The sequence below is a fragment of the Dysidea avara genome, chromosome 4 (assembly GCF_963678975.1).
Source record: "Dysidea avara chromosome 4, odDysAvar1.4, whole genome shotgun sequence".
Taxonomy (NCBI): domain Eukaryota; kingdom Metazoa; phylum Porifera; class Demospongiae; order Dictyoceratida; family Dysideidae; genus Dysidea; species Dysidea avara.
In genome coordinates this window covers 39987803-40107186 of record NC_089275.1, presented here as the reverse complement: position 1 = coordinate 40107186, position 119384 = coordinate 39987803, and the positions used below count along the sequence as shown (strand labels likewise).

Below are 119384 nucleotides of genomic sequence, written 5' to 3'. Positions count from 1 at the left end.
TCATATTTCCAGCATTATCAGCATTAGTACATCCTCTCTAGTGACCATGTGCAGCAAAATAACTAGCTCTACTCAAGGGCGGATTTAGGGGGGGGGGGAGGGGCTGAAGCACTCTCCCTCCAAATTTTTACCATGTGCTTGCTAGAAGATAATAGAAGCTACAGTACAGGTGCGGTTGCAGAAAACATGGAAAGAGTGAGAATAGAAGAGCTAATCTCTTCTAGGGATCAACAAGAGGGGTACAAAGGGGTAAAACTGCTAAAAAGCTGCTAAAGATCAAAATAGTCTAATAGAACGATCAACTACTCTGATAGAACATTCATCAATAAATTCTTAAACTATAAAGAACAAAGACCAACTCCTGCTTTGAACTTATACTACAGCATTTATGCTGTGCCCTTTATATGAAGACTAGTTACCACTGCTAGAGGATTTCACTTAGTTACAAGTGGCTCACAATTGCTTATTTGATATGGTTCAGTCAATATTATTGCCAAATTCAATCTCAGAAAGCTAAATTTGCAAAAATCTTGTAAAAGGCATGCTCCAAGACCTCTTAGATAAAAGCATGCTCCTCGTGCTGAGTGTTCTTCTCACACTGCACTACTAGTTGTATCAATCAGATGCCACATTTTTTAGCCACCATTACAAATGCCCACCCCCCTTGGGGAATCCTAGATCTGCCCCTGCTACTAACTAGGTCATCATGTACATGCATGGTTGTAATTTCTTCCTTTTACTATTCACAATAATACCACTTTTTCCAACTTTCTGCTGTGAGGCTTCAATAATCTTTTATGTAATTTAACATGTTATGTATAATGTACTACTTAAAATGGCAACCCATCAATTTTATAGAGCTTCAATAACACACAATGTGATGTTAATTACTAAACTTCCTTCACTCTCATAGTATGATTTATTATGGCATGTCAGACTGAAGAACTGAGCACACACAATGTACACTTGATCACAAAAGCAACAGGTTAAATCTTACCTATATTTGAAAATTATACTTTGTAGCACAAAAGTACATGTACTACAAGTTTACACCTCGACGAAATGAATACTTTTCATTGTGGGTTTGAGTTTTATACTCATAGGACACATGCAGTCATGTGCCAACTATATAGCACCAAGGCATGGAAAAGCAGTTTAGCTGAGCTTCAATGGTAATGAATAAAATGTGATAGCTATGATGGTTATGATTATTGGAAACTCAATTGGAAAATTATACAATAGAAGCTCTGATGATAATAAGGTAAGTGTTGAGTCAGATAGCTAGTGAATGTCTAAACATTTAAAATAGTGCATGAGGTCTGAAGTGAAACTGAGGTTAATACCAAACCAGGAAAGATCGAGATTCTAATAGAACAGTCATCGCATACAAAAGAGAACCATCAAGTGTTTATCCTCAGGAAGCTAACTGTTCTTGGCATGGTGATGCAAATGCAAGCTACATATTATACGTACTGAGCAGTTGCTGTCCTTTGAATACCAATTACTACCGGCAACTCAGAAGATCAATCAGAAATGATGCATAATATTTTATATGCATACAAAACTACGATACATTAGTCTGTAGTTTATGAAGGACTATAGATATGCCCCCAGACCCCATGCTCTAATATGCCAATGAACTCTGGAGCACATCCAATTTCAAACTATTGCTATTATTTGTATGTTGCAGTTGAAGTGACACCTCCATTTACATTGTATCATGAAGAGCTTCTCCGCACAAAGAAAAACGCGCAAAATAAAAGCATAAATCATTTCTGAAAAGAATAAAAACAAGCATAATAGGCAGAAAATTGGGGAAATGTCAAAAAACATAATAGGAAAATTTTGAAGCATAATGGACTTAAGCCTAGTGATCATTAAAATACAAAAATATATAGCTAACGTTTCATTTTTACTTGAACCGTTCACACATAGTGAGTTAACTATCTTGATTGGAAAGGTGCAGGCATGCAGTGAGCTACTGGACTATTGCTTTATTTATAGTTATATCTACCATTTCACTATAATAATTATTTGTGTTTGTACACACATAAGGATAATATGTATACATACACTGTTAAGTGTGTGTCTACATGCATGTACATTTTGGAAGATTCAAAAGCATTATATTTTCCTGCAGTTAATATTAAATGTCCAGTACTCATGAATTGGCAGTAGAAACCATTATATAACATGCTAATGTCACCCTTCCTCTCCATGATCACTATAACCAGTCACAATTAATAAACAATGATGAGATAAATGGTGCATTTACATGTATATCAGATATACATATATCATAATATTTATAATATACATATATTAAATATACATTCCAATCCAAAATAGGCAAGTTTGGTTTGTACTTAGTCTAGTCAGTACACCAGAAGACTGCAATAAATTGAGGAGTGAGACTTCCTGTGTTAGGGATGATGACAGTGATGTGGCAACCATCTCTGGCATATTGCTGCTCTCTGTTAAACATCTGCATGGCATCGAGATTGTATTCCACTCTGTAATCACAGTTACCAAATCTCTGAGTAGTAAACACAACTGAGTATACAATTTGGTCTCCATCCATACGAGCATTTCCATCAGCAAGGAAGAACCCACGTTCCTTGTTTCTTTCTATCAACTGAACTAAGCCCCTTATATCAATTCCATCACGAAGGGAGATAGCATAGCCTGGACTCCTGAAGATGGCACTGACAGAGAGATTTCCACCAGAAGAATAAATGTTACGACGAAGGACTCTCATGTCCTGGTCCTTTAGAGTAAGTAGTCTTTGTTGATATTCGTCATAAGGCACATTGATCATAAGTTCGGTCTTTTCTGTTCTCCGTTGCTGTTTTGTAACAGGCTCAAAGACAGCCACACAACGAGATCTATCATTGTCATCATTATAGAAAACAAAGTTGTGTATTCTGTGTGTCTTCCTTAACTCATTGGCTCTTCTGTTTAGATTTCTTGTACTAAGCCCATGTCCTATTTCATATTGTGAAGCATCTGGGACACTGCAGAAGATCATTGAGAACAAAGTGTCTCGACCATCATGGTAGGTGTTCATGTGGCAAGGAACTCTGTTTCTTTTTCTGCCTTTTTCTATGAACTCTTCAAGTTCTCCAAGGTAGAAGCGTTCAAAGAAAAATGGAGTGCTGGATGGCAATGGAGTCCCCTTACACGGAGGTGGTGCTATGTAAATATATGATATAAAATACTGTCTCAAAGAATTTAATAATCTTCCTATCCCTACAGTATAATATCATTACTTTTATGGTATAGTCTATAATTTAAATCCATTGAGATTCTTACATCACAGTTTATTGAAATAGTGACAATACACTGATCAGTTAACCAATGGTAAAAGAGTTAATTGTCATGCCTACCCAACAATACACATTACAGTAAGGCATACACTTACCATCACACTGATCTGTCTCAATACATTGACCATTTCTCAATACATGTCCTTCAGGACAGACACAAGTTGGTGTACAATCAGATGAGCAAAATGGTGGTGATTGGTGATTGTCGCAAGTTGATTGACAGAAAGTACCACACTCCTTGTATACTCGACCTCCAACACACTCATCAGCTGTAAAGAGAGCAAAGCAGTTAATGTGGTAGAGATGCATCTGCTTGTGCAAGCTTTAGTGTATACACTTTATTTTTATTGGATACCTAACCATGTACATAATTTTAGTTGACTTACAGCATCCAGTTACATCTCTCCAAGTGCTCACATCAACTCCAGCTTTTGCACATGCTCTGGCATAATTAGCCATCACATTACAGGAACAAGTGTCTCTGTTACGTGTCCTAACACATGTACAATAATCAGATTCACAATTTTCAATGTAGACTTTAGGATCAACAGCAGAATGACAAGAATCAAAAGGAGCATTGTTCAACATGGCACATTCTCTTTGTGCTCTATTCATATTTCTTTCACTGCAAGTGTTCTCCAGCCTTCTATCTCTGCAACCCCCTGAACTGTCTTCAGTCAGCCAAGATCTAGCAAACCTTCTAACACCAGAGCCTGCGGTTCCATCTCTCATACGATAATCATCAGAATCATCTCCATTGTAAAAACCACACAAGCCACACAACTGTCTCCTTAAACTCTTACTAGCTGAAACTTGGACACTACCAGCATCATCCCAAAAGATGTCTAGGTCTCTGTCTTCAAAGGTAACATGAGGATAGCTACCAATCCATTCTACTTTAACTTCTCCAACAGACATCATGCTACCATCAAATGCTGCAAAGATCCTGCGATTAAGTGTTACCTGATTGTCACCTCCCCTCAACACAATGACAAGGTTTTGGCTTGGAACTGTTACAGTGACCTGGTCAATCAATACACTGTTTGAGTCAAGAGCTCTTTGGGTGACAGTTATAGTGAAGTCATCATTGTCACATGGTTTTGCCAGTACATATTCACAGCTTCCAAGATAAGTGTACTGATTACCATCGAAAGTTCTGTAGTGACCATAGGAATAAGCTTGGCAGTAATCAGTGTAACAGTCTCTTGGTTGACATTTCCAAGTGCCCCGTTTGCATACACAGCTTGATGAACAGTTCTGAGATATTCTTCTGTTGTGTTCATAGAAAATACCATCAAAATAGCAACCTACAGGAAAAGTAAATTGTACATAAATGGATATCAGGATAATCTTGCTTATGTACATACATAAAACCAATGTATGTACTTACCTGGTATAGGTGCAGGTGTTGTTGGTGCAGTAGAGCCTGGTGGTCTAGTAGCGGTAGGTTGGTCAGATTCTGCAGCTACAGTAAAAACACAATCAGTGTGCATAATAGTTGCACCGAGAAATAAAGCTTATGAAGGGAGTTGAGCGTTTTTGTTTTCACCAAAGTTTAGAGATAAAAATCTATCTTCTAAGGAAACTGTGCTGATGACAAAAAGCAGGAAGTACCATAACCACATACATATGCATGATTTAGTCCTTTAATGCATGTTTGTAAAAACATCTAGCTTACCACATTGTCTGGATTTTCCAGTGTAGACAAGTCTGTTAGTAGTCTCTGCCTGTATTATTGTTGGTAGAAAACCCCCTCGATATGTTCTCATGTTGATAGCTCCTTGTGTAGCCTCATCTTGTAATTGTCGTTTGATCTGTGCAGGAGTGTAACTTGGAAATCTCTGTAGTAACAGAGCAACAGCTCCTGCAACAGTGGGACACGCCATGGAAGTACCACTATTTGATACACGATCCCTGTCACTCCTAAATATAAAAGATTAAACGCAAAATTATAATATGTATGGTTAAGGAATTCTGCTACTATGATACATTGGTACCTGTCACCTGAATTAAACATTCACAAGAAGTGACCATTACCACAAGGTCACAAATATTTCCCCCTTCATATGAAGTAGTTACCTGTCTAACACTTACAACCACCAGCTAATGAATCCTGTTACATTCGTAACTTCAACTCTTACTGTAGCTACTACCCTATATTGCCTATAATAAGGCTCAGTTACTGATTCAAGAGTGACCATTATACACAGGTTCCACTAGCTTTGTGTATACATAGTTAATAATATACCACTTACGTGTAAGAGGCACTTCTTATCCACTGTCCTGGAGCAAGTATATCTACACATCGTCCATAGTTACTGCCAGGAGAATTAGGTCGTGAATTGAACCAATACAACTGGTGTCCTAGGACAGGTGAAAAAATTTTGATTGGTACACATGCAACAACACAAACTAAAGTTTTAAAAAATATGTTTGCAATTGTGTAACAAAATTTGTACATATACGTACATGTACACATCTATAGCTCAGATAACAAAATTTATGTTTATGCATTCATAAACAGCCCCACAAGTCAGACATGTTTACCAGGTGTTCTGGAGTCGGGATCTTCAGCTTCTTGTATTGCTCCCACATTAATAACATCTGGTGAACTTGAGGGTGAAAATCTACAAGAGTCCTGACGGAAGTTTCCAGCAGCAGTCACAACTACTATATTGTTAGCAACAGCCTCTCTGATGGCATCATTAACGGGTGGAGTGATTGGCCCAATGAGAGACATTGAAATTACTGATCTTCTTCCAGTGCTTCTGGCACGACTGATGACATGATTGATTCCATTAATAACATAAGAGAAGAATCCTCTCATTTGGCTATCCAAAACTTTGATACTGCAATGTAAAGAATTCAAGCAGAATGTCAATATTTTCAGGTGACAAACATTCTGTGCAATTCTTAATTTACCAGTGAAGCCCCTCAAAATGATATGCTAGAATTTGGACATCTTGATAATCAGAACATTTGTCCATGGTCCCATTTGTATTAGTGTAAACACATTTAGGACACTTTATTATGGTCCCTGCACAGTGTAAAAACATGCATAATTGCTATCTACCTGTACACTCTAGCTCCCCATGCTACTCCAGTTAACCTCCCAACAGCCAATCCTGCACAGTGAGTACCATGACCATTGTTATCATCTCCTTGACCACCAAACTCATCATATCCACCAAATGATGCACGTCCTCCAAAAACTTGATGACTGTATCTTATACCAGTGTCGAAAATGTACACATCTACTCCATTTCCTATCAGGCAGCACACACATACTCTTTATCACATTATTAGCAGTGGCGTAGCTACCATTGAGGCAACCGAGGCAGCTGCCTCGGTAAAAAATCAGGCTGAGCGGCAGGCCTGAGTTTTGGTAGCCCGAATTTTCTTCTCAAACGTTACTAGACAGCATTACTGCACCACACATGATAGAATCTATGGCTGTAGTACTTGAACCCACAGTGACACGCTCTGGCATTGGCTGGACCACTTTTCAGCTACTTGAATTTGTATGAAAAAGATCGAGATACTCTAATAGAGCAGTCATCGTAATATACTTTAATAGAGCATTCATGACAATGTTCTCATTACACTGCTTGGGCTAAAGCATTTACATTTATGTTAATTTCGCTCGGTCAATTTACTTTTTAAAAGTTCCAGTGAGTCAAATGCATGACATTACGTACATTGAGCTAATTGATCATGCATATTATGCATTAGCAGTTACAATCAAAAAATACCCTCATGTCAAAGCATATATTTTCAAAATTTTCCTTGAAGGTGCATGCTCCCAGACTCCCTAGCCGACATGCTTAGCACATGCAGTTGGGCATCACATGAAAGAGATAATCTCTGATGTTAATATCACATCAGATCAATAAAAAGTATAGTGTGCATGACTATGACTTCCGTTGCAGTCAGTGGATGGCTTGACCACTCAAAATATCTCTAGAGTAAATCAGTTTTTGTGTTGAGTACAATTAAACTAGAGCATGGTATACTGTAGCATTGACTAAGCTGGAGCAGTACTTATGACATGTAGAAAAATACTCAGAGTCTTCTAAAACAGTTTCTTCCATCCAACCAGATAGTCAACCTGTAAAATTAATACTGTACCACCCATGCTTGAAAGTGTGAGTCAGCTGAGTCAGAAGCAGACCCTTTCAATTAGGTCAATATATAAACTTTGCCTCGATAAAAAAAATTTTCCTGGCTATGCCACTGTATTAGAACTACTTTATTGCACAATATAGCTAGGCATAACTAATAATTTATGCATCAAACAGATATAGCTACTGATCTTGAACTGGAGGACAGTAATCACCATCAAGAGGTAGAGATCTCTCATCAAGGCGGTCAATGTTCCAGCAAATTTCGTCAGGCTCAAATGATCGTCTACTTCTGCCATTGTCTGTTTCTGTTTCATTGTCTGTTTCTGTTTCATTGTCTGGTTTCAGTAAGTCAACACACATTGGCTTGTCTTCTTCTACTCGTTCAACATTTTTGTTTTTCAATATCTATAATATGAATAGATGTGCATACATCAGTAATGTACATTTACATGCATATCATGCTATGAACAACTCAACAGTTGATTATATATGTTTCTCTACTCATAGTCAGCCACTGCTATCAGTATCCTACTAGTTATAGGGTAGTTGTACAACTACTAAGTATATGATAATTATGCTGCAGTAGCCCATGGATGTATGTATCCCTTGTAGTCTAGCACTTTTGTAGGGTACCTAGTGTTTATAGTTACTACAGTAACTGTTTAATAAAGTTTCTGGAAAAATCCTGCTACAGTGGCTAACCTGCTCTGCTCCATCATTAGTAGTGGTGATGACAGATATTCCATTAGTGATGTTGTAACCATCTCCTGCTGCAGCAATCTGTATGTTGCTTTGTCCATTTACATTATCAAACGTTCTTCCAAACATCCGTCTACTCCCCTTGCGTGCAACAACCAGAAATCTTCTAGGGAGGTTAGACTGTATCATAAATTCTTGTTGTGCTTGCATTTCAGCAAGGCACCCACTCTCCATGGGTTCAGGAGCCGGTGTTGCTGGCCTCTCGGTTGGTCGGATACATTTTGCATACCCCATGGCTAGTAGCAAGCAAGCTATTATCATCAGCTTAGTCAGCCACATGTTGAAAATCTGTAGTAGCTGTAGCGATGATGAGTGTGGCCAAATGTGATGCTTTTATAGTTGTTCTCATCATTGTTAGTTTACAGTTTGTGGTTTATCCATGTCATCATCTGTGTGGCTTACAATATCTTGATTACCTCTATATCTGTTAACTATAAGGTAGTTAGGTGGCTGGATTAAAACCTCACATTTGTTTAGTAAAGCATACAGTAGCTCCAGGTAACAATGTAAATATCCTGTCCTAATGATGCTCTACTTCAGCTTGACCTGTCCAGCATATAGCCCAATGGACTAGGAATGGCTTTTCCATTTAAGTACACTAAAAATATTTTATATTGTAATTTCCAATTTTATATTGTAATTTCCAACAATCATCATACACTACTATTGTAGTGTATAGTAGGGACCACAAAGGAGTAGGCGTGGCCCACGAAATAACATCACCCAAAAAACAGCCTCAATTTTCCCAGATGATGATGAGGCAGTATTGGTTAAGCCCAAACAAGCTTTCAGATTGACCCGAAATGCTTCAACAAGTTGCTATGGAATTTTAAAAATAATTTATGTTATGGAATTTTCTACTGACTGAGTAAGTGACTGACTGACTGATGCCTTCAGACAAACATAACTCGATAACAGCTAAGGCTACAAGCTTGATTTTTTCACTGTTCAACGTCGCTTTCACCCAACAGGTGCCTTTTGGCATACCGCAGTATGTACAATGCATTCTTCATGGACTTACCAGTGTCCTCGTTTGTGTCCCATTCATCTTTGCTGACAACAAAAGTGTCGATTTGGCGATAGCACATGATGGCTTCCCTTCGTAACGGAAATTGTTGTCCATATTTGTCATAGTGGTTGTTTTGATAGCAGAGGTGCTTTTCAAACAGTTCTTGATTCATACTGCTGTGTAACGTGTTGAACATAGCCAACAACGAAGTGTAATGGATACTTCACTTTTCAGATGATAATTGGTATAACTGGGGTGTGCAGTACCATTTCTTTGCAGAGGTGCTTTTCGAACAGTTCTTGATTCGAAATGCTGTGTAACGGGTTGAACATAGCTGACAATGAAGCATAATGGATACTTCACTTTTCAGACGATAATTGGGGTGTGTGGTGCCATTTCAGATGTGGTATGAGTGGGTTCACCAGTCATAATAATTATTTACAAAAAAAGTTAACAAACAAATACACAGAAAAAATTGGAATTTTCAACTAGAGTAGGGACCATAGCACATCAATAAAAGTACTGAAACAAGCTGGAGTAGTACACGATATTAAATCACAGTAAAACAATAAGAAGTGCTATATCCCTACTGTGCTCAAGATACCATAATGGAAATGCACAGCAGGGATATAACACTTCTTATTGTTTTACTGTGATTTAATATCGTGCACAGTAGGGATATAATACTTCTTATTGTTTTACTGTGATTTAATATCGTGCACTACTCCAGCTTGTTTCAGTACTTTTTATCGATGTGCTATGGTCCCTACTCTAGTTGAAAATTCCAATTTTTTCTGTGTACTTGTTCACACACCATCTGGCCATGGGTACACTACCTTGGTGTCCTTGACTCTAAACTCAGTTGGAATGAACATTGTTCAGTTACAGCTATGTATGAGCTGCTTTCAAATCCTCGTTGTGCTGTAATATGCTCTTCCTGGTTGGCACCTTCAAACCACTGGATGTAGAGATCCCATTGGGATTCCAACAACAGGTGGAATCCCTTATCTTATTGCTGGAGCAGTCCCTCTAAGTGGCAGAACTAGAAATGTTCAGAGAGGAGTTTCAGGTTAGGCAACAAGGGCAGATCGAGGATATTCTTGCATGAGCATTAGTGAAAGTGAATGTCACTCAGCTTGTGAAGCATGCTTGCATGGTACTATTTATTATCCATCTCTAGCAGCAGCAATTCTAAAAGTTGACATCAAGGCAAAGTAAACCAACTGAATGTCTTCCACAGGAAAAGTTTGACATTTTAGCCTTATTTAGTTACAATTTCAGCTGAAATTTGTGAATAAACATTGTAACTTAAGTGATCAAATGTAGAAGGAAAGCTCGTTATTCAATATCACTGTCTATAGAAGTGGCAATTATGAATCTGTATGATAGATGATTTCACTCATCTCTTCAAACTCCTCATTTACTTTCACTTTGTAATAGCTGAGCTTATATTGGTTCTCCTAGGCCTACTGCTAAAATAAGCTTTGGAGATTTTTTCAGAATAGTTACCAGGGGCGGATCCAGACTGTTAAAAAGGATGGAACATGACAATTGTAGCTTCAATCTAGCTATACCTACTGAATATTTCATAACAAAACAATCACTCTCCAGCAATGTTTTTTCCATTAAGTTTTTAGAAAATGTAAGTGAAGCCATAATGTCTGTAATAACTTTAAAACACCATTCTTAGAAGCACTTATTGCGTATGAAGAGACCGCCTTCCCAGCCTGATAAGGGTGGTGCCAGAATGGCATCAAAGACTTTAGCTATACGTAATAGCAAACTTAATTAATGCACTTGTCTGTCCACAAACTAGGTAGTTTCACACACCTGTGCCTACTCTGTAAACTAATATCAGGTGCTCACCTTATTGGTTTCAGTTGAAACCAATGGAACCCCCTGTATCCACCACTGCCTCTGTGTGAGTTAAATTGGCCTACCATCATGATTATATCTCTGCTTGCCCTGTATGTACATATTAGTCTACATCACAGAAATTCATTGCCTTTTTATACAGTTTAATATTACCAGTTATTCATCCAACCATTTGTGTAAACAGGCAATTCCTTTGGAACAGCCATCCTAAAGATTAAGAAGCATAATTATCTATTTAAGCTTTTTTGTTCTGTTTTGTATTGCTCTGATATGATTCATTTTGTCAAGTTATTGTGTTACTGTTTTGTTGTTTGTAATGCCGTTTTCACTGTACATGTGCATGGGGAGTACATTTGCAGGCTTGTCCTTTTGTACAACCCTGTCAAATTTGATAATGATACTACATCATAGCACCGAAACATAAATGTTTTCATGTAGTCTTCTTTTCTTCATCAAAGTAATCTGTTAGCTAGTTTTTCTGACAGTTTAACTACACTTGGATTGATTGCTACTGTAGCTAACTCAGCTTACCAAAAGAATAAGTCTTGATAATTCAAGTTGCCGTCTTCCGAGAGTTCTCAACTTCACACTTCTGTATTATATTTCACTCATCGTCACCATTCCCTCATTTAGAACAGCTGATATTAGTTTCTTCTTGGTTGAGAGTATATGGGTGGTAAGGTAACTTCTTGAGCGCATCTGTGGTGGATACAAGGTTGGAAAGTTGTTGTTGCAGGAGTACACTTTTACTCATGGTTACAATACACTGTTGAGAATACAAGAATGACCGGGGAGGAACTGTGTAGCTTTTTACAGAATTATGAGTGCTTTTGTTGTCACTCAAAGAAATAATTGATGTTTGACTTGTAATGAAAAAGCACTCGTTTTACCTTGTAAAATCACTGAGGGCATATGAAAATCACTTGAAACCTTGAAACTGCTACCCCAATACAAACAAAATAAGGTAATTGTTGTTTTCAAGTTGTTATGGTTACAACTATGTACGTACTTTTAAAGACTTTACTTGATGCCTAAATGGTAAGGTTTAACAATGAAAAACATTGCTGGAAGTGATCAAATAGCTACTACAACTAGTTAGCTATAACTAGTTAAGCAGGCTAAAACTACAGTAGCTCAGTACCATGCCTCAGAGTGGAACTCCCTTTAGAGTTTGAATCTTCCCCTGGTAAGGTAGTGGTCCGGTCCCAAGGTATACTTCATGACCTCATTAATAACAATTACAGCTACCTTAAGCCATATACTACTGGCAGCCTTATTCATTCAGACATACAGGAAAGAGGAGTCATACCCTTTATCATACTCTCTGGGAGCCTGCGCTTACCACATCAGACCATCAATAAAGGATTCTACACATGCTTCCATATTCAGTAAACTAGAGATCACAGTGTGCATAGCATTCTATATGCACATGTGACTGAAGGGTGTTTTCTGTTCTATTACATAAGTGCATCATTGATAGAACTGCATGTTGTTTTTTTTTGTTGTTTTTTTTTGTTTTTTTTTTACAAAAATATCTCAGAACCTTAGTTACTATACTACTGGTCATTATTATGTCCAGTGTGTGCACTGAATAGCTTTGTACATTTTAATATTGCACTAGTGGGGTAATTACAACAGATAAGCAATTGTAATGATAAATTCAGAGACATATATAGCACAACATTATGTGAGTACAGCAGTTGAAACTCTTCATCATCATGATAGTGACTATGCCAAGCAGGTCCCAAACACAACTAACTAAGACCACCTCATTATTTAGTTGGTTCATGGTGTCAGTTTTACTGTTAACTAAGGCATAAAATTGGGGACTATTTGTCTTATTTGCATACATACACTATACATGGTATATTGAATAAGATATGCAATGCAGCCTTATTAATGGAGTCACATATTATACACCTGTCCTTATGATGAGGTGGTCTTATAAAAGAGGTCACATATTGTTATTTAACAGTCCTAGAGATACCAACCACAGAAGTGGTCTCAGTCTTATTCACAAAAAAATACATTTCAGCCATGGCCACTAGCTACTGTGGCTTTTATTACATATGGAGCTATTTTGTATAATTACTGTGCTAGCCTTAAAAATTGTTAACTGCTTTTCAGATATTAAAAAGAAGAATCACAATATCAGTAGCTAGGAAAGATAAAGCACACAACTCAATATTGCAAAACCATGCCAAAGGACAATAATCCTAGTTGTATATTTTACGACAAACAAAATTGTGTAAAATAGTAACTTACCTGATGGCAAAAATATTTCATGTCCACAATATTAATTCTCTACTGAACTAAAGGAAATTTTCTTATACCACTTCTAGCACTGTTATGAGAGTCCACAGATAATAATTCACTTGCTATTAATGTTGTTCACTAACCTTACTATGGTTTAATGCCGCAAACTCCATTTTCTCTTTGGTTATTGCTGTCATCAGCCTCATGCATTCAGTTAACTGCTGCTCTTCTTTTTGGTTACTGCAGTTGCAGACCTCACACTATCAGTTGATTGTGGAGGGTTTGGTAAGTGTACAAGGCATGGGACAAACTTTTAGTAGTGTTTTTAGATTGTAGGCCAATAATGTTAAGCTATTGATACCAGACTTTTGTGGCAGATATTTGGGCAAGCGAGATGTCTGGGGCAGGGCTATCAGTCCTCAGAAATTTCACTACCACACTGATTGCTTGGTATAATACTTTCACTTTCCACAACAATATGAAGTATTACATACAGTACTAGCTTTCATCTGTAAATCAGATGCTTTTAGGATAGCGAACTGTATCATCACTACTTCCCCCATTTTTTGTCTCCCATTTCTTTGTGACTTTGATCTAAATCTAATATAGTACGCAATACTCGGTATGTGATATGCAGTACACAGTACTCAGTATGTGATATGCAGTACACAATACTCAGTATGCGATATGCGATATGCAGTATGCAATAATCAAACGGACAGAACATCCATAGTATTATTATAAAAATTTGAATGTCTATTTTGTAGTAAATAAATATATCAGTTAAAAAGGATGTATTATGCATGGCTTCTTCAGTGTAGTAAATATATCAGTCAAAAAGGATGTATTTATGCATGACTTCTTCAGATGCATACAGAAAACATGGAGATTATCAATGTCATTCAAATCAGGATTTTCCCTAAAAAGAATGATAAAGTGACTGGCTGTTTTAGATGTTAAACAATTAGCTTCACAAAGCCATCCAGGTGTCGTGGCAGTATTGGTTAGGTACAACTAAGCCTAAAAGTGCCTTCAGTATGACTCTAAATGCTTCCAATAGATTGTTACAAAATTTTTGCAAAAAAACTAATCAATGGAATTTTTTACTAACCAACTACCTACCTGATGCCTTCAGACAAGCATAACTCGATAATGGCTAAGGCTACGGGCTTGATTTTTTCACTGTTCGCCATCGCTTCATCCCGTGATGTGTCTTTTGGCATACCACAATATGTACAATGCACACATCATGGACTTACCTTTGTCTTCCTTTGCGCCCCATTTCTTTTTGCTGACTGCCCAAAGCATTAATTTACGGTAGCATGACACATGGCTTCCCAACATATGCAAACAGGAATTGTTCATATTTTCCATGGTAACTGGATTGATTCATAGATTATATATATTCCCTACTCTAGACTGAGAATATATAATCTATGTCATAATGTTATTAAAAAGTAAATAAACAAGTATAAGGAAAAATTAAATTAGGAATTTTGAGTATGATTAGGGATCATAAATAAGGAGGGAAACAAGGAAGGTCACCTGGCTACACCTGTATAAGGAAAAATCAAGGAAATTTAAACTAGATTAGGGACCATATAAAAAAGGTGGGATACAAGGGAGGTCACCTACACCTGCAGATATACTAGTAGACATTTAATCTCTAATTCAGTCATGATTTGTGCATATTATAGCTAACAAAATCTCTTACTCAGTTTAGCTGCTCTACTTTATTTTCCTGGTCGGATTTGTCAAAAGCTACTGCTAGCTGTATCTCAGTAGACACATATATATACAAGCAGTATTTATCAGAATATAACTGTTCAAGTCATACACAAGGCAACACACACACACACACACACACACACACGCACACACACACACACACACACGCACACACACACACACACACACACACACACACCAACACACTCACTCGCACACATATGTGCTACACACACACCCACACATGCGCACAAACATAGACACACACCCTAAACACCACACTGTCAAGTTATCATGTACTTTTGTATTCATTATAGTACTACAAAAGGGATTACTGGGTTACGCATATTAATAATTTATAAATTTTCCCTTAAATTACAAGCATGTTATAGGACTGTTTTCTTGGGTATGGTCTGCCAGTTGGTGTAGTCCATTACATTTGGGACCTACTTGACATGGTCACTGTAATAAGGTGGTCTTATTAATGAGGTCATAAAGTGCACACAAGGTATGATTCATTATTTACATGTCAGACTAATTATTAACTGAGCACACACAATGTACACTTGATCAGGCACACAACAGGTTAAACCTTACCTGAATTATATAGATTAATTACTGTAGTTAGTAGCATGAAAATTTATGTTAAAGTAGTTCTGAAACTTTTTTTATTATATATATTACTTACATAACTTTACTGCAGGTCTCAACCTAATAATATGATGCATGAGTGTACACTGCAAAACTCAGAATATCATAACAATGGTTGTGACTGGTAGCTATTGGTAAAGGGAACTGTGCCACTTTAATTAGGTCATATAAGTGTTACTTACTAACAACACAATGATGGTGGCATGAATTAAAAAGTGATGGCATAGTTCCACTTTATACTACGTAAACTTGATTTGTGAACATGTAATCATCTGTTATTGTTTTTATCTAATTTGTCAAAATGACAAGGTGGCACCAAAAGGCATAGCCTGTACAAGGGTGCTTCCCTAAACACTGTTATGAATTGGAATGAATGAATGACTGAATGAATGAATATAGAATTTTGATGAAATGGTATACGTATTTATATTACATAAATTTTATACTTCCAGGGCCGGCCTTAGCATCCTTGAGGCCCTAGGAAAAATGAAGTATAATTGTGAACAGATCTGCATGATCAGTGATGATGTAGTGTGTTTGTGTTGTGCACAACTGCTGACCACACCCACATAATGGCAGAACAAATGTCTAATTCTGTGTTGAGTGGTAAACAAGATGCTAATAAAATATTTAAGGTATCTTCACATGTATGTACAGTAATAATGCTTAAGCATCTAGTGGAGGGAAAGTTTATATGTATGCATATGTATGCTCTATGGTCTAAGACACTGTTTATGTGAAAGAACACTTATAGTGTAGACTCTCATTGTTTACAATGCCTTAACGTATGCCCATGTTTGGTAAAGTCAGCTAATGAGATAAGTTTGGGTAAAATTTCCAAATGGCTGAGATCATAAAGTGATTGCATGTCATGTTATGTTTCAGAAAGATCAGTCTCACATATCAATGGTGTTTAGCTTACATGTAGTTCTCTAAATACACAGCTAGTTGGTTCTAAAAGGTTTAAAAGCATGCATGGTGGCACATACAGTCTTACACATGCACACTATACGGGGTGCCACATGTTTACCACCTCATTCTTTCAGCGTAAACAATGTGTGGGCTTCCAGATTGTGACAGGGTGGGTGGGACCATTGATATGCTCGACTTCATTTTCTTCATATAATCCCGAATAGCATGCAACCACTTCGTAATCTGAGCAATTTAGATCGTATTTCAGAAAGCTCAGTCTCACATGTCAATGGTATTGTTTGTAGCTTCATATAAGGCACCATTACTCCCAATTACAGCAGTAAAGTATTACCTCGATTATCTGAACAAGAAATGACTGTTCTATTAGAGTATTTTGCAACCAGTGTATGTTCTATTAGAGTAATTGAACACAATTCTGTACATAAATGAATGGACTTCATTTATCCAAACTAATTCACTTATCTGAACACTTGTGATTGAAATGGCACACAGGAATGGAGATCTCACTGTAAATGGCTCTAAGCCTTGTATATGCTGAATAGTTACCTGAACATCCCAGGTAGCTGTGTAGCAGGGCTGGTATAAAATTCCCCTGTAACAATCTTGCCACCATAGGATGCTTTCCAATCTCCAAGTGATATAATTAACTGACGAAAATGCTGACAAAAGGCTGTTAAGGGACCTACATAGATTGATAGCCTGTGCAAGGTTTGCTATTACCAAATGGGATTAGCCCATTTATCATACCAGCTTGCCTGCATCTGAACTGATAACTGGCCCCTTGTACCAAGAGCCTTTGGATGCTTTGGACACGCTGGGAATGTGAAGTATGCCTCCTTGCCACCACATCCTAGAGGCTGTGTATTTCCCTCCGTTTTGAATTGTAGGAAGAGAACCCAGCTGCCGAGCCATTTTAAGTTTACAACTGGACTCATCCCATTTTTCATTTGGAATCAGAAGCAAGGAGATGTAGAACCCTCCTTCTTCCTGTGGAGGTACCAAAATCACTGCACCCCTGTCTAAAAGACCTGTACCTCTTCTTGTAGTTCAAATGTCTGCTCTAGGGAGGTGTGGGTCTGACCACTTGATCCCTTGTTATAAGTTCCAGTAGTCCTGGAAATATTGTAACCTTCCTGCTACTCTTGTTGGGGATTCCACCTCTTGTAGTATTTGGGCAAAGCCAAGCTCGACAATTCTGTGGTTGCCTTAACATGCTCCTCCACATCATCAATGGACAATTGCTGTCCTGTGTTGATGGCCTCTATAATTTCCACCAGGGGCCCAGTTACATTCAGGAAAAGGCTTGGCCTCATGGTAACTGCTGGTCAAGAGCCTTTGTAGTATTCTGCTTCCCACACCTTGGAGTCAGGAGATCAGGAGCAGTGAACTGGTTTCTCATCTGCTTCTTCTGTGATTAGTCAGTGTCTTGAATGCACCTTTCAAGAACTCCTCAGTGGGGGCAACTTGGTAAAACAAACTCCAGCCCAATCACTTCAGAGACTTTACTGAGAGTGTCCTATCATTCTTCACCAGAGTATCAATATCCCCTGGTACCAAGTTGAACTGCAGCAGTTGTAGAACTACTTCGTAGACCTTCTCTAATGTCGCTTCCAACATTACAACAGTGAAATTGCTTCAAAACAAAGAAACAGCCAATGGGCTAGACAAAAGGCTGAGGTGGAAAACATGTGGCACTCTTTATAGTACAGATCTGTAAAACTGTACATGCTACACATTCTTAGAGCAACCAACTAGAGAACTAAGCTAAGCACAATCGATATGTGAGACTGAGCTGTATGAAATATAATTTTAGAATGTTTCACAGAAGTAATTTCACTTTGTACAGAATGTTTTACACTGTTAATGCTACAATGTGAATGATCTTTTTGTGTTATTGATTTAGGAACAGTCAGAAGCTCTTCAAGTGACCATACATCATGACCTGTTAGCTAATGCCAGTGAAGAAATGCTTCGTCTTCAACTACTCCTCATTCAGGACCCCAGACAAGTGACCTCTGCTAATAATAAAACACAATAGCATTAATTTACATATGTTTTACAAATTTATATAAACAAACAAATCAGTTAAACTTGTTGAATGTTTGTATATTGCAGAGCAGCAGCTCGAGTGTTAGCTGATTTCAAACTCAAACTATAGGGAAGAGAAATAGATCTATGAAGTTAAAAGAGTTTGTGCATGCATACTGTAGTTGTGTAGAGCTACATACTAACTTGTGTATGTGCATACATAATACGTTTAAGTGATATGTATATAGAGGATACTCATTTCCATTCTTCAGACCCATGGGAGGGGGGTTGGGTTCTGAAACAAAGAAAGGTCCACAATTTTAGTAAATAGTCCAAAGTTTTAAAATGCCAAATGTGACTGAAATTCCAGTCTTTTAGTGATGTTTTTAAAGTTGTCCTGACGGGGAGGGGGAGGCAGAGTGCTACAAAGGACACCCTGATATAATCCTGGATCACACCACACAAATAAGATCCACTTTTTCAGCTAAAGAACCTACCCAGATATGTATACATAAAAGTTTGAAGTAAATAAAAACCTTTGTAGATGAGTACATGAATGGCAAGATTTGCAAGAAAAAAAATTGTAGCTAGACAGTTATGTACCATATCTGTGATTATGTGCATAATGGCTGAATTTGGAGGAAAGTTTAGTAGCTTAAAAGTCATCTACAAAATCTGAAAATTTTCCACCTTAAAAACTTTTCCACATACAGTAACAGACCTGGCTATGGTTCTGTTCTTGTAAATGGATCATCAATATCTGTAGTTAATTACTTGCATGAACTGTTTTGTTTACATGCCAGTGATCATTCCAACAGTTAGGTTGTGTATAGTCACAGCGCTCAGTTGTGTGACTTGAAGAAGAACTCTGATTCACAATACATTCATTATCCAGTTATGAAGATGTGGGGCGGTGGGTGTGAATAAACGATTGAGAAGTGACAAGTACCATACCAACTATTCTGCTGGTATAAAATGAAGGATCAATACTACAATCATATGAAGTGCCTATGCACTTCTCTGTAATATGCAGTGTCTAAAAGAAATGTATCAAAGACTTTCAAAGCAATCAGGGATACCCATAGTTTGCAAACACTAGTGTGTTATGATAATGTCAGAGGCAAACTCCGATGTGTTGCCGTGTTTGGACCAACATAAAAACTTACTAAATTCAGCATAGCCATACCATATGGTAATTACCAAATTCAGTTGCTCAAAAGACAAAAATCAAAGTTAGCTGTGTTCAGTCGGAAAGTGTATCATAAGAAATCAACAAATAATTTGCTAGTAGCTAGATATGGTGTATCAACAACAGAGTTTCAGTACATCTCTTCAAGACCTCCTAACTCTTAATCAACTGGTTAGGCTGGTACGTAGAAGCTAACTAACAATGTGGCTTCTACCTTGCTGATGGAAATGCTCAACTGCACTATGGAGATGTGGTATATTCAACTTTGTTCACCACACAGAAATATGGCAAATGTAATTACAAAGTATTATACAATTTAAGTGTGGGTGAACTGTATGATATGACAGGTGATTTATCCAAACATGGTTACCACATCAAAGTAGTTATCCCTACAACAGGACAAGCTAGAACATTATATATAGCTGTATTATTTTTTTACTATGGTATGTTTTACTTCTACAAGTCTAAACATATTATAGTATAATTATTATGTTATGGTGTAGATACTTCATTTATAGACAAAACTGTTCCAAATGTATTTGTAGTGTTAGTCCTTGTTGCTTATTACATTATAGCTATACAACACTGCCACCTTGACATTCCTTTCTTGAACTCTGGCTTACATATAGTTGAAATTTTACCCTTTTTACAGTTATAGGTTGGGTTGGCATTGAAATCAATTTGTGTATATGTTAACAATGGTTGTGCAGCAAAATATAAGATCATGCACACTTGCCTCGTACATTATTATCTATATCTGTGTACATGAAAATGCAATACATGTAGTTTGGTTCAGCTGCCATGTGATAATTCATCAGAAGTTGCTCTAACATTTAAAAATAGTCACTATATCATTGTAATTGTAAATTTCTTGATTTTTCCCCAGTTCATTTACTCATAAGATTGTAGGACCCAAAATTTCTACCTTGGCTCAAATAAAAATAGACCACAGCCCTCAATAGTGAATAACATTAGAGTCATTTATAGATTTGAGGTTCGTATTGTCTCGTTATAGGGAGTTTTTAAAAATATTTGTTCCAATACTGAATAAAGACGGGGTTAGAATATGTAGTATTGGAACACTATTTTTTGCTGTGAGTACTGTGAAATATTGAGAGGGTTAGGTAATGGGTCTATTGGCACTGTGACAGCCTTCACTTTGTAGCATGTTTTTGTTTATTAAAGCTTTACAACACAAGTACTGAAGGTCTGTAGGACACCTGGTCCTACAGCTTGCTCAAAGACTATGTAATGATGCTACAATTTGACTGCATAGACGAGCTAAGGCCTCAATTATGATTCAGCCACTAATCTGAAACTCTTCCCATGTTAGTTCACCATCGCTCCATCTCCCACATTTAGTGACAATCACGAGTGAGAGGGATAGCAACTCCAATATAAATAATCATTTGTACCCTAATGAGTTGCACAGTATACCATACTGTCAGTGTACCATCACTACTACCAGGGTCAACACAAAGACATGCATAACCCCAACAGTATTAGCCTTCACTATATCTGCACTGACATACCATAGTAATCATTTTGCTACTGATATAGTTGAAGTAGTACCAGCTGTGTATGCTTATTTTTTTCCACAGAGCTAGAGCAAAATGTGAGTACTTGTTGGGAATAAAAACCACATAACTTTCCTTCCTATGTCACGTTCATGACCAATTTTTAAGCATACATTACAATGATAACATCCATTATCAAGCAACTTTGCTTCTGGTAGGTTCACTTTGCCATTGATCTTCTGACTTAGTTATTGCAAGGGTAACCAATGTGTTAATATGTGTCGTAATAATGTTAACAAGTTCATTTGGAAACCTCATATCATTACCTATATTTAACCACAATATATGAATTTCATACCAGAGCAACAACATTGTGTACCACTGGGTACATGACCTATTGTGATCACATAGCTGCACAAACCAGAAGCCATACTTTTGCTGACCACAGCATGCTATACACTGCCTATAGTTGGATATCATTCAATAGTAATGAAACAATACACTGGTGTTTGCTAACTCTGATAATGTTAGCTGACTATAGCTACTTAACAGCTATTATACATGATGACTACCTTGATATAAATGTTTAGTACTGTGTAATATTAGCAACTCTTATTATCATGTTGGCTATCCATAAATGGATCATAAAAGTAAACATACTAGTTTTAAAAATTAAAACATGGGAATAGAGATCGCTGAAAAAAGTAAAGAAACAAGAATCAAACAAGCCATGGCCAGTATGTTAAACACACAGAGATCTCTATTTGGACTCAAACAAACCATATAGAAGCATTCCCAGTACTTATCTGTCCCCGATTTATGGAGAAACTACTGTTTTTTCCTTAGTTTTTGCCATATCCATTGAGTCCAAATAGAGATCTCTGTTGTTTAACATGCTGACTTGTTTGACTCTTGTTTCTTTACTTTTTTCAACATCTCTATTCCCATGTTTTAATTTTTAGTTTATGCTAGTAAATTATACCACTCGTGCATAGGCACCAGCCTATTATGCTGGCATAATTTTGAGCATAATAAATTCCTGAAAGCATCAAGCATAATGCTAGAGGCAGAATAGTTGTCATACTGTAAGAAATAAATGCATGCCACAGTCCACAGAAAATGTTGACTTACAATAATAGAACAGTTGATGCCAATGATATGGCATTAAGTAGTTATCTGACACCACTGTTATTATAGTTTACAATGCAGCCAAATTTTCTTAATGCACAATACGTACTTTTTACATTTAACCAGTTGTTCACAAGCCAAAGTTTATCATTATCCATAGAAAGTAACAAAACATTGAAACTGTGGCAAAAAATATGAGCATAATTATGGGCATAATAGGCAAAAATTTTGAGCACTGCAGAGTAGCATAATAGGCAAAATTAAAAGCATAATAGGCTGGTGCCTACTCGTGCATACATATCTGTGCATTTTTTGCACATTATGTATACGTATGTGTGCATGCCAGTAAGCGTGTGTCTAATCCATGTATTTTGGAGGATTCAAAAACATTATTCTCTCCTGCACTTAAATATTAAATATCCAGCACTCGTAAACAAGCTTATAGGAACTGTTTTTAATTGCTATAATAATAAATGTCACCCTGCCCATCCATGATCATAATTATTACACTGTAACTAGTCAAAATTAGTAATATAAATAATGGTACATTTACATGTATATTAGATATACATATATATATACATAATGTAATTCCAATCCAAAATAAACAGATTTGATTTATACTTAGTCAGTACACCAGAAGACAGCAATGTATTGAGGAGTGAGACTTCCTGTGTTAGGGATGATGACAGTGATGTGGCAACCATCTCTGACGTATTGCTGCTCTCTGTTAAACAACTGTAAGGCATCAAGATTGTATTCCACTCTGTAATCACAGTTACCAAATCTCTGAGTAGTAAACACAACTGAGTATATGACTTGGTCTCCATCCATACGAGCATTTCCATCAGCAAGGAAGAACCCGCGTTCCTTGTTTCTTTCTATAAGCTGAACTAAGCCACTTATATCAATACCGTCACGAAGGGAGACAGCATAACCTGGACTCCTGAAGATGGCACTAACAGAAAGATCTCCACCAGAAGAATAAATGTTACGACGAAGTACCCGCATGTCTTGGTCCTGCAGAGTGAGTAATCTTTGTTGATATTCATTATAAGGCACATTGATCATAAGGTCAGTTTTTTCTGTTCTCCGTTGTCGTCTTGTAACAGGTTCAAAGACAGCCACACAACGAGATCTATCTTTGTCATCATTATAGCAAACAAAGTTGTGTATTCTGTGTGTCTTTCTTAACTCATTGGCTCTTCTGTTTAGGTTTCTTGTACTAAGCCCATGTTCAATTTCATATTGTGAAGCATCTGGGACACTGCAGAAGATCATTGAGAACAAAGTGTCTTGGCCATCAGTGTAGGTGTTCATGTGGCAAGGAACTCTGTTTCTTTTTCTACCTTCTTCTACAAAGTCTTCAAGTTCTCCAAGGTAGAAACGTTCAAAGAAAAATGGAGTGCTGGATGGCAATGGATCTCCCTTACATGGAGGCGGTGCTATGTAAAGATAACATACATGATATAAAATACTGTCTCAATGAATTTATATTTGTGACTGGGTATGGATTTTTCATCACAAAGCTACACAAATACATCATCTACATTTCACTATCGAAATTAAACAGTCTTGATCACATGGCCTACTTTTGCTGGCTGCCTTTCCCCAGCCCAATGGCAATCTGTACAAGAAGTATAGAACTCTGGCCAACCTGGAGATGGCTGTATGTAGATGTAGAGCTCTGTGTATGGTGTAGAATTAGACCTATGCTATAAATATCCTTTCATTTAAGCCACTGAATGGCCCATAATTTGGCCTGATTCATCCCTATTTGTTCCTTTTTCATTTTGTTATGAACAACCTCTTGCATTCCATCCCCCCCCACCACCCTATTAGGGCTTGCCTGAAACAGTCAACCTTGAGTTAAAAACTATCTAAAAATGGCAGGAAATTTCAGTAGCTGTTGGCTACTTGTACAGTGAATGCACTAGTATGTACGGAATTGATATAACTCATGTGAAAATTTTGGACGTACATAGTTTCAACCATTACAACACTTACACAGCTAGCATTTCTTAATAGGCGATATGACCAGTTTTGCATTACAACAAAGTAAATCATGTTGTGTTACAGTAAAGCATACACTTACCATCACACTGATCTGTCTCAATACATTGACCATCTTTCAGTACTTCTCCTTCAGGACAGACACAAGTTGGTGTACAATCAGATAAACAAAATGGTGGTGACTGGTAGTTGTCACAAGTTAATTGACAGAGGGAACCACATTCCTTGTATACCCGGCCTCCAATACAGTCATCAGCTGTAAAGAGAGAAAAAATGTGTTAATAGATGCTGTATAAATCTGTGTGTGTGGGTGAGTATTTATTTTTAATAGAGTAGTTAACCATGTACACAACTTAAACTTACAGCATCCTGTCACATCTCTCCAGGTGCTCACATCAACTCCAGCATTGGCACATGCTCTGGCATAATTAGCCATCACATTACAAGAACAAGTGTCTCTGTTACGTGTCCTAACACATGTACAAAAATCAGATTCACAGTTTTCAATGTAGACTTTAGGATCAACAGCAGAATGACAAGAATCAAAGGGAGCATTGTTCAACATGGCACATTCTCTTTGTGCTCTATTCATATTTCTTTCACTGCAAGTATTGTTCAGCCTTCTATCCCTGCAACCTCCTGAACTGTCTTCAGTCAGCCAAGATCTAGCAAACCTCCTAACACCAGAGCCTGTGGTTCCATCTCTCATACGATAATCATCAGAATCATCCCCATTGTAAAAACCACACAAGCCACACAACTGTCTCCTTAAACTGCTACTAGCCGACACTTGGACACTACCAGCATCATCCCAAAAGATATCTAAGTCTATGTCTTCGAAGGTAACATGTGGATAGCTACCAATCCATTCTACTTTAACTTCTCCAACCGACATCATGCTACCATCAACTGCTGCAAAGTTCCTGCCATTAATTGTTACCTGATTGTCACCTCCCCTCAACACTATGACAAGATTTTGACTTGGAACTGATACAGTGACCTGGTCAATCAATACACTGTCTGAGTCAAGAGCTCTTTGGGTGACAGTTATAGTGAAGTCATCATTGTCACATGGTTTTGCCAGTACATATTCACAGCTTCCAAGATAAGTGTACTGGCTACCATCAAAAGTTTTGTAGTGACCATAGGAATATGCTTGACAGTAATCAGTGTAACAGTCTCTTGGTTGACATTGCCATGTGCCATGTTCGCATACACAGCTTGATGAACAGTTCTGAGATATCCTTCTGTTGTGTTCATAGAAAATACCATTGAAATAGCAGCCAGCTCGGTCAATTTCTTCACCTACATAAAAATACAGTCAGTATATTATGCATATAGCTGTACTGAGAAATAAAAATTACAGTAAATGAAGGCAGTTGGGTGTTTTTGCTTTCACCTAAGTTTGGAGATAACATATCTTCAAACCCATTATACGTACATCTACAGTGTTCAATAATATGTCAAAAAGCAGAGAGTATACCATAGCCACCCACATAGCTAGGTGTTCTAGAATGATTTGGTACTATATCGCATGTCTGTATAACATCTAGCTTACCACATTGTCTGGATTTTCCAGTGTAGACAAGTTTGTTAGTAGTTTCTGCTTGTATTATTGTTGGTAGAAAACCACCTCGATAAGTTCTCATGTTGATAGCTCCTTGTGTAGCCTCATCTTGTAATTGTCGTTTGATCTGTGCTGGAGTGTAACTTGGAAATCTCTGAAGTAAGAGAGCAATGGCTCCAGCAACAGTGGGACAAGCCATGGAAGTACCACTCATTGACACGCGATCCTTATCACTCCTAAGTTCAATAAAATAAACATAAACACCTTAATGCATGCAACTATGTTACAGTACCATTCATAATAAATATACCACTTACGTGTGAGAGGCACTTCTTATCCACTGTCCTGGAGCAAGTATATCTACACAACGTCCATAGTTACTGCCAGGAGAATTAGGTCGTGAATTGAACCAATACAACTGGTGTCCTAGGACAGGTGAAAAAATATTGATTAGTACTTATGCAACAACACAAACTAAAGTTTTAAAAATATTTCTGCAATTGTGCAACGACATCATGTACATACATATGTGTACATGTACACATGTAGTACTTTCACACCTCAGATCAAAGACATGTACTATATAGCCCAGATATCAAAATTTAGATTTATGTAATTTCTGTAGCTTTCATAAAAAACCCCACAAGTCAGACATGCTTACCAGGTGTTCTGGAGTCTGGATCTTCAGCTTCTTGTATTGCTCCCACATTAATAACATCTGGTGAATTTGATGGTGAAAATCCACAAGAGTCCTGACGAAAGTTTCCTGCAGCAGTCACAACTACTATATTGTTAGCAACAGCCTCTCTGATGGCATCATTAACAGCTGGAGTGATTGGTCCAATAAGAGACATTGAAATTACTGATCTTCTACCAGTGCTTCTGGCACGACTGATGACATGATTGATTCCATTAATAACATAAGAAAAGAATCCTGCCAATTGACTGTTCAGAACTTTGATACTGTAAAGTAAAGAATTCAAAATTGAGATTATATAATGTAAAGAATTTGGTGTTCCATATGCATTACAGTCTGATAAGTACAGGACACTAGTCACTGGTCTACGTATGGTGTACACATATTTAAGGTGGTAAAGACCCTGGCCTCTCGGCCTCTCTATCTCTAATAAGGACACTTTTCCCAATACTTAATCCCACAAGGCAACAAGCACACATCACTATATACACTGTACCTGTATACTCTAGCTCCCCATGCTACTCCAGTTAACCTTCCAGCAGCCAATCCTGCACAGTGAGTACCATGACCATGATCATCATCTCCTCGACCACCAAACTCATCATATCCACCAAATGATGCACGTCCCCCAAACACTTGATGACTGTATCTTATACCAGAGTCAAGAATGTACACATCCACACCACGACCTACATGTGTGTGCAAATGTACTTTTCATCACATTATTGGTAGCTACATGTATAATATTTTGCTATGCATGTACTAGGCATGACTGTACAGTGAAGTATGCATTAAGCTACCTTGAACTGGAGGACAGTAATCACCATCAAGAGGTAGAGATCTCTCATCAAGACAGTCAATGTTCCAGCAAATTTCATCGGGCTCAAATGATCGTCGACTTCTGCCATTATCTGTTTCATTGTCTGGTTTCAGTATATCAACACACATTGGCTTGTCTTCTTCTACACGTTCAACATTTTTGTTTTTCAATATCTGCAGTATGAACAGATATGCATGCATGAGTGTTATACATTTATGTACATGTGTACTATGGACAGTTGAAAGGTTATGTCTAAGTTTAGGCTAGAGCAACAGTGTGCTACTAGTTATAGGTTAGAGCTACAACTCCTAACTATGTGGTATGTTGCAATAGCCCATACTAGGAAAGCTACAATTAACTATTAAATAAGCTGAAATACACATTTTAAAAGTAATTCAGATCACGTGATGTATTGTATCGAAATATCGAATTCTGAAAAATATATCGATACTTTTTGATATCAGCAAAAAATCTATATAGCCCATACTATATGTATACATACCTTATATGTGGTGGTGCACTGTTGTAAGGTACTTTGTGTTTATTTAATTCCCTAGCTAGTTACTATATAGCTACACCAAGTTTCTGAAAAATCCTGCTACAGTCTATGGCTAACCTGCTCTGCTCCATCATTAGTAGTGGTGACAACAGATATTCCGTTAGTGATGTTGAAACCATCTCCTGCTGCAGCAATCAGCTGTAGGCTGCTTTGTCCATTTACATTATCAAACGTTCTTCCAAACATCCGGCTACTCCCCTTGCGTGCAACAACCAGAAATCGTCTAGGGAGGTTAGACTGTACCATGAGTTCTTGCCGGGCTTGCAGTTTAGCAAGGCAACCACTCTCGGCAGGGTTGGTTTCTGGCTCAGGAGCCTGTGTTGCTGGCCTTCTGGTCGGTGGGGTATGTTGCGCATACCCTGTAGCTAGTAGCAAGCAAGCTATAATCGTCAACTTAATCAGCCACATGTTGAGAATCTGTAGTAGCTATAGAGATGATGAGTGTGGCCAAACATAATGCTTTTATAGTTGTTCTCTTAGATGCTAGCTTGCAGTTTTGTGGTTTGTTCGTCATCATCTGTGTGGGATACGACTGTATCACTCATTTCTGAGAACTAATGAAGTTGGGTGGCTGCATTAAAACCCCACAACCCCACATTTGTAACAATCATTCTCCACCTTTACCATCATACCATCTGGACACATTTCAAACCATCTTGTAGTTCACTACCTTGTGACTCTAAACTTGACTGGAGTGAACATTAATGAACATTGAGAATATGTTCAGTTAAGCCTACAATTGCAAGAAACCTGGAATATAACAATAATTATTATTATTATTGTAAAAGTACTAACAGTGTTCAAGACAAATGTCTCATATATCAAGTCCTGATACACGTATAGCTATTACAAAAAGTCAAAACGAACCAGCTAGTGTTCATCAAGTTTTTTTTGTTTTTTTTAAAAATAGAAAGACATTGGGTGACTGTATTATGTCTCTTGGGCCAATCATTGATGACTCTTAGAATGTTTCCTGGTAGTAATTAAGGTGATACCGTTTGTATATTTTAAATCTATTGTTTCTTGTCGAAATGTAATTATTGATAGAAAATAACCTCTCAAATAGACATCCACTTATGCCTCAAGCTATCTTATAGACCATTATCATATCCATTCTACATCTCCTGTACATCAAACTTGGTAGATTAAGACTTCTGAGCCTTTTATTATATGGAACATTCTTGAGCTGGAAGACTAGTCGGGTTACTCGTCTCTGTACTTGTTCTAGCAAACGTATATCGCCAACCTGGTCAGGCATAATCTAAATGGGGACGAATTAAACTGGTATACAATATTCAAAGCACAGACACTCAAATAATCTCTTTAAAATTCCAGTAATGATATTGGCCTTATAATGATATTCGAAACATGCTTACAAACTTCAAGTAAATAATAAATTTAAACAAAAAAAAACAAAAAAAAACAGCCACCTAAATCTTTTTCACCGTATGTCTGTGCAATAGGAGCAACACTATCCCCGGTAGTCATTGTGTACTTGTAAATGTCAGGGGAGTGGCCTATAGACATAACATTTCTGATAGTTAAAGAAGAACTGCCATCCCCCATTCCAAGAAAGAAGATTATCTATATCTCACTGCAGGAAAATTAGATGGTCATTAAAACTTCTAATAGGTCGATATAATTTTGTATCATCGGCAAACAAAGACAGTGTACTTAACACAACATCAGGAAGGTCATTAATATGCTTGTCCTGTTTGGTGTTTTCACACCAGTGAAGACATTAACGTTTTAGAATGCAAATCCTCTGATGATTGTATTCCTGGCCATAGCCTACCGAGCAACACCACAAATATTTCTCTATTTACCAAGTCTACACCACAGAAACTAATTACCGTTCATAAACATTACCAGTTATCTGAAACCACACTACCAGATCTCATCTATCCATCTGGCCAGTTATCTCTGGTATTACTCCCTCCCTCATTTAGAACAACCATAACTGATATTAGCCAATTGTATGCATAATATGCTTTGATCTTTGGAAGATAATGAGGTCTTAACAACCTCTAAGCAACCTGCTACAAAGACCTAACAAACTATATAGTTAGGTAGATACCTGCTAGCAGAAAGACCTAGCATTGCAAAACTCCACTGATTTGCTATATGCATATTGCAGGCTAATAGCCTGCAGCTGGCAAACAGCTACCAAGTCAATACAAGTTTAACCACGGTATTTCTCTTTTATAAGTATACCTAAAAGAATTCGATTATGGGATGCATGTACTTACATATGAATTTTATTATGATACGTATGAATTTGATTGTGATAAAATAATTAACTTCTTTTGTGCATCTGTTGGTACAAGGTTAGAAATTTGTTGTTGTTGGAGTACACTTTCTCATGGTTATAATATACTTACTTGTGTAGGCAAACCAACTGGTTGCCAGTGCTAGGGAAGAATATAAGTATGGCCGGGGAGGCACTGTGTATTTACAAAATTATGAGAGCTTTTTGTTACCAATCAAAGAAATACTTAAAGTTTGACTTATATATAGTGACAAAAAGCACTCATTTTATTTTGCAAGATCACTGAGGGTGTACAAATATCACTTGAAACTGCTCTCTAAACACCTTCAAGTGAAATAAGTACCTCTTGGCATTTTTAAGCTGTCATCTCATACAGCTACTTCTGCACTGCCAAAGGCCTAAATGGTAAGATTTAACATTGCTAAAAGTGATCTCAAATGCTACAACTAGGCTATAAATCTAGCTATAAACTACCATGCCTTGGAGTGGAACTCCCTTTTGGAGTTTGGATCTGCCCCTGATGAGGTCCAAATGTGTACTTCATGATCCCATCAATAGCCATTATGGTTACTGTAAGCCATACCATTGGCAGCCTTATTCATTCTGACATACATCACAGGAAAGTAGAGGAGTTCACATCCTTCGTTACATATACTCTCTGGGAGTATTCCCCAGACTTTTGCATGCTAACCATATTTGGTATTTCAGACTGCCAATGAAGGATTCAATGCACTTCCATATTAATTTTGGTAAACAGAGATCTAGATATGTATAAGTACATGTGACATGTGACTGCATGGTGTATGTTTTCTGTTCTATTACATAAGTGCATACCACATTTTTTGACAAAAAAATCTCAGAACTTTAGTCACTATACCACTGATCACTATGTCCAGTGTGTGCACTGTATAGCAATTGCTGGTCCAATGGTGGGTTACAACGTAACAGATAAGCAATTAATTGCATGAAGAATTTGAAAGACACTTTCAGAGACATGCCACAACAATTATACAAGAAGTACAGTAGTTGAAATAAGACCACCACATAGTGACCATGTCAAGCAAGTTCAATTCCAAATACAGCTAACTCATCAGTGAACTCCTTAATAAGATCACCTCATAGTGACTATGTCAAACAGGTTCAATTTCAAATACAACTAACTCATCAGTGAACTCCTTAATGAGACCACCTCATAGTGATCATGTCAAACAGGTTCAATTTAAAATACAACTGACTCATCAGCGAACGAACTCCTTAATAAGATCACCTCATAGTGACCATGTCAAGCAGGTTCAATTCCAAACACAACTAACTCATCAGTGAACTTCTTAATAAGACCACTTCATTACTGAGATCTTCCTTGATTCATGGTATCAATTAGATTTAAAGACATAAAATTGGGGGCTATTGGTCTTATTATATGTATACGTGCATAATATATTGAATGAGGTGACTAACCTGCAATGCAGCTTTAATAATGGAATAATATATACATCTGTATCACAGTCCTTATAATGAGGTGGCCTTATTGAGGAGGGTATCTATTGTTTAGGAATCATAGCTACCAGGAGTGACTACTATAAAGAGGTGGTACCAGTCGTATTCACAAAAAATATAATATATATATATATATATATATTTATATGTCAGTCATGGCCAAATTGCTGTTTTGGAGCTATTTTGTATAATTGTGCTAGCCTTAACTTGGAGTACCAAAGTGTTAACCGTTTTTCAGTCATTATGAGTGAAGATCATATTCACGAAATGTGCTATTTGTACAGTAGCAATGGAAGAAATAAAGCATTAAAACACACAAATAAAATTGTAAAACCAAGCCAAAATACGTACTCCTAGTTGTTTGACAAGAAAAACCAAATTGTGTAGAGTGGTAAACTGATGCAGAGTGAAAACTGAAATGTACTTTTGGTCACTGTAATTTGCTTTTTTTCCCCGATTGTGAAATATGCAAAAAATCATACCAAAATATTTTATGGGAAAAGTTTCAGTTTATCATGATTTTTTTTTGTGCAAAATACAGGGCTTTATGGTATAATGTTGGATCTACACTTTGATAGCCTTCATCCCTATTTCCTTTGAATGTACAGTACAAACAAGCAAGTAAGCAACACTGATCCATCACAGCTACACAACTATTCGGTGGACTGTCCCTAATTAATGAGATCATATAGTCATGCCTGAAGAGTCACTATAATAATGTGGTTTTATTGATGGAGTAAGGTGTCATCTCATCATATATACCTACCTAACCTCCGTGTTCGCTTGATATAATAACCCATCTCATTTCCTTCCAACATTAATATGTTGTTCACAAGGCCCGCAACATTATGAGGTGTTTAATATACAGACCATTAAGTCTACATTAACGGTCAGTGGGCAAGCTGCCTACAGCCTGGGTACACATACACCCTTTTCGTATGGTCACTTTAAACCAGGTTGAACCCACATTCAACCCGGGTCAATGCATTCATATAATCACCTTAACTAGGTTGAACCTGGGTTGAACCTCGAAGTCATAACTGAGTTCAATCCTACACAGCAGTAGTGTTGAACTCAGGTTGAACTCAGTTTATGGCTTCAAAAGCAAGTTGCGGTATTTGGGGATTGCTTGTGAACAGAAACTGGATTGAGCCTGGGTTGAATGTTGGTTAGCCAACCAGGCCACTTTTGTGTGTCCATGTGTAAATGGTGATACAGTAATTACTAGTGGTTCTACTCAGTTCAGTATATACCAATGACTGAATTGAGGATTTAATGTATACTAGTACAGATCTGCAGGTGTAAGTGGCTTCCCTTATTTTGCTGCATGTTATACCCATGATCCCTGATTGAATTTAATAATTCCCTTGCACTTGTTTGTCTACTTTTTAATAGTGTAATGTCAACCTATGTCTGCGCAGACCACATCAAACAAAAGAATAGCATCAGACATAATGTTTTTTGTCTGAACATGTGCCCCAACTATGTATCAATTACATGAAGTGGCCATTACAGTTTTTCAGCTATGTTTAGCCCGTTACACAGTATTACAAATGAAGAGCAGCACAAAAAGCTTCTCTACAGTCAATCCAGTTACTACAGAAAACATGGACAATTTCTAATGTAGGGAAGCCATTGCATGCTACTGTGAATTGATAGTGTTTAGGTTGTTAGCACACTTGTCTGAAGACATCAGTCAGTCAGTCAATCATTCAATCAGTACAAAATTCCACTAAATAAATTTTTGTATCAATCTATTGGGTCATATTGAAGACACTTTTGGGCTTGGTTATATATCTAACCAATACTGCCAATGTGCCATGAAGGTATTGTGAGGCTGGTTTCTGAAAATGCAAACCTCCATGATCCCTAATATACAGTACCACCGTACTGTATGATATAATACATCAATTTAATACACACATCATGCTTGTTTTTCTTTATTATAGCAAAAGCAGCTAAATTGATTATGAATGGGCATAGCTGCACACATCATGTAACAATGATCTATATGGAATGGTAAAAGTTATCCTACCCATTAACTTCTAAATCAGCTGTTGGATGTTTCAGATCTCTATTACTGTCATATACCTTAGTAACCATTGCCTGGCTATTATTATGATGATGTTAAATATAAATAGCACATTAGCTATGCTAACTAGGTCATCATCATATGTAAATTATTTCAACTACATAATTATATCATTGTAGTTTCTGTCAACTTCCTTTTGATCAATATATTTTTATTCATTTGATTTTCAACTTCCTGCTGTGCTATATATATATATATATATCATTTTATATAGGTTTCAACTAACATGTTTATCAACAAACGTCATATGATATACGTAAAAAGGTAATCATTTACATTATAGAGCTTCTGCATAACAATACACAGCTAGTATAGTTATGATGTCATGAGGTTAGATAAAACTATATTAGTCACTATCCCACTTTCCTGCAAGGAAAACTTCCTGCTGGAATTTTCAGGTTATTCATCCATTACCTACATGTATATACATGAATTTTAACTTTAATGCATGTAATACTATTATAGTCCATGATGAGCTTTAAGGCTGGTATAAGCATGCAACTCTGCTTTACTAGTAATGCATGCACATATATACATGTACCACCAGCACATTGGTAGGGCATAATAAGTTAGTCCAATGCTAACCATGCATGTATGCTTGAATCTAACTACAGTAATTAAGCTTGGTAATTCTGTAAGTTGTTAACATGCGGCTATCTGTTTGGCTGCAGAGCTCAGTGATGAATTGAGCATGCACAAATATACTGTAGTTATGTGCTTACGGTACATACAGCCATAGCCCATCATGTAGCCACCAATAACTAATACTTGAAGCAAAGAAAATATATCCACACCACACCACACACAGACAGACACTACTCACAAATTACCTGGAAAATCAATGGTAACTAGTGCATTCACCATCATTATCGAATCATTATAACGTCATGATATTCACACAACTCAGTATATTGGATATAGGTAATTATACAACAGAGACAACAACCTATATCAGCAAATTAGCTCACTTCACTTCACAGATATTATATTATTTGGCAACGCCAACATGACACAGCCAGACAAACTCTAGGTTAAGTTTTAAGCAATGAGATTTGGATGACTCCATGTAATGTGTCATTCACCAATTCTGATGTGAATGAATCTTTTATGTGGTTTTCAAATTGAGTACAACTTCAGATTGAAACACTAGTGCTATTGCCTTGACATTTGGTCAGTAGTGAGCACCAACATAGCTTATAAATGGATGAATCAGTTGTCAGGCTTGCATGCATGTATCTTGACAACTAAGTTATGATCTTCCAAGCTCATAGCATTAGATGTATGTGAAACTATGTGACTAGTTTCAGAAAGGTGGGGCCTTCGGAATACCCCATTTTACAATCTAGCCACATAATATTATATTGAATTTGAAGATCATGCGCTGAGCATATTATATGCATACCTTAATAACTGGTCAGCTGAAATGGTGCATGGCTGATCCTACTGTATACCAATACAAATAACATGAAATAGTCTAAATTAAACTTGTTGCTGTGGTTGTTTGATCGGTTGTGTAAAAAATGTAACCAGTGATGAAAATAACTACTCTTCTTCTGTTTAGTTCTGTGAATCATCCTGCAAGTGAATTGGCAAGTTTTATGGAATCTATCCTTGCCACTTGGAAAAGGTGCATGTGTGTTTCACCTAAATAATTCTCCTTGTCTGTATCCAGGAAGAGGTGTATATGAATACAACCCAACAACACACTCCAGGCATGCAATTCTCCAGGTTAAGATTTCCCAGTACTCTAGTGGCCCTATAACTAGCTACATTGTTTTGCAACTTTCAAAGACTTGTTTGCGTGGTGTGCAAATGTTTATCTATTTAATTTGGTTTACTTTATGTCTGTCAAATTGCTGTAGAATATATCTAAATTCATTTAGAAAGCTAAAATAATTGGAATAAGTATAGCTTTGGGAGTTGAGGTGCTTTAATTTACAATGACCGTACTGTATGTAGGTAATTAACTATTAAATTGTTTGCATATACGTTGTTACTTATTAGGGTAGTGTCATTAAGTATGAGTGCATGAAAGAGTGTAGGTGGATATGTGGGACTTGTAATCATGAAGCAGTAATTGATCCAGTGGGTCTTCTGAGGTTTCCAGAATCTAGCAAAGTATACTCGGGCAATTAAAATTATTGATTATGCATTGATTTCAAAGGTTCAGATCAAAATACTCTAATAGAGCAGTTAACAACTACCCTAATAGAACAATCACATTTTTTTGTATTTTTAATGTTAACTAGTCTAAAATTATATCTCAGAGTGTTTCTGAAATTATTCCTGGGGCATGCCCAATATGGTTGTGTGCTTCAAACTTCACCTCTTAAACTATTTAGCCAACTCCTGATACTATGCCAGTAGAAGCAAGCATAAACAGCATATCAAGCAATTTCTAATATATCATAGTGTTTAAAATGCTTCAAAAATTCCTATGGGTATGCAACAGAAGATTTTGGAAACCTGTCACCAAAATTCCTGGAATTATCCTTGTGATGTATGTGTGTATGTGTGTACGTGGGAGTGTGAAGAGTTAAGTGCATGTGTGTAGATAGGTACATGTAATATGTTTAGCATATAGCTAACAATTCCAAATACATATACCTATGTGTCTATGTGCTCTAGTCTGCTTGCCTACAATTGCCAGCTGGATGTAAATTATGACATGAAGAAAGTTAATCTTAACAAATGAACTGAGTTCCTTAACACTATAACTGAAACTGAAACTACTGAATCACTAAAACTGCAAATGTTTTGTGTTTAATGTCAAAGATAAAAGATCTTTAATCTGAATAGCCACAGAGAACTAAAGTTAAATGTTTATTATTTTGCCCACTATCACAGTAAACAAAGTCACCACAATATAACAAACAGGGTTAGTGTCCAAACTACCTGTTATTGCATCATGTCATTTTGGGTGTCTAGATGCAATGTGCATGCCAGATTTAACCTATAGTTTAGCAGATTCCTGCATATACAGACTCAGAGTGTCTGCATACAGAGTAAATTTCACTATTCTGTATAGGAGATGCTGGCCATTTCTTGGTAATTGACTTTAGCTACCTGCACATTGTTAGCCTACTAAATTCTTAGGCTGTTTTGCCTGTTCCTTTTTGTTCCGGTATAGCAGGATTAAAACACTATTTTGTACATTCCTCACTGGTCTTGAAATCAGAAAATGTGTAAGATGAAAATCCATCTGTCAGATAGGAGTGGGTTTGTGCATCACACAACAGTTGTACAACTCACAATAAAACTCAGCTGCCATAATATGCCAACAATTCTTTGTATACACCATCCATTATCACAACCAGCAATGCAGAATCAAAATGCATTTTCCCATGGCCATGTAGTACTGGGGTATGCAGTTACAGCCACAAGTCATCACTTGTGCTGGTTAAAACACCTTACTACTGTTGCATCACACTCAGATATAGGCAACTAATAATTATTATTGCTGAGTATACAAAATGAACTAAGACAGTTAAGATGTATTGTATATGATCAGGTCAAGTTGAACAATGTACCTGTTGTTGCTATAACCCATGATCAAGAAAGTTGAAATATATATTATGTACAAACATGATAGCAGCAGTGTAGAGCACACACATTGTATTATAATATGAGTGCACATGAGGGTATTGGTGCATGGGTATGTATGTATGTACATGTGTTTGTGGGAGTGTGAAGGATTAAGTGTGTGTGTGTGTGTGTGTGGGTACTTCCAATCATCATTGGTTACGCATGTGTAGCACTTATAATATTATATGTACCTACTGTATATAACAGTTCCAAATACATAGATCTATATACTTGTATGTAAGTCTATTGTGTTATGTAACATAACGTGTGTGTAAGTGCAGTTATTGTTTCTCAGCACAATTTTGACAACTGATCATAAAATCTTCTTCTCTCTATATAGAGGTAGCTGGTTGACATTGTTTACTCTATAGGAGTGATTCACATTACTACGTTTCCTTTCTAGTGAAACTGAAACTAATGAATTACTAAATGTGCAAAAGTTTTGTGTTTAATATCAAAGATAAAAGATATTTAAACCAAAACATAATTTACTAACTAGATTTGAATACGTAACTGTAGATCTAGAGTAATAAATTTGTGTTTATTTTTTGTCCACCGGCTATACTGAAAATGAATCTAGGTACAATGTGCATATGTAGCTCAGTATGTCAGTTTTAACCTACAATAGTTGCATAGATAGGGATAAGTTTTTTAACGGTGTGTATGTAAAATATACATTACACTATTCCAATCACTACTTTAGTAGAATAGTTTACAAGCTCAGTGTACTCTTGAATATTTCTGCAACTGGTGGACAGGTGGCATGTATAGACGGTGACCTTAACCCAGAGTGTCTGCAGCAGTGACATAGAAAATTTTCACTATTTTGTATGCGAGACACTGGCCATTTCTTGGCAGGTGAGTTCTTGGCTTTAGCTAACTGCACACTTATAGCTACTAAATTCTTAGGTTTTACTTGTTCTTCTTTGTTTCTATAGCAGAGTTGAAACACTGTTTTGTACATTCCTCACTGCATGGTTGTATACACTGCATGCACGCACGCACGCATGCACGCACAAACCCACTCCTAACAGATGGATTTCCATCTCACACATGTTTTGATTTTTCAATTGAGTTTGTGTGCGTGCGTGTGTGTATGTGTGTGTGTATGTGTGTGTGTGTGTGTGTGTGTGTGTGTGTGTGTGTGTGTGTGTGTGTGTGTGTGTGTGTGTGTGTGTGTGTGTGTGTGTGTGTGTGTGTGTGTGTGTGTGTGTGCATATGTGTGTGCATATGTGTGTGTGTTCAATAAAAGGTAATGAAACAAGAGACAACCTTTACATGTAGAGGAATTCAGAAAAAGTAATTTAGCTAACACAATGCATGTAATGTACATATATACAAATCAGTATTCAATTATCAAAATAAAATGTTTCTTAAAATCAGTTTACTGAGTTGTCCCATCACAGAATAACTACCACCTATGCGAGACACTGCCATGGCCATTTCTTGGCAGGTGAGTTCTTGGCTTTAGCTAACTGCACACTTTTAGCTACTAAATTCTTAGGTTTTACTTTTTGTTTCTATAGCAGAGTTGAAACACTGTTTTATACATTCCTCACTGCATGGTTGTATACACTGCATGCACGCACGCATGCACGCACAAACCCACTCCTAACAGATGGATTTCCATCTCACACATGTTTTGATTTTTCAATTGAGTTTGTGTGCGTGCGTGTGTGTGTGTGTATGTGTGTGTGTGTGTGTGTGTGTGTGTGTGTGTGTGTGTGTGTGTGTGTGTGTGTGTGTGTGTGTGTGTGTGTGTGTGTGTGTGTGTGTGTGTGTGTGTGTGCATATGTGTGTGCATATGTGTGTGTGTTCAATAAAAGGTAATGAAACAAGAGACAACCTTTACATGTAGAGGAATTCAGAAAAAGTAATTTAGCTAACACAATGCATGTAATGTACATATATACAAATCAGTATTCAATTATCAAAATAAAATGTTTCTTAAAATCAGTTTACTGAGTTGTCCCATCACAGAATAACTACCACCTAAGAGCATTACAGCTATTTGGTTAAGCCATATATACAGCATCTGTATTTAAGGAGAAGCCATAAGTTTTTAGCTACAGTCAGCACTTGTAGGAGGCTTGTGTCCAGTGGTGTTGGTTGGTGGGATTGCAAGCCTTAAGAGAGAGTTCAAATATCTGGCCTTGAGTATAACTAATAGCTATATATTAAAAGTGTAATTATATAGGGACAATGCATATGTACTCACTTTATACAGGTATGCAATACTGCACAGTATTATGTATGCAAATGTTAACAGTAGTACAACAGTGTTATAATTATGACAGGTGATTATCCTAAGCAATTGTACATCCTAAGCAATTTTCACCTTTCAACTAAGGACTGTGTTTATACTTTGTACCACATAGCCCACAAACCACCAACATGACTATATAAATAGATAGCTAACAAACTACAGAAAAAAGAATATAATTGACCCAGTCTGCGAAAAGGGGTCTTATAGCCTTTTCAGTTCAATGTACTTGGCAACCTGTAACTTGACTTGTGAATGTGGTATCACCATGAAATTTAGTCCCTTTATACCCCTAACATAGCACTATGGCTTGGTGTAATATGAGGTGATAGGTTGAAAACATGAGGAGTTATGATCAGTCAAACTTGACAATTTGGAAAGGCTATAAGACCCCTTTCGCAGACCGGGTCACATTATTATAGAATTATAATAAGCCTTCATGCAGCCACACGCTCACATCATACACTGCTGTGTATAGCCATAATTGTGAAACTTCATGTCAGATATATGCAATCAAGTACATGTACGTACGTATGTTCAGCTAGATAGGTACTTATCAGTAGTTTTATTAAGCTATGTATATTTAGCTAAGAAAACATGGGATAGCTATGAGTAAATGTGCTTTATACAGTAAACCTCTTTAATCTGACATTCATTAATTCTCAAATTAGTGAGAATGCTGAGTTATTACATAGCAAAAGTCTTTTGGTGCAGCAAACAGAGTCAAGGTATAATATATTGTATTTGTGTACAATTTAATGGAGTAGTCAAAAGGTACTTTTAAGTGCATGATTTGTATGAACTCTTAATGAGAATCACCACAATACGATAGTTACAATATTGAATACATGCAAATGTAGCTACAAGTTTTCATAATCATGGTCATGCATGTGTCTGATGTAGTATAACCAAATATGAACACAGCTGTTAAACAAAGTTTATATGTTACATGACATCACGTGTTTATACTACAGTGTTATAGCTCACAGAAACAATATATATGTATGTGAAGATTAATTAACCATTTAAGGTATACTATATATCAGAGTATATAAGGTGCATGCAGTATTATATCATAATAAATTATTTGCTGAAAAAACTAAATAGCTAATAATTTTTAATGTGTTTGCATATATGCAGAGCACATCTGTTTGTGTTCATCGTATACACATATTAAGTAGTTATTGTAATTCCAATCTTTTCGGTTAAGTGTTGCTGTTTTGCCAAAACACAGCTGGGCATGCAGTATAACTGTAAGTGTATGTGTGTATGTGCATTGTATGTATAGCCAAGTGGTTAAGGCACTGCTGAGCCTGGTAATCAAAGATTCCAGGTTTGATACCTGGCCGGTGATACCCATTTGCTGTTGTTGTTGTTTCCTTGAACAAGAAAGCATACACACCACTACCCAGACAAATTTACTGCTGCCCATGATCATCAATGTACACACACACACATGCACACTCACTCACATATTGTCCAGTGAAGGCACTGTGAGACTGTAGGCTAAGTATATAGTTAGCCACTATTCTTAAACCTTGACCTACAGTAGATGTATATAATACTTTGTCCATGTCATTACACATTCCTGTTATGTGATGGAGTGTCATTTGTGTCCATATTTCCAGTTTAATCAAGCTAGGTATAAGTTCATGGTACATCCATGCACTTTCAGCCAAATAGTATCCAATTAATATTCTAGCAACATTAAATCTATTGGAGCTTTCCATGGCATAATATAGAGCTTTGCGCTTTGTAATATGCCTTGTGTAACAAGGTATGAGTATTACAGTATATACAGGATAGAGTGGTTACAATGAACAATTGTAAAGAGCTTATCATTCAATAGACCGATCAGTTTAATGCTTTTGTACACACTTCAACTTGGCATACATATATATATATATATATATTCACTGCCACACAATATTATGCATGCAGGTAGCTACTGTGTGTGTAGTCACCAGTATGATTAACTAAATCTGTGCAGAGAAGTTCTTTCCATAATACATAGGTGACAAAATACGTACATTTACAAGTTAATTGGCAGCTTAATTTGTTATGTACATCCAAAGCATCATCATAATGAAGCTAGGAAGATATCAAAATTTCTTGACAAACATACTATGTGGCTTACAAAATCTTTGTCTATTTAGAATAGTGCATGTGAGTTTATGTATAACTAAGCTGTTAATTCAACTTTTCTAAGTATGGTAATGCATGGGGACGGGTGAAATGTGTATGTTGAGGAACTCACTACTTAATTTTGCTGACCATACCTCAGCTTAGTATAGTATCTGTTGATATGACTTCATCCAATTGATCTGAGCTAGTATCCAAATAGGGTAATAGAGATTGATATAGGGTGCGTGCAATGCAGTATATGGTGTCTGTATGTGATCAGATTTGACCTGACAGGAACTAGTGTAATCACCACACTTATATGGTTTGTAATAACAGGACTTGTGTGGCTTACTACACAAATTAATCAGCACTTTGGAACATGATCCAACTAGCAATTATACCAGAACCCACAAAAATGAAAAGGACCATGAATATGTACAAGTTTACTTTGATTAAAAGTCTTACTAACTGCCCCCTCAAAGTGATTCACAGGTTTCTGTTGAATTTTCTATGAGATTATAAATTTACTGGCATACATATTTATGTAAACAAAAGGTATTGCTTTCAAGAGGGGACCATTTTATGTGGTAACTTTAACGCAAATATTTCTCCCTTCATGGCATAGCAACAATCTCTTTACCATCCGTGGTTTCTAGTAAAATGTGTTAGTGCTACACATTCACCTCATTCAAGTATCTACCCCAAATGAAGCCTTGTGGTTGTCTCTAAGAATTCTCCATATCATGCTGTTGTAATAGTGATGCCGACTGTTGAATCAAGAGTTCATAGTTAGCTACTATGACATAAATATTATGAACTCTTGGTTGAATCGTCCTAGTAATACATGTAGTATCCAGGTTAGAATCAGGACTTCACTATAGCTATGTACATGCATACCTATAGACTTTTCATGCAAACATATATTAATAACATTTTTAAAGAGGTTGTAGGACCAGGTGCATGTACTTGTGCTGTATTGCTGTAACTAGTTTGTAGCTAGCCAATTTGTCTGGTATGAGATAAAAGTATATGATGTGGCATTGATGCTATTATCCACTTTAGCTACCAGTTAGCTAGCTAGCTAGGCACTGGAGGATATAAACTTGCGGCACAGAACCTGAAAGCATATTTATTACTAGGAGTCTTAGCATAGAAGTATTTTGCAGTAATCAGCTAGCTATCCTTACTGTAGGCTTACAATTTTCCTTACAGTGAATCTCAATTCATATAAGCCCCTCTGTGATAGCATTCATGCATTCTGTGTGTATCATCACTTTTATGCATGCCGGGGTCATGATCAGCGGGAAGATATAGGGTGCTAGCTATATCATGCACAGATAGTAGCTATTAATTGCGACTTCAGTCATCATCAGTATCACATGAAAACTTTAATATCTATGGCTATGCCTATGACCCGGCTATTGTTGTGGTGCTGTACTTTACAAAATTAATGATTTAATGCAGCCACCCAACTGCTCTAGATCAAACGGAACGGACTGAGTGGTAGCCAGGATATGATGACCCACTGTAACGATGACATAAATAAACCACAAACCGCAAACTAGTATCTACGGGAACATGTATAAAAGCCCCATCTTCTACCATTCTCATCATCTCTACAGCTACTACAGATTCTCAACATGTGGTTGACTAAGTTGACGATTATAGCTTGCTTGCTACTAGCTACAGGGTATGCGCAACGTACCCGACCGACCAGAAGGCCAGCAACACAGGCTCCTGAGCCAGAAACCAACCCTGCCGAGAGTGGTTGCCTTGCTGATCTGCAAGCCCAGCAAGAACTCATGATACAGTCTAATCTCCCTAGACGATTTCTGGTTGTTGCACGCAAGGGGAGTAGCCGGATGTTCGGAAGAACGTTTAATAATGTAAATGGACAAGGTGGCGTGCAGGGTACTGCAGATGGCGATGGTTACAACACCACTAACGGAATATCCGTTGTCAACACTACCAATGAAGGAGCAGAAAAGGTAAGCAATGTTAGCTAATCAACTGTATAGCAGGATAGGATTTTTACGGAAACTCTGTGCTTTATTAGGCAGTGATAACTAGAGGTCAATAAACACACTATTCGCTTGACAACCGAGCAATGCCCCGCCACACAATCATACTTTTATACGTAGCTAAACTGCATTCTCACAGCACAGCTATATAGCATTTATGCATGTGTATCCATTAATACTACAGATCATGAATGACCCAAATGTTGAACGAGTAGAAGAAGACAAGCCAATGTGTGTTGATATACTGAAACCAGACAATGAAACAGAAACAGACAATGGCAGAAGTCGACGATCATTTGAGCCTGATGAAATTTGCTGGAACATCGACCGCCTTGATGAGCGATTTCTACCTCTTGATGGTGATTACTGTCCTCCAGTTCAAGGTAGCTTAATGCATACTTCACTGTACAGTCATGCCTAGTACAGGCAAAATATTATACATGTAACTACTATTAATGTGATTAAGAGTACATTTGCACTGTTTAACAGGAAATGGAGTAGATGTGTACATTCTCGACTCTGGTATAAGATACAGTCATCAAGTGTTTGGAGGACGTGCATCATTTGGTGGATATGATGAGTTTGGTGGTCAAGGAAATGATGATCATGGTCATGGTACTCACTGTGCAGGATTGGCTGCTGGAAGGTTAACTGGAGTAGCATGGGGAGCTAGAGTGTACAGGTGTGTGTATTATCATCAGATAGTGATGTGTGCTTGTTGCATAGTGCAAATGTATTGGGAAAAGTGTCCTTATTAGAGAGGGGTCTTTACTGTCTTAAATATGAGTACACCAATAAGGACCATGGAGGTGTGATGTATCTATAGTTCTTACATTTTTTATCTCTAACATTATGAACTCAATTTTGAATTCTTTACCTTACAGTATCAAAGTTCTGAACAGTCAATTGGCAGGATTCTTTTCTTATGTTATTAATGGAATCAATCATGTCATCAGTCGTGCCAGAAGCACTGGAAGAAGATCAGTAATTTCAATGTCTCTTATTGGACCAATCACTCCAGCTGTTAATGATGCCATAAGAGAGGCTGTTGCTAACAACATAGTAGTTGTGACTGCTGCTGGAAACTTCCGTCAGGACTCTTGTGGATTTTCACCATCAAATTCACCAGATGTTATTAATGTGGGAGCAATACAAGAAGCTGAAGATCCAGACTCCAGAACACCTGGTAAGCATGTCTGACTTGTAGGGCTGTTTATGAATGCATAAACATAAATTTTGTTGTCTGAGCTATAGATGTGTACATGTACGTATATTAATGTTGCTACACATTTGCAAACATATTTTTAAAACTTTTGTTACATGTGTACTAATCAATATTTTCACCTGTCCTAGGACACCAGTTGTATTGGTTCAATTCACGATCTAATTCTCCTGGCAGTAACTATGGACGTTGTGTAGATATACTTGCTCCAGGACAGTGGATAAGAAGTGCCTCTTACACGTAAGTGGTATAATTTATTATGAATGGTACACATAGTTAAGTGACATATTTGCATGCATTAGGGTGCTTTAACCATACGTATAATGTTTGTTTATTTTATTGAACTTAGGAGTGATAGGGATCGTGTGTCAATGAGTGGTACTTCCATGGCTTGTCCCACTGTTGCTGGAGCTGTTGCTCTCTTACTACAGAGATTTCCAAATTACACTCCAGCACAGATCAAACGACAATTACAAGATGAGGCTACACAAGGAGCTATCAACATGAGAACTTATCGAGGGGGTTTTCTACCAACAATAATACAAGCAGAAACTACTAACAGACTTGTCTATACTGGAAAAGCCAGACAATGTGGTAAGCTAGATGTGTTACATTCACGAACACTTGCAATATGGGAATACCTAAAGTGGCTATATACTGTGTAGAGCTCCCGCAGGGAATATATTAAGGCACAGGTTCTTTTATGTCCAAACTTTGGTGAATCAACTATTTTCATTTACTCTACAATGTTTCTCAACACATTTTTAGCTACGGAAAATGATCCATCTCCTACTACCAGACCACCAGGCACTACTGCACCACCGACAACACCACCTCCAACAACACCTGCACCTATACCAGGTCAGTAAAGCTTTGTTAATATACTGACTGTATGTATGCATAGTACATAAGCAAATAATTACACTATACTGATATCCATGCAATGTACAATTTATTTTCCCTCTAGGTTGCTATTTTGATGGTATTTTCTATGAACACAACAGAAGAATATCTCAGAACTGTTCATCAAGCTGCGTATGCAAACGGGGCACATGGAAATGTCAACCAAGAGATTGTTACACTGATTACTGCCAAGCTTATTCCTATGGTCACTACAGAACTTTTGATGGTAGTCAGTACACTTACCTTGGAAGTTGTGATTATGTACTGGCAAAGCCATGTGACAATGATGACTTCACTATAACTGTCACCCAAAGAGCTCTTGACTCAAACAGTGTATTGATTGACAGGGTCACTGTAACAGTTCCAAGTCAAAACCTTGTCATAGTGTTGAGGGGAGGTGACAATCAGGTAACAATTAATGGCAGGAACTTTGCAGCAGTTGATGGTAGCACAATGTCTATTGGAGAAGTTAAAATAGAATGGATTGGTAGTTATCCACATGTTACCTTTGAAGACAGAGACTTAGACATCTTTTGGGATGATGCTGGTAGTGTCCAAGTTTCAGCTAGTAACAGTTTAAGAAGACAGTTGTGTGGCTTGTGTGGTTTTTACAATGGAGATGATTCTGATGATTATCGTATGAGAGATGGAACCACAAGCTCTGGTGTTAGAAGGTTTGCTAGATCTTGGCTGACTGAAGACAGTTCAGGAGGTTGCAGGGATAGAAGGCTGAACAACACTTGCAGTGAAAGAAATATGAATAGAGCACAAAGAGAATGTGCCATGTTGAACAATGCTCCCTTTGATTCTTGTCATTCTGCTGTTGATCCTAAAGTCTACATTGAAAACTGTGAATCTGATTATTGTACATGTGTTAGGACACGTAACAGAGACACTTGTTCTTGTAATGTGATGGCTAACTATGCCAGAGCATGTGCCAAAGCTGGAGTTGATGTGAGCACTTGGAGAGATGAAACTGGATGCTGTAAGTCAACTAAAATTATGTACATGGTTTACTATTCTAGTAAAATGAAGTACTCACCCATGCATGCACACACACACAAGGACAGATATAGTGTCCATTAACTCAATGGTTTGCTTTATTTACAGCTGATGACTGTGTTGGAGGTCGGGTGTACAAGGAGTGTGGCACTCTCTGCCAATCAACTTGTGACAACTACCAGTCACCACCATCTTGCTCAACTGATTGTACACCAACTTGCGTCTGTCCTGAAGGACAAGTATTGAGAAATGGTCAATGTATTGAGACAGATCAGTGTGATGGTAAGTGTACACTTTACTGTAAAACACATCATAGTCAGGTTGTATACAGTAGTCTGGAAAATATTAAACAACTTATCACTCTGTTACTATAGTAACAGGTGCTAAGAAATGAAAAAAAAATTTCCTGGCATAACATCATTCAAGTATATTAGGAATAGTAAAGAATTATCGATATACTGTTCTAACATACCAAGTCATAAATTCTTTGAGGCAATATTTTATATCATGTCCGATATCTCTACACAGCACAACCTAAATGTAAAGGAGATCAATTGCCATCCAGCACTCCATTTTTCTTTGAACGTTTCTACCTTGGAGAACTTGAAGAGTTCATAGAAGAAGGCAGAAAAAGAAACAGAGTTCCTTGCCACATGAACACCTACCATGATAGTCGAGACACTTTGTTCTCAATGATCTTCTGCAGTGTCCCAGATGTTTCACAATATGAAATTGAACATGGGCTTAGTACAAGAAACCTAAACAGAAGAGCCAATGAGTTAAGGAAGACACACAGAATACACAACTTTGTTTGCTATAATGATGACAGAGATAGATTCCGTTGTGTGGCTGTGTTTGAGCCTGTTACAAGACGACAACGGAGAACAGAAAAGACTGACCTTATGATCAATGTGCCTTATAATGAATATCAACAAAGATTACTCGTTCTGCAGGACCAGGACATGCAGGTCCTTCGTCGTAACATTTATTCTTCTGGTGGAGATCTCTCTGTCAATGCCATCTTCAGGAGTCCAGGCTATGCTGTCTCTCTTCGTGATGGCATTGATATAAGTGGCTTAGTTCAGTTGATAGAAAGAAACAAGGAACGCGGGTTCTTCCTTGCTGATGGAAATGCTCGTATGGATGGAGACCAAGTCATATACTCAGTTGTGTTTACTACTCAGAGATTTGGTAACTGTGATTACAGAGTGGAATACAATCTTGATGCCTTACAGTTGTTTAACAGAGAGCAGCAATATGCCAAAGATGGTTGCCACATCTCTGTCATCATCCCTAACACAGGAAGTCTCACTCCTCAATTTATTTCTGTCTTCTGGTGTACTGACTAAGTTTTATACGAATCAAATCTGTCTGGCTATTTTGGATTGGAATTACATATATTTTTAATGTAAGTATATTTATTTATTATAATTATGTATATCTGACTATACACATACTATTAATTTTATCTCTATTAATATATTATAATAATAAATATGTGATCATGGGGATGGGTGTAGTTCATTTATGTAGCAATCAAAAACCTTATTCCTACATTCACTTCTTTGCTAATATGTAAGTGTGGATTGTTATCATTAATATGGAGTCACCAAAATGTATGCATAGTGCTTTAGAACTTCTGATCATGTGCATACACACGTACATATATACATACATGAAATAACCAGTGTCTTGTACATCCAAGTGCATGTTATACATGTAAATACAGGAAGTCTATCTATTCTCATGCATGCCTATATAAGACTACAGAACACGTAGATAGCGATACAAGGTCATACTATATGGGCCACACAATAATTTCTATAGTGCAGAATTATTCCTTTCTCAATGAAAAACCCTGATTTTATCATTTCCAAAAATATAACATTCATCTGTTTATTAAAGCAGCTATAATTATTCTCCATTGCATTAGCATTTATGCACATTTGCAAACATTCAAAGATATTTTGGTGCTCCTTGTGCTGCAAGCCAAGCTATGTGCAAATATCAAACAGAGTTTCTGTAACCACAGGAAACCTCCCTTCTGTATACTAATATTTGCAAAGAAGACCACGCTAGTTTTAAAAAAAATGCATTAATAAAGCACTGAGAATGTGATCTAGTACATACCAAGCAGTTTCCCATGCCAGTGTATAAGATTTTACTATGGGTACAGAACTAGTTAAACTAGTACATTCACTATTCAAGTTGTTGTGCAGAAGTAAATTATTGAGAGAAAAAATTAGGTTATCATGAAGTCTGTATAGTATGCTGATAAAGAATCTCTAATCAAGAGATCAGAGAGGTTAAAGTTCCTACTCCCCATGATAGTACAGTAACCTTGTTGGTTGTATAAAGTTGCTCGCAAATAGAGCATTTCAACCAGTTAATATAAAACTCTCAGCACTTTGCATTAGCAAAGCTGGAGGAGTTGGAAGGGATGGCAGTAAGGTATACGTATATAGACAAACGAGTGGGAAACCAGTCAAACCACTCATAATGTAAACACAAGGGAGCCTTGTGTGTGGTTGTGTGGAACAAAACTATGCTCCTCCAAGCCCACAGCCATGATTGGATACCAGCTAACAAGCAAAGGGTTTGTTGCAAATTAACTGACAGCTGGGAGTGTATAGCCAATTTGTTACGTGGCTGAGTATAACTAATAGATCGGTCAATAGATAGTAAGCTGCACCTAATAAAGAGTCATATTCAAGGAGACAGGAAATTCTTCATCTGTAAGAGCACCTACAAAAAAAATCTACAATAGCTTCTCTATAACAGTGTCAAGCTTTACAAAAGCATTATAATTTATGGTGTATATTTGCCTATAGCTATGTATATGAAAGTTTGTGTAAATGGAGGATCAAGATTGAGCCTATCATGTCCTCTAGCCTTAATGAACTTCTGATGGAACCACTTGAAAGAACCACTTTTATCTTGAAAGATTCTTGAAAGCCTATAGCTGAAGAACCACTTGAACCACTTTTCTCTTTAATTAAAGATTAAAGAAAATAATAGTAGTTTAAATTTCACCTTAAACTGTCAGTTGAAGCTATGTATAAAGCTAATCCTATTTGCAGTGAAGTGGGAGTGCACTTTATATCCTAATATAACCCTTAATATCATCCATCTACTTTCACAGAAATATGAAAGTGTGGAACTATGATTGTAATAGACAATGGAGTCATGGCTTATACAACTTATAGCTAATAAACAATTTCTAGCTATTTATATACTCATGTGATACAACCAATGTGCATATTTATAGATACTGAGACCAAAACTTGGTGTCTAAGTAACCTTGTGTGCTATTAAGCAGCAGTCACGGCAAAAGAGGTAATTTATCAATGCATATATATTATATAGTCACCACAAAAATTAATGCTAATTTTATGCTTGTGGTTCCCTGCCTGGTAATTTTTTTGCTGAATGGATTGTGCAATCATCATATAGTGACATAGTCAAAAGCTTATAATTTTTATACTGTTAAAAGTTTTCATGTCTTGTAAACAATCCTTTCACATAAAGATGCGTTTACTTTTAAACATCATCTATGTTTGTCCCTGACTGCATAGCTGTAGCTATATACATAGCTACAGCTATGTCAAATGGAGTATAGCTACCACATTAACAATTTTACAAAAAAAGTTTAGCAAAATTTTTATAGGCATAATTTTTTGTTTATGGATGTACAGGCACAACCTTTTATTGTGTATTACAAAACACCTGGTCAATTTTAATTTGGGGACCAAAAACATAGCTACCAGCTCCATCTAACTACTCTCTATGAGGTCATTCAATGAGGCTGTTACAGCCAAACACAAGAGTAAACTCATACCTTAACTCATTCTTCCCTTCAAGTATAAAGATTTGAAATAATTTACCCAACGACCTCATCACCTGTTCAAGTTTAGACCAATTTAAAGCAAGGCTAGCTGAACATCAATTAATCACATAATTAATTTTGCTGATTTATTATCTGTGCTTGTATATACTCTTTGTAAGAGGTTTTGCACAGTAAACAATAATAATAATAATAATAATAATAATAATAGCTAGCTTACATATAGTCTAGTCAACATTTAAGGACTTATAAAATCAGACCAAACATGCATACAAGACTCTGCTAATGGTTTGTAAAACATGTAGCTAACAATAAGACAAAATTCTCAGTGCAAATCCATAGCTTGGTACTAGATATACACAATGAATACCGAATATGGCAAACACAGTGACAAGTTTACTAACCACCCTACCCACAACTCAACCACTGAATGCCATCTGTGTACATACTGCACCTGCATATTATATACTAGTATCTGTGTAGTCAGCATCTACTTGCATTGGCATTGACATGTGAGGCAACGGACACCATACCAGGTGCTGTATTGATGGTGATTTTGCCCCAGGACAGTGGTACTCAGTGCTTCATAAGTACACATGTAATTTCTAGAAGAACTCTGTATGACTTTATATTCTGCATTTGCCGTGTATATGTTATGTATAATGAACAACAAAAGGGTAGCACAGATCATCTAATAAGTGGTACTTTTATGGCTTGTCTTACAGTGTTGCTGAAGTTGGTGCTCTCCTACCACAGGCCAAATGCCCAAATGGCTGATAAAGCAAAGACTAATAAGCGAATAAACTTTGAAATAGTACTGCTATTAAATTTTGAAACTTGGTGTGGTAATAGTCTACCATCAGTGACAGTTGCATGCACCAAATGGACTTGTTTAGGTTAGAAAAACATGTGGTAAGCACTAATCACAAAAACATAACTAAAATTTATCTGCAATGTTTAACAGTAGGAATTTTAGAAACTACCACATAATATTGCCGGCTGACAGGCAGTTTTCCACACCTGTACGCAGACCATTATAACACAGGCTACCATATCTATACTATACTCACCTTCCGTAGATGATGACTTTATGCACTCTAGTAATGTGTTGAGGTAATGTACTTCCCAAACAACCCTCTATACTGCTATTGACAGTATTGATTTAAACAGTACATTGAGGAGTTTATAAGTCAAGGGACATGGTTCCTTGTTATGTAATGGCCAGAATGTAGTTTTCTATTGTCTTCTACAGTGTTAATGATGTCTCAAATTGTTCTATGAGCAGAAATGTATCAAAAACACAAATAGGTTAGGGATACCCATAGCTCCAGACACTAGCATGTTACAATAATATCAAAGGCAAACTCTGATGTGCCGGGCTGCCAATTTGCCATATCTGAACCAACAGAAAAACATACTAAATTCAGCAAATTCATGCCATTATGGTAAGCAACTCAGTTGCTCAAAAGAAAAATAATCATGTTTAACTGTGTTAGTGTGCGCAGTCAGAAAGTGTGCTAACAAAATTAATGTTTTGCCAATAGCTAGATGTGGAAGTGTACACCTGTAATAACCACTCCAAACTATCGTAGGTGATGCCAGTTTGCCTTGCACATTGGAAGCATACAAGCACAGTGCTAGTGACCACCTGTATTGAAAGACCATCTTTATACTGTTATAACTCCAATGCAGCCCCTCTGTCTAGCAAAGCCAAAAGATGGTCTTAATTAGACAGGTGGATTTCAAATACGTAAGCGACCATGTATCCAGATTCCAGAAACATGTAGATGTTAATAGTTTTTCCATCTTTCTAAGATTATTAAAAATCAAGCAGTCAGTAAGTCAAGTTGCTGTACACTTACATAGGTGCTTTTTAAGCTATATATGTGGCTGCGTAGGTACAATGAAAACGGACACCCTGAAGATAATGTGGTCAACTTGATAACCCGGAAATTTGTTTATGGTCCCATTTTAATGCATGCATACAATAGATTCTAGACATTTCTGTGATTTCTCTAATACTAACATTAAATTTATCATAAGAGTTTCACTATATATAAACTTTACTTGTAACACAGTGGTTGGAAGTAATACTACAGTATTTTAAACATTATTTCACATCCATGCACACTTTGAACATCAGTACTAGTATAGTCTTAAATTACACATTTACACAAATACACATGCAATTATTTTATGGCATTGGTTAACATACTTATCTTCTTTGCATGAACACAGGACTTGTTTTTTTCTAATATTCCAGGTGTGCATGGGTGGAAGCTACTTTTCAAAAATAGCATTTATTTTTACTCATTGAGTTACAAGTGTCGTGGAGCCCTTCTCTTGCATGGAACCATGATAATGTTCATTATTTAGAGAAGCTGAAGAAGTGTTCCAAATGCATGTGTACCATTAAAATGGGACTGTGAACAAGTATCCTCCTAGGTCACGGTGTCCACTGTTCAGGTGTCCTATTTGAGGAATTCCACTTATGCAATGCACCCACATATTTTAACTTAAACACCGTAGTGTGGAGTGGGCCTATGTAAGTGCACTGTAATGGGATTTGAATTAGCTAATAGAAGGTACTTTTGAAAAAATGGTAAAATGCTCATGCGCATGTTCTGGATACATCATGGTTTTATTTTGAAATCTGCCTGTTTAATCAGGACCATTTTAGGATCCATTAGACAGGATAGCTACATTGAATAACATTAATGTCCAACTGATTAACAATAGTATAAAAGGTGGTCCTTCAATGAAATACAGGTTGTACTGTGCTTGTATACCTCCATTGTGTAAGACAAACTTGTAGTTGGGAGTGGTTATTACAGGTGTACACTCCCATGCAGCAATAATAGTAGTGTACAAATATTCACTACATACCACAACATGATTCATTATATTTCTTGAACCCATTGTGATCCCACCACAAAAATTTTATCAAACATAGACCATGACCCAATGATACATAATTCAATAAAAAACCAAGAACTTTAAATAGAATTTTTTGAATTAAAGTTTCAAATAAGTACCTTTCAACCTTTGTGACATCCCATAATTTATACATCACTTGAATAGTTTTCAGTTAGTGAAAATTTTATTTCAAGATATTACCAACAGTATGTTGATTTTGTAACTTAAGAAGGACCAAATTTTCATGAAACATTCAAAATATTTGTGATCATAAATCAGAAACTATGTGGTGTATGGAGTTAAATTGGCATGGATGATGAGCACCACAGGTACCACAAACACACCAAGTTTAGTCAAAATCTGAGAGGTGACCCTAAATTCCTTGTTGATTTGACACAGAATGACCCTAATGTGTATTATAGTGGGTGCAGCAAACAATGCAGAAATGGTACTGGGAATGCAGATGTGCCAACCTTTCAGATTACATTATATTGACTTATAGTTGCCTGGCTAATATTATCAATGATCAGTACATTTATTAGCTATGCAAAACTAGGTCATCATGTGTAATCTATGTCAACTAGAATGCTAATAACATGATTGTACTAATTTCCTATCAACCTTCCTTTTACTTACTATGTTATTATTCATTTTAGTTTATCTAATTTTCAACTTCCTGCTGTGTTATAATATAGTTTATATATAGTAAGGCTTTGATTAACTAGGTCATGTTCTTTAGCATAATATATAATCATTACATGGTACCTAAAAAGGTAGTATTGTCCCCAGCCGCCCATGTATGGGCGGCTGGAGACGAGACTACTAAAAAGGTAACCATGCACTCATATAATACTATAGCTTCTGCATAGCTAATTACACACAGTATAATGATGTCGTGAAGTTTGATATTAGTCACTATCCCAGCGACTTCCAACATACTCAGACTAATCCTATATGTATATGAACATTAACTGTACACACTATATACACATTTGATCTCATAATTAACAGTATGGTCATGTTTATGTTACTCACATATGGTCACAACCTGAAGATATGTTATATACTGTACAGTACAACTTGGCATGTTGCAATGCATAGTTCATCTGAAGGCTGGTATATACAGTACAGGCAAGACTGTGAACCTATGTGACTTGCTGCAGAAAGGGCCGGGCTTTTGGAAGACTCCATTTTGCAATCCAGTCACATATGTAAAATGTGAAGATCGTGCGCTGAGCATTGATGCAAACCTTCATAACTGGTTGACTGAAATGCTGCATGGCTAATATTATATGATCCTGCTGTATACCTGAGTGTAATGTTAACATTAAAATAACATGTTGCTATAGCTGTTAGACCAATCGTGTCAACAATACTATGTATAAAGTGCCATGCAGTGATAAAAATGACTATGATTTATTCTTCTGCTCATGACCAGTCTTGTTGAAAAAATCATCCTGCAAGTGAGTTCAATGGAATCTATCCTTCTATCCTTCCCACTTGGAAAAGGTGTGTATATACTTCCCCCATAGTCTGTATCCAGGAAGAGGTATATGATAGAGTACTGGGAAATCTCAACCTATAGATTTGCACGTCTGGGGTATGCTGTTTTGTTGCATGTATGAATACATACAACAAAACATATACAATACATGCATGTAGTTCTATAGGTTGAGATTTTGCGGTATACATTGTTTTGTTACTTTCAAGAGTCCTGAATTGGTTGTGTAGGTCGTAGGTGTGCAAATGTTCATTTTTCAATTTGGTGTACTACATGTATATATTAATGTGCTTTTTACTGCAGGCTTTATCAGTGGTCAAAAAGTACTTTTAGTGCATGATTTGTATGAACTCTTAATGAGAAACACCACAATACAATGATATACTTAGTTACAGCATTAACATAGAATACATACTAATGTACGCATACACATAATCATGGTCATGTGTGTAACTGATGTAGTATCTATAAGAGAACCAAATATGAACACAGCTATATGACATCATAGGCATTTATGCTTCAGTGTTATTGTTTATACAGCTCACAGAAGCAATATAATATTATGCAACATATATATGCATATGAGAATTAACCATTTAAGGTATGTTATCAGAGTATAATAGTGCATGAAGTATTATATCATCATATTAATTTTGCTAAAAAATTTAATATGTAGCTAATAATTTTAATGTGTTTGTATGCAGAGCATGTCCATTATTTTATGCTCATCATAATAAGTAATATACACATACATAGGTGGTAAGTTTTGCTGTTTTGCTAAAACATTATATAATTGGGCATGCAGTATATAGTTATAAAGTTGTGTGTGTACATGCATTGTTGAGGCAGCATGGCCAAATGGTTAGAGCACCAGCCTGGTAATCAAAAGGTTCCAGGTTTGGCGCCAGGAGCGAGAAATCTAACAGGAAGATTAACTGACTCAGAGGATGTAAATGCCAACTGTGCATATCTTGTGTAATGGGTGAGGTTCAGGTGGGACTTCGGACCGGGTGCCCACTCCTTCATGCATGATACAGCCCCCTGCAGCTTACTAGCCCTGCCACAGGAATAATTTATTTGCCAGCACTGACTCTTAGGCATCTGAGCAGCATACAGGTTGGTCAGTTATCTGGGTGACGTTTATATTGCAGTCAAAGGCACTGTCTGTGTGCATGCATGAATTAGTGTGTGTGTGTGTGTGTGTGTGCACCCAGTTATGCTGTTGTTGTTGTTTACGTACATTGCTCCATGCAGTCTATACTCAAGCTGTTGATTAATTTTGACTGAATAAGCAACCCACCTAGCTGTAATATCAATGGGTATCTAGGAAGCTAATCCCATACATGTGTTCATATATGGTGAGGACATTGCATGTGTGATAAAATGTAGAATAATTATGTACTTGACTTGCCAGGTGCATGTCACTATTACAGCACTTAGCAATGTGACAATGCATGATGTTTTTAATTCTATTTCAATGGAAGTACAGTAAGTATATGTAGCTCAAAACAGGGTAGAATGGCAGCTATACTGGCCAACTGTGAGGAGTTTACCAATCAATAGCATGCACAATTCATCTTTGTTATGTCCCCAGATATCATTAACGCATGCAGCAACTGTGTGTGGACAGTGTGGTAAACTGTACAATTATAGACACACCTGAACAGAGAAGTTCTATAGGTGACAAGGTACACTACAAATTAATTGGCAGCTTCAATACTTTGCTACATACTGTATGTTGCCAAATTTTATTGCAATAAAGATTGGAAAATTTCCAAATTTCTGGACTGACATGCTACATAGCTTATTCACAAAATCTTTAAATTTAATTATGTATAGTTAGGCTGTTAATTTAACTCTTCTATAGTACAGTGATGAGGATGAGATGTGTATTCTTTGTAGGCAGCTTAGATCTGCCTCACATTAATTTATTAAAGATGTTGGGGAACCCACTACTTAATTTTGTTGACCATACCTATTGACATGACTTCATTCAACTGATCTGAGCTAGTATCCAAATAGGGCAATAGAGATTGATAGGACAAGTGTATAATCAGTGTATTATGGTGTCTGTGTACGTTTGGGTTTGACCGGACAGGAACTAGTGTAATCACCATACTTATGTGGTTTGTAACAACAGACCTTGTGTGGCTTACTACACAAATTAATCAATACTTTGAAACATGATCTAACCAGCAATTATACCAGAACCCACACAAATGAAAAGGACCATGAATATGTATATACAAGTTTACTTTTGACTGAAAGTCTTACTAACTGCTCAAAGTAGTTCACAGGTTTCTGTTGAATTTTCTATGTATAGTGATGGAAGGCTTTCAGGGGACTATTTTGTGTGTTTTGCTTTTGTTTGCATCTTTCACACATTTTTTTCCATTCATGGCATAGCAACAATCGTCACTGTCCAGCCACAAATGGTTTCCAGTAAATGTCTTAGTGCTACACATTCACCTCAAAGTATCTCCCCCAAATGAAGTTTTGCATGTAGTTAACTCTCCATGTCATGCTGTTATAATTTTGATGCTGATGAGTGATGACTGTGTGGACTTTGGCCACTGTTGAATCAAGAGTTCATAGTTACATATTATGAACTCTTGGTTAAATCATGAGCAGAGCTGCATCCTGTGATACATATAGCATTCACAAATCATGATATAGCTACGTAGGCTATAGTCAGCAAGAATCAGGACTTCACTATAGCTACATGCATGTATGCCTATATGTAGACTTTTCATACAAGCATACTTAATATAACATCCTTAAAGAGGCTGGTGCATGTCCTAGAGACCGTCAACACTTGTGCTGTAAAGCCTTTATAAGTAAATTTTAGCTAACCAATTTGTCTTATGTAAAAGACAACAGTATACGTTTTGTTATAATGTGTATGGCATTAACTATATCAACTTTAGCTACCAGATAGCTAGCTAAGCACTGGAGGGCATGCATGCACAGAACCCTAAAGCATGCATGCATGTTTATCACTAGGAGCCTTATAGCAAAAGTCTTTGGGTATAAAACTATCTTCAAGTGCAGTGATTAGCTATATATAGCTAGAGCTACCTTACAATTTTCTTTACAGTGAATCTCATTCATATAGCTAAGGCCACCCCAACAAAATTCATTGTTTCCCATTTCCCGCCCGCATGCAGATTCTCTTCCCGCATGGTCATTCATTATTGCTGTCAATATTCATTATTTATCCTGTGACTGCATAGGCAGCATAGCAGTAACTAGTTTAGCATTCGGAAAGCCCATTTAGCTAGCTTTTCACTGTTAAGGTTCTTAGTTCAAACATTTCTACTCTAGTATTCTTACCTGTAAGATAGTTATGAATTTCGAAAATTAGCGGAAATAGCTATCTATAATGAATAATGGATAATGAATTAACCGCCCGCCCGCATGTATTTTTAAGGTCAATGAAATGGGAAACAAGGAATTTTGTTGGAGTAGCCTAAGCTCCTTTATGCCGTTATAATATTCATGCATTAATCTCATTCATATATATTCATTCATCTATTAGGGTTGCTAGCTATAGCCTATAACTATCATACACAGATACACTGTTAAAAATGAAGTGCTATGATAGTACCTAAAAATGCTATGGTAGCACCTAAAAGTGCTAAATTTTGACTGCTCCGGTCAAAAAATAGCACCTACAGGTGCTACTATAGCACTTCATTTTTAACAGTGTAGTAGCGACTCACTTTGTACGATGTCACAGTACACAGATACCGGCGATAAGTTATCTATATGCCTATGGCTATGCCCATCTATGGCTATGCCATATGGACCGGCTATGACTATGATGCTATATATCTCTGTGGTGCTGTGCTTTACAAAATGATTTAATGCAGCCACCTACCTGCCCTAGGTCAAACGGAAATGACTGAGTGATAGCCAGGATACGGCCCATCGTATAACGCTGACATAAATAAACCACAAAACCGCAACTGGTATCTACGGAAACATCTATAAAAGCCACATCTTCTGCCATTCTCGTCATCTCTACAGCTACTACAGAATCTCAACATGTGGCTGACTAAGTTGACGATTATAACTTGCTTGCTAATAGCTACAGGGTATGCGCAACGTACCCGACCAACCAGAAGGCCAGCAACACAGGCTCCAGAAACCAACTCCGCGGAGAGCGGGTGTCTTGCTGAACTACAGGCCCAGCAAGAACTCATGATACAGTCTAACCTCCCCAGACCATTTTTGGTTGTTGCACGCAAGGGGAGTAGCCGGATGTTCGGAAGAACGTTTAATAATGTAAATGGACAAGGTGGCGTGCAGAGTACTGCAGAGGGAGATGGTTACAACACCACTAACGGAATATCCGTTGTCACCACTACCAATGAAGGAGCAGAAAAGGTAAGCAATGTTAGCTAATCAACTGTATAGCAGGATATCTTAGGATTTTACGGAAACTCTGTGCTTTATTAGGCAGTGATAACTATAGAGGTCAATAAACACACTGTCCGCTTGACAACCGAGCAATGCCCCGCCACACAATCATACTTTTATACATAACTAAATTGCATTCTCACAGCACAGCTATATAGCATTTATGTATGCGTATCCATTAATACTACAGATCATGAATGACCCAAATGTTGAACGAGTAGAAGAAGACAAGCCAATGTGTGTTGATATACTGAAACCAGACAATGAAACAGAAACAGACAATGGCAGAAGTCGACGATCATTTGAGCCTGATGAAATTTGCTGGAACATTGACCGCCTTGATGAGCGATCTCTACCTCTTGATGGTGATTACTGTCCTCCAGTTCAAGGTAGCTTAATGCATACTTCACTGTACAGTCATGCTTAGTACAAGCAAAATATTATACATGTAACTAGTGTTAATGTGATTAAGAGTACATTTGCACTGTTTAACAGGAAATGGAGTAGATGTGTACATTCTCGACTCTGGTATAAGATACAGTCATCAAGTGTTTGGAGGACGTGCATCATTTGGTGGATATGATGAGTTTGGTGGTCGAGGAGATGATGATCATGGTCATGGTACTCACTGTGCAGGATTGGCTGCTGGAAGGTTAACTGGAGTAGCATGGGGAGCTAGAGTGTACAGGTGTGTATTATCATCAGATAGTGATGTGTGCTTGTTGCATAGTGCAAGTGTATTGGGAAAAGTGTCCTTATTAGAGAGGGTTCTTTACTGTCTTAAATATGAGTACACCAATAAGGACCATGGAGGTGTGATGTATCTATAGTTCTTACACTTTTTATCTCTAACATTATGAACTCAATTTTGAATTCTTTACCTTACAGTATCAAAGTTCTGAACAGTCAATTGGCAGGATTCTTTTCTTATGTTATTAATGGAATCAATCATGTCATCAGTCGTGCCAGAAGCACTGGAAGAAGATCAGTAATTTCAATGTCTCTTATTGGACCAATCACTCCAGCTGTTAATGATGCCATCAGAGAGGCTGTTGCTAACAACATAGTAGTTGTGACTGCTGCTGGAAACTTTCGTCAGGACTCTTGTGGATTTTCACCATCAAATTCACCAGATGTTATTAATGTGGGAGCAATACAAGAAGCTGAAGATCCAGACTCCAGAACACCTGGTAAGCATGTCTGACTTGTGGGGCTGTTTATGAATGCATAAACATAAATTTTGTTGTCTGAGCTATAGATGTGTACATGTACGTATATTAATGCTGCTACACAATTGCAAACATATTTTTAAAACTTTAGTTTGTGTTGTTACATGTGTACTAATCAATATTTTCACCTGTCCTAGGACACCAATTGTATTGGTTCAATTCACGATCTAATTCTCCTGGCAGTAACTATGGACGTTGTGTAGATATACTTGCTCCAGGACAGTGGATAAGAAGTGCCTCTCACACGTAAGTGGTATAATTTATTATGAATGGTACACATAGTTAAGTGACATAGTTGCATGCATTAGGGTGCTTTAACCATAAGTATAATGTTTGTTTATTTTATTGAACTTAGGAGTGATAGGGATCGTGTGTCAATGAGTGGTACTTCCATGGCTTGTCCCACTGTTGCTGGAGCTGTTGCTCTCTTACTACAGAGATTTCCAAATTACACTCCTGCACAGATCAAACAGCAATTACAAGATGAGGCTACACAAGGAGCTATCAACATGAGAACTTATCGAGGGGGTTTTCTACCAACAATAATACAAGCAGAAACTACTAACAGACTTGTCTATACTGGAAAAGCCAGACAATGTGGTAAGCTAGATGTGTTACATTCACGAACACTTGCAATATGGGAATACCTAAAGTGGCTATATATACTGTGTAGAGCTTCCACAGGGAACGTATTAAGGCACAGGTTCTTTTATGTCCAAACTTTGGTGAATCAACTATTTTCATTTACTCTACAATGTTTCTCAACACATTTTTAGCTACAGAAAATGATCCATCTCCTACTACCAGACCACCAGGCACTACTGCACCTCCAACAACACCACCTCCAACAACACCTGCACCTATACCAGGTCAGTAAAGCTTTGTTAATACACTGACTGTATGTATGCATAGTACATAAGCAAATAATTACACTATACTGATATCTATGCAATGTACAATTTATTTTCCCTCTAGGTTGCTATTTTGATGGTATTTTCTATGAACACAACAGAAGAATATCTCAGAACTGTTCATCAAGCTGCGTATGCAAACGGGGCACATGGAAATGTCAACCAAGAGATTGTTACACTGATTACTGCCAAGCTTATTCCTATGGTCACTATAGAACTTTTGATGGTAGTCAGTACACTTATCTTGGAAGCTGTGACTATGTACTGGCAAAACCATGTGACAATGATGACTTCACTATAACTGTCACCCAAAGAGCTCTTGACTCAAACAGTGTATTGATTGACAGGGTCACTGTAACAGTTCCAAGTCAAAACCTTGTCATAGTGTTGAGGGGAGGTGACAATCAGGTAACAATTAATGGCAGGAACTTTGCAGCAGTTGATGGTAGTACAATGTCTATTGGAGAAGTTAAAGTAGAATGGATTGGTAGCTATCCACATGTTACCTTTGAAGACAGAGACTTAGACATCTTTTGGGATGATGCTGGTAGTGTCCAAGTTTCAGCTAGTAGCAGTTTAAGGAGACAGTTGTGTGGCTTGTGTGGTTTTTACAATGGAGATGATTCTGATGATTATCGTATGAGAGATGGAACCACAGGCTCTGGTGTTAGGAGGTTTGCTAGATCTTGGCTGGCTGAAGACAGTTCAGGAGGTTGCAGGGATAGAAGGCTGAACAACACTTGCAGTGAAAGAAATATTAATAGAGCACAAAGAGAATGTGCCATGTTGAACAATGCTCCCTTCGATTCTTGTCATTCTGCTGTTGATCCTAAAGTCTACATTGAAAACTGTGAATCTGATTATTGTACATGTGTTAGGACACGTAACAGAGACACTTGTTCTTGTAATGTGATGGCTAACTATGCCAGAGCATGTGCCAAAGCTGGAGTTGATGTGAGCACTTGGAGAGATGTAACTGGATGCTGTAAGTCAACTAAAATTATGTACATGGTTTACTATTGTAGTAAAAATGAAGTACTCACCCATGCATGCACACACACACACGGACAGATATGGTGTTCATTAACTATTAACTCATTGGTTTGCTTTATTTACAGCTGATGACTGTGTTGGAGGTCGGGTGTACAAGGAGTGTGGCACTCTCTGCCAATCAACTTGTGACAACTACCAGTCACCACCATCTTGCTCAACTGATTGTACACCAACTTGCGTCTGTCCTGAAGGACAAGTATTGAGAAATGGTCAATGTATTGAGACAGATCAGTGTGATGGTAAGTGTACACTTTACTGTAAAACACATCATAGTCAGGTTGTATACAGTAGTCTGGAAAATATTAAACAACTTATCACTCTGTTACTATAGTAACAGGTGCTAAGAAATGAAAAATAATTTCCTGACATAGCATCATTTAGGAATAGTAAAGAATTATTGATATACTGTTCTAACATACCAAGTCATAAATTCTTTGAGGCAATGTTTTATATCATGTACGATATCTCTACACAGCACAACCTAAATGTAAAGGAGATCAATTGCCATCCAGCACTCCATTTTTTTTTGAACGTTTCTACCTTGGAGAACTTGAAGAGTTCATAGAAGAAGGCAGAAAAAGAAACAGAGTTCCTTGCCACATGAACACCTACCATGATAGTCGAGACACTTTGTTCTCAATGATCTTCTGCAGTGTCCCAGATGCTTCACAATATGAAATTGAACATGGGCTTAGTACAAGAAACCTAAACAGAAGAGCCAATGAGTTAAGGAAGACACACAGAATACACAACTTTGTTTGCTATAATGATGACAGAGATAGATTCCGTTGTGTGGCTGTGTTTGAGCCTGTTACAAGACGACAACGGAGAACAGAAAAGACTGACCTTATGATCAATGTGCCTTATAATGAATATCAACAAAGATTACTCGTTCTGCAGGACCAGGACATGCAGGTCCTTCGTCGTAACATTTATTCTTCTGGTGGAGATCTCTCTGTCAATGCCATCTTCAGGAGTCCAGGCTATGCTGTCTCCCTTCGTGATGGCATTGATATAAGTGGCTTAGTTCAGTTGATAGAAAGAAACAAGGAACGCGGGTTCTTCCTTGCTGATGGAAATGCTCGTATGGATGGAGACCAAGTCGTTTACTCAGTTGTGTTTACCTCTCAGAGATTTGGTAACTGTGATTACAGAGTGGAATACAATCTCGATGCCTTGCAGTTGTTTAACAGAGAGCAGCAATATGCCAAAGATGGTTGCCACATCTCTGTCATCATCCCTAACACAGGAAGTCTCACTCCTCAATTTATTTCTGTCTTCTGGTGTACTGACTAAGTATTATACGAATCAAATCTGTCTGGCTATTTTGGATTGGAATTACTTTTTAATGTACGTATATTTATTTATTATAATTATGTATATCTGATATACACATACTATTAATTTTATCTCTATTAATATATTATAATAATAATTATGTGATCATGGGCGTGGGTGTAGTTCATCTATGTAGCAATCAAAAACCTTATTCCTATACATTCACTTCTTTGGTAATATGTAAGTGTGGATTGTTATTATTAATATGGAGTGTGAACTTCTGGTCATGTGCATACACATGTACATACATACATGAATAAAATAACCAGTGTCTAGTGCATGTTATACATGTAAATACAGGAAGTCTATCTATTCTCATGCATGCCTATATAAGACTACAGAACACGTAGATAGCGATACAGGGTCATACTATATGGCCCACACAATAATTTCTATAGTGCAGAATTATTCCTTTCTCAATGAAAAACCCTGATTTTATCATTTCCAAAAATATAACATTCATCTGTTTATTAAAGCAGCTATAATTATTCTCCATTGCATTAGCATTTATGCACATTTGCAAACATTCAAAGATATTTTGGTGCTCCTTGTGCTGCAAGCCAAGCTATGTGCAAATATCAAACAGAGTTTCTGTAACCACAGGAAACCTCCCTTCTGTATACTAATATTTGCAAAGAAGACCATGCTAGTTTTAAAAAATGCATTAATAAAGCACTGAGAATGTGATCTAGTACATACCAAGCAGTTTCCCATGCCAGTGTATAAGATTTTACTATGGGTACAGAACTAGTTAAACTAGTCATGCTGAAGTAAATTATTGAGGTTATCATGAAGCCTGGTTAGGTCAGTATAGTATACTGATAAAAAATCTCTAATCAAGAGATCAGAGAGGTTAAAGTTCATACTCCCCATAGATAGTACAGTAGCCTTGTTGGTTGTATAAAGTTGCTCGCAAATAGAGCATTTCAACCAGTTAATATAAAACTCTCAGCACTTTGCATTAGCAAGGCTGGAGGAGTTGGAAGGGATGGCAGTAAGGTATAGACAAACGAGTGGGAAACCACTCATAATGTAAACACAAGGAAGCCTTGTGTGTGGTTGTGTGGAACAAAACTATGCTCCTTTAAACCCACAGCCATGATTGGATACCAGCTAGCAAGCAAAAGGTTCGTTGCAAATTAACTGACAGCTGGAAGTGTATAGCCAATTTGTTACGTGGCTGAGTATAACTAATAGATCGGTCAATAGATAGTAAGCTGCACCTAATAAAGAGTCATATTCAAGGAGACAGGAAATTCTTCATCTGTAAGAGCACCTACAAAAAAAATCTACAATAGCTTCTCTATAACAGTGTCAAGCTTTACCAAAGCATTATAATTTATGGTGTATATTTGCCTATAGCCAGAGGCCTATAGCCTATAGCTATGGCCTATAGCTCTGGCCTATAGCTATGTATATGAAAATTTGTATAAATGGAGGATCAAGATTGAGCCTATCATGTCCTCTAGCCTTAATGAACTTCTGATGGAACCACTTGAAACAACCACTTTTATCTTGAAAGATTCTTGAAAGCCTATAGCTGAAGAACCAATTGAACCACTTGAACCACTTTTCTCTTTGATTAAAGAAAATAATAGTAGTTTAAATTTCACCTTAAACTGTCAGTTGAAGCTATGTATAAAGCTAATCCTATTTGCAGTGAAGTGGGAGTGCACTTTATATCCTAATATAACCCTTAATATCATCCATCTACTTTCACAGAAATATGAAAGTGTGGAACTATGATTGTAATAGACAATGGAGTCATGGCTTATGCAACTTATAGCTAATAAACAATTTCTAGCTATTTATATACTAACCAATGTGCATATTTGTAGATACTGAGACCAAAACTTGGTGTCTAAGTAACCTTGTGTGCTATTAAGCAGCAGTCATGGCAAAAGAGGTAATTTATCCATACATATATATTATATAGTCACCACAAAAATTAATGCTAATTTTATGCTTGTGGTTCCCTGCCTGGTCATTTTTTTGCTGAATGGATTGTACAATCATCATATAGTGACATAGTCAAAAGCTTATAATTTTTATACTGTTAAAAGTTTTCATGTCTTGTAAACATTCCTTTCACATAAAGATGCGCTTACTTTTAAACATCATCTATGTTTGTCCCTGACTGCATAGCTGTAGCTATATACGTAGCTACAGCTATGTCAAATGGAGTTTAGCTACCACATCAACAATTTTACAAAAAAAGTTTAGCAAAATTTTTATAGGCATAATTTTTTGTTTATGGATGTACAGGCACAACCTTTTATTGTGTATTACAAAAAAACCTGGTCAATTTTAATTTGGGGACCAAAAACATAGCTACCAGCTCCATCTAACTACCCTCTATGAGGTCATTCAATGAGGCTGTTACAGCCAAACACAAGAGTAAACTCATACCTTAACTCATTCTTCCCTTCAAGTATAAAGATTTGAAATAATTTACCCAACGACCTCATCACCTGTTCAAGTTTAGACCAATTTAAAGCAAGGCTAGCTGAACATCAATTAATCACATAATTAATTTTGCTGATTTATTATCTGTGCTTGTATGTACTCTTTGTAAGAGGTTTTGCACAGTAAACAATAATAATAATAATAATAATAATAGCTAGCCTACATATAGTCTAGTCAACATTTAAGGACTTATAAAATCAGACCAAACATGCATACAAGATTCTGCTAATGGTTTGTAAAACACGTAGCTAACAATAAGACAAATTTCTCAGTGTAAATCCATAGCTTGGTACTAGATATACACAATGAATACCGAATATGGCAAACACAGTGACAAGTTTACTAACCACCCTACCCACAACTCAACCACTGAATGCCATCTGTGTACATACTGCACCTGCATATTATATACTAGTATCTGTGTAGTCAGCATCTACTTGCATTGGCATTGACATGTGAGGCAACGGACACCATACCAGGATATATGCTGTATTGATGGTGATTTTGCCCCAGGACAGTGGTACTCAGTGCTTCATAAGTACACATGTACTAATATTATAATTTCTAGAAGAACTCTGTATGACTTTATATTCTGCATTTGCCGTGTATATGTTATGTATAATGAATAGGGTAGCACAGATCATCTAATAACTGGTACTTTTATGGCTTGTCTTACAGTTGCTGAAGTTGGTGCTCTCCTACCACAAGCCAAATTCCCAAATGGCAGATAAAGCAAAGGCTAATAGCCGAATCAACTTTGAAATAGTACTGCTATTAAATTTTGAAACTTGGTGTGGTAATAGTCTGCCATCAGTGACAGTTGCCATGACACCAAATGGACTTGTTTAGGTTAGAAAAACATGTGGTAAGCACTAATCACAAGAAAAAAACTAAAATTTATCTGCACTTTTTAACAGTAGAAATTTTAGAAACTACCACATAATATTGCCGGCTGACAGGCAGTTTTCCACACCTGTACTCAGACCATTATAACACAGGCTACCATATCTATACTATACTCACCTTTCATAGATGATGATTTTATGCACTCTAGTATTGTGTTAAGGTAATATACTTCCCGAATAACCCTCTGACAGTATCGATTTAAACAGTACATTGAGGGGTTTATAAGTCAAGGGACATGGTTCCTTGTTATGTAATGGCCAGAGTGTAGTTTTCTATTGTCTTCTACAGTGTTAATGATGTTTCACACTGTTCTATGAGCAGAAATGTATTAAAAACACAAATAGGTTAGGGATACCCATAGTTTCAGACACTAGCATGTTACAATAATGTCAAAGGCAAACTCTGATGTGCCGGGCTGCCAATTTGTCATATCTGAACCAACAGAAAAACATACTAAATTCAGCAAATTCATGCCATTATGGTAAGCAACTCAGTTGCTCAAAAGAAAAAAATCATGGTTAACTGTGCTAGTGTGCGTAGTCAGAAAGTGTGCCAACAAAATTAATGTTTTGCTAATAGCTAGATGTTGAAGTGTACACCTGTAATAACCACTCCAAACTATCGTAGGTGATGCCAGTTTGTCTTGCACAATGGAAGCACACAATCACAGCACTATTGATCACCTGTATTGAAAGACCACCTTTATACTGTTATAACTCCAATGCAGCCACCCTGTCTAGCAAAGCCAAAAGATGGTGTTAATTAGACATGTGGATTTCAAATACGTAAGCCACAATGTATACAGAAACATGTAGATGTATAATTTTCCCATCTTTCTAAGATTATTAAAAACCAAGCATTTAAAATCAAGTCAGTAAGTCAAGTTGCTGTGCACTTACATAGGTGCTTTTTAAGTTACAAATGTGGCTGCGTAGGTACAATGAAAACGGACACCCTGAAGATAGTGTGGTCAACTTCATAACCTGGAAATTTGTTTATGGTCCCATTTTAATGCATGCATACAATGGATTCTAGAAACTTCTGTGATTTCTCTAATACTAATAATAAATTTATCATAAGAGTTTCACTATATATGAACTGTACTTGTAATGCAGTGGTTGGAAGTAATACTACAGTATTTCAAAAATTATTTTATATCCAATCACTCTTTGAAGATCAGTACTAGTAAGTCTTAAATTACACAAATACACAAATACACATGCGATTATTTTATGGCATTGGTTGACATACTTGTCTCCTTTGCATGAACACAGGACTTGTTTTTTCTAACATTCTAGGTGTGCGTGGGTGGAAGCTACTTTTGAAAATACTATAGCATTTATTTTTACTCATTGAGTTACAAGTGTCGTGGAGCCCTTCTCTTGCATGGAACCATGATAATGTTCATTAGCTATTAGAGAAGCTGTAGAAGTGGTCCAAATGCATGTGTACCATTAAAATGGGACTGTGGACAAGTATCCTCCTAGATCAGTGGCATAGCTACCATTGAGGTAACCGAGGCAGCTGCTCGGTAAAAATGCTCAACCACAGGCTGAGCAGGCCTGAGTTTTGACACCCTGGATTTTCTACTCAAACGTTACTAGACAGCATCACCATATCACACATAATAGAATCTATGGCTGTAGTACTAAGCAGGGGGCAATTGGAAACAGTGGAAATGAACTGGAAACACAAAGTGGAAATGGAAAACAGAAATGATCAAATCGTCATATAAATGTACCCTAGAGTAAAACCCTTGTATAGTGGCCACCACCTCTTAAAGACCACCTTCTTATAAGACCACCTCCGTACAAAGACCACTTCATGATCACTTTTATCAGACCACTCTCTTTACAAAGACCACCTCTCCACATTGTAATAATTGTTCCAAACATCTTATCAAAACAACTAGGTCAGCTAAAAAATACTACACTCTTAAGGTCATTATCTCTTTATGAGACCTCATTTTTTGTTGATACCATAGGTTGTAGTGTAGCTAACCACATTTCACTAAGGACTTGGTACATTCTGGTACAAACTAAGCAGATGACTTTAGTGAAGTGTGGACCAAAACATGGGAGATGGCATTGACCTCTTTCTATGAGTCATGAAATACATGTTTGAAGCTTATCAAATATTACCCATGTAAAGAGGTAGTCTTTATAAAAGGTGACTATGGAGTGGCTTTGCCTATCTTTAGAACCTAATTACAACGTATTCTTTGTATAGAAGTGATCTTTGTACAGAGGTGATATTTAAAAGTGACACTTATTGAGGTTTTACCATATGACCGTAAGAGCCTAGCTGTTTTGGTAAAGTCATAGAATACATGCTTGGAATCTTAGCTATTATTACAATGTTAGAGGTGGTCTTTTTAAAGAGGGTGGTCTTTCACAACAGACCATGAAACAGTCTTATAAGGTCAGCTATATCTGAGATCTAATTACAATGTGGTCTTTGTGTGGAGGTGGTCTATATAAGAAGGTGGTTTCTTTAAGAGGTGGCCACTAAACAAGGGTTTCACTCTAGGGTACATTTATATGACGATTTGACCATTTTCGTTTTCCATTTCCACTTTCCGTTTCCGGTTTCCATTTCCACTGTTTCCAATTGCCCCTAAGCAAGGCTGGAGCCCATGGTGACATGGTGCTGGACCACAATTCAGTTGTAAAAAATCGAGATACTCTAATAGAGCAGTCACTGTAATATACTCTAATAGAGCATTCAGTACAGATTATAGCCACTGTTCTCATAGTACTGCATGGTCTAAATCATTTACATCAAGACACACGGTAGCTAGTGTGTCGTGCGGCCCAAGAAGCCGGCGCGCAACACCCGTGAGTATATTGACAGGAAGAAAGAAAACGCAATTTTCGCACCTCTGTAGCACTGTGCTGCCTTGATGAAACAAGACGATGTTTTCTGTAGACACTCCCTACAACTTCAGCACTCCACATTCCAAATTTGAGCTAAATTGCTTCAAGCATTCCCGAGATATGCGACTTCAAAAACTGGCTTAGTTTCTTTCTTTTTTTTTTTTCAGGGGTGCTGCAAACTATGATGATCATAACACACGTACATACTGAAAAGTACAACATACTACTACTTATTACCTAACTATCTACTTATTACTACCTATACGTACTTAACTTAACCAATGTCAAAGTCAGGAAATTCGTCCTCAGCAGTAAGCGAATACTGGCGGAGTATCATTTTTGCATTGTACCTCCACAAAGCCTGATATGACACGTGAAGAAAGGCACATTGAATCACTCCTGCTTAAAGAAAGGTGGTCCCTAATTCAATCTGGACTTGACCGTAGGGCAATCAGAATCCGTTCCAACAAAATTTTTGTAAATAACAAACTACATGGCCAAGTTGTGAATTCCTCATATGTACCTCATCATCTTCAGACCACTGTATCCGGAATGGACACTTCTAATAATTGACTACCCCCCACAGTAATTAACCGCACTACAGCAGAAATTAACAACACTAATTCTATGGACTGTTCAAGCAACAATCAACTATCAATTTTTTATACCAATCCCAGAAGTATTGTCAACAAACTACAACAATTTCAATTATTAGTGTACTCCAAATCCTTTGATATCATAGCTTTAACAGAAACCTGGCTAACTGATAGTATATTTGACAACGAAATTTTACCTACCAATTACACAATTTTTCGTAATGATCGCTCCTCTCGTGGTGGCGGTGTACTAATTGCAGTCAATAATAGAATTTCATGTACACACATGACTTCTCCCGATGATTTAGAAATCATAGGCGTCCAATTAAATTTGAACAATCCATTTGCTGTGTGGGTAACCTATGTACCTCCCAACTCTACTGCTACCAATTACAATAACCTTTTCAACTTCCTAAATGATTTCCAGAATGTTCATAATAATCTAATTTTACTGGGTGACTTCAATTTTCCAGACATTGATTGGGACACTTTATCAGGTCATTCTGCAGCTTCGAATCAATTGTGCGATCTGATCTTTCAGGCAGGCCTGTGTCAACTAATTGATGTACCGACCCACAAGCAAGGAAACATTCTAGATCTACTTCTTACTAATTTAGAGGATAAAATCGAAGATTTACAAGTACATCCTGACCCTCATTTACACTCCGATCACCACAATATCACTTTTTCTGTCAACACCAGTATGAATGGTCTATCAAAATTTGCCCCTTACTTTACATTCAACTTTTCAAAAGGAGACTATCAAGGTCTTTGTGATCACATGCTTCATTCAGATTTCATGCCCTGCTATCTAACTCAGGACAGTGAGCACATATGGCATATCATTGAACAGAAATTATTTGAAGGTATGCAATTGTTTATTCCTCAGTACAAGGTCCATTCTAACCAAGACCCAATATGGTATAACTCTGAGATAAGGCATTGTATCAATCATCTAAGAACACTTCGTCGTAGGTACAAACGCCATCCCACTCATCATGTCTCAAGCATCATTGCTTCTACTGAAGACACTCTCATGGGCAAAATTAAGGCAGCTAAACAGAGCTTTGAATCACACCTCATCAATTCCTATGCTTCATCTAATAACAACAAGATATTTAAGTATCTTAAATCTATCACTAAATCCAACAAAATTCCTTCAGTCATGAACCTTGACTCACTGAATGCTAATACTGATTCCAGTAAAGCTAACTTATTTAATCAACACTTTCATTCTATTTTTCACAACTCAACCTCACTCCCCAACATTGAAGATCTTCCTACGATGCATGACTCTTTACATTCAATTACTATTACCATTCCAGAAGTCTATGAAGCCTTAATTTCACTAGATGTTGAAAAATCTGCTGGAATCGATAACATCTCTCCCAGAGTATTGCAAAGTTGCGCTACAGCGATATGTGAACCACTCCATCATTTATTTTCACAATCATTACGTCATGCTACATTACCATCATGTTGGAAAATTCATAAAATCGTGCCTATCTTTAAAGCAGGTGACGCCAACAGTGTTAAGAACTATCGTCCTATTTCATTGTTATCCATTGTATCAAAAGTTCTTGAAAGGTTAATCTTCAGTAAGATCATTACTCACATCAACAAATCCATTAGTCCATCTCAATTTGGCTTCACAAAGGGTTGTTCCACACTTCAACAGATGTTAATTCTAACTGACTTCATCACAAACACTTCTTTGCAAACTGATGTTATCTACCTTGACATCAGCAAGGCCTTTGACACAGTATCACACGCGATTTTATATATCAAAAGCTATGGTCAATTGGAATAACAGGCCCATTATGGTCCTGGTTCAAGATCTACCTGACTAACCGTTATCAAAGAGTCTCTATTAATAATGTCTACTCTGACTTGTTACCAGTAGTTTCAGGTGTTCCACAGGGGAGCATCCTCGGTCCGTTATTGTTTCTAGTATATATCAATGATATGTCTGCATATATCCATCAATGCCAGCTTCTAAAGTTTGCAGACGATGCCAAATGTTTTAATCACATTAAATCGGTTTCTGACAAGGAAGACCTTCAAGATAACATTACTGCTCTTTTCGCTTGGTCACAGGACAATGACTTAAATTTCAATATAAAGAAATTTATTCACTTATCATTCAAACGCAAATTCCACACAACATACTCAATGTCTGATTCCATTATACCTCATGTAGATTCTCACAAGGACCTTGGCGTGATACTATCTGAAGATCTGAGCTGGGAGAAACATCATAAAACCATCATTGCCCGTGCTTACAGAACACTTGGTCTAATTCGACGGACATTTGTCTGCAATCATTCACCTACTACCTTGGTTAGATTGTACGTATCCTTGGTAAGATCGCAATTACTTTACTGTACTCAGATCTGGCGACCACATTTGATGAAAGACATTGTTAACCTTGAGAGAATCCAACGCCGAGCCACTAAACATATCCTTAATGACTACACCAGCTGCTACAAAGATTGTCTAATTAACCTGAAGCTCCTTCCCCTCATATACATATTTGAACTGCAGGACATACTGTTTGCTATCAAGTCACTAAAGTCACCAACCTACCAGTTCAACATCAACAACTTTATCAGTTTCAACTCTTCTACTACTAGGGCTGGAGCAAGCAATAAACTCTTGATACCTCAACACCTTAACAACACAGCTCGACATTCTTATTTCCATCGGTTACCATCTTTGTGGAATGCCATGCCGATAATGGATATAAACACATCATATTCTACTCTCAAATCTAAGCTTAAATCATTCTTATGGAATCACTTTCTAACGAATTTTGACGAGAGCAACAACTGTACCTTTCACTTCCTTTGTCCTTGCAGAACCTGTCATCAATCCAGACCTCCAGTCACAAACTTCAAACATTTATAATTAATCAACATAACATTGTAGATAATTTTGTATTTAGGCAGGCTGATGGTGCAAGTTACTATCAGACCTTTGGTGTCACTTTTCACCATAAAGCATTAAATAAATAAATAAAGTCACAGACAGTTGCTGGAGAAGTTGGCGCCTAGCAAACTTTCGAGGTAAAGTTTCTTCGTTTTTTTTTCTTATTTTTCTTCCTCCGGCTCTTTTCGCACACTTACAAAAACTGCTATAAAACGCGAACTCCATATCCGATTGCCTTGCAATCTGGTACATAGAAGGGGGGTATAAAGGCGCATCTCGGTACCAACTTTGGCAGGAATATGATAAACAGGCAAAGAGTTATGAGCTATTATTCACGAAAAATAACACCAATATGTTGTCACGCCTACAGGGTAAGCCGCGTACGGGAAGAAGCTGAACATCGGTGGGTGAATAGGTTAACTATTGAATCTCACACCTTTTGTGGTTTGAAAGAAAACGAGCTAAAAACCAGGAAGATACAACGAAAAAACCAACACTGTGTAACAACTACGCAATCGAGATTAGCAAATAAAAAACGACTGCTTGCCACGCCTACCAGATAAACCGCTTGGGGTAATGCTTTGAAACTCGTTGTATAGATGGAGTAATCATCTTAGAACGGCTCTTCAATGGTGAAGAAGAATCAGACATAAAGCCACGGAGTCATAACACGAAATCCAACTTGGTGTAGCAAGTGCGAGATCGAGATACTCTAAAGAGCAGTCATCCTAATAGAGAGTCACCCTGAAGAGAATTCAAGAGATCAGCTAGAAAAAAGTAACCTGTATAGAGATTAGCTACAAAGAAACCACCATGTAGAGAGTTCAGCTGCAAACAAACCATATGTAGAGAGTTCAGCTACAAACAAATAACCCTGTAGAAAGATCAGCTAGAAGAAGTCACCTTGTAGAGAATTCAGTTACAAAGAATCCACCATGTAGAGAGCTCAGCTATAAACTAGTAACCTTGTAGAGAAATCAGCTAAAAGTTACCTTGTAGAGAGTTCAGCTACAAAGAAACCATTCTTTAAAGAGCTCAGCTGCAAACAAATCACCTGTACAGAATTCAGCTACAAACAAATCACCTTGTAGAGAGATCAGCTATAAGAAGTTACCTTGTAGAGAGTTCAGCTACAAACAAATCACCCTCTAGAGAGATCAGCTAGAAGAAGTCACCTTGTAGAGAGTTCAGTTACAAAGAAACCACCATGTAGAGAATTCAGCTACAAACTAGTGACTCTGTAGAGACATCAGCTTGAAGAATTTACCTTGTAGAGAGTTCAGCTACAAAGAAACCATTCTGTAAAGATCTCAGCTACAAACAAATCACCCTGTAGATCGTTCAGCTACAAAAACAATTCACCCTGTAGGGAGAGAAGCTAGAAGAAGTCACCTTGTAGAGTGTTCAGTTACAAAGAAACCACCATGGAGAGTTCTGTAATAAATATTTAATCCAAAACAGCCAAGCTGTAAAAAAGAGTGCGGCGCTGAGAAAGGCTATGGTGAAAAAAGATGTGAAATCCAAGGTGGCGGCCAAGAAATGGCTGTGATGGTAGGTTAATGGTAAAAAGTTTTATAACAATAATTCAGGTGAATTTGGTGCCGCTTGGTCTTGGCACAAAATTCAACTGAATTGTCGTTATTAAAATTTTTACCATTAACCTACCATCACAGCCATTTCTTGGCCACCACCTTGGATTTCACATCTTTTTCACCATAGCCTTTCTGAGGGCCGCGTTCTTTTTTTACAGCTTGGCTGTTTTGGATTAGATTTCACTTCTTTTTGTATTTGTATACTCCAAAGCCGGCCTATGGCCGGCTTTAGGGCTTTTTAACTTATCATTTTTTTCTTTACCACAGGAAGAAGAAAAGATGAATCAGGGTGATTTGTTTGTAGCTGAACTCTCTACAAGGTAACTTCTTCTAGCTGATCTTTCTACTGGGCGATTTGTTTGTAGCTTAATTCTCTACAGGGTGATTTGTTTGCAGCTGAACTCTCTACATGGTAGTTTCTTTGTAGCTGAACTCTCTACAATGTAACTTCTTCTAGCTGAACTCTCTACAGGGTGATCTGTTCATAGCTGAACTTTCTACAGGGTGATTTGTTTGCAGCTGAACTCTCTACATGGTAGTTTCTTTGTAACTGAACTCTATACAAGGTAACTTCTTCTAGCTGATCTCTCTACAGGGCAATTTGTTTGTAGCTGAATTCTCTACAGGGTGATTTCTTTGCAGCTGAACTCTCTACATGATGGTTTCTTTGTAGCTGAACTCTCTATTAGGTACCTTCTTCTAGCTGATCTGACTACAGGGTGACTTGTTTGTAGCTGAATTCCCTACAGAATAACTTGCAATGTAATATAATTGAGTAAATTATAAACGCAGTTGAATGCTTTATTAGGGTGACTGTTCTATTAGAGTATCTCGATCTCGCATTTGCTACACGTAGTTGCCTATCGAATCATAACTCAGTGGTTTGTAATCCGATTCTTCTTTACTTACTGCAAGGACTTTCTATTATGATTATTTCAGCTATATACTGATTTTCAGCTCGTTGCTCTAATGCACCTATCAATGTTACCCCCCACCTCCCCCCTCCTGGGCATAGTGGGGGAAATGGTGGGGATTTGACTTTTTGAAAAATCAAATTTTCCACCTACTGGGGAACGACTAGTGGTCATATCTCCATGTAGTATCACTGGAATAAACTTTAAGAAACAGATCAATTCTTATAGCTCGCAAGCTAAAGCAAACGCCAAAAATTTCGAATGGTCAAATGCCCCACTACTAAGTGGGGCAAAATTTCTGATGAAATTTTTTTTTTCTTTATTTATTTCTTTATTTTTATTTTATTTTTTCCCGGGCTAGATGTAATGCCCTTTCCTACCACCCCCAGCACAAGAGGCAAACGTGCTGGACAAGGACTGAAAAGCGGGACATCTAAAAGTTCCTAGGGCCATTTGTTAGGCCCATTTCCGGGGAAGCATCTGGTGATCTAAACGAGATGGAACGGCTTCCACGGATGCACATCGTCGCTGACCTCAACAGGGAGAAAGACAGGGTACAGCGAATCCACGCCAAAGTACTACTGTACGATAAAGCACTACGTTTGGAAAGGAGCTCAGCAAGCCGGCGATAAAATGTGATGGCTTCCTTCCCCATGCCCCCAGTTGTGGCAAACACCAATGGAGTAAAAGATGCAAACTCCGCCTCACGGACACGGTCACCATACTCCCTCTTCTTCTGCATCTCATGACGCCTATACACAGATAGTATCGAAACATTGCGGTAGCTTTGTGCGTTTGGGTGAAAAACCCTTACATCTAAAAAGGCACTTTGCCGCCGCCCCCAAAATCCGCGTGCATGAATTTCTGATGAAATCGGTGAAAATTCCCCACTAATCCCTTAGTAAGCCCGGGAGGGGGGTAGTGGGGCTTAAAATTGATAGGTGCATAAGCGGTTTGCCTGGTAGACACGAAGACTAATAGTTTTTTTATTCATAAAAATCGATCGCGTAATTTTGACACAGGTTGGGTTTTGTGTCATATCTCCATGGTCTTTATCCTGATTCCTTTCAAACCACAAAAAGGCACTCCTACGATGGTTGCTCTATCTACATATCAATTTTCAGCTGATTCCTCCAGGAGGTTTACCCTGTAGGCGTGGCTCGGGCGTGACAGACCTTCGACCTTATTTTACGCAAATAATCGGTCATAACTCCGTGAATGTTCATCGGATTCCTACCAAAGTTGGTACGGAGATCCGCCTTAATGAACCCTTTAAGTGTGCCAAATTTCAGCCCAATCCGAGCACGCATTCGTGTTTTATGGCGAAGTGTGCGAAATGAAAAGCACTAATAATAAATAATAATAATAATAATAAATGAAGATGAAGAAGAAGAAAAAACGAAGAAATTAAAACGAAATGTTGTTCGCTCGTTTCTCGGAAATGACTAAAGCAATTGTCTTCAAAGTTGGTATGTAGACTCCCCTAATTGGGCGACATGTCTCTAGCAAATTTGGTTCCAATCAGATTAGGGATCACAGAGCTACATAGGTATGAAAATTGCGTTTTCTTTCTTCCTGTTAATATACTCACGGTGTGGCGCGCCGACTTCTTGGGCCGCACGACACACTACCGTGTGTCTTGATATGTATTATATATATAATTTGTACATTTACTGATAAAATCAGAAATATTTAAAGTACATCTGCTTCATCTTTTCTTCTTCCTGTGGTAAAGAAAAAAAGATATGTTTAAAAAGTCCCAAAGCCGGCCTATGGCCGGCTTTGGGGTATACAAATACAAAAAGAAGTGAAATCTATCCAAAACAGCCAAGCTGTAAAAAAAGAGTGCAGCCCCCAAAAAGGCTATGGTGAAAAAGATGTGAAATCCAAGGTGGCGGCCAAGAAATGGCTGTGATGGTAGGTTAATGGTAAAAATTTTAATAACGACTGTCACAATTCGGTTGAAATTTGTGCCAATTGACCAAGTGGCACCAAAGTTCACCTGAATTGTCGTTATTAAAACTTTTACCATTAACCTACCATCGCAGCCATTTCTTGGCCACCACCTTGGATTTCACATCTTTTTTCACCATAGCCTTTCTCAGCGCCGCACTCTTTTTTTACAGCTTGGCTGTTTTGGATTAGATTGTCTTTACATTACCTTTCAAAAGTTCCAATGAGTCAACTGCATGGTATTGCATTGAGCTAATTAATCACGCATATCACATGCATTAGCAGTTACAATCAAAATTATAGCTTCCACATGCCATTTTAAAGCATATATTTTCAAAACTTTCCTTGAGGGAGCATGCCCCCAGACTCCCTAGCTTGACATGTTTAGCACATGCAGTTGAGCATCATATGAAAGAGACTATCTCTGACTTAAACATCACATCACATCAATAAAAGTATAGTGTGCTTGACTATATGACACCCGTTGCAGTCCATGGATGACCTGACCACTCAAAATATCTCAGGAGTAAGTTGTGTTGAATGCAATTAAACTAGTCTAATAACTGAAGCATGATAGCTATACTGTAGCATGAACTAAGCTGGAGCATTACATATGGCATGTAGAAAAACACTCAGAGTCTTTCTTCCATCCAACCAGATAGTCAACCTGCAAATGCTGTACCACCCATGCTTGAAAGTATTTGTGAATCAGTTGAGTCAGAAGCAGACCTTCTCAAGTAGGTAGTTTGCCTTGGTAAAAATTTTTTCCTGGCTATGCCACTGTAGCCAGTAATATCAAAGAGGTGAACATGTCTTCACTCCCAATGGTTTTGTACTGGAAAAAGCATGTTTTCATGTTGTAAAGAGGTTTCGTGCCTGAATCATCCATACTAAATGTATAGGATATTTTTAAAGCGGGTACTGATGAAAGCAGGAATGGAATGGAACAGAACGGAATGGAATCAATCGGGGCGCGCGCCAAGTTTAAAACGTTTAAAAGAGATTGTGCACTATTTCCAACTGTAGGCTAGAATTAATTTGTTTTTGTTTATAGGCACGCTAGTAATCGTTCGCTCGAAAGTTCTATTAAATGCCCACCACGTGGCAAGGTGTGTGTAAATAAAATCCATCCAGTTTAATTTATTCCTGATGTAGAAGTACTTCCTTACCATTCCAAAAGGTAAACTACTGTAGAGAGAGAGAACCATCATTAATAATTGATGAGAAGACATGCATGATTACAAACAAATTATATATTATGTGTCCTCGGACAACATGCGACCACATGTCTGACCAACAGTGGACAGCAGTGGGCATGGCAAGGAAAAAAAATTATAAATTTAGGTACAAAACTAAAGTTACAGCTTAAATTATATACAGATTAAAAACAGTCCGGGTTGATTGTCCATTCTTTAGAGTTCCTACCATAACTTATTCTCTGTGAAGCAGAAATTGAGGCACTGGCCATCTTGAACAAAAGATTTCTAGCACTTCCTTTGGAAAATAGAGATACTTGCCTGGTAAAATTTATCACATCCTTAATTGCAGCAATAGAACTAGGTTGAAAATGGCCCAAAACACTGACTTCCACAGTTCTGTAGCAGTGAGGAATCTCCAAATGATCCAATTCAGCCAAAAGCTGTACATACTCAGGTTTATAAAGTTTGCGGTTGTGTGCAGACTCCAAATGATGTATTGAGTCCAATGGACATGTAAGCTCTATAATGCCCATCGATGCAGAGTGTCTGTTATAGATGACAACATCGGGTCTGTAAGGAGTGACTAAGACATTGGAGGGGATGGTTTCAGGAGGAGAGTCATTAAAACGATGTCCCTGCAGGTCCGCATAGACACTGACCATCTGGCAATCAGAAAAGAGAGTAATTAACTGAGAAAATAAAGTGAACAGTACTTGATTATGTCTATAGGTATACCTTTGTTGGGATAGTGCTACTGGGCAACCACCTAAAATATGAGCGGTAGTTGGCCGGTTAGAGTCACAAAGGGTACACTTGGCACCACACTGTATGTGCCAGCGACGCAGGTTAACAGCAGTAGGCAGAGTGTCCGAGGATGCTCTCAACAAGAAAGAAAGTTGCCCAGGGTGAAATCCAGTCATTAACTTATTCCATGTATTTTCATGTTGTAGCGGTATTCAAGCATTTTTGTACAAGTGCCGCTGGTTTTCTGAAGCGACTACAATTCTACCATTAAGTCCTTGTAGGTTAGGTAATCCTAAGGCTGCAGCACATGTTGCTGTCAGACCTTCAGTGCTGGTCACTGTAAAGTGTTGATAATAAAAAAATAATAAAAATAATAATAATTATTGGCAGCGATTTACGAGAGTTAGCAAACTGCAGTATGTTATATTAACAGTGCTTACAAAAATAGGTTAACAGCTTAGCTAAATGATCGTTGTTCAGCTTAGACGATTGTACAATGCATTCTTGCAGTGGGCATTAAATAGAGCCGTTGAGCAAATGTTTTCTAGCATGTCTATAGCAGTAGCGAACTAATTCTAGCACAACTCTAGTTATTGTGTGAAAGTTGGAAACAGTCTAAAACGATTTTTTAACTTGGCGCACGCCCCCCTATTGGTTCCGTTCCATTCCGGCTTTCATCAGTACCCTTTTAAAGCCTCATAACTCACTTATTCTTGCCCGTATCAAAGCGCCTTTTTGATAAACAGTTCGGGCGTTTGAAGGGCTTCACAGCCCTACTATTAAACGTTTTTTTGAGCGGATAGCCCTTGTAACAAGAATTATTAACAAGAAACGAGGGCTCAGGTGAACGCGAACAGACTATACTCTTCTGCCATACTCATCGTTACTACAACATCTATTAACATGTGGCTGACTAAGTTGACGATTATAGCCTGCTTGCTACTAGCTACGGGGTATGCACAACGCACCCGACCGATGAGAAGGCCAGCAACACAGGCTCCTAACCCAGAGGCCAAACCTGTGGAGAGTGGGTGCCTTGCTGAACTACAAGCTCAGCAAGACCTTAAGATACAGTTTAACCTCCCTAGACGATTTCTGGTTGTTGCACGCAAAAGGAGTAACCGAATGTTCGGAAGGACGTTTGATAACTTAAATGGACAAGGCAAGATTACTGCAGCGGGAGATGGTTACAACAGCACTAACATAATATCCGTTGTCATCACTACCAATGAAGGAGCAGAACAGGTTAGCAGAAATATGTACTTTCATGGGGTAGTGGGGCCTTATCCGCATTGACATCACAACATTAAAAAGGCGGTCATAGTGTAGGGACACTTTTTACACTAACAGGGTTGTATTGGGAGAGATGGCGTTTCCATGCATTTTGTATACAGCATGCAGCAATGGGCAAAGTGAGGCATACATACATGCAAGGCAAATACATGCAGTCCGTAGTTGTCACAGCGGTATCTGCTGTAGTAGCTATATAGCTAGCTATCAAAACTGATTTAGGGCTAGTTTTGCTTGGTGCGATTATTTTGCATTGCCACATCACACTAAATAGCCTCTTACCTTCGTTATCCAATAACACGTTATCAAAACTGTAAACAAAGTTTATTTTGTTTACTACGAATGAAAACGTTATGAAGTCCCCACACTAACACAGCCATTTTGTCAATTATGACGTCAATGCAGAAAGCTCCATTAAGTAGTGATAATTAAGCACACTGTACATGTGACAACCAAGGGCACCGCATAACCATAACTTGCATGTCACCCATGTAGTTATATAGCTAGTTTTTGGCAAGTGCTATTTCAAACCACAATAGGTAAGCCTTTTCACAGCACACATGTAATGTAGCTATACTACTCATGTGTATCTGTTAATAAATATTAAATACTACAGATATTGAAAAATCTAAATGTTGAACGAGTGGAAGAAGACAACCCAATGTGTGTTGATATACTGAAACCAGACAGTGAAACAGAAACAGGTAATGGCAGAAGTCAACGATCATTTGAGCCTGATGAAATTTGCTGGAACATTGACCTCCTTGATGAGAGATCTCTATCTCTTGATGGTGATTACTGTCCTCCAGTTCAAGGTAGCTTAATGCATACTTCACTGTACAGTCATACCTACTAACAAATGGTATATATACATGTAGCCACTTATAATGTGATTAAGAGTACATTTGCACTGTTCAACAGGAAATGGAGTAGATGTGTACATTCTCGACTCTGGTATAAGATACAGTCATCAAGTGTTTGGAGGACGTGCATCATTTGGTGGATATGATGAGTTTGGTGGTCGAGGAGATGATGATCATGGTCATGGTACTCACTGTGCAGGATTGGCTGCTGGAAGGTTAACTGGAGTAGCATGGGGAGCTAGAGTATACAGGTGTGTATTATCATCAGATAGCAATGTGTGCATAATGAAAACTGCAACATACTATAAAATATTAGATTGAGGTCTTAATACTGTATGTATTATGTGCACACCAATAAGGACCATGGACCAGTAATAGTGTCGTGATATTTTAGTTGTTTTGTTGCAGCTAATAAAGCTAAATTCACATCAATAAGCTTGTAATTCACACTATTATAGTATTACACCCAGCACACCTTTATATAGTCACATTAAGAGTATGTTCTACAACTACAAAGGAATTCAAAAGGTACTACAAGAAGTATCAAGTACAAAATAACAAATAGTTAAGTTTATTCATGAACATTTGGTCAGCATACTTTAAGATTGCTGTCTCTATAATAGTCCAAAGTCTACAACATCACATCCTCCTGTGTCGAGCATGACTTTGTCCATCAAAGTTAATTATAAGTATAAGATGATCCAAAAGTCAGTGTTGTCATAATCAATAATGTCTTTCAGGAGGTTCTGTTGTAGTGGTATGTTGATCAGTTGTTGTTTCAAAGACAGTGGTATCCTCTGGTGGTGAATAAGGGTAAGTGTCAATGTCAATAGAGTCAGATGAGGTGGTATCAGGTGTGGCTATAACCTGTGGAGTGACTATTCTATGATGTACTTGATCTATGTGACATTTCATGATTCTTCCATTATTGTGACACAAAAGTCACTGGACCAAATTTCTGTATAATCATGCCAGGTGTCTACTTGTGTGGTCAGTCCATTGTACTCTCTGAGAAATACAGTAGTGCCTGGAAACATGGGTTGTGATCTTGAATGTTTACCATGATGTTGTCACTTATTATTTTGTATTTGGTATCATCAAGTGTTCTGAGTTTTCATTTTCAGGGACAATTCACAAGAAGCATCATTAGTGGGGCATGAGGAGTTGCACGATTCTCAAACAAGTATTCTGCTAAGCGATGGTGACTGCATGCATGAATTACCATTATTGGAAATAGCCTTCAGAGTTCGTTTCAGCATTCGTACAAAGCATTCAGCAAGACCATTTGAGGCTGGATTGTATGGAGCACTCAAGATATTTTTAATACAGTTGCCTTCTAGGAATGACCACTGTCTGATATTAATTGTTCTGACAATCCGTAATGAGCAAACAGTGACCTTAAGACTTCAATTGTCTTCTCAGAGGTAGTGGTTGATATCACTTCTACTTCTGGCCACTTCAAGTGCACATCTACAACAATAAAAAACATGTGATCCAAGTATGGCCCTATAAAATCAACATGAATGCACTTACATGGGGTATCAGGCCATATCAAAGGTTGCAGAGATTCAGCCAGATTGGCTTGGATAGTATGGCATAATTGACAAGATTTGCCCAATTCTTCTTTAGTCCAGTCCATCAAAAGTGGCTTTGTGAAACTGCCTTCATTAATTCTGGTGATTCCAGGGTTTTGGCATGGTGAGATTTCAATGCTTGTGAATGTAGTGCCTGTGCAACAATCACATGCATACCCACATCACACAACCATCTTTATATTGAATTCATTCTCATGGTGTTTGTAAGGTTGAAGTTCCTCTGGTACCTTGTTAGGCCATCCCTCCTGCACATATCCGTAGATTTTGCCAAGTATGGTGTCACATCTAATGCCTTTCTAAATGTCCCCATAAGTTACAACAATAGCTTGCACTTGTACAATATTAAAAGTGGTTATACACAATGCTTGATAGACCATCAGCATTACTATGGTTTACAGTGGACTTGTAGTAGAAAGTGTAGTCATTTGCTGATAGTAATATTTCCCATCTTTGTAAATGTGCCGCTACTAGAGATGGCATGCCCTTTACTTATGCCATATGTAGACACATCTTTCTAATTTCTTTGATTCCATGATTGCAATTAATGGTTTGTGGTCAGTTATGAGGTTGAAATTATGCCCATAGAGGTAATGGTGAAGCTTTTGGCACTAAAGATAAGTTAGAGCTTCCTTTTCTAGCTGTGCATAGTTATTTTCTGCATGTATTAACATAATATTATGGTAGGATGCTTGGAGCCATCTGAGAAAATATGAGAGATTACAGCCCCCAGTCCATATGCAGAAGCAGGGGTGGATCCAGGAGCCAGCAAGGGGAGGGGCACAAACAGGCTAAGTTATATGTGGTTGGGGAGATCCAGATTCTCTTGCGAATGGAATAGTGATGGGATGGCTGAGATGTAAATTAAGCTTCTCTTTGTTGAGGTCTGCAATTATGTGCATTCGCGGTGCCAGGTCCAGTTTGCACTGTCCCATTGCTGAGGCACCGATTGCTGTGCAGGTCACTGAGGCCCATATTTAAGATAACTTGTTTTTGTTTATTGTGTACTGTTTTATCTTATGTCATTAATTAGAGTAAAAATAAAAATAATAAAAAGATTCTCTTGCTAATTGCTGCATTTTTGAAGCAGCAAATAATCACCTCTTAGTAGTGTCTCACTGATGATTTTTGCCATTTTGGCCTTTGAAGATGGTTGTGATGTCTTAAAAGGCTCCAAACGTCTTAAACAACAGCAACATAATAGTTAAGTTTAGAGGAGCTTAGTACGCAGGAAGGTGCTGGGTAACAATTTAACAGTTAGTTTGATATTAGTTTGCTTCAGTTTCAGGTGAAATTGTAATAAATGCTAGTAAAATGTGCATATTTTCATGAGTTGTATAGCTAAACTGATCTTGGCCTGACAAGGTTAAGTATTTTAATCTCAAGTATGGCTGGCTCTTCCATGAGGTGAGGGGGGGGGGGGCATTTGCCCCAAATGCCCCATCCTGGATCCGCCATTGTGAAGCGTCAGCTGCTAAGATAATTGGTAAATCGAGGTTACAATGAGTATATGTGACCTGTGACCTAATTTGGGAAAACCATCGATCTACATACATCAATATGAGATATGAAATTTCAATCCAGTTAGCTTGGGAAGGACAAAAGCTCGGAGTTTGAAATTTTCACCATGAATGCAGCCATCCATAGCGTTTATTTTACTTCAATCCATAGAAAGCTAGCTGTTGAAATAACCATGATTTTGAACACAGTTTTTCACGATGGTATCTATTATATATGAACAGAAAATGGCTGAGTGAGTTATCTGGTGTCTCCAGCCTTAATATTGGGCTCTCAAGACCACCTGTGCCACTGAAAAATAAAGTAATGTATGTAGAAAATATCTGGATAATGGTCCGAGGTTTTTCATGTCTTTAGTCTCGTGTTTCAGCTGGCCAGTGGCATCAGAGCGTTCCCAGTGGCAGGCACAAATCTCTAGAAATTCACTCGTGAAAAGCACTTTGTTCAAACTTTTTTTCAACTTATAGTTTCCAATATTTTGTTCAAAATTTCTCTATTTTGCTCAGTGGTAATAAATGTATAGCTACATAGAGGTCTGTAGTATACACACATAATAGTAGTTCGTACAAGCACACAGCTATAAATTGTGTAGTACTACAAGTCTTCTTGTTTATGGTTAAATCTTAACATGATGGAGACTTCAGTGCAATCACTAAGAGAATTTTCGTGCAGATCTTTGAACCACAGCTTCCCTCTTAGGCTAACGGGTATAATAAATTCCTTCGAGTTGAAAGGGGGACTGTCCATACATATACGAACAAAATTTAAGAGCAGTTTTGAGGCTTTGCCTGGAGAATTTACATAAGGAAATGCTATAGACAAACTATAAAACAGTTAAGAAGATCCTCCTGTGCATTATTAGTGGTTTGTTCTAGAAATGTTTCCATGGTAGTGCATAGCAATCTAATTACAGAATTTCATCAATTACAAAATACAAAATTACTATGATACAATTAATAATTCTGTATGTAGCAACAAAGCAAAACCCTAATAATTCCAGTTGGTTTGTTTGCTGCATGGCACCTGGTTTATATAAGTACCACAACATCAACTTGTTTATCTCCAACATAATGATCTCATTTCTGAATTCTTTACTTTGCAGTATCAAAGTTTTGAATAGCCAAGTGAGAGGAAACTTCTCTAATGTTATTAATGGAATCGACCATGTCATCAGTCGTGCCAGAAGTACTGGAAGAAGATCAGTAATTTCAATGTCTTTTATTGGACCAATCACTCCAGCTGTTAATGATGCCATCAGAGAAGCTGTTGCTAACAACATAGTAGTTGTGACTGCTGCTGGAAACTTCCGTCAGGACTCTTGTGGATTTTCACCATCAAATTCACCAGATGTTATTAATGTGGGAGCAATACAAGAAGCTGAAGATCCAGACTCCAGAACACCTGGTAAGCATGTCTGACTTGTAGGGCTGTTTATGAATGCATAAACACAAATTTTGTTGTCTGAGCTATAGATGTGTACATGTACGTATATTAATGTTGCTACACAATTGCAAACATATTTTTAAACTTTACTTTGTGTTGTTACATGTGTACTAATCAATATTTTCACCTGTCCTAGGACACCAGTTGTATTGGTTCAATTCACGATCTAATTCTCCTGGCAGTAACTATGGACGTTGTGTGGATATACTTGCTCCAGGACAGTGGATACGAAGTGCCTCTCACATGTAAGTGGTATAATTTATTATGAATGGTACACATAGTTAAGTGACATAGTTGCATGCATTAGGGTGCTTTAACCATACGTATAATGTTTGTTTATTTTATTGAACTTAGGAGTGATAGGGATCGTGTGTCAATGAGTGGTACTTCCATGGCTTGTCCCACTGTTGCAGGAGCTGTTGCTCTGTTACTACAGAGATTTCCAAATTACACTCCTGCACAGATCAAACGACAATTACAAGATGAGGCTACACAAGGAGCTATCAACATGAGAACATATCGCGGGAGTTTCCTACCAACAATAATACAAGCAGAAACTACTAACAGACTTGTCTATACTGGAAAAGCCAGACAATGTGGTAAGCTTGGTGTGTTACATTCATGAACACTTGCAATATGGGACCAAATCACTCTTGAATACCTAAAGTATAAGTGGCTATGGAACTCCAAGTTCTATGACAATTTTTCAGTAAAGCCAATCAATTTGACAATATTATTTGTTACACTGCTTGAAGTATCTTAGTTTACTACAGTAGTATATCCCCAGTACATGTTTGTTATTTTAGTAGTTTTTCAGTAAACCCGCATTCACTGATGTTTTACTGAGAGTTTAAAACTTAGTAAAATAATTATGTTCCATATACTTAAGTCTACTGACACTTTACTATCAGTATATCTACAGTAAGACATCTTAACAAATTAGTAAACTAAGAACCTTCAAGCAGTGTTATATACTGTGTAGAGCTTCCACAGGGAATGTATTAAGGTACAGGTTCTTTATGTCCAAACTCTGGTGAATCAACTATTTTCATTTACTATACAATATTTCTCAATACATATATAGCTGTGGAAAATGATCCATCTCTTATTGCTACCAGACCACCGTGCATTACAGCACCACCAACAACACCACCTCCTACAACACCTACACCTATACCAGGTCAGGAAAGTTTTGTTGATACACTAATTACAGTATATGTAAGTATAGAGCATTAGCAATAATTCCATTATAGGTTATATGGGTGGAGGAAGCATCTACAAGTTGAGTAGGCAACTGTGAGATCATACTTCTATGACCACCACCAGCATCATAGTTGTGCAAGCACAGTCAGCATTTACAGCATGCCCTAGAAATATTTTGCAAAATTGCTTTCTGAGATTGAATCTGGAGACAATTTCACATCTATAAAAATAATATTATAACTGCTGTAAAGGACCTAGTATATTAAAAACGAAGTGTATATTTAGCCGGTACCAGTTTGCAAACACTAACGGCTATTGCCGGCACTAGTAGGTTGCCCCGAGCATTCAACTTTAGGGCACGCGTCTAGTAGGTTGCCCCGAGCATTCAACTTTAGGGGATGCGAAAAGTAGTTCCTTAGCGTTAGGGTAGGCTAGGGTTCAGCTTTGGTTTCTTCTTCACTCTTGTTATATATAGAAGTCACTTCAGTCGGATGTTTATAACGTAGAAACTAAATAATATGACTAGCTGCAGCACCGGCGGTATAATCGTTACAAACATTGCTTATGAGTACGGATGCCCAGGGTTCGAACCCTCGCTTAGACAACTTTTTTTTTCGCTTTCTTAGGTTTTTGTACAAGTTTTTTTTAACGCACGTAACATTCTAAGTATTATACCCTCCACTGCCGGCAAAACAGTGTAACCGGTACCGGCTCTATATAACCTGCCTATTAAAAATTATGAATTTAAAAAAGAAGTAGGGTTTCAAGCTATAAAAAGTAGTGAAACAAGAGATGAACAATGGTAGCTATTACAGCATAGCTCAGTGGGAAATCCCTACTTTGGCATTGAACACAAAATAATTGTTATACCATGCCAAAGTAGGGATTTGACACTGAGCTAAACCTGTAATAGCTACCATTGTTCATCTCTTGTTTCACTACTTTTTATAGCTTGAAACCCTACTTCTTTTTTAAATTCATAGTTTTTAATATACTAGTTTGCTTAGTTTTTTTGTTAAAGCATATACAGCTAGCTATAAACATGTGACTGTTTTATTAGGGTGACTGCTGTATTAGAGTATCTCTAGTCAGCTTGCGAAGTTGTGCTTGCCCCAAAAAGGGGTGTGGTCATCGTGGTTTCGCTCTATTATTAGACTGGAGTATCTAGAATCAACCAACTTGAGGGTGTGTGGTCACAAATACAGCTAGCGTAAAAGGGGCGTGGTCATCGTGGTCTCGATCGATAGATCGATAATACGTAGAATAAAGAATGGGCGTGACCTTGTTACCTATCGTGGAGTACTGGTACCTCCGTACAGTAACGTAGTCTAAGCGCCTTAAATAATTTCGTGGCGTCTATTATGCTGCTTAAAGAAAGTGTTGATAAGGAAAATTAGCGCCTCGGTACGGTTTCGTTGGATGAAGAAGAAGACAAGTAGCCTGATTGAAGATAAAAGAAAAGACAGGGCGCACACTCGTCGGAACCCCAAAAGGCACATCCCACTGGTGAGTTTGTTGTTGTGGCGTAAAATGGTGACCGTGCGCTGCTTCGTTTGGGCTCTAGGCTTGCGACTGTGGTCAGTGAGTGAGTGAGACGAAATTTCGAGTTTTGACGACTTTTTTAAAATTCTATATCCGACCACCAGTAAGTGTTTTCTTGTTTTTAACCTACATTTGATGTTAGATGGACTAATATTATTCCGTAAAGGTGATTTTCTTCGCGTAAGACGTTTCTAAGCTGGTTTTTAAGGGCGGTATTATTGGCGGCGCGCGTCAGATTTGATGCAAACCCTACTTAAACAGTACTATCGTACTGTTTGATAAATAGTCACTGACTGCTCTATTAGGGTATCACTGACTGTTTTATTAGAGCATCTCAAGTGACAATATCCAAAAGCAATCCTGGCAACCAGACTGCTTTCTGTGGACTTGGAACATGGCTCAATATACAACTAAAAGTTGGGTAGGCATTTACCTACCCTGCCTACCCGGTTCTGCCGCCCCTGTTATACTGATATCCATTTAATCTTCAATTCATTTTCTCTAGGTTGCTATTTCAATGGTATTTTCTATGAACACAACAGAAGAATATCTCAGAACTGTTCATCAAGCTGTGTATGCAAACGGGGCACATGGAAATGTCAACCAAGAGATTGTTACACTGATTACTGCCAAGCTTATTCCTATGGTCACTATAGAACATTTGATGGTAGTCAGTACACTTATCTTGGAAGCTGTGATTATGTACTGGCAAAACCATGTGACAATGATGACTTCACTATAACTGTCACCCAAAGAGCTCTTGACTCAAACAGTGTATTGATTGACAGGGTCACTGTAACAGTTCCAAGTCAAAACCTTGTCATAGTGTTGAGGGGAGGTGACAATCAGGTAACAATTAATGGCAGGAACTTTGCAGCAGTTGATGGTAGCACAATGTCTATTGGAGAAGTTAAAGTAGAATGGATTGGTAGCTATCCACATGTTACCTTTGAAGACAGAGACTTAGACATCTTTTGGGATGATGCTGGTAGTGTCCAAGTTTCGGCTAGTAACAGTTTAAGAAGACAGTTGTGTGGCTTGTGTGGGTTTTACAATGGAGATGATTCTGATGATTATCGAATGAGAGATGGAACAGGCTCTGGCATTAGAAGGTTTGCTAGATCTTGGCTGACTGAAGACAGTTCAGGAGGTTGTAGGGATAGAAGGCTGAACAACGCTTGCAGTGAAAGAAATATGAATAGAACACAAAGAGAATGTGCCATGTTGAACAATGCTCCCTTTGATTCTTGTCATTCTGCTGTTGATCCTAAAGTCTACATTGAAAACTGTGAATCTGATTATTGTACATGTGTTAGGACACGTAACAGAGACACTTGTTCTTGTAATGTGATGGCTAGCTATGCCAGAGCATGTGCCAAAGCTGGAGTTGATGTGAGCACTTGGAGAGATGTAACTGGATGCTGTAAGTCAACTAAAATTATGTTCATGGTTTACTATTCTAGTAAAAATGAAGTACTCACCCATGCATGCACACACACACACACACACGGACAGATATAGTGTCCATTAACTCATTGGTTTGCTTTATTTACAGCTGATGACTGTGTTGGAGGTCGAGTGTACAAGGAGTGTGGCACTCTCTGCCAATCAACTTGTGACAACTACCAGTCACCACCATCTTGCTCAACTGATTGTACACCAACTTGTGTCTGTCCTGAAGGACAAGTATTGAGAAATGGCCAATGTATTGAGACAGATCAGTGTGATGGTAAGTGTACACTTTACTGTAAAACACATCATAGTCAGGTTGTATACAGTAGTCTGGAAAATATTAAACAACTTATCACTCTGTTACTGTAGTAACAGGTGCTAAGAAATGAAAAAAAAATTTCCTGGCATAGCATCATTCAAGTATACCTGTAATAGGAATAGTAAAGAATTATCGATATACTGTTCTAACATACCAAGTCATAAATTCTTTCAGGCAATATTTTTTATCACGATCATGTATGATATCTCTACACAGCACAACCTAAATGTAAAGGAGATCCATTGCCATCCAGCACTCCATTTTTCTTTGAACGTTTCTACCTTGGAGAACTTGAAGAGTTCATAGAAGAAGGCAGAAAAAGAAACAGAGTTCCTTGCCACATGAACACCTACCATGATAGCCAAGACACTTTGTTCTCAATGATCTTCTACAGTGTCCCAGATGCTTCACAATATGAAATTGAACATGGGCTTAGTACAAGAAACCTAAACAGAAGAGCCAATGAGTTAAGGAAGACACACAGAATACACAACTTTGTTTGCTATAATGATGACAGAGATAGATTCCGTTGTGTGGCTGTGTTTGAGCCTGTTACAAGACAACAACGGAGAACAGAAAAGACTGACCTTATGATCAATGTGCCTTATAATGAATATCAACAAAGATTACTCGCTCTGCAGGACCAGGAGATGCAGGTCCTTCGTCGTAACATTTATTCTTCTGGTGGAGATCTCTCTGTCAATGCCATCTTCAGGAGTCCAGGCTATGCTGTCTCCCTTCGTGATGGCATTGATATAAGTGGCTTAGTTCAGTTGATAGAAAGAAACAGGGAACGCGGGTTCTTCCTTGCTGATGGAAATGCTCGTATGGATGGAGACCAAGTCATATACTCAGTTGTGTTTACTACTCAGAGATTTGGTAACTGTGATTACAGAGTGGAATACAATCTTGATGCCTTGCAGTTGTTTAACAGAGAGCAGCAATATGCCAAAGATGATTGCCACATCTCAGTCGTCATCCCTAACACAGGAAGTCTCACTCCTCAATTTATTGCTGTCTTCTGGTGTACTGACTAAGTATTATATGAATCAAATCTGTCTGGCTATTTTGGATTGGAATTACATATATTTTTAATGTACATATATTTATTTATAATAATTATGTATATCTGATATACACTCACTATTAATTTTATCTCTATTAATATTTAATAATAATAATTATGTGATCATGGGGATGGGTGTAGTTCATGTATGTAACAATCAAAAACCTTATTCCTGCATTCACTTCTTTGCTAATATGTAAGTGTAGATTATTATTATTAATATGGAGTCACTGAAACGTAGTGCTTTTGAACTTCTGATCATGTGCATACACACGTACACACATGCATAAAATAACCAGTGTCTTGTACACCCAAGTGCATGTTATACATGTAAATACAGGAAGTCTATCTATTCTCAAGCATGCCTAAGACTACAGACTAGATAGCGATACAAGGTCATACTATAAGTTTAGCATTACCCCACACCCTGGCCCACACAATAATGTCTAGTGCAGAATAATTCCTTTCTCAATGAAAAACTCTGATTCATTTCCAAAAAGATAACATTCATCTGTTTATTAAAGTAGAGGTATCCTTGCAAACATCATGCAGCACGTTAGCTTAGCTATAATTGTACTCCATTGCTTTAGCATTTATGCACGTTATCAAGTGCTCAAAGATTTTTTGGTGCTTCTTTTGCTGCAAGCCAAGCTATGTACAAATATCAAACAGAATTTCTGTAACCACAGGAAACCTCCCTTCTGTATGCTAATATTTGCGAAGAAGACCACCCTAGCGTTAAAATGCATTAATTAAAGCACTGAGCATGTGATCTAGTACATACCAAGCAGTCTCCTATTCCAACTCCTCCAGCCTTACTAATACAAAATGATGAGAGTTTTATATTAACTGGTTGAAATGCTTTATTTTTCAAGCAACTTATACAACCAGCTAGGCTACAGTACTGTCTATGGGGAGTAGGAACTTTAACCTCTCTGATATCCTGATTAGAGATTCTTTATCAGTATAATATACTGACCTCCATGATAATCTAACTCAATAATTTTTGCTTCTGCATGACAACTTGAATCGTAGATGTACTGGTTTAAATAGTCCTAGTAGTAAAATCTTATATACTGGCAGACATGGCAGTAAGGTATAGACAAACGAGTGGGAAACCACTCATAATGTAAACACAAGGAGATCTTGTGTGTGGGAGTGTGGAACAAAACTATGCTCCTCCAAGCCCACAGCCATGATTGGATACCAGCTAGCAAGCAAAAGGTATGTTGCAAATTAACTGACAGCTGGGAGTGTATAGCCAATTTGTTACGTTGCTGAGTATAACTAATTGATCAGTCAATAGCTAGTAAGCTGCACCCAATGAAGAGTAGAGACCCGCCGATTATGCTCATAATTTTACCTATTATGCTATGCTGCACCGCTCAAAAATTCACCTATTATGCTTAAATTAATGCTCAATATTTACCTATTATGCTCGATTATGCTCAATGTTCATGCCTTAGTTCATATGCTTTGCTACTAGTTTAACACTGTATAGAAAGAAAAAAATGAGTGGCTGGAACACAAATAATAAATTCTTGCTGCTTGCCTGCATGTAAGAGACAAGATCGATATACTCTAATAGAACAGTCAGTTTGATGATTGTTCTATTAGAGTTACTGACTGCTCTATTGCAGTATATCTATCTTATTTTGCAATTGTCATTTTTCCAGCAAGAGTTTACACTATCGTACAAATATTTAACCTATTATGCTGGCATTATGCTCAATGCTTTTAGGTACCTATTATGCTCAAAATTATGCCAACATAATCGGCGGGTCCCTAATGAAGAGTCATATTCAAGAAGACAGGAAATTCTTCAACTGTCAGAGAATCCACAAAATAATTTGCAATAGCTTCTCTATAACAGCGTCAAGCTTTACAAAAGGCATATAATTTATGGTGTATATCTGCCTATATAGCTACATATGTGTGTGTGTGTGTATATATATCCACCCCAAAAACACCTTCGCTGTAAAAAAGGCGCACCCAAGAAACTACAAGTACCTGGAACCCAATGTAAAAAACAAAAAGAAAAATCAGCTTAGCTGAAGTGAAAAGTAACTGGTAACTTAAAGAGCTGATATCTGAAGCGGCCAAGAATACAGTTACTAAAGTTTAATCCATGCAAGAACACCTTGGCTATAAAACAGGTGTATACATGAAAGTAACTGGCAACTGAAATGGCTGATATCTGAAGCGGCCAAGAATGAATGGTCATATACAACTAATTCAAAAATTTAACACTGAACCTTTATAATTCAGCTGTGTTCTATATTCACTCTTGCTGCATCGTAAAGTAATTTCTTTAACTCTAATTGGCTGGTAATTTGGCCGCCTTTTTTAATAGTCAGTATAATAGAGCAAAAAAAGGTGGCCAAATTACCAGCCAATTAGAGTTAAAGAAATTACTTTACGATGCAGCAAGAGTGAATATAGAACACAGCTGAATTATAAAGGTTCAGTGTTAAATTTTTGAATTAGTTGTATATGACCATTCATTCTTGGCCGCTTCAGATATCAGCCATTTCAGTTGCCAGTTACTTTCATGTATACACCTGTTTTATAGCCAAGGTGTTCTTGCATGGATTAAACTTTAGTAATGGTATTCTTGGCCGCTTCAGATATCAGCTCTTTAAGTTACCAGTTACTTTTCACTTCAGCTAAGCTGATTTTTCTTTTTGTTTTTTACATTGGGTTCCAGGTACTTGTAGTTTCTTGGGCACGCCTTTTTTACAGCGAAGGTGTTTTTGGGGTGGATATCACTCATTTTTGTCAGTGATAGACTCTACATTTGATTTAAAAGGTAATTTTTTGGAAATGAGCAATTAACATTAATGCAGAATATTATCTTGGAGAGTCAGTAAAATCCATACATAATAATGATTGTTTCATAACACCGTAAATTCAGAAGTATGAATTTACGATGTAGTATGACTGTTCTATTAGAGTAAATTTATCTTTACTGCCTGCACGTCATGAATATATCTCATATCTGTGCATGTTAAATGCTTCAGACACCTAATTAAACTTGCAAGTGCCTAATTAGTTCACAGTTGCTACACAGCTATAAATACATTTGTAATTGTTATCATCATAATCATTTATCATGTTATAACCATTTTTAAATATTTTGGTCACAACTTCAGGATTAGAGCAGCAGAGAAAGGAATAGAGGACTCAACCATCAAGACTTGTATATGGGAGATGGAACAGTATTGCGATGGACAATGCCGGTACTAACCCCTCAAGGGTGTTGCAGTACAGTATAGATGCAAGACCAGAGCCTCGATCGTCACCTTTTGACTGTGGTCACAACTTCAGGATTGGAGCAGCAGAGAAAGGAATGGAGGACTCAATCATCAAGACTCGGGGAGATGGAATAGTATTGCCATGGACAATGCCAGCACTAACCCCTCAAGGATGTCACAGTGCAGTATCGATACAACCACTCCAACCAGTGCATAAGACCAGAGCTCGATCATCACCTTTTGACTGAAATTTTTATACTTGATGAAGCAATTAAAACAAAAAAGTTGTAGTACTTGTACTTTCCTGAGGGAACATGTCCCCAGAGTCCCAGACTCCCTTGCCTGTTCAGCAGAATAATAGGATTGAGCCTTACTACCACTTTCACCTTTATTCTTGGCCTGAATGTACATATCAGCAACATAATACAGTAGCTGTAGATAATGCTAGTTAATGCCCCTAGGCAGAGCTATAGGGGTGGGAATTTTTCCCTACTATCATACTATCATAGTAGTTCTTCTCGCAGTTCTTTTCCTGGCCATCATCAACTGCTGTAAAAACATTAGTCTCGTCCCCCAGACCCTTCCTCAAGCATGCTTATCACACAAAAATGACTTAGTTTAGCAGTGCACAAACAATTATTCATTGACAGCTTATACTACACTTATCGCATTGTTGAACCATGTATACCACCAGAATCCACCAGATTGACAACTAACACGTGATCTATTTAGGGGAAATCTCGTGGAAAGTCCCTAATTACCTTAAGCGGACACTCATGATACGTGGTTTTAAATTGAATGGTTTAAGAATGTAACTGGATGGTGAGGCGTACTTTAATCGGCTCGACTTTACTGAGAAACTCGAGCCCCTCGTGAGAAACTACATCGCTTGAGCAACGCTTGAAAAAGTAAGAGTCCGGCAAGAATACTGAGGGACTCTATGATATATGCTGGTCTTGAATGCTAACGAAACGAGGAGTGAAGTTTGTGCAACGTGTCACATCGCCACACACTGATTCACCGTGTTTGTGCGATAGGGTTTTTGGACCTGTACACCAGATGTTGAAAGGAAATTCATTCCACCACATGTTGAAAGGAAATTCATTCCAACTTGTGAAGTTATTGGTATACTCATTGTTGGGGTCCATGGGGACATCGATGATCATTTACCAGTCAGCTGTAAGTAATGTCACAACAGAAGGAAAGGAACCATTTCCATACCCCTATGGCATACTGATTTTCCAGGTCAGTTTATGTACACCCAACCACAGAAATGTAGAACTTTGGTTGCAGGTGGAAAATAAACACCTTTTTACTCAGTTACAAGAGATTCACCCAGCTGGGATAAAATGTTGAAGTGAATGTCATTAGTACCTACTTGCGGTTCATCAGGTATTGGACAATTCCAAGTGTCCAGATTATGCAGTTGTCCTCATGTTCAAGTTTACACGTTTAGGCAAGTTCCACAACATCCTATAATCTATTACTATATCAGTGTGGAATAATGCTTATATAATATTTTTCATATTCCAGGCTTTAGGTATGTGTATTGTATTTAACACCTGCTTGTTGGTTTTTGCAGGCCATCTGGTCATACTGGTTTATCCATTAGCAGTTGAATGTGATCATGGTACATATGTAAGTTGAGACCATGCAAGAACAAAGATACAGGTGTCATGAATTTCAGGTCAGTTACCGTTCAGAGGGGTTGTATTATTGCAATTGTTCTTTTTGTAGTTATCAATTATCAGTGACCAGTTTGTGATAGCGTACTTTTGTTTGACTAATGACCAAATGTTCTGGTTTACATGCTTACCCAACAGTTATGTTACTCACTTAACCTGCATATGGGATATATATTTTTAGTTCATTTTGATTATTCATCCTTTATTGGTACAGCCTGGCATATTGATTTTTTGCACATTCTCTTTTTAATTCAGTGCCTGCTGGATTGTTTCGTCAGATATCGAAACAGATGTCTTTGGTGTTGCGACCAATGTTCCAGGTCAGTTTGCATTTGTGTTTTATTTAAGGTTGACTTCAGTGCCTGCTTATTCTTTTACAGGTCTCGGTATTGAGTGTCATGATTTCAGGTCAGTTGACGTACAGAAGAATTGTATTATTGCAATTGTTGTTTTTGCAGTTATCAATTATCACTGTATACTAGTGATGTGAATTTGCAGGTCAGTCTACTCAGATGTATCAGGCGTAGTGTTGATGGGTTCGAACAAGTATCCAGTGTAGACTGTAGTGGCATCAAGGGTGTTAATTTCCAGGTCAGTTTACATGTTGTGATGTTAGTGATTTTTTCCTAGTACCCAGATATTAAGTGTATTGTATTTAATGCCCACCTGTTATGTTTTTAAATTATGGTATATCAGTGTAGACAGTGCAACAGTAAGCCTTCTGTGTTGTAGTAACTATTTGTTTCATAATATTATGCTGTTGTCCCGGAATGGCACAATTTTTGGGCAACCAGTGTGAAGTCCAGTGGTACAAACATTGTATTATGACCAAGTTGTGATAGCGTACTTTTGTTTGACTAATGTCCTAATGTTCTGGTTTGACTAATGTCCTAATGTTCTGGTTTAACATGCTTACTCAACAGTTATGTTATTCATTCACTTAGCCTGGGATATAATTTTTGTTCATTTTGATTATCCGTGCTATTATTGACACAGCCCGGCATATTGATGGGTTCGAACAAGTATCCAGTGTAGACTGTAGTGGCATCAAGGGTGTTAATTTCCAGGTCAGTTTACATGTTGTGATGTTAGTGATTTTTTCCTAGTACCCAGATATTAAGTGTATTGTATTTAATGCCCACCTGTTATGTTTTTAAATTATGGTATATCAGTGTAGACAGTGCAACAGTAAGCCTTCTGTGATGTTGTAGTAACTATTTGTTTCATAATATTGTGCTGTTGTCCCGGAATGGCACAATTTTTGGGCAACCAGTGTGAAGTCCAGTGGTACAAACATTGTATTATGACCAAGTTGTGATAGCGTACTTTTGTTTGACTAATGTCCTAATGTTCTGGTTTGACTAATGTCCTAATGTTCTGGTTTAACATGCTTACTCAACAGTTATGTTATTCATTCACTTAGCCTGGGATATAATTTTTGTTCATTTTGATTATCCATGCTATTATTGACACAGCCCGGCATATTGATTTTTTGTACATTCTCTTTTAATTCAGTGCCTGCTGGATTGTGTCATCAGATATCGAAACAAGTGTTTTTGGTGTTGCGACCGATGTTCCAGGTCAGTTGCATGAGTGTTTAATTTAAGGTTAACTTCAGTGCCTGCTTATTCTTTTACAGGTCTCAGTATCGTCATGCTGACAGGTTAACTTCAGTGCCTGCTTATTCTTTTACAGGTCTCAGTATCGTCATGCTGACATACAAGAAATCATCACTATTGTTGGAACTATTTTTAGTCAAGTCTTGATGTGATGTTAATTAACGTTGTTACACATTGTTGTATGTTTACCATATGGCAAGAAATTATCATGGCCATCATGAAATTTGAATATGTGACTGGGCCTGCGAAAATAGGGCATGTGGGCACATGATTTTTGCCTACTTTTTCAAACGTCTATCACTCATAACTCTTTGTACCATTATGCTATAGCAACGTAATTTTCAGCTCTTAGTAAGTATTTAATTGGCTTTATGATACAAGTTACAGAATTCAACTATTCTGTTTCAGTACTGAGATATGACCTGTAGAATGACGAGATGTAGTTTGTGCCCACATGCCCTATTTTCGCAGGCCCGGTCACATATTGTGTAAGTTGTGTGGACCAACCCCAACTCATACATGGTCACTGGCAAACCACGAACCACATTCGAGCCACAACACCACGAACCACATTCGAGCAATCCATTACAAAATTTTGTTGCACCATTTGTGTGTGCATAATACTTAATGAAAGCCACAACACAAGCTACATGGTACACACTACATAGAGGTGGTAACCCCTAAAGGTTTGTTACCTTTTGTATTCACCTTATCGGCCTTTGTGGTTAATCTATTAAAAATTACATGTAAATAGAGAATTGAAGAGTATGCTTAAAGCACCTTCGCTAGTGATTTTGTTCTTCAAACCACAACTGGCGATTTATAAACGCTCGCATGGGGTGTGGTACTAAATGGAATTTAAAAGATTTCTGCTTAAAACGCCATCCCTGGGGAACTTACAGTTCAGCACGCTGTCACAACTTGTTTATCAGGCATTAGAGTTTGTGTCCACGTCGTGTCTTTAAAAGTTATTGTAGGGATTAGAGGTTGATTGAAGAAAATACGCGTATAGGCAAACCAGGATTGGATAATGTCAGTGCTAGATGGACTATACAAACACGGCTATGTTGACTGGTATAACGTGACAGTAGTTGTAACATAAGGTAGAGAAATAAAGTGAAATACGCTTATTTTTATTTTGCGATGGTTACTTTTTTATTTTAGCGAGGTCGCAAGAAAACTATGATGATGATGATAACGACTCCTAAAGATTTTTTATCACGTAACGCAATACAAATCTAGTCTGGCGCCGCCCGCCCCTTCGCATGGAGTAAGGGTCTGGTATGCTTAGTATCACCGAGTTGTTCTGGTGGAATTTTAATTTATGTGAATTACGTAAGAAAAATGGCGGCAACGGAAGTCTATTGCTTAGCTTGTGGTATCGATATTTCCTCCGCGAATGGAAACCGCTTGTTACAGACAGAGAAGTCTCGTGTTGTCGTTCCATTGTGGTCTGACCTTTGTAGTGAGGAGCTGGAGAATCGTGGTTTATTTCATGAAGAACTCGTGATTTTGGACTTGGTGTACAAGCACAATGGCAAAATGTGCAGAAAATGTTTTAGCACTTTTAACAGATGTGTGAACTTAATAAAGAAGTTGAAAGGGCCTCTTTCAAAAGCTTTAGATATTGTGCAGAACAACGGTAGTTTGTGTTTAATAGAGAACATGGAAGCTCAAGATAACGAAGTGCCATGTACATGTGACAATGGGAACTGTCAGAACACACCTTCTTGCAGTCGACTCAGTTCCCCAGTGCCCAAAAGGCTTTGTTTAGAACCAGTTGGAGTTGCTAGTGAATGTGGAGAGTCTCCAGCTGTGATGGTTTGTGGGTTGCACATTATAATTATGTTAATGATATCGGGGTACTTTGAATTGTATACTTATTTATATGTAGCAAGTACAGTATGAACTTTGAAAGTGCTATACATGCATGTGTTGTTATTTTTAAAGGTTGGTGTGAAATACAAAAAACGGCCAAAGTCTTACTATCTTACACCACGGCGGAAAAGGATTGGTAACGCTGTAGGAAGAGGCTGTAGAAAAGTTATTGCCCAGGAGTGCATAAAAGACACAATTACCAGAAGGTTTCTTTTGGAGCAGTTAGCCAGACTGATTAAATCCGAGTTGAAAGCCTTATGTTCTACTAAAGAAAGTAATATGCTGTACCAGAAAACCAATGAGGCTCTGAACCAGTTTTCCTGGGATCAACTGATGTCAGAATTGGAATCGAAAGCCCCAGTTTTATTGTACATTTTGAAAGTTTGTACAAGCACCAAGGGCCAGAGGATCAATACCAATGCAGTGATTGGTATGTGTATAGCTATCATCACTAAACACAGATACTTCAAAATGAGTTTGGTGCAAAGAATCATCTCCCTAATTCTTTACAGTGGTCATGCTAGCAAACAGGTATTCTAGTGACTTGTTTGCTTTAGCTAGTCTGCTATAATTCAACAGGTATTTCAACGTCTACAAAGGCTCAATCTTTGTTTGTCTCACCAAGTGACAGTAACACTGGTCAAATCATTAGGAGAGGATTTTGATAATCAAGTACTGAAGTGGAGAAAAGCTTTGGCTACCACATTAGAAGACCAACAAGAAGTATGTATGGTAGTTTGCATAAGCCTCAACAATTATATTGTTACGTGACCCAAGTATTTCTGTATGCCTTAGTAGGGCAAATTCAATTGGAATAGCCACAATATCATAAACTGTTTAACAATTGGCTAAATCTTAACTTTTATATAATTATGGTGTCATTCATATCATTGTTTCTTTAGGTGGATGCCATTGCAGAAATGTGTGATATGCCTGGAACATGTGTGTTCTCCAGTAGTTCTGATGAATCAGACTGTGATTCAGACCAATCAGAAGAAGGACCAACATATTCTATTTTAACTGATAACGAAGTGTGTGACTTTGATGATATTTCAGTTGGTTCACAAGATGACGCACCAGAATTGGCAATTGATGAATCTTTATGTTCTCCATTTACTAATGAAGAGTTCGAAACAGTTCTGATTTCTACGGATCCCATTTGCAGTAGCACTACTACCAGGGGTGATGAAACAGTTCTGATTTCTGCGGATCTCATTTTCAGTAGCACTACTACTACCAGGGGTGATGAAACAGTTCTGATTTCTACGGATCACATTTGCAGTAGCGCTACAACCAGGGATGATGAAACAGCTCTGATTTCTACGGATCCCATTTGCACTGCTACCAGAAATGAAGAAACAATTTCTAGGGATCCCACCAATGATGATACAGTTCTGATTTTTGGGGTTCCTGATGCTGCCACCGTTGATGAAAGAACTATCAATCCCATCAACAATTACAAACTTATGGGGGACAACATAGACATTTCTATTAAGAGTAGGTATATGCGTGCTGGTGCACATCTTCACAATCAGTCGCTCCACTATTTTCAGTTTTTAGCAGTCCGTGACAGGATCGATTTTAGTGAGTTGGAGACAGTCCCAAAACAATTGTGCCATAACAACTCATCAAAAATAGCTAAGGAGTTATTACCCAACACTAATACTGATCATACATTGCTCTCAGATTTTTCTGTGATTGTGTCACGCATTCTAGCAGCAAACATACCATTCTTTAAGTTTGCTGTAGCTGATGTTGCTACATGGCACAAGGACCACAAACATTATGAGGAGATGAGTTTGAAATCAGAAGTGGTAAGCAGTATAATAATTGTCTATAATTATGCTATAGTGTGTAAGTATGTATATGTTGAGCTGAGCCTTGAGAAAGCAGCTAAAAATGAAAAAAAAATGGAATAGTGGTGACAATAATAGTGCCAAAAGCAGGCATGTACAGTTTAGTTCCGTCATAAGTTGAGGAAAGGGTCGTAACAGACTATGGACTTTACTAGCTTAAGAAATACATGGCTAAAATTTATTGTTCAGAAATAATGTTGTCTCGTTTTGGAGTGGAAAAAATTGAAATAATTTTAGTGGGTCTATCAGTACTGCAATTGAAATAGTTTTGGTGGGTCTATCAGTACTGCAATTAAGCCAAATTTCAAGAACTTGTGTAAATCCATCAATGAGTTGTGTGTTTGGGAACTCAGCTCAACTTGGACATACAGTACTACAATACTATGTGTCTTGCAGGTGCCATTGGGTGTTTTATTACTTAACGAAAACAAAGGCGATGAGATGAGATGATCAAAATTGTTAACCATATGCACCAGTATGTGCCAATTGTTGAGCACACAGCAGATGTGTTGGTGCCAAGCATCAGTGATGTAGTACAAGTTGTGAAAACTGAGTGCCACCCAATTCTCTTTGGTGGAGACCAATTGACTGTTGCTCGAGCACGTGGATCTCAAGTAGCAATGGCTGATGGTTGTTCAGTGTCCAAAAGAATGGAAGGTCTGATCCCTGTGGTCGAGGATTGGCATGCCAGAGTTGTGTTGGCTGAAGTAAGCTTGCTAACATGGATTATAATGCTATATGTTATGTAAATTTGCAGGTTATATGGAAGTATTTTTATAAAGAGCAGTCTGCAGGAGAACATGGTACCCTGTATCAGTTAAAAAATCTGATTAATTACAAAAATGTCCCGAAGAATCCAAAGTCCAATTTTAATGCAGTAGATGATTTTTTAGAAATTGTGATAACTGCTTACGTAATACAAGGAGCTCTGCATTTGTTGCACATGTCCAGTATTGATAGCGAACCAGATAGTGCCATAATTGCATCCCCTGAGTTGCTATGGACTAAAACTGATGAAGAAAGAAAGGAAGTTTTGATGGAAGTTAGCAAATTGTTTGTTGCTGAATATGTTGACTTTTCACTTAACCCACCAACACCAACCAATACTAGTGATTATGTGTATGATTACACCAGGCATTTTATTAGTATTGGATGTTTTTATTTGAATTTTAAAGATGCTATTAAAGAGGGGGATGGTGAGAGAGTTCTAGAATGCTGGCGTTACTTGCTCCCTGTGTTCAGAAACTCTGGAAGAAAAAACTATTGTTATGAAGCATTCAACATGTTATGTCAGTACTATTTTGATTTGCCTCCTCTCCAAGCTGAACAGCTATTGTGGTGTCGATTTGTCAACACCCACAGAATTAGGGGACGAAACATTCCTTTAGATTTGCACCAAGAACATCTTAACCGGCTTTTGAAGGACATAAACAATGGTATTGGTGCAAATAAAACTGAAGAGGCGATAGTTAGATCTTCAAAAGCTCTGGGGACTCTGCATAATATGCTTTCCCAGTTTGATAAAGATAATCATTTGGATAATACTAGTGAAGTTCATCGTCCACCCTCTTGTAAAAGGGAATTGAACAGTATAATAAAAGAACTGAAGACACATCAAGTTTTTGAATTTATTGATGGCAGAACACACAAAACCTTTCCTAAGCCAAGATGCATCCTACGCTTACAGCCTAGAAAAAAGTCAAGAAGTGGTTGAAAGATCACATAAAGAAGCGGTATTTTAAGTGACACAGGTACATTTAGAGTGCATTAAACACAAAATAATTCATTGACAGTTTTACAATGTGTACAACGACAAGTTTTGACACATACGTCACAGCATGTGCATGGAGTACTTGCATTGTAGCTATACCCTTCGTAGGCTTCAAAAAGAATTTGGCGTCGACACTGGTCAGTGTTAACCATATACTGCTTTATGCTTGTATCCATGTCGTGGGTTGTCATTCCCTTGACTTGCATTAACAGTGCAAGTGACAACGAGCCACTTCTTCCTGAACGTCCTGTTTCCTGTATGTAAGAGTCAGTGCTCTCTGGTGGTCCCAAGTGGATTACTTGTGTTACACCTTGACAATCCACACCCATTCCAAATGCCACAGTTGCTATGACTACTCGGAGACATGATGGTGCACAAAACATCTTCAGTATGGTGTCTTTTATCCATGGATAAGTACAGCTGTGGAACATACCCACAAGTCTAAATTGTGGTAGATCAGGTGCATCCAAAGGTTCATTGAACTCATTACCCATCACCTTTTTAAAGTATCGATATAACTTGCCACAGTAACTATGTTTTTGGCAATAAATTATCGTTCTAGGGAACCTGCATCTCAACCTACGTAGTTTATCAGCCATTGTGAAAAATGCCTCTTCTATACTGTCACTTTTTCTAACATAATAAATTATATTAGGTTTGCAAGGTGACACTGCCACAATTAAAGGGTTCCTCATTCCCAAAATCTTGCTGACATCTTCCCGAACGGCTGTAGTAGCAGTGGCAGTCAGAGCTAGCATGCATACTGATGCTGGCACCAAAGATCGTACTTCATGAATACGCAGCATTGTCTGACGAAAAGTTTCACCCCACTTTTTAACTGTGTGTGCCTCATCTATGACCAAGACACGCAAGTGCTCTGCATATACAGGAGATGATAATAGCCCTCGCCATCGTCTGGTTAACAGTAATATCTCAGGTGTAAAAAACACGATCCTATAGTGGCCATCAATCACTCCCTGAATAACATCCCCATCATCTTGGTCTCCTGATATGAAGGCTGCTGGAACTCCTTGTGAAGAGAAACGTGTAACCTGTATAACAAAGGAAAGACGATCATTTTATTGATGAAATTGAGTGTTACAACAATAACATTTGTGTCATTACACATATATACAACATTTTTGTATACAGTACAGAACAAAGCACTTGCACTACTAACTGTATGGGGGTATACGAAACTGGTATGCAAATCAACATAAAAAATGGCTGCGTGCCATGCCTGTTCTACCCATGCAGTGAGTTAAAACTTTTAGTCTAACCTGATCTTTCATGATGGCGATCAACGGACTCAGTACAACCACAATGGACATCGGTACTCCCATCAAACGGTTAAACACGCCGGGTAATAGAGCAAAACAAAGGCTTTTGCCATAACCAGTTGGTAGCACTGCGAATACGTCTTTCCCGCTTACCACATTGGTAACCACTTGCAGCTGTTCATCCTTCACTCGATTTGATTGGTTGCACCAGTTTTTGGTAATCCGGTACAACTCGGTGATACTAAGCATACCAGACCCTTACTCCATGCGAAGGAGCGGGCGGCGCCAGACTAATACAAATCTATTGAGAGATGTTGCGTAATTTAGGACTAATATTGCGAAACCGGCCCTACACGTAAATAACTCACAGTAGTGGCCGCGCGTCTTTTAATTGGGCGTGCGCTTTGTAGTTTCTTGGCCGCGCGACTCACTACCGTGAGTCTTGATATAAATAATGTAATTCCAATCCAAAATAAACAGATTTGATTTATACTTAGTCAGTACACCAGAAGACAACAATGTATTGAGGAGTGAGACTTCCTGTGTTAGGGATGATGACAGTGATGTGGCAACCATCTCTGGCATATTGCTGCTCTCTGTTAAACAACTGTAAGGCATCAAGATTGTATTCCACTCTGTAATCACAGTTACCAAATCTCTGAGTAGTAAACACAACTGAGTATATGACTTGGTTTCCATCCATACGAGCATTTCCATCAGCAAGGAAGAACCCACGTTCCTTGTTTCTTTCTATAAGCTGAACTAAGCCACTTATATCAATACCGTCTCGAAGGGAGACAGCATAACCTGGACTCCTGAAGATGGCACTAACAGAAAGATCTCCACCAGAAGAATAAATGTTACGACGAAGTACCCGCATGTCTTGGTCCTGCAGAGTGAGTAATCTTTGTTGATATTCATTATAAGGCACATTGATCATAAGGTCAGTTTTTTCTGTTCTCCGTTGTTGTCTTGTAACAGGTTCAAAGACAGCCACACAACGAGATCTATCTTTGTCATCATTATAACAAACAAAGTTGTGTATTCTGTGTGTCTTCCTTAACTCATTGGCTCTTCTGTTTAGGTTTCTTGTACTAAGCCCATTTTCAATTTCATATTGTGAAGCATCTGGAACACTGCAGAAGATCATTGAGAACAAAGTGTCTTGGCTATCAGTGTAGGTGTTCATGTGGCAAGGAACTCTGTTTCTTTTTCTACCTTCTTCTACAAAGTTTTCAAGTTCTCCAAGGTAGAAACGTTCAAAGAAAAATGGAGTGCTGGATGGTAATGGATTTCCCTTACATGGAGTCAGTGCTATGTTAAAGATAACATACATGATATAAAATACTGTCTCAATGAATTTATATTTATGACTGGGCATGGGAAAACTGGTCTTATCGCCCCTTGATTTTTCATCACAAAGCTACACAAATACATCATCTACATTTCACTATCGAAATTAAACAGTCTTGATCACATGGCCTACTTTTGCTGGCTGCCTTTCCCCAGCCCAATGGCAATCTGTGCAAGAAGTATAGAACTCTGGCCAACCTGGAGATGGCTGTATGTAGATGTAGAGCTCTGTGTATGGTGTAGAATTAGACCTATGCTATAAATGTCCTTTCATTTAGGCCACTGAATGGCCCATAATTTGGCCTGATTCATCTCTAATTGTTCCTTTTTTATTTTGTTATGAACAACCTCTTTCCCTCCATCCCCCCCCCACCACCCTATTAGAGCTTGCCTGAAACAGTCAACCTCGAGTTAAAAACTATCTAAAAATGGCAGGAAATTTCAGTAGCTGTTGGCTACTTGTACAGTGAATGCACTAGTATGTATGGAATTGGTATAACTCGTGTGAAAATTTTGCACGTACATAGCTTCAATCATTACAACACTTACACAGCTAGCATTTCTTAATAGGCAATATGACCAGTTTTGCATTACAACAAAGTAAAGCATGTTGTGTTACAGTAAAGCATATACTTACCATCACACTGATCTGTCTCAATACATTGACCATTTCTCAATACTTGTCCTTCAGGACAGACACAAGTTGGTGTACAATCAGATGAACAAAATGGTGGTGACTGGTAGTTGTCACAAGTTAATTGACAGAGGGAACCACATTCCTTGTATACCCGACCTCCAATACAGTCATCAGCTGTAAAGAGAGAAAAAATGTGTTAATAGATGCTGTATAAATCTCTGTGTGTGGGTGAGTATTTATTTTTAATAGAGTAGTTAACCATGTACACAACTTAAACTTACAGCATCCTGTCACATCTCTCCAAGTGCTCACATCAACTCCAGCATTGGCACATGCTCTGGCATAATTAGCCATCACATTACAAGAACAAGTGTCTCTGTTACGTGTCCTAACACATGTACAATAATCAGATTCACAGTTTTCAATGTAGACTTTAGGATCAACAACAGAATGACAAGAATCAAAGGGAGCATTGTTCAACATGGCACAGTCTCTTTGTGCTCTATTCATATTTCTTTCACTGCAAGTGTTGTTCAGCCTTCTATCCCTGCAACCTCCTGAACTGTCTTCAGTCAGCCAAGATTTAGCAAACCTCCTAACACCAGAGCCTGTGGTTCCATCTCTCATTCGATAATCATCAGAATCATCCCCATTGTAAAAACCACACAAGCCACACAACTGTCTCCTTAAACTGCTACTAGCCGACACTTGGACACTACCAGCATCATCCCAAAAGATATCTAAGTCTCTGTCTTCAAAGGTAACATGCGGATAGCTACCAATCCATTCTACTTTAACTTCTCCAATAGACATCATGCTACCATCAACTGCTGCAAAATTCCTGCCATTAATTGTTACCTGATTTTTACCTCCCCTCAACATGATGACAAGGTTTTGACTTGGAACTGTTACAGTGACCTGGTCAATCAATACACTGTCTGAGTCAAGAGCTCTTTGGGTGACAGTTATAGTGAAGTCATCATTGTCACATGGTTTTGCCAGTACATATTCACAGCTTCCAAGATAAGTGTACTGGCTACCATCAAAAGTTTTGTAGTGACCATAGAAATATGCTTGGCAGTAATCAGTGTAACAGTCTCTTGGTTGACATTTCCAAGTACCCCGTTTGCATACACAACTTGATGAACAGTTCTGAGATATCGTTCTGTTGTGTTCATAGAAAATACCATTGAAATAGCAGCCAGCTCGGTCAATTTTTTCACCTACATAAAAATACAGTCAGTATATTATGCATATAGCTGAACTGAGAAATAAAAATTACAGTAAATGAAGGCAGTTGGGTGTTTTTGCTTTCACCCAAGTTTGGAGATAAAATATCTTCAAACCCATTATATGTACATCTACAGTGTCAATAACATGTCAAAAAGCAGAGAGTATACCATAGCCACCCACATAGCTAGGTATTCTAGAATGATTTGGTACTATATCACATGTCTGTATGACATCTAGCTTACCACATTGTCTGGCTTTTCCAGTATAGACAAGTCTGTTAGTAGTTTCTGCTTGTATTATTGTTGGTAGAAAACCACCTCGATATGTTCTCATGTTGATAGCTCCTCGTGTAGCCTCATCTTGTAATTGTCGTTTGATCTGTGCTGGAGTGTAACTTGGAAATCTCTGTAGTAAGAGAGCAACAGCTCCAGCAACAGTGGAACAAGCCATGGAAGTACCACTCATTGACACATAATCCCTATCACTCCTAAGTTCAATAAAATAAACACAAATTATACGTATGGTTAAAACACCTTAATGCATGCAACTATGTTACAGTACCATTCATAATAAATATACCACTTACGTGTAAGAGGCACTTCTTATCCACTGTCCTGGAGCAAGTATATCTACACAACGTCCATAGTTACTGCCAGGAGAATTAGATTGTGAATTGAACCAATACAACTGGTGTCCTAGGACAGGTGAAAAAATATTGATTAGTACTTATGCAACAACACAAACTAAAGTTTTAAAAATATTTCTGCAATTGTGCAACGACATCATGTACATACATATGTGTAAATGTACACATGTAATACTTTCACACCTCCGATCAAAGACATGTATAGCCCAGATATCAAAATTTAGATTTATGTAATTTCTGTAGCTTTCTTAAAAAAAACCCACAGTCAGACATGCTTACCAGGTGTTGTGGAGTTTGGATCTTCAGCTTCTTGTATTGCTCCCACATTAATAACAGCTGGTGAATTTGATGGTGAAAATCCACAAGAATCCTGACGAAAGTTTCCTGCAGCAGTCACAACTACTATATTGTTAGCAACAGCCTCTCTGATGGCATCATTAACAGCTGGAGTGATTGGTCCAATTAGAGACATCAAAATTACTGATCTTCTTCCAGTGCTTCTGGCACGACTGATGACATGATTGATTCCATTAATAACATAAGAAAAGAATCCTGCCAATTGACTGTTCAGAACTTTGATACTGTAAGGTAAAGAATTCAAAATTGAGATTATATAATGTAAAGAATTTAGTGTTCCATATGCATTACACTCTGATAAGTACAGGACACTAGTCACTGGTCTACGTATGGTGTACACATATTTAAGGTGGTAAAGACGGCCTCTCGGCCTCTCTATCTCTAATAAGGACACTTTTCCCAATACTTAATCCCACAAGATAACAAGCACACATCACTATATACACTATACCTGAATACTCTAGCTCCCCATGCTACTCCAGTTAATCTTCCAGCAGCCAATCCTGCACAGTGAGTACCATGACCATGATCATCATCTCCTCGACCACCAAACTCATCACATCCACCAATTGATGCACGTCCTCCAAACACTTGATGACTGTATCTTATACCAGAGTCGAGAATGTACACATCTACTCCATTTCCTGTTAGACAGTGCAAATGTACTCTTAATCACATTAATAGTAGTTACATGTATAATATTTTACTTGTACTAGGCATAACTGTACAGTGAAGTATGCATTAAGCTACCTTGAACTGGAGGACAGTAGTCACCATCAAGAGGTAGAGATCTCTCATCAAGACGGTCAATGTTCCAGCAAATTTCATCGGGCTCACATGATCGTCGACAACTGCAATTATCTGTTTCTGTTTCATTGTCTGGTTTCAGTAAGTCAACACACATTGGCTTGTCTTCTTCTACTCGTTCAACATTTTTGTTTTTCAATATCTGCAGTATGAACAGATGCGCATACATGAGTGTTATACATTTATGTACATGTGTGCTATGGACAGTTGAAAGGTTATGTCTATGTTTAGGCTAGAGCAACAGTGTGCTACTAGTTATAGGTTAGAGCTACAACTCCTAACTATGTGGTATGCTGCAATAGCCCATACTAGGAAAGCTACAATTAACTATTAAATAAGCTGAAATACACATTCTAAAAGTAATTCAGATCACGTGATGTATTGTATCGACATCTCGAATTCTGAAAAATATATCGATACTTTTTGATATCAGCAAAAAGTCTATATATAGCCTAACACTAGCCCATACTATATGTACACACCTTATATGTGGTGGTACACTGTTGTAAGGTACTTTGTGTTTATTTCCCTAGCTAGTTTAATACTAGCTACACTAAGTTTCTGAAAAATCCTGCTACAGTCTATGGCTAACCTGCTCTGCTCCATCATTAGTAGTGGTGACAACAGATATTCCGTTAGTGATGTTGAAACCATCTCCTGCTACAGCAATCAGCTGTAGGCTGCTTTGTCCATTTACATTATCAAACGTTCTTCCAAACATCCGGCTACTCCCCTTACGTGCAACAACCAGAAATCGTCTAGGGAGGTTAGACTGTATCATGAGTTCTTGTTGGGCTTGCAGTTCAGCAAGGCACCCACTCTCCGCAGGGTTGGTTTCTGGAGCCTGTGCTGCTGGCCTTCTGGTTGGTCGGGTACGTTGCGCATACCCTGTAGCTAGTAGCAAGCAAGCTATAATCGTCAGCTTAATCAGCCACACGTTGAGAATCTGTAGTAGCTGTGGCGTCACTGGGGACGCTAACAACGACCCTTCCTGACTAGTACCCTTAGACATCATAACACGAGGCCAATTCTTATTAGAGCACACACACAACTGATTCACGTGACAGCTTTTACATAACTATATTTACTAATTACTAGAATTACAATGTCACTGTTACATTACTCCCCGCCTTGTCAAAGCTCGTCTCGAGCGTCCAAAAATCTTGCTGGGCGTTTGACTTGCCTCCTCAGTGAGTAACGCGTGTTCTTCCTTGACTCGAGGAGTCCGCCACGATTCGGAATCACGTCGAAGACCTCAGGAATCACTGGAATCAATCAAGGAATCATGGAATTATGGGAATCTGAAGCGGAATTAACTTTGTAATTAGAAATATTTTGAAATAAATGTTATGAAAATTATATCGTAAATTACCGTTTAATACAGTATAACACACTCATAAGCTAAAGACGCTAACTCTCACTTGTTTTGCACCTGGTTTTACACTTTGTGTATACGCCTACGTGTATTACAGTGAGTGTTCCTGTGCGTTTCTAGTGAGGTTTAAGTCTTCGCGAGTGAGTGCGAGCCTGTACGGTCGCCAAACTAAAGCTAAGATAATTTGCTCCAACTCACAAGCAGATTGATAACAACACTGTTCATAATAAGGAAGTACAATACACATATACACAAGAAAATACAAAAGACCACTAATAAAAAGAATATGATTGCAAGCAATTACAAGTACATGAATACAATAAGCTAAATGGATTACAAAATGTGAAGGTTAACTACTAAAAATAGATACATAATAATTAAAGTGTGTGCATGATGAAATCACTTGTTTGTGCACTAGAGTTCACAGTCAGATGGCTTCAGTGCAACTGCTACAAGCCGTCGCAGAAGCAGCTAACTACAGCCACTATATATACTAGCTAATTCATTCTCCGTCGGCTGACTGTTGGATCGAGGTTTCCCGGATTCCAGAACATCCTGTAATCTAACAATTTTCAATAACAGCTCCTACAAGTTCTCAGTGGGGCCTGGATCCGGTGTTCCCAACGAGACTTATACTAACCCTTAGCTAACTAGCTTGTTAATGAGTTGCAATACATTCTTACTATAATTATTGCAGAACTCATATGGGTGAGTATATTACAATATAGATGTAAAATCATGAGGCTACAAATATAAGCTATAAAAATAAATTACAATGTAATATGTTTCAGAAGTTCCTTAAAAGTATCTATATTGTCACAATTTATATCACTAGGTAGAGTGTTCCACAATCAAATTGAAGCAGGAAAGAAACTGTATTTATAAGAATCAATAGCTGTGTCTGGCTGTATAAATTTAAGTTCACTACTTCTGGTATACCTTGATCTATGAGCTATATAATCAGGAAGTGATACATCCGCAATGCTATGAATAATTTTATGGAACATCTGAAGCCTTAAATGTTTGAAATGAGTTTCAATGGTGCTCGAGTTAAGACGTGATAACATGTTTGATACACTGCTGGTTTGATATTAATCATTCATTACAAAGCGAGCTGCACATCTTTGCACAGACTCAAGTTTGTTTTTGACCGTCTGCTGTAAGGAGTCCATGCTGCAGCTGCATATTCCATTGTGGGCTTGATGTAAGTAAGAAACAGGTCGATTCTTTGATTTTACAGGAGCAGTTTGCAAAATTTCTCCTCACAAAACTTAATACAGAGTTTTCCTTTTTGCACACATTGTCCACATGTTGGTTAAAAGATAATTTTGAATCAATTGAGACTCCCAGGTACTTGGCACACTGAACCACAGTAAGTTGTTCTCCATGAAGGTGGTAACTGGAGTATATAGGGTTTCGTTTAAGAGTTATAGATACAACCACAAATTTGTCAACATTGAAAGACATTTTCCACTTTTTCTCCCATAGCTCCAATATCTGTAAATCATCTTGCAAATCTTTAACATCTGTTAAACTATCAATTCTCCTATATAGAATGCAGTCATCAGCGTATAAGCGACAAATAGAACTTAATTCGTTAGTGATATCGATTTGATTGATTGATTGGATTTTTAAATTAGCCTCAAGTCAGTCGGCAATGCCGTTCTTCCCTGACTGAGGAGGAAACAAAAATAGCATACATATACACATATAAATTACAACTGCACACACACAAAGACTGAACAAAAAATTACAACACACACATAGCACATACAAAACAATTAAGCAAACAATTTACAAACATAAAAATCATCAACAAATTTTATACAAATAAGAAAATAAATCGTCCTGAAAAGTTGGAGATGTTAACATGTTGTTAGGAACTGCATTCCACCAGTGGGCAGCTTGAGATCTAAAAAGCTTTTGAGTAAAAGAAACTCTACATCTTGGTGGCTGTGCAAATAGCTGTGTAGTACGAGTAGCATATTGATATCATTTATGTATGTAAAAAATAGCAGAGGCCCTAGTACAGAACCTTGTGGGACACCACTCAAAACATCACAGGGGGTGGAAGTGCAACCACCACACACAACACTCTGTGTACGTCCAGTCAGGAAAGATGTGATCCAGTTTAAGGTCTTTCATCAGGGTTAGCTAGTGTTGTGACGGTGTCCACTGACACTTTTGCCAGACGCAGAAATATACAGCTGCCTGCCCAGTAATGATAAAATAAATAAATAAAAATAGGCTAACAACAACCTTAATTAATAACTTGTTGAACTAAGTTATTAATTAAGGTTGTTGTTTTGTAGTTAAGGTAGCTAGTTTTGTAGTTAAAGTACTTAGTTTGGTAGTTAAGCTAGTTAGAAAATAGGCTATTGCCAGCGAATTTCTAGATGCTCGCAGCGGCTCGAGTCCATGCCGGGTGGAACTTAACATGACTTCAATACTCACCAGTAGGTTCAACAGAGGTAGCTAAAGTGATACACTGTGATAGTCACCATTCTGGCTCGCCTATAGTACAGAATCCATTCTAGGGAATCGTGGAATCAACTTGGAATTACAGAATCAGCCTTGGAATCAGCCGGAATTATTAGAATCATATGGAATTATAGGAATCCCTTTTGGAATTAGACGGAATAAAGGAATCGCGAGGAATCGCTGGCAGAATCAGAGGAATCAGAGGATTCAACGTTCGGAATCTTGGAATTACGCGGTGATTCCGAATCACGTCGATCATAATCCTGAGTGGCGGACCCCTCGCCTTGACTTGACATCACCACATACAATTGTATTCCCATCGACACCCACTTGACCAGCAGAGTCACTGAACAAACCAGCCTCTTTCCACTATTAGGCTGTACACTATTATTTTGGGGAAGGGATTCCTTATCTTGACCACCTTCTGGCACACGGCCATCTTGATGAAGGAGAAGTAGCTCATCTGAGGCAGCTTCTGATCCACTGCCCACATTACCAGCTGATAACGACTGCTCAGGTACATCTGATTCAGTAGTAACTGTGTCACTGGACCTACTACTGTCACATGCATCATCCACACTTTCACAGGCTGAAAACCTTTCTAGCCATTGGGGGACTTTCCCAGAACTATGTTGCCTTCGCCCATACCAATAATAGCCAGCTGGAAACCCCTGAGGGCACGGGGTTACTCTCATTTGATGTATGTTGATCGGCCCTTCTCTTGGGAAATATACTTTCACAACCACAATGTCTGGGTCCCTGACTGCACTTACCCTGTAAGGTCCATGCCAGGGCTGTGAAAGGTTTCTCTGTTTACCTGACTCTTCAGCTGGAAACCTCACTAGTACCCAATCTCCAACACTGTAAAGTCGTGGGGTGGCTTTCTTATCATAATAATTCTTGTACTTCTTCTGGGCCTTCTTAACACACTCAGTAGCATTCTTCCGGGCCAATGATAATGACAGTACCATCTGTTGACGATAGTCTGAAACATCAACTGGTTCCAACGAACTAGGAGGCAGTAGAGCAGCCTCACTTGGTGTCCTGCAATCAATACCAAACAGTAGGAAAGAAGGCTTCTCACCTTTTGACTCATGGACAGTATTCCTATACGCCCATAACAAACCTGGCAAATACGTGTCCCATTGGGTGCCGAACTGAGCTGCGTGTTTTCTTAGCATTGCCTTCAGAGTGCGGTTCAGTCGTTCCACCATCCCGTCACATTGTGGGTGGTAGGAGGTGGTGTTTAGCTTCTTAATACCCAGTAGTTTACATATATCTTGAACTAGGTGTGATAACAGGTTGGTCCCTCTGTCTGATAAAACTGCCTCTGGCACTCCACAAAACGGCACCACTTCCTCTGCTAGTAAATGAGCGATAATTGTTGCCTTCTGGTCCGGTGTGGCAAACACCATTGGCCATTTGTTTAAGAAATCCTGTAAAACTATCACATATCTGTTGCCAGCTACTGTTTTTGGTAGTTCCATTATGTCAATACCTAGGATTTGAAATGGTCGTTGTACAGGTATGGGATGAAGGGGAGGGTGACACAATTTTCCACCACCAGAAACTATTGCACACTCTGGACAATTTTTAGCAAAGTGCAGTGAATCCACATACATTCCATCCCACCACCAATGTACAGCTAGTGTATTGTACAACCGCTTACCAGAAAAATGTCCTCCCATCACTGAGCGATGAGTCTCTGCAAGTAACTGTTCCTGTAGATGGGCTGACACCACAATTCGCTTGTTGCTCTGTCTCTTGGTATCTGTGAAATATAGAGTACCATCCACAATGACAAATAATGACTCTTGAAGGGCAATTTTTCGAGCCCTAGCCTCATCAAAAGGTAATGTTCCATGTTCCAAAAACTGGATTACTTGAGCCGGCTGCGAATCTTTTCTTTGCTCCTGCAAGAAGGGAGAGTAATCAGCAGTGACGTCCACTGTAGGTTGGTATTGCAACAGAGTGTCTATATTGGGATCTACTGTCTGTAACTCTTGGGAGGCCACTGAAGCTACCTGCACCTCACCTTCAGCAATGACAACTTGTGGAGCATTGTCTGCGGGACACCTGGACAGTGCATCTGCAACATAATTGTGTTTGCCTGGTCTGTACTTGATGGTTACTTCTTTCACCCCAGAGCCAAATACTTTCGTCCACCACCTAGCATGCTTTCCCGAAGGATTAGGAGTCTCTAGCATCGATTTCACAGCAGCATGGTCAGTAAACACTGTTACGCTCTGCCCATACAAGTATACCTGAAAATGGGAAACCGCCCACACAACAGCTAGGGTTTCCAGTTCTGATATACCATAATTTCTTTCAGCATTGTTCAAAGATCGACTAGCGAAGGCAATCTGATGAACTTGTCCATCATCCTTATGTCGCTGTGATAATACTGCTCCAAGTCCTCTTCCACTGGCATCTGTTTCCAGAATGTATGGAAGGTTAGATGAGGGGTAAGCCAGAATTGTTGAACATAACCGCAACTTCAGTGTGTCAAAGGCAGCTTGGCAATCATCACTCCACTGAAACAAAGTATTCTTCTTGGTGAAGGCATGAAGTGGGTGTGCTATACCAGCATACCCTCGGATAAATCTGCGGTAGTAGGAACTCATTCCCAGGCAGGGGCGTAGCTAGCCAGAAGGTGATGGAGGGGCAAGCATGCCCCCACGAAACACTCAAAATCATTCATAATTGCAAAAAAGGCTAATGACCCAATGGTGGGTTAGCCAACATACGGTGTTGTATTATTACAGCTTAAATAACTAGCTACGTAACCATTTCAGTACTGACTGCTTCCAATCGAGGTAGCTATATTCGTCGAGCATCATCGCACGTGCCACAACTGTACTCCAACAAATTCATCCACAGTCCGGTAGAGCTAATACTTTAGTGCAAATACAGGTTACTTTAAGTTAGCCACAGCCTGTGCTGCAGTCCTAGCACACTGCTGACAGGATGACGTATTCACTCACTCCACTCAGCGAAATTCAAATGCCATGTATTGCACGAAATCCCACCTGTCTTGCTAGCAGAACTTGTAAGCTTGACTGATCCACCTGACTGACTGACAAAGTAAAAACAGACTGCACTGCCGTACGTACAAAGGTCCAGTGTGATCGACTCGATAAAATAAACTTGGTACATTTATTTAGCTAACACTTTATCACCTTGTAGACAGTAGGTTCGTAGCATCATCTGGTCTCCTTTGTCACTTGTGAGTTGTGACTCCTGCCGTGGAGAAACGGGTCACTCTTTTTAGATTCAAAAATGTTCTATCACGCGAGTAATCTAGGCTAAATATAGAAGTATGTGTCTAATATTTTCATTCGATGGATTCACGAGCGAGTTGAATGTTGTGCGTGCGCATTCATTAGCAACCCCTGGTGATACCGCGTAGTAGTGTACATAATTTACAGTCATTTGCGTGTCAGTTTAATACTGGTAAACTTGTGACGAAGGTTTAAAAAAAAATCATTTAGTGATGGGGGGGCAAATGCCCCCCTTGCCCCCCCTTAGCTACGCCTCTGTTCCCAGGAACCGTTTCAACTCTGTCACATTGTTTGAGCATGAAAATTCTTTGACTGCGGTGACTAGCCTTTGGTTAGTTTGGAGTCCTAATGGTGTTATCATGTGGCCTAGATACTCGACTTCTTGGCACATAAATTTACATTTTGCAGGCTTGAGCTTCAGACCAACATCTTGAATGCGTTGAAGGACTCGTTTAAGGTGGGACAGATTAGGGACCAGTCTATTTTGCTTTTTTTCTACCTATTTTTCTTTCCAGCAATTCTTTTATTTTTTACCTATTATGCTCCATATTTCGCTCAAGAATTATAAATTTTGCTCAGCGCTGATCTTCGTTAATTGAATATTTCCAAGTGCAAAGCTGCAGTTCCGCCTTAAAGTGACTGTTCTATTAGAGTATCTCGATCAGAAATTATTTCGAACATGTAAAGCAAGAAGCCAGCTAATATTGCATAACACGTGTGACTGTTTTATTAGGGTATCTCGATAGTCACTCGCTGTTCTTGTAACAATTAGCTATGCATTGTTGATATTTTAGCGTGTCTGACCGTTCTATTAGAGTATCTCGATCTTTTGTGAAATTTTTATGTCCACTTCACAAAAATTTCACCTATTATGCCAGCATTTTGCTCATTGCTTTTACCCAACCATTATGCCAAAAATTTTGCTGGCGAAATCGACGGGTCCCTAGGACAGATGTTCTTCTAGTGATTTTGAGAATATCAACACATCATCAATATACACTGTCACAAAGTCAGGTCCATTGGTAGGATTTAATCCCA

The 119384-nt window shown here is 37.9% G+C and overlaps 9 protein-coding genes across 15 annotated transcripts; 5 read left to right on the top strand and 4 right to left on the bottom strand.

Annotated features, from left to right (window-relative positions):
• Positions 1-2272: 2272 nt before the first annotated feature.
• Positions 2273-6609, bottom strand: LOC136254001 (uncharacterized). Its single transcript, XM_066046642.1, has 8 exons — positions 6400-6609; positions 5874-6175; positions 5582-5690; positions 5005-5249; positions 4717-4791; positions 3713-4633; positions 3422-3595; positions 2273-3192 (listed from the first exon to the last, which is right to left on the bottom strand). Exons 2-8 carry the CDS (start codon positions 6151-6153, stop codon positions 2372-2374), a joined length of 2625 nt encoding a protein of 874 aa, XP_065902714.1. The 5' UTR covers positions 6154-6175; positions 6400-6609; the 3' UTR covers positions 2273-2371.
• Positions 6610-23038: 16429 nt separating this feature from the next.
• Positions 23039-28596, bottom strand: LOC136252119 (uncharacterized). Its single transcript, XM_066044496.1, has 9 exons — positions 28237-28596; positions 27601-27793; positions 27297-27489; positions 26765-27066; positions 26421-26529; positions 26095-26339; positions 24900-25841; positions 24619-24792; positions 23039-23968 (listed from the first exon to the last, which is right to left on the bottom strand). Exons 1-9 carry the CDS (start codon positions 28585-28587, stop codon positions 23148-23150), a joined length of 3330 nt encoding a protein of 1109 aa, XP_065900568.1. The 5' UTR covers positions 28588-28596; the 3' UTR covers positions 23039-23147.
• Positions 28597-43636: 15040 nt separating this feature from the next.
• On the top strand, positions 43637-48652 carry LOC136252118 (uncharacterized). The gene is made up of 10 exons (XM_066044495.1): positions 43637-43997; positions 44215-44413; positions 44520-44712; positions 44915-45216; positions 45384-45492; positions 45602-45846; positions 46021-46113; positions 46220-47140; positions 47266-47439; positions 47686-48652. The coding sequence occupies exons 1-10, from the start codon at positions 43650-43652 to the stop codon at positions 48504-48506; spliced, it is 3405 nt and encodes a 1134-aa protein (XP_065900567.1). The 5' UTR covers positions 43637-43649; the 3' UTR covers positions 48507-48652.
• Positions 48653-59452: 10800 nt separating this feature from the next.
• On the top strand, positions 59453-64468 carry LOC136252116 (uncharacterized). Its single transcript, XM_066044494.1, has 10 exons — positions 59453-59807; positions 60031-60229; positions 60336-60528; positions 60729-61030; positions 61207-61315; positions 61425-61669; positions 61846-61938; positions 62045-62965; positions 63099-63272; positions 63509-64468. Exons 1-10 carry the CDS (start codon positions 59466-59468, stop codon positions 64327-64329), a joined length of 3399 nt encoding a protein of 1132 aa, XP_065900566.1. The 5' UTR covers positions 59453-59465; the 3' UTR covers positions 64330-64468.
• A 16824-nt stretch (positions 64469-81292) lies between these two features.
• Positions 81293-92915, top strand: LOC136252114 (uncharacterized). Its single transcript, XM_066044493.1, has 10 exons — positions 81293-81790; positions 82452-82650; positions 82757-82949; positions 86911-87212; positions 87388-87496; positions 87606-87850; positions 88336-88431; positions 90502-91419; positions 91552-91725; positions 91984-92915. Exons 1-10 carry the CDS (start codon positions 81449-81451, stop codon positions 92802-92804), a joined length of 3399 nt encoding a protein of 1132 aa, XP_065900565.1. The 5' UTR covers positions 81293-81448; the 3' UTR covers positions 92805-92915.
• A 3828-nt stretch (positions 92916-96743) lies between these two features.
• On the top strand, positions 96744-99620 carry LOC136252113 (uncharacterized). Of its 7 annotated transcripts, none has more exons than XR_010699361.1 (9): positions 96744-97332; positions 97381-97543; positions 97670-97774; positions 98028-98092; positions 98153-98180; positions 98271-98363; positions 98769-98839; positions 99288-99352; positions 99412-99620. XR_010699361.1 is itself a non-coding variant. In XM_066044491.1 (9 exons), exons 4-9 carry the CDS (start codon positions 97764-97766, stop codon positions 99536-99538), a joined length of 429 nt encoding a protein of 142 aa, XP_065900563.1. In that variant the 5' UTR covers positions 96744-97070; positions 97125-97332; positions 97381-97543; positions 97670-97763; the 3' UTR covers positions 99539-99620. The 7 variants fall into 7 exon arrangements, 2 of the variants coding, with proteins under 2 accessions (XP_065900563.1, XP_065900564.1); XM_066044491.1 differs by lacking the exon at positions 98769-98839 and having other exon boundaries at positions 96744-97070; positions 97125-97332; positions 98231-98363; XR_010699358.1 differs by having other exon boundaries at positions 96745-97332; positions 98231-98363; positions 99468-99620.
• Positions 99621-99950: 330 nt separating this feature from the next.
• LOC136252111 (uncharacterized) lies at positions 99951-106423 on the top strand. The gene is made up of 7 exons (XM_066044488.1): positions 99951-100494; positions 100556-101212; positions 101342-101800; positions 101849-101992; positions 102172-103083; positions 103522-103832; positions 103883-106423. The coding sequence occupies exons 2-6, from the start codon at positions 100736-100738 to the stop codon at positions 103573-103575; spliced, it is 2046 nt and encodes a 681-aa protein (XP_065900560.1). The 5' UTR covers positions 99951-100494; positions 100556-100735; the 3' UTR covers positions 103576-103832; positions 103883-106423.
• LOC136252112 (uncharacterized) lies at positions 104847-106617 on the bottom strand. Its single transcript, XM_066044490.1, has 2 exons — positions 106177-106617; positions 104847-105948 (listed from the first exon to the last, which is right to left on the bottom strand). Exons 1-2 carry the CDS (start codon positions 106423-106425, stop codon positions 104893-104895), a joined length of 1305 nt encoding a protein of 434 aa, XP_065900562.1. The 5' UTR covers positions 106426-106617; the 3' UTR covers positions 104847-104892.
• Positions 106618-106633: 16 nt separating this feature from the next.
• On the bottom strand, positions 106634-112226 carry LOC136252110 (uncharacterized). The gene is made up of 9 exons (XM_066044487.1): positions 111802-112226; positions 111153-111351; positions 110854-111046; positions 110325-110626; positions 109986-110094; positions 109642-109886; positions 108448-109389; positions 108167-108340; positions 106634-107490 (listed from the first exon to the last, which is right to left on the bottom strand). Exons 1-9 carry the CDS (start codon positions 112222-112224, stop codon positions 106670-106672), a joined length of 3408 nt encoding a protein of 1135 aa, XP_065900559.1. The 5' UTR covers positions 112225-112226; the 3' UTR covers positions 106634-106669.
• Positions 112227-119384: the final 7158 nt, after the last annotated feature.

Bases quoted from the DNA above. Each gene is read 5' to 3' on its own strand.
- LOC136254001 (XM_066046642.1), bottom strand. From the start codon at position 6,153: ATGAGAGGATTCTTCTCTTATGTTATTAATGGAATCAATCATGTCATC. The intron at 5,691-5,873 runs GTAAACATGTCT...CACCTGTCCTAG, and splicing joins TCCCGACTCCAGAACACCTG to GACACCAGTTGTATTGGTTC. The intron at 3,193-3,421 runs GTAAGTGTATGC...ATATTTACATAG, and splicing joins TGAGACAGATCAGTGTGATG to CACCACCTCCGTGTAAGGGG.
- LOC136252119 (XM_066044496.1), bottom strand. From the start codon at position 28,587: ATGTGGCTGATTAAGTTGACGATTATAGCTTGCTTGCTACTAGCTACA. The intron at 26,530-26,764 runs GTAAGCATGTCT...CACCTGTCCTAG, and splicing joins TCCAGACTCCAGAACACCTG to GACACCAGTTGTATTGGTTC. The intron at 26,340-26,420 runs GTAAGTGGTATA...TATTGAACTTAG, and splicing joins ATAAGAAGTGCCTCTCACAC to GAGTGATAAGGATCGCGTGT.
- LOC136252118 (XM_066044495.1), top strand. From the start codon at position 43,650: ATGTGGTTGACTAAGTTGACGATTATAGCTTGCTTGCTACTAGCTACA. The intron at 46,114-46,219 runs GTCAGTAAAGCT...TTTTCCCTCTAG, and splicing joins AACACCTGCACCTATACCAG to GTTGCTATTTTGATGGTATT. The intron at 47,141-47,265 runs GTAAGTCAACTA...CTTTATTTACAG, and splicing joins GAGAGATGAAACTGGATGCT to CTGATGACTGTGTTGGAGGT.
- LOC136252116 (XM_066044494.1), top strand. From the start codon at position 59,466: ATGTGGCTGACTAAGTTGACGATTATAACTTGCTTGCTAATAGCTACA. The intron at 60,230-60,335 runs GTAGCTTAATGC...ACTGTTTAACAG, and splicing joins TTACTGTCCTCCAGTTCAAG to GAAATGGAGTAGATGTGTAC. The intron at 63,273-63,508 runs GTAAGTGTACAC...ATCTCTACACAG, and splicing joins TGAGACAGATCAGTGTGATG to CACAACCTAAATGTAAAGGA.
- LOC136252114 (XM_066044493.1), top strand. From the start codon at position 81,449: ATGTGGCTGACTAAGTTGACGATTATAGCCTGCTTGCTACTAGCTACG. The intron at 87,213-87,387 runs GTAAGCATGTCT...CACCTGTCCTAG, and splicing joins TCCAGACTCCAGAACACCTG to GACACCAGTTGTATTGGTTC. The intron at 91,726-91,983 runs GTAAGTGTACAC...ATCTCTACACAG, and splicing joins TGAGACAGATCAGTGTGATG to CACAACCTAAATGTAAAGGA.
- LOC136252113 (XM_066044491.1), top strand. The intron at 98,093-98,152 runs GTCAGTTTGCAT...ATTCTTTTACAG, and splicing joins TGTTGCGACCAATGTTCCAG to GTCTCGGTATTGAGTGTCAT. The intron at 98,181-98,230 runs GTCAGTTGACGT...TTGTTTTTGCAG, and splicing joins ATTGAGTGTCATGATTTCAG to TTATCAATTATCACTGTATA.
- LOC136252111 (XM_066044488.1), top strand. From the start codon at position 100,736: ATGGCGGCAACGGAAGTCTATTGCTTAGCTTGTGGTATCGATATTTCC. The intron at 101,993-102,171 runs GTATGTATGGTA...TTGTTTCTTTAG, and splicing joins CATTAGAAGACCAACAAGAA to GTGGATGCCATTGCAGAAAT. The intron at 103,084-103,521 runs GTAAGCAGTATA...TGTGTCTTGCAG, and splicing joins TGAGTTTGAAATCAGAAGTG to GTGCCATTGGGTGTTTTATT.
- LOC136252112 (XM_066044490.1), bottom strand. From the start codon at position 106,425: ATGCTTAGTATCACCGAGTTGTACCGGATTACCAAAAACTGGTGCAAC. The intron at 105,949-106,176 runs GTTAGACTAAAA...TTTGTTATACAG, and splicing joins TCGCCATCATGAAAGATCAG to GTTACACGTTTCTCTTCACA.
- LOC136252110 (XM_066044487.1), bottom strand. From the start codon at position 112,224: ATGATGTCTAAGGGTACTAGTCAGGAAGGGTCGTTGTTAGCGTCCCCA. The intron at 111,047-111,152 runs GTAGCTTAATGC...ACTGTCTAACAG, and splicing joins CTACTGTCCTCCAGTTCAAG to GAAATGGAGTAGATGTGTAC. The intron at 109,887-109,985 runs GTAAGTGGTATA...TATTGAACTTAG, and splicing joins ATAAGAAGTGCCTCTTACAC to GAGTGATAGGGATTATGTGT.